The 140,064-nt window shown below is 53.7% G+C and overlaps 3 protein-coding genes, 1 long non-coding RNA gene and 1 other non-coding gene across 12 annotated transcripts; 2 read left to right on the top strand and 3 right to left on the bottom strand.

Annotated features, from left to right (window-relative positions):
• Positions 1–53,779: 53,779 nt before the first annotated feature.
• Positions 53,780–57,705, bottom strand: LOC122457054. The gene is made up of 3 exons (XR_006276332.1): positions 57,668–57,705; positions 56,964–57,038; positions 53,780–54,590 (listed from the first exon to the last, which is right to left on the bottom strand). It is a non-coding gene; the product is annotated as an uncharacterized LOC122457054 (long non-coding RNA).
• Positions 57,706–61,909: 4,204 nt separating this feature from the next.
• FAM131C (family with sequence similarity 131 member C) lies at positions 61,910–85,194 on the top strand. 4 transcript variants are annotated; one of them, XM_038376991.2, is made up of 7 exons: positions 61,913–62,278; positions 73,198–73,316; positions 76,716–76,751; positions 77,861–77,954; positions 83,574–83,756; positions 84,220–84,330; positions 84,845–85,194. In XM_038376991.2, exons 1-7 carry the CDS (start codon positions 62,254–62,256, stop codon positions 85,192–85,194), a joined length of 918 nt encoding a protein of 305 aa, XP_038232919.1. In that variant the 5' UTR covers positions 61,913–62,253. The 4 variants fall into 4 exon arrangements, with proteins under 4 accessions (XP_038232921.1, XP_038232919.1, XP_038232920.1 ...); XM_038376993.2 differs by lacking the exon at positions 83,574–83,756 and having other exon boundaries at positions 61,910–62,278; XM_038376992.2 differs by lacking the exon at positions 76,716–76,751 and having other exon boundaries at positions 61,914–62,278.
• Positions 81,919–113,128, bottom strand: LOC119845134 (chloride channel protein ClC-Kb-like). 4 transcript variants are annotated; one of them, XR_006276339.1, is made up of 23 exons: positions 113,029–113,123; positions 104,997–105,205; positions 103,777–103,905; positions 101,311–101,439; positions 100,187–100,326; positions 99,379–99,456; positions 99,110–99,188; positions 96,617–96,742; positions 94,108–94,192; positions 93,579–93,680; positions 92,951–93,035; positions 92,231–92,404; positions 91,153–91,222; positions 90,658–90,768; positions 90,085–90,298; positions 89,555–89,688; positions 88,964–89,064; positions 88,222–88,305; positions 87,966–88,052; positions 83,017–87,749; positions 82,900–82,951; positions 82,565–82,765; positions 81,919–82,154 (listed from the first exon to the last, which is right to left on the bottom strand). XR_006276339.1 is itself a non-coding variant. In XM_043499923.1 (20 exons), the coding sequence occupies exons 2-20, from the start codon at positions 105,115–105,117 to the stop codon at positions 87,702–87,704; spliced, it is 2,097 nt and encodes a 698-aa protein (XP_043355858.1). In that variant the 5' UTR covers positions 105,118–105,210; positions 113,029–113,128; the 3' UTR covers positions 87,115–87,701. The 4 variants fall into 4 exon arrangements, 2 of the variants coding, with proteins under 2 accessions (XP_043355858.1, XP_038232918.1); XR_006276340.1 differs by lacking the exon at positions 82,565–82,765; XM_043499923.1 differs by lacking the exons at positions 81,919–82,154; positions 82,565–82,765; positions 82,900–82,951 and having other exon boundaries at positions 87,115–87,749; positions 104,997–105,210; positions 113,029–113,128.
• TRNAR-UCU lies at positions 91,788–91,859 on the bottom strand. Its single transcript has one exon. It is a non-coding gene; the product is annotated as a tRNA-Arg (tRNA).
• A 10,268-nt stretch (positions 113,129–123,396) lies between the features above and the next one.
• Positions 123,397–138,460, top strand: HSPB7 (heat shock protein family B (small) member 7). Of its 2 annotated transcripts, none has more exons than XM_038377186.2 (3): positions 123,397–124,001; positions 129,810–129,943; positions 135,900–138,460. In XM_038377186.2, the coding sequence occupies exons 1-3, from the start codon at positions 123,839–123,841 to the stop codon at positions 136,083–136,085; spliced, it is 483 nt and encodes a 160-aa protein (XP_038233114.1). In that variant the 5' UTR covers positions 123,397–123,838; the 3' UTR covers positions 136,086–138,460. The 2 variants fall into 2 exon arrangements, with proteins under 2 accessions (XP_038233114.1, XP_043355931.1); XM_043499996.1 differs by having other exon boundaries at positions 123,598–124,000; positions 129,806–129,943.
• The last annotated feature ends 1,604 nt before the right edge of the window (positions 138,461–140,064 follow it).

The following is a 140,064-nucleotide window of genomic DNA, read 5'->3' as shown; positions in this document are numbered from 1 at the left end:
ACTGTGGCAGACGCTGTCTCCTAACAGGTCTGTGAATTTCAGGTTGGTGAAATCCCCCCGTTCAAAGGCCTGGCTATGTGGGTGTAACTATGTTACTATGTGGGTGTAACTAGGACTGGTCGAAAAGTTTCCAATGGAATGTTTTCCCGTTTCCATGGGAAAGCACCAATTTCACCAACATTTTGTTTAGGGGGAAACATGGGGGGAAAGCATTGGGGTGAGGGCAGAACGTTCCATACCGGAAGGGAACATGTCTATTTTTAATTTCACAATCACTTTTCATTTTGCAACGTACACTGGATTTGTGGCAAAGTGCAACAGCAAGAGCCAGTTCAAAGGCGTTTAAAAAAAGTACCGAGATTTATTTTAATTCAGAAAGAGAGAGAAAAAACAAACCAACAAGGAGCACCTGCCATGCCAGAACTCCAGCCAACCCAGGATCCCCGAAGTAACCCTTCCTCCTGGAACTCTGATAGCCGCCTGGAAGCCAGGGAGTTTTATAGATGGCTTCCTTACCCAGAACCCTTTGTGGGGAAGGGAAGTCCCACCCCTGTCTCTCTGGGTGATTGACAGCTCACGCTGCTAATCAGCTCTCTTTCCCGCACTCCTGGTTCTATAAGAACTTCACCCCATCACAATATTCTATTATAATTTATATTGACTATAAAGGTAAAAATGTAAAAAGCTGAAATCAGAATGAAACGGTTCGATTTGATCCAAGCAGCACGTTTCGATTGACTCGGACTGAAATGTATTCAAAATGGTTGTTTTGCTGGAAATTTTGCATCGGGGGGCGGGGGGCTTCTTCTGATTCAGAACAAAACCGAACGTCAGAAGGTTGGCGTGTCCCGTGGAATGGACGTTCCAGGTTTCAGCCAGCACTACGTTCAGCCCACTGGGGAGTGGGCATTATGGGAACCCTGCTGTGCTGATCCACAGGGGATCCCACTTCCAGAGGGTTGACTGTCTAGCTCAAGCTGTCTCACTTTTAACTGTAGAGGTCCCAGGGCTCCGCACCTTGTCCGTGGTAAAAATGTTGAGGTCCGTGGTAATTTTTCAAAAGATTGAATGACTGAATGACTTACCCCCCCCACCCCGCATGTCCGTCACTAAGTACGGTAATTTTGTCAAGTGTCCGTCATGCAACATGGTGGCGCCGACCCCTGGGAGGTCCCCGGTTCAATCCCTGCTATGTCTGACGCGATGGCCGCCATAATACCATGCACCATGGATGGCCGTCCTTGACATAAGGCTAAAGAGGGACTTCCATGGGGCTAGGTCTGGTGCTAAGCCACTGCTGTGGGGGAATTTCACTGTTGCTTGAGATGGAAAATATGAAGGCTCTGACCTCTCCGGACTCACTGGCCTGTCCCTATGTGGGTGATTCCATCCCGCCTGCCTGGACCCCCACTGCCTGTAATTGCCGGTGGAGTCAGCCTTCCTCCACTTGGGGCTGCTAGAGAATTGCCACCTCCTGCCTGTGTCTCAGGGCCACGGCTGATGTAAGCCAGCACAGCTCCATTCAGCTCAACGGGCCGGGGCTCATTTACACTGGCCGTGGCGCTGACCCGCCCCAGGGTGGAAAGGCACTGAACCCTGCTGAGACATGAAGCCATCATCATCACCGTGGCTAATGGGAGGGTAGTGTGTGGCTAGCCTGCTGCTCAGGGCAACCATCTCTCCTCCAGGCCTGACCCGTGCTGGGTATGAGTCTATCACACTTGCCACAGCGCAAGGCTTCATTGAGCAGCAGCATCCCCTGGGCCAGGCAATCAGAGCCAGGCCATCCAGCCTGCGTGCCTGGGTCCCTATTTAGCCACCTGGCTATGTGGCCGGATGTTCAGCGGTGCTGAGTGTCGGCAGCTCTCCTTGGACTTAGGGGCCTAGCTTTAGGCACCAGGAGGCAGAGCAGATGGGCCCAAGTGGCATGGGAATGGCTGCTACACCTGAGGCTCCGCTGGACCTAGCTCCGCATCCTGAAATGAACCATCCCAAGGGAAGCGTTAAGTGTTTTCATCTCTGATTTCTGGCAATATAAAGGGATGAGTGAGTTTAAAGAGCTCAGGAAATGGCTGTAGTTTAAGGTTCATAAATCACATCACAGGCAGGGAGATGGGTTGGGGGAGGAATCAGGCTGAGCTGGCTAATTACCCTTTGGCAGGACAGGCAACTGGATGAATGATCAGACTCTGTGATCAGCCGGGCTCTCCCTAGGCCAGGGGTTCTCAAAACAACATTTTTGGTGGCCTCAGAGTGCAGCCACCAACTCTTGCTGGTGGCCACTTTGACACTTTTTCCTAAAAGAAAAGGAGTACTTGTGGCATCTTAGAGACTAACAAATTTATTTGAGCATAAGCTTTCGTGAGCTATTTAGCTTATGCTCAAATACATTTGTTAGTCTCTATGGTGCCACAAGTACTCCTTTCCTTTTTGCGAATACAGACTAACACGGCTGCTACTCTGAAACCTTTCCTAAAATACTTTATTAACTTTAGGAAAAATAAATAAATATGGGCCTATAGGGATCCAAATCATTGTAATTTATTTATGTAGGTTTTTCTTTTTTTTTTTTTGCAGACTCAATAATAAATATAATGCCGTGGAAAGTGGTATTTGCATGTTTTTTAATATCACTTTTTGCAGCAAGCCCCAGGACAAATTAAGACCTGAATGTGGGGCTTGGATGGGGAACCAGCAGGAGCCAGGGGCGATGGGGGGCTGGATGCAGGGCCAGGAAGGTAGCAGGGTCCAGAGGCAATGTGTGGGGACGGATGCAGGGCCGGGGGAGCAGCGGGGACCAGGAGCAATGGGGGTGGGTGGTGAGCCCTGTGGCTGGAGTTGGGGGTCAGCAACCATGCGACTGGGGGTCAGTGCCCAAGGCAGAGCCGGGGCAGGAGCTGCACAGCGGAGCAGGGGCCAGGAGCTGCAGAGCCTGGGTCGGCACCCACAACCGAGACTGGGGGGGCCAGTGCCAGCAGCCGCTGTCACACAGCCCAGAGCTAGGAGTCGGCAGCTCAGGGTTGGAGCCCGCCGCCAGGGATCTGCACCAGGGGCGGTGCTCGCTGGAGCCCGGGGTCGGTGCCCACTGCCACTTGGCTTGGACTAGGGGTTGGCAGCCAGGGACAGCACCTGGGGTCAGCAGCCAGGGCCGGGGGTCAGTGCCCTCCCCCAGGGATCTGCACCCAGGGCCAGTGCCCATTGGAGCCCAGGGTCGGCACCCGCTGCCGCACAGCCAGGGCTAGGGCTGGTGTCCAGGGCTAGCGCCTAGGATCAGTGGCCAGGACTGGGGTCGGAACACATGGCCAGGGGTTGGCACCACATGGCCAGAGCCAGGAGCGGAGCCTGATGCTGCCTGGCCAGGGGTTGGAGCCTGAAGCCCCATGGGCCTGGCTGCAGTTGGGGCCACGTGACCAGAGTTGGGGGTCAGCACCCGAAACATTGCGGCTGGAGCCAGGTGTTGATGCCCGAAACCCCATGGCTGGAGCCCTGTGCAACCAGGCTCCCTAAGTCCCACTGCCCAGCCACCCAGGGTGGAAGCCTGAGGCTACTGTGCCCCACCCCACAAGTTGAGAACTCATCTTGCTCCTTCAGCGTTGTGCCCCACCTGTCTCCAGAGGTGGTGTGGGTGGCACATCAAGGAGCCACAGGAAAGGAGGGGAGGGGTCAATGCTTCACCACCCCAGTCACCACCCAGGAGGTCTGTGGCTGCACGAAAAGCCCCTGGTGGCAGCACGCGGCCATGGTGGCTGCATTTGAGAAACACTGCGCTAGGCACTGCTTTTGGCCAGGATGCTGCGGGGCTGACGGAGGGCATTCAGGCAAGTGCTAAAGAAGGGCCACTCTATCTCCTAGATCAGTGGTTCTCAACCAGGAGTCTGGGGGGGCCGCGAGCAGGTTTCAGGGGGGCTGCCAAGCAGGGCTGGCATTAGACCTGCTGGGGCCCAGGGCAGAAAGCTGAAGCCTGAGCAATGTAGCTTCACAGGGCCCCCTGTGGTGTGGGGCTCTGGCAATTGCCTTGCTTGCTACTCCCTAACTCTGCCTTTTATAGCAGAAAACCAGTTGTTGGGGCACAGGTGGGCCATTGAGTTTTTATAGCATGTGGGGTGGGGGGGCATCAGAAGGAAAAAGAGAGAACCCCTGTCCTAGATCATTGCATTCACATGGCCTATGGTGCTGCACACGCCAGGATTGGTACTATTTAGTACAGCCAATTAAACATTAATTTGTCAAAACACTTTTCCACTGGAAAATGCCATGTTGCCTAAGTCAAATTTTGTCACATAATCGTGTTGCTTTTGCTGAAATTTCAATTTTAAAAATGGGGAAACCCTGTTTTACCAGGGTCACAATCGCCCGGGTTTGTTCATTTTGGACTTTTCATTTCAAAACAACTTTCGGTGGTGATCTTGACTCTTGACTTTATTTTATAGCCAGATATTTCAACTGGCCAAAATCAAAAGGAAACGTTTCAATTGACCCCAAATGAATCTTTTTTTCAGAATTTTGTTTAGCAAAAAATGGCTCAATTTTGGATTTTCGCCTCAGGTCAGGATGATATTCCTGAAATCTCGACCTATTTTGCGTGACGGAAGATCCATTTTCCAGCCAGCTCTTGTACTGTGTATTCAGTTCCTCCTTTCCCTGGGAGCTCGACTAATCAAAGTTCTTACGTAGCATGCCCCACCGCTGTGTCTGAGCCCCTTGCTAGAGTATCAAGTGCACAGAAAGCTTTAGGCCAGGTTGTTAAATGTGCCTCAGACAGATGGGTGTTTAGATCCCTTAGCACCCTTTGAAATCCCAGCCAGAGTTCCCTCTCCCCCGTCAGTCGGCAGAGACTGGACTGAGTGTTGTCCTGGGCAGCTGGCTGGCAGAGAGAGCTTTCCACTGTGCTCTGAGGATGCTGTGGTTCCTGGTTATCCTGGGATGGCAGCTGGTTGGAAGAACGGGTGTTGAGAAAGCTTTGTCTCACACACACAGATGGGCCAGCTCCGTTGTGCCAGCGGCTCATAGCCAGGATAAGACATCATGCTTGCTGGGGTGAGGCCATTAGCAGATAGGATAATCCTGCCTTGGAGGGGAGCAAGAAGCTGGGACTTCTGGTTTCCATTCCAAGCTCTGCTGCTGACTCACCATGTGACCTTGGGCACATCACGTATTCACCTCCCTGGGACTCAGTTAAGTTTACTCATGGTTAAAATGGGCCTAATCATATTTCCCCAAATCCCAGGGTGTTGGGCACTTTAAGTAATCATCTGCAAAGTGCTGTGAGTTCTGGCTTGAAGGCCATTGCAAAAGCACTATTTATTATTATTCACCATAATTAATTATGATGATGATGTCATAAAAGCTAGATTTAGGAAGCACTGAGCAGTTGAGGGAGGCATCTGGTTAGAAAGGAAAGAGTTTGTCTTTGCATACAACCCAGTCCCTGAGCAGTTCCGGGGAGAGAGGAGGTGCAGGGAAAGCAGGGGCCAGTTGCACACTGACGAATTACAAGGCACGCCCTTGGATTTATGTAACAAAATGCTGGATTCTCTGCAGCCGGGAAAAGGTTTCCAAGGAGCGTCGGAGATTGAACCATTTTTGAAAGCAGCCGCGCTGCACACCCAGCTCTCTTGTCACACTCAGCAACAGTTCCACATCGGAACATTAGTTGCAACAATATTTTGAATGTTCCCGGGCGCTTGGCGTGAATAGGACCAAAGTGACAATTTAACAGGGACATGAGCAACTACCCAATCAAAAAACCTGTTGGCCTGAGACCGCGAGTCCTTAGCACTATCCATCTTTACAGGCTTTGCTATGGCGGGTCAGTGTTATCCCCATTGTACAGCTAGGCCCAGAGAGATTAAGTGACTTGCCCAGGGTGGTGCAATAAGGTTGTGGCAGAGTCAGGAACTGAACTCAAGTCTGTGCTCTAACAACAAGGCAGGCCTTCCTCCCTGGCTCCGTGACGAGGCAGAGATTCAGAACATGCCTGTCTTCTCGTGTCAATTTAGCACTGGCTCAGCTACCACAGACTCTGATGCCTTCCATAGGACAGGCTCAGCACAGCTTCCCCCACATTCTGCCCTCTGCCAACCGGCCTCGGCCCTGTCTCTAGATCAGAGGCGCGCTCGGGCTCCATAGCTCCGTTCTGCTCTGTGCCAGCAAGGAGGCCAGTGGCCTTCACTGCCCAGCTGGTTTTGTGCTGGGAACTGGCTGGGCTCACCTGCCTGTTTCACACAGGGGTTGTCTGACGGCAGAGACGCCCAATCTCGCTACCAGCCTGGGCTGACATTGACCCAGTGGCAAAAGCCCCAGTGTTGCCCACTACAAATTCCCTGAATGACTCACACGCCGAGAAGCTCCTCCCTGGCTGTGACAAGCAGGGCCAAATTCCTCCCTGGCTCCAGTGGAGTTACCCCAGGGAAGAAAGTGGCCCAATGGCCTTTAATTGCCAAGGGAATGCCCCAGCCTTGCCTCTGGAGACTCGGGACTGAAACAGCCTGAGGTCAGGAGCGAATGAAGCCAGGTGGTCTGTAGCGTATCAGAATTGGGTTGTGTCCCTCTCTCTTCCATTGCAGAACCCCCAGGCCCTAAGGAGCAGCAGCCTGTACACGTTCCAAGCCTGGCGTCTTGTAGCTAGTCAGTTAACACGGTATTCGGAACCCAGCTGTGACTTCACAACGCCGTGCCCAGAGCTCACCCACAGCAGTGCCCAGCCCCAGAGCCCAGCACGGCGGCCAGGACTGGATCCCTGGGGATGTGGTTGCAGGTTCGGAGCAAGGTGCACTGGGTGAGCAACAAGGGAGGAACAGCGAGTTCATGTGGCGGAAAGGGATCGATGTCCCAGCGAGAGGGGCACGGGGCCATTTTGCCTGGTTCTGTGGGGTCAGGATGAGTGACGGGGCAACTGGAGATGAGGTGAGGGCTCCCAAGGAGCTTAGGCCTGACAGGGCCTTCCCAAGTGACGAGTTCATGCTAGAGCAGACAACCCCGTCATTGCAGCCAGAAACCTAGCAAGCTTCTGTCCCTGGAGTTCAGTTGTTTGCCCTCAGCTGCAGAGCGGCTGCTCCAGAGCATCACTCCTCCTCCTTCTAATGTCCTGCCTAAATTTACTCCTGGCCAGTTCTTGTGCTGACATCGTCCATCAGTGTCGCTAGCTCTGCTCTCGCTCTGGGCAGGGGTGGAAGCCACATTGCTTGGGCCACTTCGAAAACTGCAATGGATGAAGCCCCATACCTACCCTGGCCCACCATGGTGGTGCTGAGATAACTCAGTGGGGATGCCGGAGATCCGTCCTGTTCTGGTGAGGGGAGGAAAAAGGACTCACCAGGTGTTTCTCAACTGGTGGGTCATGCCCCCTAAAGCCCTTTCAAGGCTTCTGTGCTCAATAATGGTCCCAATAAATAATAATGAAGGATAACAAAAAGAAATGACAATTTCCAAGATAACTTGGGAGCAGCCGAAGACAAGGGCCCAGGCTCAGCTGCAGGGAGGTGGGTGCACCATGCTCAGAATATCTGCACCCGCTCAAGAGACGAGGGGGTGACCCGAGGGTGTCCGAGCTCCGAGCGGATCTCACTGTGCTCCCAGTCCAGACGTGAGGCACCCAGGTGGGGTCTCTCGATCAGCCCCGAAACCAAAGTGCTCCCCTACCCCACATCTAATGCTTCCCCTCGCAGTTCATGCAGGTGTCTTGGTGAGTCCAGCAGGTTCCTTTCCAGAGGCAGCGGCTCAGCCGTCCCCAAGGGGAGCAGGTGCTATGGGCTGTGCTCCCTCCTCCAGAGGGTTGTTTGGTTCGGGCTGTTGCCCATTGAAAAAAAACCAACCACCCGTTTGGTCACTAGAGGAACTGGCTGCTCCGAGATGCTAGGAACGGAATGAACTACAGCCTGGTCCACCAAGAGGCAATGGAACGGGGCTGTGCCCCTGAAGATGGGAGCTGTTGGCCCAATTCCCTTTGCTTCTAGAAAGAGTGGGAGCTGTGTGAACCATCCCTCTGCCAGCTGCAGAGTTACTTCCTTTTGGTCACTCAGGAGCCCCGCTTGGCACTGCCTGTGCCTGCTGAGTCGTGCCCATGAGCCGAGCTCCCAGGAGCTTGGTGCCGAGATGGTGCAATTCTTTTTTTGTTAGTGAATTTCATTCTGGAGCCGGACAGGCAGCCCTGGAGCCCGGCAGGAGGGTGTGGCATGGACAGGGGTAGCACAAGTTTCCAGCAAAGGGTGGAGAGCAGTGACTGGCCAGTGCACAGTGCGCTGCATAGCAGAAGGGGGAGAACATCAGAGAATGGTCCAGAGCCCTAGAATAGAAAACCTGTGTATGCAAGTATCCTGGAGTTCTTAGGGCCATATTTTCATATGACTTCTAGTGGGTGCCGGCACTGTGGGACATCTGAATTAGAGGCTGGGAAAGATCTATTCAGTCGTTGAGACCATCCAGAGCCATCATGACAATGGGCACAGGGGCTCCCCTAGCTTTTCTTCCCATGCACCCCTCACAATGCTCTCTGCCCGCTGTGGCACTGCAGGCCATGCAGCTGAGTGAGGCAAACAGGGCCAATCCCTTCACCCCCTGTAGAAATGCCGTAGCCCCACTGCAGAGTGGAGCGGGCTCTGGGATGTGGTGGGGGAGGCTGCTCAGTGTCTTGCCCACATAGTGGCCAAGCTGGTGTCTCCCCCACCCCCCCACCCACATGCAGCCAGGACTCCCCCACCCACAAGGCCTGGAGGAGGAGAGGACTTGCTGTCTGTGGCGCAGAGAGCTGGAGAAACACAAAACCTCCTGCTTCTCCTCCCACTCTGCTGCTCCCCACCCTCCCCGTGCCCTCAGCCTGGCAGGGGCCTCCCCTCGCCCTCAGGAATGTGCCTGGCGCAATGCCGTTTATGGGCAGAGATTTACGAGGGCCACAGGCTGGGAAGGTGGGGGCGGCTCTTCTTGCTGGGGCTCCACAGAGGGAGGCAGCGTTCAGAGACGGAGACACGAAGGAGTGGGGGTGGAGGGGTGCAGCCAGCCAGCGGCACCTCTGCCTCCCCTAGCCCACCAGGTGGCAAGAGGTTTCTCCTTGCTGCCCCGCCGGCAGGGGGCGCTGCAATGACAGGACATTCCCTGGGCCAGGCCGGGCAGCGGGGCAAGGAGCCAACGCCCTGCCTTTCCGGCGGAGAACTCTGCAGGGGTCTCTCACCCACCCTGCCACTCGAGCGGCAAGGGGCTCATCAAGTGCCCGCTCCCATCTGCGCTGGAGTGCTGATCTGCTTGGACAAGCCCCGCAGTTTGGAGCAGCCACCCGAGTCGCGTCCAGCCAGCCTGAGAGGCCTGGCAGCTTGGCTCCAGCTCTGCACTCGCGCTGCCCTGAGCCATTGTGGGTGCACTGCCCGCTGGGTGGCCGCCCCCAGCTGCTGTCACTTGCAGCTCCCCGAAGCAGTACCCTGGGAAATTTCCGAAGCCACCGGTGCATAGTGGGACGGGGTTGGGGGGACAAGAGGGACGGCAGAGCTGGTCTGCAGCCCGGTGGGCACCGAGCCCGTTCGGAGAGGTGCTCTAAACCTGGGTTGCACCTGCTGCCGTTACATGCCCACCCCTTTGCTGCGCGGTCCCGGGGTGAAAGCTGGCAGAAGACTGGTCTGTGTCTCTAGGGCAGATGATACCCGTGGGTGTCACTGAGGGCAGAGGGGTGCCGGAGCAGCTCCTGTGCCGGCCGGGAGTGGGAAGCCAGTCTGTGGGGCTGGCTGTTGTCTCCCCCAGGCTGGCGGGTATCTTGTGGGCTCAGTGATTATGAGTCTCCCTTGAAAGGGGAGCCAGCGCTGCCTCCCAAAGCTCCGGGTTCTTTCGTTAATTACAGCGGTGCACTTCCTGCCATTAAAGCCAGGCATCCAAATTAGAAGGCAGGCGAAAGGCCAGCCCCCTGTGGCTCTTCGGCTGCGGGGATAGGAGAGCTGCTGGGGCTGTGCCGCGAGCCCGGGGCCGCCTTGCAGAGCTCATTCCCAGCCGGGAGGTGCAACGCACAGTCACTGCCCCGCTCCACGCCACTGATGGCCCCTTATTTACCAGGCTGGATTACAGGGCTCAGGTGCCAGCTTGACCGGAGGGTCCTGAGCGGCCTGACTCCCCCTGCAAGGCTGGGGCTGAGAGCAACATCTGAGCCAGAGAACAAAGCAGCCGTTGCATCCCAATGCCTGTCACCCTCTGGGCGGCGGGGGGAGAGGAGAAGGACCATGCCCTGCCTGCGGCCTGCTCCTGCATGTTCCATGGGGACATGTCTTCCCCGGAGCCCTGCCCGGGCACAGATCTCCCCAGGGGGTGTAACTGCCTGGGCCCTACCCACGCCTGTCAGAATCACAGTCAAGGCCAGAAGGGACCCCTGGGTCCTCGCGCCTGACCCCCCAGTTAATGAGCTGTGTATTCTTCAAGAACAGATTCCTTGGCAATCCTGCCAGAGCTGCTCTCCGTAAGGACAGGCTGTGGGTACCAAGCCTGGCAGCTGCTCCTGGGCAGCAGGGCCCGCAACCGCTGGGCTTGGAGCACTTCACAGCAGCCTCAGCTAGCGTGCTCTGGCTCACCTCCTAACCCGCCTTGGAGCCCATTCTCTACCAGCTCGGAGGAATCACATTCCATTCTTGCTCCCTCACTGATTTCTCCCAGACCTTGCTCTCAGCCATTCACACGCTCCCGGCTCCCCGCATTCCTAGCAGCACATGCCAGGGCTTGTGGCCATAACGAGGCCAGACGCCTGCCTTGGCATGGGGCCGTGGGCAGAGGTTATAGACCAGGAATGCCACCCTGGCGTAGAAATCCCTACAGCTGTTTGCACGGGGGACCGGCGGTGAGTTTCCATCTCCCCCGTGGCATGTTATAACACCCAGCTAGGTCTGTAACTGCAACCCAGTGCTACCGATCTGATGTGCTCTGCACGTGGGCTGCCGAGCAGGTCCCGGGTGCTGGTGTCTGCCCAGTGCTTGCATTGCACTTGCTCATGACCCCCAGGGGCACTGCAACCTGGATCTGTCCTCCTTGTACCTCAGGGGCCATAAACCCCTTTGCTCCCCCCAGCAGTGCTACAGAGTCAGTGGTAAAGGCAGTGTGCAAAGGCAATGAAGCTCACAGTGCAAACACCCCTTTCCAGTCCTTACCCACCCCATCCCCAAAAAACCCCACGCTGCCCCGAGCAGAGTTCTGACACCACAAAGGGAAAAGTGCCAGAAACTCCAAGAAATCCACGGGGAAGTCATCATTGCTATTGATTGCAGCAAAAGACACCCAGATACTACGGTGATGGGCAACAGGATAAAAATGATAGCTAGCTAGCTAGCGACAGACGGGGTGCATGGAGACAGATCTCTGTAAGATGGAGGGGGGCAGCGTGGGATTTTTAAAGATCGCTTTTACATTAGATATTCAGGGTTGGTCTCCCCAGTTTTCCCTAGAAGTCTCGCTGGAGAGCCAGCGATTCTGACCCAGGAAATGTGATGCAATTCACCGGACTCTCCGGAGAGGGGGAGTGATTTTTGCTCAGTCTGGTTCAAACCCTTTGGCCTGGAGCCTCGGCTGGTGTAAACAGGTGTAGCACCATTGCCATCCCATGGAGCCCTGCTGAGTTATGAGCCAATCCTTTGCCTTTAGCTTGGTTTTGTTAACACCCCTTTGGCTCGAATGCCTGTTTGGGATGCAGAGAGACAAGGCAGGTGAGGTGATCTTGTCCTGGCGGTGAGAGAGACGTAAAGCTCTTCTCCAGGGCTGGGCTGGGAATTCACACAGCTCGGCCATGCACCAGTCCTGCTCGGCTGCAACTCCTGGGGTCCCCCCAACAGCCCTGCTGGTGACCCCCGGGCCCCTCCCCTTCCATTCTGTGGCGCGCTGGACAAAGATCTGTTTGTACATTCAATCCCTGTGCCTTGCCCCTTGTCTGTTTAGTAAGCTCGTGGGGGCAGGGACTGTCTCTTATCCAATGTCCAGCACCTCGGGCAAATGGGCCCAATTCTGGGCTGGACCCAGCCCAGCATGGCACAGCCACCTACCACGGCTCTGAGCCCCATGCCCATCTGCCCTACCCTTGCTTGGCTCACCGCTGGGTGGTTCCTCCACGGAGGGAGGGGGGACCTAAGCTGCTCATTGAAGTGAAAGGGGACCCTGCTCTGCTCTGACAGCGTTGGGGGAGGAGGCTCCCAGAGGCAGACTGGCCCCTGTCCCGGCTGGCTGGCTGGCTGCTGGCAAGGAGCCCCAGAGCTGGGAAGCCAATGAGGAGAAACCCCAGCAGATGCCATGTGAATAAGTGCAAAGGAATGTGAGGGGGGAGTTGTGCAAACCAGCCAGGCAGGTGATTAACCCTTAGAGAGCTGGTTTCCAAGGCCTGCGCCATGCTGAAGGGCTGGGGAAGGCAGCTGCCAGGTGCCCCTTGATAACCCAGCGCATGCCGCACTGCTGGGGGCGACCTCAGGGGTGATGGGACGGGGAGGGGGGGAGGCTGAGGCTGCTCCATCTCCAGCCCAGGGAAGGGGAATCCAGAGGCTGGGCCAGGCCCTGCAGTCATTTGGAAACCAGCCCAAGGGCCGTCTGGGTCTCGCTGCTCCAGCCGTTTCACTTAGATGCCAAAGACACAAGGGCTTGGCGAGCAAATTAGATGGTGCAGGGGTGCAAATGGCAGTGAGCAATCGCTTCCCATGGGGGAGGGGCAAGGAGCCAGGGCCCACACCTGTCCCTCCAGGGCTCGGGGCACCCTCCTGCTGGGTCACTCCCTGAAGCCGAGCTAACAGGTCTGGGACTAGTGGCACAGGCTGGGGGTCCTCTCCCCACTGCTAAGGTGCTAGTGAGTGCTAACCCTCTGGACCTGCCCACCCCGTGGGCACCGTGTGAACCGCCAGCTGGGAGAGGCTAGCCCCCAGCCCCGCTCCTTCCACCGAGGCCCCGCCCCCCCACCAGAGTTCCCGCCAGCCGGCGGCCACCAGCCCCTGCCCCAGGCTAGCCCCTCTCCGCCCCGGAGCGCTGGAAGGGTGGGCAAGGTGGCCCCAGCCCGAGCCGAGGCCACCGCACAAGGGGAGCCACGGGGGGGGGGGAGTCTAGGGGGCGGAGTGTGGGCGGGGCCACACCTGGCTGTTTGGGGAGGCACAGCCGTCCCCTGCCTATGATACCCGGCACCCATGACAGGCTCCCGGAGCAGCTCAGAGCCCTCTGCTGCAGAACCCAGCCCAGGGCTGGCCAAGCAGTAACTGATTGTCAGAGGTGCTGCCCCTCCCCACCCCAGCTCCAGCCGCAGCCAGTGTCCCCCTCCCAGCAAGCAGCTGATGTGCCCCGCGTGGCAGTTCGGTCTCAGAAGCAGCCCATCAGAGGAGCTTGAACATTATCTGCAGGGGACAAACTGGCCCGGGGCCTGCTTGGGTCCTCCTTCGGCTGGGGCTGAAGCGCTGTGAAAGCAGCCAGAGCTGTCACAGGCCCCAGGGAAGAAGCAAATGCTCCAGTGCGTTCTGTAACTACCTGGTGGGGAAGAGAAAGGGACTAGTGCCCGTCACTGGTGTAATGCCATCCGTGTGCCACGGGTGGGGAACACTCAGGAGGCAGGCTGGCAGCCAGGTCCCTGTGTCATGGCTCCAGCAGGAGCAGCATAGAGGTGGGAAAGCAGAAGCTCCTTCTCCTGGAAGCAGAATCAACCATTAACGGGGGGCCTTGGCTTCTTTTCTGAAGGTTTCCATTCCCCCCCAGAGACAAACTAGTTCCCCTCCGCCATGTAGTCACCAGGCTGACCCAGCCCAAGCTTGAGGGCAGTGTGTTGTAGTGGTGAGTGCACTGTTCTGGGAATCAGGGTTTGATTCCCAGCTACGGGCCTGCTGGGTGAGCTTGAGTGAGTCACTTCCCCGTTCCATGACTCAGTTTCCCCATCTGTGAAATGGGAGTAATTATCCCGGGTACGGTGCTTTGAGATCGACTGAGGGAAAGAGCTCAGGATTGTTCTTGTTTGTGGCAACATCTGGCAGCCCAGGCTGGGACCGCTGAAGAGGTAGACCCTCACATCTGTCCGTACCAGCCACCCTCTGTTCTGTTCATTGCAGCCCAGTCTGGATACAACAGCAATGGCTGCATTACGTGTAACAGAACAATTGGAGGCTCTTAAGCACCTCACCAAGCTGGGTCTGGTGCATAAACCCCACGGTTCAGATGGGGAAGTTGAGGCACAGAGAGGGGATGTGCCCTCCTTAAGTCGCACGGCAAGTCGACAGAGAGTCCGGACTTTCCCCAGTGTCCTATCCACTAGCCCGCACTGCCTGCCTGGACCCCTCAGCTCCCCTCAGGCTAGCAGCCACCCGCTGGGGCATCCTCAGCAGAGCGAGGCAGAAATGCCGTGCAGCTCGGGCTATGCCCGGCCAAGGTCCAAAGATGGGGTTACAGCTCAGGCACACTGGCACAGCTGAGTCAGATCCTACGCCTTATCTAGCATGTGTTTGCAGAGTGGGGCTGGCGCGCCTGTCCTTGCATTCTTTGGTGGGGCCCAGAGCTCTCTGATAGCAAAGTGCTGGGGGTGGGGGGCCCTCAGCCACTCACCTCTTCCCCCAGGTGAGGAGGCCGCTTGCAGGAAGTGCCTCCCGGTTGCACAGAGCAGTGCTGATACGGGAGAGGAAGGAAACTCACCAGAAATTAGTCCAGGGCAGGAGCCAGCTGTGCCCACGGTGGAGTTCAAAGGGGCTGACGCCAGCCATGTATGGGAGGCTGGGCAGGTCCCCTGTGGTTAGATCACCTCGCCCCTGGCTGGGCTAGTCTGGGGGCTTTAATCACCACCACACCTGGGTGTCTTTGCCCATCGCTCAGTCGTTTGTCATTGAGAAAAATCCCAGCCCGGCCCCTGACCGGAGTAACTACCCTCTGATCCACAGCCGTGTGCGGCACATGGCATTGAGGGGAAGGTGTGCCCGCTCTTGGTGTTATCTGGACCATGGGGTGGGCAAGGCCAGGGGCTGGCCCAGAGTACATGGTCTGGCCTTCGGAGGAGACAGATGGTGCATTGAACGTGCATGCAAGACCCTCCTGCCAGGGAGCTTTGACATAGCACGAGGCACCCCGAGTGCTTCACGGTAGCTAATAGTGCCTCACAGCTCGCCTTCCCTGGATGGGTCACTGTCATGACCCCCACTTTAAAAATGGGGAAACTGAGGCACAGAACAGGCACATGACTTGCCCCCAGTGGGCTGTTGGGGGTTTCCTCTCTGGCTCAGTCCCTACACGAGCACCCCTCCACACACCATATCTGGGCACCTCACACTAGATAATTTATCCTCATGCCCCATGAGACAGGGCAGGGTGCTCAGGCACAGAGAGGCAAAGACCCAAAGGGATTCAGATCCCTAGCTCACTGCAGGATCCCTTTGAACGTCTGGGCCAAAGTGACTTGCCCAGTGTTATGGCGGAGCAGAGGTTAGAACTCAGGTCTTCTGGGCTGGTGCTGGAACCAGTGGTGTAGCGTCCCTCCCCTGGGGCCAGCCTTCCTCATGCTACATACTACCACCACGCTTTGCAGGTCACGCATGGGCTTCTGGTGGCATGAGGACACCAGTCGTGCTGCAGGCTCCCATCCGTCTGTGGTACCCGGCCACACATAGTCAGTCTCCACAGGGAGCCCCGCAAGGAGGTGCTGCTGGTCCTCTCTCCAGCGGGGCCGGGGCCGATGTCCTCACCTGGCCTGGTGGCCACGGCTGTGGAACGACACCAAGAAGAAAGGGGATGAGTCCGCGCCTAGGCTGTAATCCCGTAATTGACATTCTGAGCCTTTAACAAGCCCTGGGGAAGAGGAGGACTTGCCAGAACAAGCTTGGCGCCTCCCTCCCCCTTCTGCTGTTTGCATGTGTGTATAGGACATGATCTCTGTGTGTGTGTGTGTGTGTATAGTACATGATCTGTGTGTGTGTGTGTGTGTGTGTGTGTGTATAGTACATGATGTGTGTGTGTGTATAGTACACGATCTCCTTGGCTGTGTGTATTTAATCTCTTGTCATACTCGCATGTCTGTGTCTGCCATGAGAGCCCAGGGCAGCTTGTGCAGGTTGAAGACCGGCTCCTGGCTCGCATCCATTCTGGCGATTCCCACGTTCTCCACGTGAGGATATTCACTGTAGACCGCCCAGAGTCCTGGCTGTTTTACGATACAATCCCAGGTGAAAAATACCAGTTAGGAAAGGGCTGATTACCCCAATGGAGAACGGCAGAACCAGATCAATGGCTGGAAATTAAAGCCAGACACCTTCACATTAGACATTTGGCACAAATGTCTAAGTGGGAGGGCGATTAACCACTGGAACAAGCCACCCACGGGAGTGGGGGTTCTCCATGTCTTCAGACTAGACCAGATAATGCGTTAGCCAAACACAAGTGCTTGGGCTCAGCACAGGGCTAGTGGGTGGAATTCTCTGGCCTGTGCTATCGGGGAGGTCGGACTAGATGAGTTTGTGTTTCTGTTTGGCCTTAAACTCTAGGAATCTATGGGCCAGGGGATGGAATAATGCACTGGAAAGGTTCCTTTAAAAACAACGCAGGGGAGGCCTGTTGCAATGCAGCATCAGAGAGCAGAGAAGTACCTGCAATCTGCGGCTCTCAATGGCCGTTTCTGCACTGCGAGGCGTTTAAAAGCAGCCACCTAGATTTGGGTGGGTTTTGGGGTTATTGTTCTTTTTTTGGCTAATTTCTGTCTTTCTTTTTTTCTTTCTTTTTCCTGGCAGCTCCTCCAGTTCTGAGCTGGGCTGCATGTTAGCGAGCGAGCCCAATGAGGAATAGACTCTGAAAGCCCCTGAGTGGGGAGTGTGGGCTGGCGGTTAAAGCAGGGGCTGGGAGTTAGGATTCCTGGGTTCTGTTTCTAAGGGCTTGTCTAAAGGTAGACGTGCCCTGGTTTAAGAGGTGAATTTAAATTGAGTTAGTTAAACTGAGTTAATTAAACCAGTGTAAAGCCCAGTGTGGATGCTCGCATTTTAGATTAAGAGAGGCCTACTTCAGTTTATTTTAAATTTACTGGGAAAAGGTTTAGGGTAAACCAATACGAGAATAATCCCTAGAGCTCAAAGTACTTTATGTCCATTTTACAGATGGGAAAACTGAGGCACAGAGAGGCAGCTGTCCAGCAGCAAAGCTGGGACTAAAACCCAGGTCTCCTGATTCTCAGTGCAGTACTTTGTTCAACCACACTGCAGCTCTTAAATTGAATAAGCCACTCTTAGACCAGAATAAGAATACCCACACGCCCAGAGGTTTGCACCAGTGAAACTATATCAGTTTAAGGCTTGGTCTACACACAGCAGTTGCACAGATGCCATCTTCCCACGCAGAGCAGACCTTATTCTGCTGCTGAGTCAGTGAGTGACCAAGGCCAAGCCACTGAGGCCAGCAGTTTCAAAAGGGGATTCAGGGGACCACAATTTTCCGGGAGCTTGATTGAGACATGTGTGGCCAAGTTTACGAGTGTCCAGAAGCTCCCCACTGGGACATAGATGGCCAGATTTTGAAAAGAGCTCAGAGCTCGACGTGCACCCGATGGCTCGCTGTGCTCCTTTGAACATCTGGCCCTGCTTCTGGGTGCTACTGAGTCTTTCTGAACATCTAGCCCCAGCGGGTGGTTCCCAGAGATACTAAGCCCCCCCGCAGCTGCCAGCCATTTTAGGTGGGAGCAGGTCAAAAAACCAGGCCCCGGATTTTCTGGGCACCCAGAACTAGTGGCCACTTTGGCAAATGTTGGCTTAACTGCTCGGTGCCTCAGTTTCCCCATCTGGAAAGTGGGGACAATGATACTGCTCTAATTGCTGGGGCAGCAAGACCTCCACACGGTGGGAGGTGGTGGAGAATCCAGCTGATTGGGTTTATATTTTCATTAAATCTCCCCCCTCCCTGTTCCCCCCACCTCTGTACATGGGTTTCTTTCTTCTCCTTATTTTCCACTGGATTTCCCAAGCTACTCCACTCTGCTCCCTTTTCTTTTCCTAAATGCTGCACAAATCCAGCCAGAGTTGTTTCCACGGCTCTCATCAATGTTGTATCGATGAAATGCTCCTCCCAAGGTAACCGATGATCTTAATCCATATTAGGAACCTGCCCTCACCCTGCATAGCAACAGGTATTAAGCACCCGCTGTAAATCTGTCACAATCAGACTGTACTATCTAGAGTTTGTTTAGGAGCTTTGGAAATAATCCCCTGAACAGCATCAGGTTCCACTAGGTGATGACACAGGATTTATATAACAGGGTTTTAGACTGGCCCATAATCGGCTGTAAAAATGCTACTCCTGGCTCTGGTTGCTTTTCTGTTTTCTGTCTCTTTCTCTCTGCCTGTAATTTTCAATCCCTTCAGATTTATTTCTCCCTTTTAATGGTTCTTTATCTTTCACTCCTTCCTGTTCTTGCTCTTAGATCTAGTTTTAATTGGAACCAGGAGGTAGCAGCTCTGGAATGGAGGGGGGAAAGGGACATTTGCCTTTTATTATCGATTTGTTGCCTTCCCCAGTCTCTCTCATAGAGAGCTCTCAACACACCTTAATTGATGAATTAAGACTGCAATGCACCCTGTGAGAGGGATTAGGGATACATGAAAAAACATTTCATTCTTTCACTGACATGCAGCCACCTCTGAGGTGGAACCCAGCGGCTGTTTAAACAGCTACACATCAAGTTAGAGGAGGCAGCGGAAAAGAATGCTACGTTCAACTGAAACTGCAGGAGGAAGTAATTAACCAGCTCAGGGACACTGGTTCACTTTATGAAAAGTGCAATGGGATTTGCAGTGACCACAAACTTGGCTTTCTGTCTTGTCTGAAAGATGGCTCTGTTCTCCCCTACTACCGTGACTCAGAAGGAAGAGAGCAGATAACTGACTTACCAACTCCCTTTCTTGCATCACCTGGGTGTTCCTTGGATTCTCCCATCTGAGTATTAACCGGGCTTGCTTCAACCCATTTAGCGTGGGCATACTAGGGGCAAGTGACCCAGCACAAGGCAGTAGGGGCTGGAGAGACACTCACTAGCTGACAGTCAGTCATTAGTCATTAGAGAGTTGTTCCCCTGGAGCTCGGAGCTACAGGTGCTTTGAGAACAAGATGGAAACATTTGCCTGGAGCTTGTCTACATGTGAAAGTTTTACCAGTTACACCACTATAGCCCCCTCCCAACCCCGGGGACACTACTATGCTGCTAGAAGCAGGGCGCTTTTTTTCCACATTTAGCTCAAACCCCTTCCCAAGTGTCATAAACTAATCCGAAAAAAGGCCCTCAGACCTTGGTTTAAATTCATCCCTTACCTTATCCCCAACCAGAGAAGCCCCTAGTCACTCTGCAGTGACTCTCTGACACTGGAATGCTGGTTGAAATCCAAGTGACTGACATTTGGTAATGACAAATTTCAGCCTGTTTGTAATTGACATTTTTATTAAAACTTGACTGAAATGGGGGCTGACATTTGCCATGGATTGAAAATCATGGTTTTGTTTTTTTCAGGAATCAGCAACCATTTCAGAACCAGTTTTGATCAAAAACATCCAGGACAGAATTTCATCAAAAAGCCAACGACTGGAATAAGGGAAACCAAACCAACTTTGAAGTGTCAGATATTCTCACAAAATGATTTCCCGACCTGCTTAGACATTTTTGCAAGCACTTTGGGGTCGGGACTGTTTTTCTGTTCTCTGTTTGTACTGCGCCTAGCACTGTGGGGGGTCTGGTCTGTGGCTGGGGCTCCAAGGCACCACAGTATTAGAAACAAATAATCAGACAGCTCCGTGGATCTCAGCTGGTGTCCCCGGCGTGTCTGGCAGATCTGGAGCATTAAGGGGATCTGCACTAAACATGAAGGTGGCTTGGAAGGGGTTGGTTTGGTTGGTTGGTTTCTCTGCTTTGTTTTTTACTTTAAAAAAATTCAGGTCTCCTGTGTTTCCCCTGGCCAGCTCTGTGGATGACTAGAGGGCTCGTGGGACTGTGATCTCACCAGGCTCCAGTTTTGGAGTCCCTCCCTGCAGCCCCTGTACACTATACACCAGCCCTGCCAGCCTCTAGCCACGACTGAAAGTTCTGCCTTCTCTGCTAAGAACAAAAGGGAGCTCAGCGTCTCCCGCTGGGAGAGGGAAGCAGCCTCTCGCCTGGCTCCAGCTCCCCGTCTTCCTGCCCTCTTGTTTCAGTCTATTTAGCCATTGCACAAATGGGCTGCAGTGTGACAGATTCCCCCCCACACACTCCCGCCAATCCTGGGGAAGCCCCTGGTGCCAATGGACAGTCCTCCCCCTCTACTCTGGGCAACCCCTAGTGTACAGACATGGCTGGGGATGGAAGGCAGGCGGGGAGCACACAGGCCCCCAGCTAGTCCAGGATGCTGCAAAGGCCCATCTGAGGCTCCTTCTCACCTTCCAGGTTTTCCTGAGCCAGCATCAGGGAGCAGACAGGGCGCTTTCTCCGGGATGACAGCAATGCTGCCAAAACCTCCACTAAGCCAAGGCGTCGCCCTGCTCCTCCCTGGGCCTGCACTGAAAGTCCAGCCCTGTCACGGGTACAGGTGCGGCCGCAGCAGGGGCTCCAAAGGCGTGCACACCGAGACAGCTGCTAATCTGGTTCCAAACACGGTCCCTATTCTGAGAGCCGGAAAAGTGCCCCTCTGCCCGGCACTTAAAGGAGTTTCCTTCTCTCTCTTCACCACGTCCTGGGGGCTCTGCTCACAACATACCCATGAGAACGTCGTTAGAGCCATCAGAACTCTGGCTGTCTTTTGAAGCATTCAGACCCAGTAACCCAAACCAGTGTGAGACAAAGCAGGCTGCTCTCTAAGGCAGCAAGGCATCGCTCACCCACACTTGCTCTAGACTTGCAGTCTGCAGACTGACTCTGCTTGCAGAAACCTTCGCTACAGAGCCCCCCCACACACACACACCTGCAAGCAGGACCAGCCACCCCTCCCATCTTAAAGTGACAGCTTGTGATTCCAATCCAGTCCTCAATACACCACGCCTTGCCCCACAGAAATGTTACCAGTACCGAGGATTTGTGCTTCTTATTTTGGAGAACTGATCCCTTTAGGCTCCAGTCAAATGGGATTTTCCAGCTTCTCTGACACAACTCTCTACCCCTAACTAATGACCTGGGGCTCACAATCCTCTAGCCTAACTCTAGCTGCTCCTACCCAAGGATCTCCAAGCACTATACACACACTAGTAAGTTAAAAGAAAAGGAGGACTTGTGGCACCTTAGAGACACAAATTTATTTGAGCATAAGCTTTCGTGAGCTCACGAAAGCTTATGCTCAAATAAATTTGTTAGTCTCTAAGGTGTCACAAGTCCTCCTTTTCTTTTTGTGAATACAGACTAACACGGTTGCTACTCTGAAACCTGTCATCAGTAAGTTAAGCCTCACAACCCACTCAGGAGGCAGGTCAATATTAATACGAATCCTTAGCACACTCCCTCATCAGATCTGATAAGTGCTTTACAAAGGAGGTCAGGATCATTATCCCCAATTCACAGAAGAGGAAACTGAGGCCCGGGAAGGGGAAGTGTCTTGCCATAAAGTCACACAGCAGAGCAGATCCAGGGATAGAACCCAGGGGTCCTGGCTCCTACTCCTACCCTGTAGCCACGCGACCATGCAGAAGTCAGGCAGCTGTTTGTCAGTGGTAACGAGTCAGACACAGAGCCACAGCCTGATGCGATGGTGGATGGTTGGTCCCTGGCAACGACCAGCCAGTCTCCCTGCAGGAGGCCCCTGATTTTCCTCGCTGCACGTTGCTGAACCTCCTTGGCTCCGCTTCTGTGTTTGATCTGACTGGGAGTGACCATGTGATGAGCTGGCCCATTTGCCCACCGAGGTATCCCAGCTTGCCTGTGTGTTGCTGACAAGGCCACCTCTGTGCCAGCAAGCCTCACAAGGGGCTGTTATCAGGTAAAGTGAGCTCTCCCCACGGCCTGTGAAAGCCCCAAGTCCCCCCCACCCCGTGGCCCAGGGTAACCCAGCAAAGCCTGTGTCAGGGGTAACCCCTTCATACCCGCCTCCTTGAGCTGACACTTCCATTGGATTTGGTTCATACACCTGGATTTTTTAACTGGCCTCTTGTGTGCCTGAGGGACAGTGATTCGGTTGTTATCAGCCTCTTAATTACTGTAATTAATTAGGGCTGTGGGTAGCACCAGTCAAGGATCAGGGCCCCATGGTAGATGTGTGATGCGTAAGGCGTCAGTCTTTTTTAGATGAACAGCTTTTCAAGGCAGGGACAGTCTTCGTGCAGGGAGCTGTACAGAGCGGAGCACAGTGTCAACGCTTGACAGATAATGAAAAGGGATTGAATCTGCTGGAAACGAAAGTCCTACACCTTTTTTATCCTGGACTCAGGGACCAGCTCACCACACTGTTTGGCTCATAACACTTACTGCTTCTTCACAAACCGTAATCCTTGCACCATGCCCCTGGGAAGGGAGGGCAGTCCCATCAGCCCCATTGTACAGATGAGGAAACTGAGGCATGGACGAGCTCTGTGATTGGCATGAGGCCACACAGTGCATCAGTGTCACAGCCAGCATTAGAACGCAGATCTCCTGGTCCTGTCCTTTCATCACCTTGGTGCTTCCCACCAGGCTGCCCCTCGTGTTTGGGAGGAGCTCCTCATGGACATCCACACAGCCACCTTATTGTCCTCCTGCAGATCACTCCTCTGGCTCCCCCTCTGCCCTGAGGCCTACAGCAACCTGGACAATGGCTGGGCTGCAGGCGTGCTGAGACCACAGCCTGTCCCACTGACCAGGGCCGGTTCATTCCTTGGACTCCTCCACCTTTCTGCAGCCTGCTGATTCTTGTCTCATTCCTACCTTGTAAGCTCCTTGGACTTACCTTTGTGTTCTGAGATTGCCTGGCACAATGGGGTCCTGGGCCATAACTCGGCCTCATAGACCCTAGGGTAATAATAAGAATTATTAATATTGTTGTTAATAACAACATGGCCTCCTTAGTAACCTTCCCCATGACCATCCCTTTGGAGGGGACACAGCTATGAAAATCCTTCAAGACCAGTTCAGGTCTGGGCGCCTCCTGAATCCAGCTCGCCAGTTGGGGTTGGTGAGTCGGTCATGTTGGACGTCGCTGAGCTGAGCTGCGGTCCACCAAACTCATTTCATGATGGACTTAAACCCTGGACCAAGAAGGGGAAAAGGGACTCCCTAACCCAATGGTTCTCAGCCTTTCCAGATGACTGTACCCCGTTCAGGTGTCTGGTTTGTCTTGCGTATCCCCAAGTTACATCTCACTTAAAAACTACTTGCTTGCAAAGTCAGAGATGAAAATACAAAAGTGTCACAACACACTGCTACTGAAAAGTTGCTTACGTTCTCATGTTTACCATATGACTATAAATCAACTGGAATATAAATGTACCTACATTTCAGTGTATGGTATGAAGAGCAATATAAAAAAAGTCAGTGTCTGTATGAAATTTTAGTTTGTACTGACTTCGCTAGTGCTTTTTGTAAAACTGGGCAAATATCTAGATAAGCTGATGTACCTGTGGAAGATCTCTGTGCACCCTCAGGGATACACATGCCCCTAGTTGAAAACAACTGCTCTAAACCACTGAGCCTCAGCCAGTGTACATATTACAGAAACAGGAGGATTTCCCTGGCACAGGTGAATGTGAACCCACAAAGAGCTTTTGCGGGTGATTAAAAGCTGAAGGGAACTGCAGGCCAACTCCAGGGCTCTGGCATTCATTTAAGAGAATTGTTCCACCAGTGGCACCTTTTAGAGACTCACAGATGTCCTTCGTGGAGGGGCAGGGCTGGGAACAATGCCATGCTTTCACCATCTGGGGAGGAACTTCCAGGGTCACATCTCCCTACACCAGTGCATTCAGGCTAAGGTGACTTTCATTTTAGATTAATGACAGACAAGAAAGAACAAAGGTCAAGTATCCAGGAGAGAGCACAGTGGGTCTCTTCTGTAACAATCTGCAGCAGCTTGGAGAACAAAATGGTGGCTGAACTCATACAGATGTAGAGGGTGCATAGAAATGTAAAGGTGCAGTATGCAGGAAAGAAGAAGCATCATTGTTTGATGGCTAGAGGCACTAAGGGGTGTGTGGCCTGGCGGAGACAATTAAACACTGATCAGGGAAGAGGGGAAGGTACAAGAAGTGGAGATAACCCCAAGCTGAAACCCTGGGTTTGTTGTTATTTGTACTGTAGTAGCACCTCGGAGCTCTAGTCATGGTCCAGGATGCCGTTGCACTAGGAGCTGTGCAAACCCAGCCCAAAAAGACCATCCCTGCCCCAAGCTCCCCCCGTCCACCCCTTGTTGCTCATGATGGTTACTTATGATCTCCTTACAGCAGGGTGAGTTTGGTTGGGTCACCTGATAGAGACCAGCTGCCAGGGCCCCCATGACCCAGAGATCCCCTAAATCAAGGGGCACAGAGGCTGGATGGAGTGTGGACAGACGGGTGGGGAGCTGATGGGTCGGGACACAAGGCAGGAGGGATCTGTGGAGTGAGATGTGGCCAGCGCTCAGTCAAGTTACTAACCGGCTGCAGCTCACACCCAGGAGGCTGAATTCAGCCAGTGGAGTCACATGGGGTGTGCATCAGAGCAGAACCAGACCCTGGGATGCCAGCTGGATTGCTGGCCCCACCGTGTGGGGCTGTGTTTGCTAGCGCCTGAGAAGCATGGCATGGAAATGGCCCATGGTTCTTTGCACAGCACTGAGCGCCCAGAACGCTTTTCAACTCACGCCCTGCGAGCATCTGTCCAGACTGTTGATCTTAGAGCTAAAGGGCTCCAGCTGGGAGCAGGGCCTAGGGCAGGGATGGGCAAAATACAGCCCACAGGCCAGATCCGGCCCGTCTAACCTTTCTCTCTGGCCCGCCATGAGTAACATTTCTGTCCGGCCTCCTCTGCCCCATCGGGATCTCCGAGTCTGGCTGCTAGAAGTCCCACGGCGCAGTGGGGTACTCAGGCAGACTGCCTGCCTGCTGTGGCCCCACGCTGCTCCTGGAAGCAGCCAGCTGCTGCTGGCATGTCTCTGCACACCCCTGGCAGGGCGGGGGAGGCGGCTCCGTGCGCTGCCCCCGCCCCCATCACCGTCCTCACAGTTCTCACTGGCCGGAAACCATGGACGGTGCTTGCGGACGCGGGCAGTGCAAGGAGACTCGCTGCCTCCCTCCCAACAAGGGGCATGCAGAGACATGCCGGCCGCAGCCGCTTCCGGGAGCGGCGTGGGGCCACGGCCTTCAGGCAGCCTGCCTGAGCCCTGCTGCACCGCTGGCCGGGAGCCGCCTATGGTAAGCGCCTCCTGACCAAAGCCTGCACTTCACACCCCCTCCCGCACCCCAACTCCCTGCACCAGCACCCCCTGCATCCAAACTCCCTCCCAGACCCTGCACCCCCCCATTAATATAGTAAAAGTGTGCATCCCGTGATGACTTACCAAAATTCCTGGAGTGGCTCCCCTGTGAAAATTATTGCCCACCCCAGCCTAGGGGATGATTGCTGTACAAACACACAGCAAAGGACAGTCCTGGCCCCACAGCTTCCAGGAAAGGAGGGGAGACAGAGGCAGAGAGCTTGCGCACGGTCCCGGCCAAGCAGAGAACCCAGGTTCTTGACTTCACTGTCCTGCTCTGGCCGCTAGGCCACAGCCTGTGTAATACACAGGCTCCCAGCCAAGCTGACAACACCTTCCTCAGCTAAGGTGTGCCCTCATGATCAAACCCATCAACTCTACACCCACATGCTAGGGCACTGGTTCAAATGCAGGGGGAGGCCATAGTGACTGTCAGTAAAGCGCCCTGGGCCCTACTCATAAGGAATTACTTGAGTTCCTGCTAGAAATGGCTGTGTTGCGAGCTGAAATGGACGTTCCAGATGTGATGGGCTTCCACAGCACCTGGGGAACTGTCTTGCAATGCTATGGTGTTTTTTGCTCATAGATCTCAAAGCACTTTGGCCCAGGATGGTAAGACCCTGGGTACCTTTGAAGATCTGGGCCCTGATGTCTGGGAAACCGAGGCAGAGAGCAGTAGCTTCACCAAGGCCACCCGGCAAATCTGTGACAGAGCGGAAAGGAAAAGCCTGCTCTCCTGACCGCCAGCACAGCACTGACATACTCCCCACACAGGTTTCAGAGTAGCAGCCGTGTTAGTCTGTATTCGCAAAAAGAAAAGGAGTACTTGTGGCACCTTAGAGACTAACAAATTTATTAGAGCATAAGCTTTTGTGAGCTACAGCTCACTTCATCGAATGCATAGCACAAGGAGGCCTGGATCTCAGGTGGAACTCAAGGTGCTGCTGGGATACACGCACTCAGAACTGGGGACTGTGCAGGCTGCCTGCAGTTTCTGGTCACAATCACAGCTGATCACAGTCACTCCTTAGCGAAAAGAAAAGGAGTACTTGTGGCACCTTAGAGACTAACAAATTTATTAGAGCATAAGCTTTCGTGAGCTACAGCTCACTTCATCGGATGCATTTGCTGTAGCTCACGAAAGCTTATGCTCAAATAAATTTTAGTCTCTAAGGTGCCACAAGTACTCCTTTTCTTTTTGCGAATACAGACTAACACGGCTGCTACTCTGAAACTCCTTAGTGAGGAGGAGAAGCGGGCCAGGACGAAGACACCCAGACAGTCTAGAGACGGGAGATCAGGAACCCTCCTGTCTCGCTGCACACGAACAAGGGGCCAATCAAGGACCCTGAGAAGTGGCACATCACACACACACACACACACACACACACACACACAGGCCCCCGGCAGCAGGGATCCCTAGCGCTGATGCACTGTGGCTCTGTCCAGTTCCCCCGGGGCAGGCCTGCAGTGAGTTGAATTCTGGGAGGTGAGGAAGGAGTTTGTTTTGGCCTTGGTGTGGGAGACACAGCTGGGAAAACCAGCCAGATGTTTTCAAAGTTGTTTTATGAATGTGGCAGATGTTTCATTCCCCCTGATTTGCGCTGGGAACGGTGCAGCTGATGTTTGCCATTTGTATTTCAGAGAGAAGTCTTTGGGCTGCTGCTCGGGAGGTACCAGCCATCCCCCCACTGCTGCCTCGGCAGAGGGGTCTGGGACTCCTGTCTTGATACAAGCGGGGGGGGAGGGAGGGGGGAGTTGCAGACAGGGCCTGAATCCTACCTGGTGGGAGAATCTGGGACACAGCGCTCTGTTAGGAGCACTTTACAAACTCTACCATGCTCCCAAAGCTGGTTAATTCCTTCTAACAACACAGAGTTATCCACAATCTCCTGGCTGGCTTCCAGGCCAGGTAATTACATTCCACCTACCTGAAATCCCCCAGGGGTTGTAACTGGATCCTGTGCATTTTCCAGCCTGATATGTTTAAAGGCTGCTGCCTTCTTCTGTCCCAGAGGTGGCTGCTTTTTTGTGATGGGTGAAACCCTCTAACAATAAAACCCTTGATTTGGTCTAGGGCCCAGTTCGCCTCTTGCCAGGCAGTCGGGAGTGACTGGAGTTAATGGAGTGAACACAGCGTAAAACGGGGATGGGGAGCATCTTTCATACTGTGTGTTGCAAAACACCTCACTGATTTAATTGCAATAATTAGGGAATTGGATGGTGATGGAAATAAAGGCCCTGGGTTTAGAGAACTGTGTGAGAGTTTGCCCAGGGGTTGGGGGGATTGCCAGTTGTTGATATTAATTGTGAGTACCTGGAAGGTCACCCAGTGTTACCAAAGGACCCAGAGATGTTGTTAACCCTTGCAGTGCTGACTGAATGGGTAGCTAAAGTATCAGTTCTAGACTGGGACACAGGAGAGCTGGGTTCTATTCTTGGCCCTGCTGGGTGACCTCGGACAAGTCATGTCCCTGCTCTGTGCCTCAGTTTTCCTTCCCATTTTTTCTGTATTTAGACTATGAGCTGTGTTGGGCAGGGACTGTTTCATGGGCACGTTTATAATTCAGACTCCTGGCTCCAGGAGACACCCCCCCTCCGCAGGCTCTGATCGAGCCAACGTGCTAAAAACAGAGCGTACCCCCCTGCAGCGGCGTGAGCAGAATGAGGAGCTAGTTGCCCCGAGCGCACGTCTAGTGTCTCGGATGGGTATGCGCTCAGGGCTGCTAGCCTTTCCCATCACTGCAGCTGCACTCTGGTTTTAGTGCAGGTCGCTAGGTTGGGTGTGTCTCCTTGAGTTGTGAATCACCCCAGTGTAGGCACAGCCGTTCTCTGTGCAGTGCCTAGCACAAGGAGGCCTGGATCTCAGGTGGAGCTCAAGGTGCTGCTGGGATACACGCACTCAGAACAGGGGACTGTGCAGGCTGCCTGCAGTTTCTGGTCACAATCACAGCTGATCACAGTCACTCCTTAGCGAGGAGGAGAAGTGGGCCAGGACGAAGACACCCAGACGGTCTAGAGACGGGAGATCAGGAACCCTCCTGTCTCGCTGCACAAGAACAAGGGGCCAATCAAGGACCCTGAGAAGTGGCACATTCCAAACCACTCAAAGCAACGGCTTTTTCTGACAGTACACACACACAGCCGGTGGGACTCGCTGCCACATGATGTCACTGAGGCCAAGAGCTTAGAATGCTTCAGAAAGGACAGCAACCAGAGTGAGAACCGTGAATGCTAAAAAAAAATAAAAAATGAATGAATGAATGAATGAATGAATGAGAGCTGGGGAAGGATCTAACCCAAGCGCTAGCACTGGGGTCTGGAGGAAAGGTGCCGGGGGGGCAGGCCATCCTGTAAATGCAGGGCTTCTTGCTCCTTCCTTTGAAGCAGCTGATACTGGGCACTGTCCGAGCCATGGCACTGGGCTGGCCGGATGCAGCAGGGCGAGACCTATGGTCCTGCTGCAGTCAGCAGAGTCCCTCCCGATTTACAATGGAGCAACGAGACCCAGTCACGGCATGCCGAGGGTCCATTTGGCTGACGCCAGGGAGCCGAGAGACATCGCTAGACGTGGGATTGTAACAACATGGGAATTGCCCTAGACGGTCAGACCAGGGACCACCCTGCCCAGCATCCTGCCTTCAGGGACAGGTGCATGTAACGCCCCCTACTGGACAGTGAAGGAATCCCTTGCCCCTAGGCGGACTGGCCGAGCTCCTCTCTGAGCCTAGGCAATCAGTGGTCTGCGTAGGGCTCTATCCAGATGTAGCATGTTTGCTTCCCCCAAGTTGTGGAAGGGCAGGGAGAGGAGGGGCATTGGTTGCACAGGGTTGCAGAGTCAGCATCCCAGCTAATGGCGGCAGCCAGGAGCCCTTCCAAGTCACATGGCTTCTCCTAGTCACGTAGCAAAAACTTGTTTTTCCTCCCGGTTTGCATCGTTCCTGCCTCAAACGCCTGGTTTCCTGGAGGGAAGGCTCTGCAGGCTCAGCACAATGGAAGGCAGGCGTGCCTGCCAGGAGCCTGCATGGTTTTGAACAGGAACTGCCCAAAGCTGAGCTCATGCTAGCCTGGCCCTGCATGCATCCCCTGCTTCCTCTGTGCACAGCTCAGGGGCAGCATAGAACTACATCTCTCACCTGAAAAGCCCCTGGGGCAGGCCAGTCGGTAGAATCACTCCCATATTACATGGGGGAAAACTGAGGCACAGAGCAGGGAAGTGACATGGCCAAGACCACACTGGAAGGGGCTAGTGTGAGAGTGGGATTAGAACTCAGGAGCCCATGGCTGTCAGGGCTGTGCTCAGGCCCAGGGCTTAGCTCTCAGTGGCCTTTTGCTCTCCTGCATGAGTGCTCGTCCCCACTCCAGGCATGTTAATTCCCAGGGGCTCCCTGGCATGTACCTCACCCATGAAGCAGCATGATTCAGAAGCCGGCCCCTTGCTCGCAGCCCCTTTGGGGACAGCTACATCCTTTCGTTTTGCTCCCAGGAGTTCAAAGAGCCCACTGGCACTGTCCCTTTGTCAAGCACACACCCTGCCAGCGCCCCTCCGCTGCTCCTTGGGACAACGCTGCAGTGCAGACAACACACAGGTGGCGGGGAAGTCCCTGGTAGCCCTCCCCGCTCCCTTGAGCTATTTTGCCTGGCTGACATGTACCCCGAGGCTTCCACCCAGTTTGTGACACCCGCACCGGTACTGGGATCCGTCCAACTACAGGCAAACCTAGCCACAGCTTCGGATCAGTCTATAGAGTCGGCCTGCCGCAGGGGAGCCTTCCCCAGCCCTGGCCCCTCATCCTCGGTCTCTCAGTGGGATTTGTGGGGTGCTCACTCATCCTTCATCACTGCTGAACTAACACAGTGTCCCGTCCCCTCTAGGTCTCAGTTAGACGCCAGTTGAGTCTGGAGCCTTCCCTTGTCTCCCATTGTTTTCCTGGTCTTAACGTACAAGCATTTTAGGGCAATCTCTCTGCCTTTGCCACTTGTTCCTGTGCTCAGCTCGCTACCACCTGCCTTTCTTCCTCCCCTGCCTCTTATCTGACCATGCTGTCTCCAAGCTCAGGGCCTTCTACCGGCCACCTGCTATCTGCACCCCATCCTCCCCTTGAGCTGCTCCCGGTGGGTGGCTCCTCTGCTGGGAGTGTGGAAGGGTGGGGGGGGGGTGGCCAGAAGGATTAAAGGACAGATAAGAAGAGGGAAAGGGTGGATGTGTTGGGGGACGAGCAGATAAACACGAGGATTAAGGGACAGACGGGGAAGTGCGTGTTTATGGAGCGAGAAATAAACACACACAAATGCCGAGCGATGAGCAGACGGAGAGAGAAATATAGGGATAACGAGTCAGGCTAGTGGAGGATGGGAGTGGGAGGGATAGCTCAGTGGTTTGAGCATTAGCCTGCTAAAAACCAGGGTTGTGAGTTCAATCTTTGAGGGGGCTGTTTGGGGTCTGGGACAAAAATTGGGGATTGGTCCTGCTTTGAGCAGGGGGTTGGACTGGATGACCTCCTGAGGTCCCTTCCAACCCTGAGATTCTATGATCCTATGAGGAGTGGGTGGAGGAAGACGTGCTAGAGAAGGGTAGAAGGGGAGCGAAGATATGCTGGGAGAGGGTGGAGCTGAGGGGCAGATAGGGACCTGGACAGTTTGGAAGCATCTCAGGCTGGTGGCTACGTCCATCTCTCCAACCAAGCCACCCTGGTCACCGTGCAGCCAGCTCCTGCCGTGATCTGCTGTATTCACCTGCCAACCGGTCAGCCTAGCTCAGCAGCCGCAGTCGGAGCCCAGAATTCAAGAGACGCTTGAGTGATGGGGTCAGAGAGCTGCCCCGAGCCAATGGCACGTCAGGCTGACACAGGGAAGGCACAGCCGCTTCGTAGCCAACGGTGCACAGGAGAGCGACGTGGCCAGCGTCTCATCTGACTGCCCTAACCCCATGGACCAGGCGCCAGTTTTGCAGCTGGGGGGAGTGGCCTTTCCATGTGAGATCACATGAGACTTGAACCCATGACCTGCAGGGGTGTAGTCCAGCTACTCAAATCAAGCAGTGTTATGGCTGGGCCCAATTCTGTGAGATGGTGAGTCCCCTCGACAAGGAAAGCCTGGTGCATGCTCAGATCCGGCACGTGGAGCGTCTGTTTCAGCTCAGAGCCGAGGAACGTTCCCACCCGGTTGTGGGGCGGACGATCGGGGTTGGGCTCCCGCAGAGGAGGGCCCCATGACCCCCGAGGCGCCCTCCCAGCGTGAGCAGTGCCAACTGAGGCTCCTCATTGCTCCAGCAGGGCTGGGCCCTGGCGCGGCCTCAGTGCTGGGCTGGGCCTCCCTGAAGACAGTGCCCCGGCAGCGGGGTGGCGGCACGGAGAGGCGGCGAAGGAGGGGGCACGAGGGCTACAGCGACCAACCGTGGGGTGAGCTCGCCACAGAGCCACCCCACAGAGCCGCCTGCTGCTGCCTGGGCTTGAGGGTGACCTCGGAAAGGGCAGGAGGGTGAGAGTCAAGCAGAACCTCAATGGGAGGGGAGCTGTCTGGAGGGGGTGGGGGGACTGGCCCCCTGAGAGGCTGGGGGGGCCACATCCACTTTGCCTGCAAAGAGAGACCTAATAAGAAAGGGGGTCGGGGTGGAAGGCCTAGGAGACAGACAGACAGACTCTGCAGACGGAGGGTAACCGAGGAAGGATGAGTGGAAACAGGGACTGCCCATCCTAACCCCTCGTCTGTTATTCTCTCCCCTTTTCCTCTCACTCTCCTGTTCTTCCTCCTCTTCTCCTGTCCCTATCCAGCTTCCTCCTCTTCCTCTTTCACCCCCCCATCTCTCTCACCCCACATGTGTGTGTTTCTCCTAAGTGGGGGGGGGGGATTGAGGGTTCAGCTCCCAGGTCCAGGTGGTGGAGGGAGGCCTAGTTTTAGGCAGGGCTTCGTGCAACCCCCAGCATTTGAATCATCATCACAGTCTAACCCTGCTCCGACCTTAAAACCCCACTTGCTCCCGGCACCTCATCTCCATCACTGCTCCCACTGGGGGAGCTGGCCTGGGGCAGGCACTTGTGGGGCAGAGAGGCTGGGGTCACCACCTCACTCTTTCCCAGCTGAGGGGGCCAGGGTGGGAGCCTTTCCGTGCTGCACTTCAGGCAGCCAGAGGGGTCGCCGCTGAGCAATGGGGCGGGGGGGCACGTCACCCGCAGACAGTGGTTTGCACAGCTCACCTAGCCCCCGAGCAGGGCTGGGGGTGGGCAAAGCCAGTGATCCTGAGGAACCATGCCAAGCCCAGCTCTTGGAGTGGCTCAGGTTCTGCTCTACCATTTTGTACAGGAAATAACTCTGGGCTTTCCTGGGATGGTGGCCAGCTGCACATGAACCTCCCAGGCCCTCTAGGGTCAATGCTAGACTCTAATCTGGGACACCGCCCCCCCAGCCTGGGCAGCTGGGCTACTCTAGTGCTACCAGGACTGATGCTGAGGCCTGGTACAAGCATATAAAACAGCATCTCTTCCATTTAAAGACATTTCCTTTTCTAGAGGGTTCTAGTAATGAAGGGGTTGATACACAGCCCCAGCCATTCAAACGCGCCATGTGATGTTTGCACTGTCCCCATTGTACAGGTGGGGAAACTGAGTCAGGGAGCGGTGAAATGACTTGGCCCAGCCCATAAAGCAGGTCAGCAGCAGAGCTAGGAATAGACCCCCACCTAGTCTCATGCTCCATCCACTAGACCGCACAGCCTCTCCACTAGCAGACTCTTTTCAGCTCTCCCTGTGGCGTGGGGGAATGCCCAAATCAGGATGAAATGTTGAAAGCTTGACAATTTTCACAAACTGAAAAATAAAAAAATCAGCTTTGGCCAGCTGCAACAGGTTTTTTTTCAATCAGCTCGAACCATTTCATTTCAGCCTCTTTTGCTTTGCTTTTTTAAAAAAAAACTTTCGTTTGTCTAGTTCGCGTATTCCTCGCCAACAAAAACATTATTTTAAAACTTGGAATTTTTCGTTTTGAAAATGTCAAAATGAAACACTTTCAACCCCTTTTGATTTCACACAGTGTTTGACGCAGGAGATGCTCTGAACCTGCCCCTTTTCGAGACGTTTTGGTTACGACAAGTTGGCATCGAAATTGGAATAGAAAAATCCCCATCCGGCTCTAGAAATACTATCTTTGGTCCGACAGTATAATGGGGCTAAGGGTTTTCTTGGGCCAACCTCCCACCCTCCACCCTCTCCCAAGCACAAGGTCGCTCCAGTAGCCAGCCCACTTGGCTCTAGTCTCTGATCCCATCAGCACACCCGGCCCGGCAATCTATATAACACGCGGCTTGCATCATTCCCCAGGCTTTAAAGATCATAAAAATGTGTGTTGTAAAATTTTGAATAGATTTTATTTATTGTCCTGTATATTTCAAACACAACAGGTCGTATATTTTATGGGGCCTATAACCCAGACAGGGCTGCAGATGAACGAGAAATGGGTTACGTTCCCCTAAAGGGTTACAACTAATAATGCCATGCGTTTTCTACGCCCAAGGGTCTTGAAGAAATTTTCAAACATTCATTCATTAAACCTCGCAACCCCTTGATGAGTTTATTACAGGAATAATTAATTGTTCAGCCCTGCTACCTTACAGGTGAGGAAACTGACGCACAGTGTGATTTGGTGGGGGTGACTTGGCCACAGTCACACAGCTAGTATAGAAAGACCCTCCCACCCCTTATCTGCTAGCCCTGGCCTTAACCTCACTCCCATCCCTCTTCTTTGTCAGGTGATGTTCCACATGACCTGCAGGGGACATGCTAAGGATAAGCAGGGGATCCGGGTGATATCTGATACCTCCTCCATTGGGGGTGGGCTGCATCCCAGTGTTGCCAGCACCTCCCTAGTTTATGGCGAAACACCACATGTGGTGGGTTTTTTTCTTAAAGCCCCAGATCCTGGAGTTGTGTTATTTTGGCAGCATCTCAGCTTTTGTTTTACAAGTCTGTCTAGGTTGCACAGAAAAGCTTGACCAGGATTCCTGAGTGTATCTGGACAGCACAGAGAACCCCAAGGCAAAGAAACATAACTGGACATTTCTTTGTTTATTTTTAAATCTCATGGTTTTTAAGCCAACTTCATGATTTATTGGGGTCTGACTCATGAGCTTTAACTGTCTGGTGGCCCCAATATCCTAGATGAGGCAGGTGAGTGGATAAGGTGAGGCATTGTGCTCTGAAGCCCACTGCCAGCAGGTCTCGTTTGTATGTTGCCCACACCAAGAGGACGGATGGGCCAGTGGTCAGGGAGCCCGCCTGAGAAGGGGCAGGGGCAGTTACTCGCTCTACCCCGGACTCCCCATGGCGCTGGTCAGCCAGATTTGCTAAGCTTCTCTGCTCAGGGTTACAACACCGGACTGATTTCAGCACCTGAGTCTTGCTTAAAAACCAGGTGGTCCTCAGCACGTGGCTCAGGGCTGTAAAAATGTCATGCCCCAAGAGCCAGAGTGGTCTTGAACTAACCCCCAGGAGGGACACGGCTAGATCAACAGAGGAAGCCTTCCATCGACGTTGCGGCCACCTCTCGGAGAGGAGGATTCACGACGTCGCTGGAAAATCCCCTTCCATTAAAGCAGGAAGCCTCTACACTACGGCATGCTGGTGGCACAGGGACAGCACCGTAGTCGTGCCGCTGGAGTGTAGATGTGGCCTTGGTCTCTTTGGGCTTCAGTTCTCCACCTTTGCACACACAGGGGGGCATGGGATAAATACGCTAACAATCGTGGCACGCTCAGATGCTGGGGTAACTGCCACCCCCATGCCTGTTTCTGTTATGACTTGATTTCCCTGGCTCCAGCAGCGTGCTCAGTGGACAGGAGCACGTGCCCCCTGCTGCAGGGGGCTCACAATCTCCAGATGCATTGTGCCCTGTGTGATCCCACGCCCCCCACCCATGTTACTGTCCACTCAGGTTTATTACTGTCACCACTCACCCCATGCGGTGTTAACCCTGTACTGCCCTCACTCTAGCCTCTTGGCTATAAGGGCCATGTTTTGCCAGCCTCTTAGACCAGGGAGGGATGAGCTGTATTTAAAAGGCAGCAAGGGGAAAGGGGTGGGGTAAGGCTACGAAAGAGACCATTGGGAGAGAGGCTTGAGAAGAGAGTGAGTGGGGTGGAGGCAGGGGCTGAGCTAGTGGCTGGTACATTAGAGGATAACAGCCTACTACTGGTGCCAGCTAGCAGAGTTGCTCCTTTAGCTCCAGCAGCAGAAGCTGCCTGTGCAGTGCTGAGGGCTCTCAGTTTGACCCATGCTGGGGCATGGCTGTGGATGAGAAGGAGTGAGCCTAGGCTGGGGACATTGCTCCTGCGGTTGGAGGCCCAGTGGAGCTCCCTGCCAGGCTTGGGATCCTGCCCAGACAGCGTTCCATGGGGCAGAAAAGAATCCGCTGGGAAGCTTTCCCAGCAGGGGAACGGAGCCAGGGGAGCAGTGAAGGAGACACGCCCTGGGGGGACGTGCCCAGGCCAGACACTGATTAGAACCAGCGTTGCTCCCCCAGGAAGGACTGTGAGGAGAAGGCTGGCGCTGAGAGGGCGGCCCCTCAGAGATGCTTCCCTGGCCATAAATCCCCAGGCACTGACAGCTCTGGGGCTGGATGCAGAGCCCAACCCCAGCCGGGTCGCAGCTCTGCGAAAGCCTTTCAGCAGCCTCAGGAAAAACGAGAGGAACATCTGGAGCGAAGGCTAGGGGGCTTACAGAGAGAATAACGGCTTTTCTATACACTCCGACCGCAGCTCCCTTTCCCCATCGCAATGCGCTGGGTTGCCAGCAAAGCCAGCCTTCGTTCAGCAGTGAACGGGCCCACAGGCATGACATTCAGTGTTCCTGCCGCGGAGCCCACGTCCCTGGCCTCCCACCACATGGGTTCCCATGCTATGGATCCTTTGGGCCCCAAGGTGGGAGCCCCGAGCCTGGCCTGATGGGGATCTTCAGTCTAGCTGCTTTGGTTTCTAAAGTCTATTTACTTTGTCATTGTCACCACTGATTGAGCAGGACCTACCAAAACCGATGTGTGGAAACTCTCCCCGCTCTCTATGTTGGCAGCAGCTAAGTCTTCGGAGACTATCTGTCTATGCATCCACCCACCCACCCCTTCTCCTTCTATCCAGACATTCATTCACCACCACCTCTCTCTAATATAGGCATCTGTTCAGCTCATCAATCAGAACAAGTCCAAGGACTCCCTCATTGTCACTATGTCACATATGCTAGTCATTCATTTCACAACCCCAGCAGGACTAGATCTGAGACCCTCCTCCCAGCCTCTACAATTTGCTCTCCAACCAGGAGAATCCCCTTCTGCTGTCAGCTGTATAGAGTCCATCACACACAACTGAGTAGTTCTGATTCCATGCAGCAGAGGGCAGTGGTGCAGACCCACACTAGCTTAATACACTCTATTAGAGACAATGTAGTTTAGGCAGAGATGTCCTCCTTCAGCACCCATTTGACTGGGAAACAGCCAGTGTCCTGGGGAATAATAGAGGGCTACTATGACAGCAACAGCTAGTGGTTAGAGCAGGGAATTGTGTATCAAGATTCCTTAGTTCTCTATCCAGTGACTCAGTGTATGACCTTACCCTTTGTCATGCCTCAGTTTCCCCCATCAGCCAAAGGGGGATAATACCCACCTCCAAGGTTATGAGGTTCATGCTTGTTTGTAAAGTGCTTCGTGATCCTCCCATCATGCAAAGTGCAAGTTACACCGATTTGTTCTCTTGGTAAGGAAGGAGTCAGGGTTCGCTCCCGAGCCCAGCTGGAAATAACTTTTTTCCTTTTCTGCCCCATAGAGAAGAATAAAAAACCAGGCACCACAAACTCTGGTTAACAAAAGGAAAATCCAGTCTCACGAACAGGTGCTCCACAGGCCCCTTAAATCCCAGCACAGCTGGGAACCGGCACTGTGTACAGGCAATCATTTCTGCTTGTCATCTGCACTTGGAAACGCACATGCCAGCCATACCAGCAGGCATAAGTCAGCCGGGGGAGTGGTGGGGGGAGAACATCCCCTATTATGCCCCAGATCGGCCTGTGGCAGGTCAGAGTCAGCACTCAGCTGGAATGACTATAAGAGGAGGATGAGGCTGCTAGACACGGACCCTGGGGTTTTTGCTGGCTCTCAGACTCTCCCTGCCGGCACTATCTCGTGTCTCCCTAAGTCCAGGCCTGGCTTCCAGTCTCACAGAAAGGACATCTGGGGTTATTACAGTAATGAGGCTCCATCCAAGTTCTCAGCCCCATGGCGCTGTACATACACATCAGGGGAGAGAGACTGCCCTTGAGAGCTTGCAGTGCAGTTAGTCAGAGTGGTGGGAAAGGAGAGGCCCGGACCACACACCAGGAGCAGGAACGGAAGCCAGGTCTCCTGACTCCCAGCGCGCTAACCATTAGAGCACACTGCCTCTGCTCGGCCACCCGCCTCCCCACTGAGCCTCCCGGTTCACTTGGTCCCCTGCTGCTAACCACAGCAGTGGGCGAGGCGCGGGTCCCTCTGGCAGCAGAGAGGCAACAGGGTGGTGCTCTGGGGCCAGGAAGGGCGATCGCACCTGATGAGCTGGGTCGATTTTTTTTGTCCTTTGGCAATTTTTGCTCTTCGAGAAGGCACCTAAGAGCAGGCCGGTGTCGGCAGGCGGGAGGCACGGCTGCGGGAGCGTGGGAGCCAGGCCCCAGGAATGTGTCTGCCTCAGCCCGGCACTGCCTCAGGGGCTTTCACAAAGCCAGGAACGCAGGTGAAGGGCAGGGGATTAACACAGTTCATCAGCTAGTGCAGGCAAAGACGCTTTATTGCAGAGATGGGCCTGATCTGGAGCTCACCCCCACCGGTGTAAATCAGGAAGCACTTCCTGGAAGCCAGAGGGATGTCAAATGGGCACAAGATCAGAATCAAGCCCATAATCAATAAGGCCCCGATCCTGCCATTAGGAGGATGCAGGGGGGCTCTCACTGGAGGGGGGTGGCACTCAGGTTTTTCATGGTCCCAGGGGTCAGTGCTAGTGGATCCAACAGCAGGATCAGGGCCTAACGGAGTCGAGCAGCAGCAATCCACAGCCCATCTGGGGGGGGTCTGGAAACACGGTGCCCTGGGTGAGAGAGCGGGGCTGCCGGGCAGAAGTGGAGCCAACCAGCCCCGTTGCTGAATGTGCTCGGCAGCCTATCGGACCGTCTGGTTCAGCGGGATATGGAGAGGCGCAGGCAGCACAGCAGCGGCCAAAGGGTTAACTTTCCACTGCTGAGTGGGAGCAGAGAAAACCATGTGGCTTCCCCAGGAGGCTGAGCCCAGCCAACCCAAGCTCCTCGGCCCATGGGGAGACCAGGTGAATAATCTCAGGTATTCAAAGACAGTGAACCCTGCCCTCCTCCCCCCCAGTCTGCTCTCAGACTCCAGCTCTGCCAAGCTCCCCTACGCGGTGACAGTGTCACTTACTGCCAGTAGCAGCTGCCACATGGGTCTCCAGGGCTCGGACCCTTAGGGCAAATCAGACTCCGCCCAACCTTGGGACTGTAAAATATCCAAATCAGCGTCTATCCTCCTCGTCAGCATGGCAGGACGTGGGAGGGCCAGGGTCTTGGCCCCAGAGCAAGAATTGTAGAGGGAGAAAAAAAGGCCACAATGTGCTCCTGCTGGAGATCTCCCAGGGCTTTACAAAACACTCAGGCTCACAGTGCCCTGGGCAGGTAGGGAAGTCAGATTATGCCCATGAGGGCTTTACACCCTCATGCTTCAGGGCACCAGCTAACCTCTACCTAATCAGGGTCAGGAAGAAACCTGCTCCCAGAAGAAGTTATCTCCTAACTTCTGGTTAGGGGGTTTCTTGTACTGCCCTCTATTGCTGGCCACTGCTGGTAACAGGAGGTTGCGCTGCATGGGCGCCGGAGCTGGATCGGTCTGGCGGTTCCTAGAGGCTAGCTCTTCCAGGAAAGCTTTGTCCATTTTGCTCAGCACCATGTTCTCTTCGAGAGGGGAAGCGGCGTAGCAGTTAATGCAGAGAGCTGGCCGTTCGGTCTCCCGGGGGCTTTCCCTGCTCTGACCTTCATTGTTCAGTATCAGGCCCTCTGGGTCCATCCTTCTGTACCGCAGCTGGGAGCGAGTGAGACTTGTGTGAGCTCAGACCAAGGGAGCAGGGGTGTCTGAACCTCGATGGCTAGCCCGAGCTACAGCTGGTGCCACGACATCCACGCTGCTATTTTCACTGCACTAGCATGTGTCCGTATAGTCACGGACCCTACAGAGCTCGGTATAAACCCCTTCTAGGAGGGGCTTGAGCCTCCTCCTCTTGGAAAAGACCTTACCCATACAAGGTCACATCTGCCACATCTCTGCCACAGAGAGCTCACAGCTACCCCAGCCCCTCTCGGCAGGAGGCATGGGAAGGAGCAGTGCTGATGAGAGGACGGTGAGAGCACTTCCAGCAACTCCACTCCCAGCCTCCCCAGCAGAAGGCGCTGTCAGGAGCGGGGCAGATGCTCTAGCTGGGAAGGGGCTCCCGGCGACTCCAGTCCCAACCTCTCCCAGCAGGGGGCGCTGTCAGGAGCGGGGCAGACTGGCTGGGAAGGGGCTCCCGGCGACTCCAGTCCTAGCAAGGTAACCAGTGAATCCAGTCTTCTAAGTAGGAGCCCAAAAGCTCTCATGTTTCCGGGCCCAGGAAGGAAAGGCTGGAGAGGTGCAGAGTGCAGGTGCAGCCCAGGGCACTGCCCAGGCTCCAGGCCCTGGGTCTGCCCCATCTGCCAGCCGGGCAGCCCAGGGCACTCAGCACATGCCAGTGCTGTAAGGCAGCCAGCAGCGCCCAGCTCCCAGCCAGCCATGGGTGGCTGCAGGAGCCCAACTGGACCCTGCAGGGCTGGGTGTCTCTGGACACCCGCACCTGGCTGGCATGGGGTGGTTCTTGGCACAGCTCTCCGCGGGCGACAAGAGTCCAGCACAAGGGGGAGCTGAGCTCTCCGGCTCCTCCAGGGGAGGGATCGGCCCCTCGCCCTGCCAGTGCTGAACATGGCCCCTCATCCAGCCCCAGGGCCTTGCAGGCAGGGGGCCAAGGGTAACCCCAAGCAGGCAGAGGCAGTGTGGGGGGCAGGGCAGTGCTGGGGGGAGGGAGGGCAGTGCCAGGCAGCAGGGCTGGGGAAAAGGGTCATATCTTTCTCAACTCACCCACTTGCCGGCTCTCATTCTCCCCCCTTCCCAGTGCTGATGACATGGCGCTGGGCCCATCTCCCCAACACCTGGCAGGGTTTTATTAACCCCTGCTGAGACACTCCTAGCCAGTTGCTGCTGCGATGCCCGCACCAGCCCCCTGACCAACCGCATGCCCCCTTCCTAGCCTGCCAGCCCCCCTGCCTCTCCTGGCGATGGGAACAGTGCTCTCTCTCCCACCAAGAGCCAGCCCCACAAGCACCGCCAGCTCACTGCTGAACCCCTGGGTACTGCCCACTCTCTCCCCACTTGCCAGCCCCCGTGGGCGCTCCCAGGGCTCGGATGGGACTGGCACACGGCAGTACGCTGCACCCGCCCCTTTCACGCTGCCCACTCGTTCTGCTGAATCGCAGTGGGCTGTTAAAAGCAGGACGTGTCCAGCTGCCCTGGTGGCTGCCACTGCGCTCTCCACAAACCAAGGCGGGTGTCTAACGTGGTGAGAGCGGTGCCCGGGCACTTTTTACCTCCTTGCAGCAAGTCAAGGTCTGCCCCATCGCCCCTGCTGGGATCCCCCCTCGAGAGCACCTCCTGGCCGGTGTCATCCACAGCCCTCTCGCTGTGGCGCTCTGGCACCTCCCTCCCCATGCAGAGGAGCCTCGGTGAGCAGGGCTGGCATCAGAGGCTCCAGGCTCGGTGCCCACCGCAGCCCAACCCAGAACGTGGCGTCGCGGGGGATAGCTCAGAGTCCTTCCCCCCTCCCTGTCTCCCCCGCCGGATCCCGGTGAGATGAGAGGCCCCCACGGCAGCAAGATTAAAAAGGGACTGAATCACAGTGGCAAAGGGATTGCTGAGTAACCTACAATTACCCTAGGAACGGTGGGCCTCCTGGGAGCTGCCCTGCCTCTGCCCCTTTGACTGAGCCACCCAGGGGTTTGCTGGGGGGGCAGGGGGACACCTCCTGCTGGCGGACAAACCAGTCCATATGTGGCTGCTAAGATCCATGGTGCCCCCACAAGACCCAGACTCTCACGACCCTCCCTCCTGCACCAGTCACCCACATGGCCAGCTTTGCCACTATCCCCAGCAGGGTGAGGTGCCAGTGGTCCCTGGGCTGGGGCCTGGCTGCCTGCCCTGGCCTCTCGCCTGTGTCAGGGCGGACACTGGCTGATGCAGCCCTGCTCTGGGGGATTTCCAGATGGGGGTCAGCGCGGCTGAGCTTTCCCCACCACGTGCCCCATAGCCCTGCTCAGAGCTCAGCCCTCGCTCTCTGCTGTCACGGCAGCTCCCCCTGCAGGCAGAACCCAGCCAGCTCGCTCTAGGGGCTCGAGCCCAGCTGGTCGCCACTGGGCCCTCAGGAGAGTGGGGTGGAACAAAATGGGTTATCCGGCAGCACCAATGCCCCCTTCATGTGCAAACCGGAGACACTGCATCAGGGAGCAGCGCACAGGCAAGGGCAGCAGCCCCATGGTATTCACCAGCTAGTGCAAGGAACATGGCAAGTGTGGGAGGTGCCCGCTGGCCTAAGTGTCCCTTCTCTGAGATCCGTTTGCACGTTCCCCCCCTTTCCTCCCCAATAAACAAGCCAACAAAAAGTGCAATTAGCTCCAGGAGCTTTTCAATCCCACTAACAAAATAGCCAAAGCAGCAGCTGCCTGGATCTCAGGAGCAAGCCCACAACAAGCCAGCAACAAAGAAATCCCGATGTTAGCAGCCAGCCCTTATGGCAAGAGCCCAGCAACCTTACAACAACAAGCTGGCAACTCCAACATTAATAAGCTAAAGCCCAACGAACTAGAAATTTCTCAGATCTCCTGCAGATGCCCTGCGTGACCTCATGGTGTCTCTCTGGCCCTCGGTTCGTTAACCCTTCCGTTCCCCGCCTTTGGGCCGTGTTGGGTATTCAGACTGGCGGCCCTTTGGGGCAGGAGCTCTCTCTTGTTATGTGCTTGTACAGCACCCATCTTGCTTCAGGCCTGCAGCGTTATTGTCCTACTAACAAGCAGCAGCAACCCGGCATTGGCAAACAAGAGCCTCATTCAGACATAACGACAACCCAGAGCCCTTACAATAACAAACCAGCAACCCTGCAATAACAAAGTGCTGGGGCACTCACAGCACAGAGGAAGTGTTTTAGCAAGCAAACGCTGCTAGGCTAGACCGGATCACAGCACCCCCTACAGGACCAGCCGGATAGGTGCACTCCCTGGCCATGTCCCGTTGCTGTGCCATGCAGAGAAGTTCCACAGACGTGGAGCAGCAGGAATCCCGTGGCGCTGGGCTCTGCCTCTGTGTGGCTAGGACACGCTGGCAGTGACTGTTAGAAACAGACAGGGCCGAGCATGAACGCAGAGTGGAGAGCAGAGAACCTCACCTACCCCGGCCTGCCCTTTCCCCATGGCCCCCCACCCAGTCCCGGCATTCCCAGTGCCCACGAAGGCCAGCCCCGATGACCGAGCTGAGATGGACAGAGCTGGAGGCGTCTGCTATCACACTCTGCCCGCCAGGCTGTCACGTAACCAAGGGGTCCTGCCTCTGCCTGCCGGAATTAAACCCTTTCCATAGGGAACTAGCACAAGGCCAGCGCTCCCACAGACCTGGGGCCGCTCGGCAGCAGGCAGGGCCTGCTAGGGCTTCCTGGCACTGCCAGGTTCTGGGTGGGTGGTATGTGCCCTAGTTCTGCTGATGGCACCTCCCCAAATCACAGGGCCTGGGAGCCCCTGCAATGATCCAAGGTGGGTTACTGAGGGGAACAGCTCTGGCTGGACCCCTGCTCCCCATATATTGAGAGCCCTGAGTGGGTGCCCTCTTGGTACATGACAGCAGATAAACCCTAATAACCAAAGGGTACCCTGTGATACTTCCTTAACACCTGCCAATGACTACCTCAGGCCCACCAACAGGTACCCCAACACCCAGTATCAGGGCACCCCCTGGCCCACCAGCAGGGCCCTGGTAGCTCCTCACTTCCAGTCCCCCAGCCAGATATCCCAGAGGTCACCTGGTGGGACGGGAGAAGTAGGCAGAAGCTGGGCATGGCTCAGCTGGAATCACTGCTCTCAGGTCACGTGCCCGCCAGCCGTGAATCACCTTGGATTTCACACCAGCCTCTTCCCCTGGAGCCTGGGGGAAATGTTTGCCCGTCCTCCCCTCGGTGCCTTTGTACGCAGCCATTGCTAATGGGCATTGGACCTGGGGCCTCAGTACCAGACTCCTGGAGCTAAAAGAGTAATCCACCCCCAGCCACCCACCTCCCAGGCTCGAACAGCACTCACTGGGCAGCAACACTGCAGGGAGCGGCTTTGGGCCTTTGAGCCCCAGTGGATGGGAGCCGGACTGGGAGGCCCAGAGTCTGGAGTACTGAAATAGCCGAGCAGGCCTTAGAACTGGCACTGGCAAATTCAAAGCCCACTAGGCACCTCAGGCTAGGGACCACAGCCACGTGGCCCTTCCCAGCAGCAGCAGGGATAGAACTTAGGCCCTCAGCGTTTGAGCGACAGGAGAATCTCCATTAGTCAACAGCAGTACAGGGCCTTTGACCCAGTTCTGATTTCATCCACGTTAGCCTCTTCATTACCATAGCTTCAGCCTCCAGTGAGCCAAGCTTTCCCCTCAATGAGGGTGAAGGATGGAGATATGGAGGACAACAGAGGGAGTCCATCCAGTGTGTGATCTCTGGCTCAGCTTCCGTCTGGTCTGAATCCCAACTGGTCCCTAATTATCCTTCGTATGGCCCTGGCATGGAAGAGGTTTGTCCTCAGGAATCTGGATCCGATTCTAGAGGCAAGTGGATGGGGTGAGCAGGTGGGGTGTTCAGACCCTCTGCCCCTAGCCCCCATGGCACAAACAACTCCAACCCAGGCCACGCAGATGGGATGAGGTGGCACGGATTGGTGGGGAGCCTGGGGGAAATGTTTGCCCGTCCTCTCCTCGGTGCCTTTGTATGCAGCCATTGCTAATGGGCATTGGACCTAGGGCTCAGTACCAGACTCCCGGAGCTAAAAGAGTAACTCCATCAGCTGTGAGTCAGTAGCAGGCTCTTATGTCACTGGGGCTGCCCCGCAGGGGGAGACACGAACGCACATGTGCTAGGAAAGGAAGGAGCCACGAGCAGAGGAACCCCCAGCCTGAGCCCTTATATAGCATCAAGCCTCTTCCAAGGAACCAGCTCCAGGCCACGGCTCAGGACACTGTTGCCAGGTAATTACCAGGAATTGGTGCCTGGCTCCATCTCTCACAATTTCCCCATGATTGAGACATGAATCAAGCCAACTCCCAGGGACAAACAAACAAGAGGCTGGTGTGAAATCCAAGGTGATTCAAGGGCCTCTGAGCAGTGGCCGCTTGCTGTTTGGTTGGCCGTGCCCGGGTAGCACAGGCTACTTCAGGCTGGGGTTTGCCAGGACACCATTGGCTCCCGGGGTTGGCCCTGGGCCTGATCCCCTGTTCGCCACATGGGCTGGGTGCGACTCCACACCCGCTCAGATCCAGGGCTGAGGCCTGTGTCTCTAACCAGAGACTGGCCCAGCGCAACCCTCCCTCCTCCGCCCCCCCACCCAGGATCTCAACACCTGGCAGCAACATTTGAGGCCTGGATCTGAACTCTAGGATGCCAGAGTCCACGGATCCCTCCCAGGGCTGTCGCTGGTTCCCCTCCCTTCCCCGCGGGGTGACTCACTAACCGATACAGATACCCGTTTATCAGCCAGCGGCTGCTTCCCAGCGCTCTGCTTGTTCTACGTTTGTTGGTGACAGCACACACCATTGCTAGGCAACGGGGGGGAGGAGGTGGCCATGCAGGGGGAGGGAAGCGGGGGTCTCTGATCCCACCAGGAAGAAAGAGGCACCTGCGATTACCCAGTCCTTTGCTGCCGAGACCCCTGCCATTTCAGGGGAGGGCAGGTTAGTTTAGGGCCCCAGCAAACCCCTTGTATTTGCTCATCAGGGAAATCTCCGGCTGCCCTTTGCCTTGCCTCAGGTTTGTCTAGTGATGGGCCGGGGTGTGTGTGGGGGGGGACGGGACTCAAACAGCATTTTGCTCTGCTCTGCAAGTGGCTTAGGCTGGTGCCAAGAAGAAGAACTAGCTCTCACTTACACAGCACTTTTCCTCAATCGATCTCAAAGGAAGGCATGATCGTCCCCTTTTTACAGATGGAGAAACTGAGGCACAGTGTGACACCATGACCTGCCTATGGTCATGTAAGAGAGTAAACGGGAGAGCTAGGTGCAGAACCTACAAAGCCAGCTTCCCCATCCCCAACTCTGATCACTAGACCACACTCCCTCCTGAGCTTTGCCTTTCCCTGGGCTCCCTCTATGTACACCCCTCCTCTCCAGAGGGAGGGAGCCGTGGAACGCAAGCAGCGGATCTGGAGAAGGGAATCATGCGACAGTCGCCCTCTTGGCCGACCCACCAGGGACCTATGGCGCTAAAAGCACAAGCTGCTAAAGCTTGAGTTGCAGCTACCTAGCTGAGGGCGGGAAGAGCCTCACGGATGGGCCATGAAGGGGACCTCGAGCACGCCTGGGGGGTCCAAATGCCCTTGCAGGTTCCCTCCCACTCCCGGACTCCAGATGAGTCCACAGACCAAGCCATGTCCTTGCAAGAGCGATGCCCCACAACCAGCACATGCCAGGGGCGGAGAGAAAACAAGAGAAATGAACTGAAAAGCAACCGTCTGGTGGGGCAGGCCCCCTGTCGCCCTGTCCTGGGAAGCACGTACACCCCGTCAGGGAGCTGCCGAGGTGCGTTTGCTGCTCTGCGTGGCGCTCAGCGAGGGGTCTATAATTCCCTTGGCGGCCGCAGAGCAGAACTTGCTTTCTTGCTGGTCCGAAGCGTTTCCATTTGTCTGGAGCCGATTTGCTGCCGCCAGGCTTTGGAAGTGGGGCTCACAGCCCATGCTTGCTGGCACACGGCAGCCCAGCGAGGCCATTTTCTAATCACGGTTCAGTGGCTCCTGTGTGAAATGAATCTAGAGGCTGACCCCCCTCCCCAGACCCTCCACAAGCCCCGGGAGGCCTTTCCCCCTGCAGCAGGTGGGGCTGTCTCTTGTTTTGAGGAGCATCTCCACCTGCAGGGGAGAGACCAGTGCCACCCTCTCAGCCGGGCCCCAAACCAGGTCGCTGCTCCCCCTCTCTGAGAATTTTCCCAGCGATCCAGCACTGTTTACACTGGGAGTTAGGTTTTTTCCCCCCCACACACCCCCGCCCCCGAGAGACAGTTATACTGACAGGTACCTAATTCCCAGTGCAGACCAGACCTCAGCCCACACACCTTATAACGCCAGGTATATCTACACTCAAAATAACTCCTCTCCAGTTAGCCCAGCTCCAGTGAGAGCACGCTGCGAAATAACGCTCCCGCAGCACTGAGCGGTTGCATTAGCGGCACAGAGTCGACGAGTCCCCACTAAAGTCGAGCTGTAAGTCAAGTCAGCTAAATCGGTTTTGTCAAATATAAAGGGAAGGGTAACCACCTTTCTGTATACAGTGGCCAGAGGCAAAATCCTTTCACCTGTAAAGGGTTAAGAAGCTAAGGTAACCTCGCTGGCACCTGAACCAAAATGACTAATGAGGGGACAAGATACTTTCAGATCGGGGGGGTGGGGGGGAGAAAGGCTTTTGTCTGTCTGTGTGATACCTTTGCCGGGAACAGATCAAGGATGCAAGCCCTCCAACTCCTGTAAAGTTAGTAAGTAATCTAGCTAGAAAATGCATTAGGTTTTCTTTGTTTTGGCTTGTAAATTTACTGTGCTGGAGGGAATGTATATTCCTGTTTGTGTCTTTTTATAACTTAAGGTTTTGCCTAGAGGGATTCTCTGTTTTTTTAATCTGACTGCCTGTGAGATTATCTTCCATTCTAATCTTACAGAAGTTTATCTTTGTTTTGTTCTTCTAATAAAGTTTTGTTTAAGAATATGATTGGGTATTTTGGGTCTTAAAAATCCAAGGCTGGTTTGTGCTCATCTTGTTTATTCTCAAGCCTCCCCAGGAAAGGGGGTGTAAGGGATTGGGGGGATATTTTGGGGAAAAAGGGACTCCAAGTGGTCCTTTCCCTGTTCTTTGTCTAAATCACTTGGTGGTGGCAGTATACTGTTCAAGAACAAGGCAAAGTGTGTGCCTTGGGAAAATTTTTAACCTAAGCTGCTAAAAATAAGCTTAGGGGGTCTTTCATGCAGGTCTCCACATCTGTACCCTAGAGTTCAGAGTGGGGAAGGAACCTTGACAGGTTTCTTTAGCTGACTTGACTTCAGCCACCACGGGAACGTCTACACTGCAGTGAAATGCCCATGTCAGCTGACCCAGACTCAGTGTAGATGTATTCTTTGACTGCAAAATAAGTGCATCCCTGTCCAAACCTGCACCGCAAGAATGGGTTTTAGGGACCTGATTGATTAAGCCTTGCAAGTCTGTCTGTAGCTCAGCCCTCAGCTACCCCTGGGCGGCAGCCACCTTGCTGGGGATCTCTCGCGAACAAAAAAAAAAAAAAACACCTCGGTGACCATGACACATCCTTCCTTGTAGCTGGCTGAGAAGTATCACTCCTATGCTAAGCAGCCTCTAATCCCTTCCTCAAACTGTGTTGCAAAACAAACACATGCACCCCACCTCCCCTTGAATTAGCTGCAGTGAGCTGTGGATGAGAAAAAGGAATCAAGCCAAGTGTTTCAGGATATTTTGAGAATGAAAAGACAAAATGAGTTATATACTCATTGATGCCCTGTCCTATGCCTCAACAACCAGCTACACATACACCCCCCCCCCCAATGATATTGTCCTGTAGAATACTTGGACCATGGGCATGCTAAAAAAGTGAACGGGGGCAGAATCTTGGGGGGGGGAAGAGGGGGAGCGAGGCCTCAGGGAAAGAGGAGGTGCAGGGGCTTGGGGATAGGGGGTGGTATCATGGGGGGAACAGGTGGTATGGGGAGGGGAGGGGCCATGGTTTGGGCCCCTGTGGCCCCCCACTTTCAGAGCGCTTCCGCCATCCTGCTCCATGGCCCACCTGTGCCACAACAACTGGTTTTCTACATATAAAAGCAAGGGCCAGAGTTAGAGGGTAGCAAGCAGGGCAATTGCCCCACACCACAAGGCCCCCTACAAAAGCTATGTTGCTCAAGCTTTGGCTTCAGGCCCAGGTGGTGGGGCTCCAGGCCCTTGGCTTCAGCCCCGTGCAGTGGGGCTTTGGCTTTCTGCCTTGGGTCCCAGCAAGTCTAATGCTGGCCCTGCTTGACAGACCCCATGAAACCTACTCACGGCCCCCCAAGAGGCCCTGGGCCCCTGGTTGAGAACCACTGCTCTATAGAAACATGACCTGGTCATGTAAAACCCATGTGAGTCTAGGAATCATGCTAAGGCCATACAAGCAACATACAGTTCCCATCAGACACTTATGTTAACCACACTAAGAGTGTAAGAGCCGCATACATACCTCGTGTGTTGTCACATGAGCCACACTAAGGTGATGTGACACAAATGCTGTCTGGTCCGCATGAAAGCCAGGCTGGACACATGGGTTCTACCTCTGAAAACTGGGGGATTCTCCCCAGCTGATCACTGGGGGGGTGTGGGACATTCTCTTTGTACTACCCATGACCCCAGCATCACCGTGACCCATTAACGGAGCGCTTTCCCTCCCCGCCCCCCGTCCCCAGCTGCCCCCATACTGTACCTATGTTGTTTTCCAGCTGGCTAATTTAAGCGATCACTGGCTCACCCAGGACGGTGACATGCTAATTGCTAAGTATGATAAGAATTCTGGGCCTGGGAGCATGCACGCTGCATTCCGGCGCGCTGCGAGATGGGCATGCTCCAAGGCAAAGGGCGTGGGGGAGGTTTGCCCATTGCAGCTGCTTCAGCTCCAGGAAGGCCAAGGGACCCAGCTCGGAGTGAACTTGGCCCCCACGAGAGAGGGGCCCAGGAGACAGCGTTTGGCTCTGGAAGGAAATGTTCTCAGCATCTGGAGGGGGTTCCTATTCACGGGTGGGGCCGTTGCCATTCCTTTGCTAGTAAACAGAGTCTGCATGAAACACTTGTGCAATGAGTGTCACAGCCTCAGCTCAGATTCTCAGGAGAAAGCGTTGGGGGCAGGAGGGGGATCTGGCCTAAGGTTCCAGCCACCCTGGGCACCAGGACAGAGACCATCCCATGGCAGCGCCTACAGGCAAAGGAGTCCCCAGCGGTGGGGCTGGCTTCCCATGGGAGGTAAAGGTGCTTAGCTGGGCGGCTAGGAAGCCCCACAGAGCACCAGGTTTCCCTGGCCTGAACCACTGAGCTGGTGGCAGTGGGCCCCGCTGAGGAACTCTGCGCCCCTACACTCACTTCCCAACCGCTGCAGGGGAGCGGATGGCTGCTGCTGCGCCTGCCTGGCACCGAATCACCATACCGCATGGCACTGCTAGCGCGCGTGAGACGGGCCATCTCCTGAACAGCTGGGGCTATGGGTTGGGACTGAGGGGCAGGGGCAGGGCTGGTGTGGTGGGGTCCCCAGACTGGAGTAGCAGGGGGGATATGGGTCAGCACTGAGGGGCAGGGGCAGGGCTGGTGTGGCCTTGCTGAGAGTTCAGGCAGCATGAAGCGTACATACCCACCCCTCTGCCCACAGACCAGCTGGAGTTCAGAGTCCCCATGGCATGGCAGGGCAGGCTTTGTTGCTCGCTGCAGATTAGAGCCGTGTTCCCGCTGCAGACCGGGAGGTGTGGGGGGGGGGGGGGAGTGTGTGTGTGTGGGGGGGGGGGCAGCGTTCCAGCCAGAGGCTGGACTTTCGAAGCTGCCCTTTCAAAGACGAAAAGGGCAAAGGGCCAGAGTGCTCTGGCAAAGAGCGGGGCTGGGGAGGGAGAAGCCAGGCTAGGAAGGACCCAAGGCACTGAGCAGCTCTCCAGACGTTACAGCCAGGCCAGGCCTGGGCAACTGCTCAGCTTTGTTTCCCAGAATCCTTTCCTAGCCCAGAGGGGACACAGCTGCGGACTCACCGACCCTGCCCCGGCCTGCAGGATACCTGTCATTCCAGCCCTGGTATCCTCACCCACACAGCCCTGCCGGCGCCCCTCAGTCCCGCCCCATGGCCCCCTGGCTCTTGCAGCCCTGCCGGCGCCCCTCGATCCTGCCCCGTGGGCCCCTGGCTCTCGCAGTTCTGCCAGCGCCCCTCAGTCCTGCCCTGCAGCCCCCCTGCCACTCCACCCCATTTGCTGTCCTCCTCTCCTCTCCCAGCGGCATTCGCACTCGTGTGCTGGCACAAAAATCTGCACCACGTCCTGGCTGCTGCATAAGGGTCGGTGACGCTGGGCTCCTTTTCCGTGGGCCACTATCCAGCTGCCATTGTCCTCCCCTTTTCCAAAGATCCCTGTCAGCATTGCTCACATTCCTCACCAAGGATCAGCTCACAAGGCCCATCTCCAGGCTTTGATGTTGCAACCCGAGCCAGTTAATAGCATCCCTGTTTACATCTCGTGGGCCCAGACGATGTAATTACCCTATTAGCCAGCCCTCCCTGAACAGAGCACTCCCGGCCCTTACACAGCCACCCCTGGACACATACCAGCACCAGCAGTGCACAGATCCGCCCTGTCTGCAATCACTGCAAGCTCCTCTTGCTTGGATTCCCTAGACTCCATCTAGCCTGTCCGGGAGCCTTCTGCCTGGAGTCTTTCCTCCATCACTGTGGTTCGCAGGAGGGAGACGACACCCCCAAAGTCCCTCCCACCACCAGATTCCTGGTCCCTCTTCCATCTTTCTTTTAACATGGCTGTGTAACATACTGGCACTATGTGCATTACATTCCAGTTTAGTATCTGGGCCACTGGAAGATAACAGCTTACTACTGCAGCTGGTTAATGGAGTTACTCCTGTAGCTCAAACAGGAGAGGTCTGTGGTAATGATCCCAGGATTGAGGCCCAGCTGCTGATCCAAGAGGGGACTGGTCAAACGTGCACCACGGTTTATACCTAGAACACACTGACCACCAATGGTGCCCTGGGCAGCTGCTCTGGAGGAGATCAGAGAGCAGACCCTGCCTTGGTTAAGGGCCAGACTCTTACTCGAGATGAATAGTAGCTTAGCACACAGATAGCCCTACTGACATCAATGGACTAAGGTGTGTCACAATCCAACCCTAGGATGAGGGTTTCAGAAGCACCTTAAGGAGTCAGATGCCCAGCTCCCACTGGCATTCAAATGGGATCTGGGTGCCCAACTCCCTTAGGCACCATTGAAAATGCCCCCCAAAGGCTCCCGTTTCTGAATGGGTTTTAGGCCTGTGTTGCAGCAGTTTGGACCCTGGAGTCGGAGTTGTTTGTGTTTGAGATGTTGGCTTGGGCCCATCTCTGGTTTCAGGCCTAGCATGAGCAGGGCAGAAGCAGAGTCTCAGACCCGAGCCTCTTGAGTCAAGACAGGTTAAAGCTTTGGGTAATGGGGGGAAGGCACCGCATGGGGGGGAATCTCCCACCCACCAGGAAAAGAGAGCAGCTGAATCGTCTCCATTTGGACCCACCCCTAGTTGGCCCAGCCTCCCAGCCAAGGTCAGGCAGAGACCATGACAATTAAAATCAGACCTGAAATGGCTTAAAACAAAATCAAATCCCATCATGAATCAAATAGCGAGGCCAGAACCGGGACGCAGGGCTCCTTAGCATTTGCTCTTCTGCTGTTAATGTGACTTTAGCACCTCTTCTAGTCAAAGAGGGGGAGCAGAGAATTTTGCACATCTGTAAATCTGGCTAGGTCCCTACCACCAGCTGCGGGCTTCCACATTCCACAGGAGTTTTGCAGCTCTATGTGTGGCACTTTATGTGGCATTCCCACAGCGCCTTCTAGCAGAGGATCATTAGCACTTCAACGCTATGGCAATGGGCTCGAAAAGGCTGCTAAAACTAAGCAACAGAGCAGATGCACTGGTTTGATTTAAATCAGTTTAGTTAATCCAGTGCAACATTTGGGTGCAAACTCTCCTGGTTTAAAACCGGTTTTCTCAATAAATATCCTAGTGCAAGCTAATGTGATAAGAGAATCCACCTACAAAGCTGCACCAATTATAAAAGTCTCACCTTTAGCTCAGTTGGTACAACTTTGTGCCCGGACCAGTCTACAATGGAACTGCAAAGGACTATACAAATGCTAATGAAATAAGCCTCAACCCAAGCTGTGAAATGGTATCACCTTAGGACAAGTGGGGACTTTCTGATTAGCCAAAAAAATGCCATTTGAGGGGCAACCTGAAACTATTTCTCACCCCTCTGATGTTTTGGATTTGCCAGCAAACCCTCCCCCCCCCCCCCCCCGCAAATCAGCTGTTTGCACAGCTCTGCTGCAGAACAGAAACTGTCCGTGACTCAGTTTCTCTCCCCTGGAAAGTTGCGAGGACCCTGCTGGGATCTGAGCCCTGTGACTGGGTGGCATCCACTCCTGAGGCCCTAATCTTGCTTTCCTTTCTCCTGTCACTGTTAAACCTTCTGAAGGACAGAGCCCAGGAATAACCAGCCAGCAGCACAATATCTGGGAGGCAGGGGCCAATACAGAAAGGAAGGATGCTCTGAACAGACTATGGCAAAGAAGTGAATTTACTGGGGGGCAGACTGGAGCCCAGCATCCTAGTGCTCTGGACACGAGCATATTTGGGGCTGATCATTTCAAACACTAACACATACGTTCTCTTCCTCTCCAGCCTGGCATTCACCCCTGGGGGGCACAAGGCAGCAGTGGGGTTGAGTAGTCATCCCCCAGGAATAGAGGCTGCCAGGGCAGTCACAGCAAACCCCTTTTCCACAAGGGTCATTTCTTTAGTGCAACAGCACCACCTGCTGGTGAAATGCTGGGACTGGCTGGCATTCAGGGCACTTCCCTTGGTGAGGCTGGGTCAGGAGAAGCTTGCAAAGAAGCTGAGTTTTGCAAGGCCCCCAAGGCCACAAAGGGCAGCGTTATCTAGCAGCTAGAACAGGACACCAGGGTTCTACTCATGGCTCAGACATTGAGACAGGGCCAGAGGAAGCCACTTGCTCAAGATACAGGTTTCCCCATCTGCGTAAGGGAAATCCTGCCAACGCAGGCTGAGCGTTAATCCGTTAATGACTGTCAAAGAAAAGTTGCTACAGCAGCATCAGGAGTGACTATTATTGCCGGGTCAGTGTGGGACTGTTTTCTACAGCGTGTGCTCCAGCAGTTGGGGGCATGGCCCAGGCCCCCAAGTCCCCTGCTATGTCCCATCACTGCGTGTGTAGGTCTGGCTTGGCCACCTGGCTGGAAGGTTCCTGCCTCCGAGAGGAGGGCAGGGTTTCAGTGGGAACAGATGGGCAAAGGCTAGTTTTGGATCATGCTCAGAGATCTCAGAAAGGGCCAAACTCAGGTTTGCCGATAAATCAGTTCTGCAGTAGGTCGGGCCAGAGCCTTAGAAACTTACAGCCCCCATGGCACTCAGAGAGAGAGTCAGCTGCATGCAGCGGGGCTAGAGTGGAAAGCAGGTTCTGACCTTAGCGAGAGCATCCACCTCTGGCAAACACTACAGAGCAAATTCTCAGGTGCATCAGGAGGGGACCAGCAGGAAGCTGGTTACAGCTCCTGGATTCTCTGCCTCAGCTCCAGAACAGGTTAAAGCAGCCAGGGGTCCCTGTTCTCAACTGGTCTCAGTTGGTTATGGTCCCTTAGTGACCATTTGCCAGCTGGGCATTGCCAGAGCATGCTGTGCTCCAGCCATGCCTCCTCTCCACCCTGCCATGCCCCCTACACCAGGGGAGGCGCTGGTTCCAGAGAAATGCCAAGCAAGGGGCTTGCAAGTAGCTTCTGCTTTCTTGGCATCACTCTGGTCCTGTGTTATTACCCCTTGGGTGAGGCTGGTGCTTTACAGAGCTATAAGAGACATGAGGCTCGCCCCTAGGAGCTAATCACATAAAGCCCCAATCCTGCATCCAGACCCAATAGCCCAGGCCCCTGCAACCCTTGATTTCTGGATCAGGGCCACAGCCTGAGGTGACCCAAGGATATGTGGGGAAGACTATGCTGGAAAGGGCCCAGGTCTATTCGCTCCCAAAGACACCAGGGAAGGAGCATTTTCTCTGGTAAACAGGCTTCCAGCCCAGCGACGCTTCTCTTCCCAGACTGACGATGATTCAGGTGGGGTCTGCATGGGTGGGTGCTTGGCCGGCTGGCTAGGTGTGGCACAGCTGGTGCTAGGAAAGGAACAAGACACTTATTTCCCTAGCAATTTACTCCAGCCCAAACGAGGAATTGCCTCAGGCTGGTTTATCTGAAGTATAACTGCACAGGTGACACCCACTGGGCTAGGGGAGTCACTGCCAGGGCTACAACCAGGGTTTCTGGCCACTTCCTGCCTAGAGTTTATTTAAGGGTATTTTTTTAAATCAACTCTAGGATTACCATATTTGAACATTCAAAAAAGAGGACACTCCACGGGGAGGGGGGATTTGCTCCTCCCCCCCACCCGCAGCCCCACCCCAAGTCCACCCCTTCCCTGCTCAATTGGACCCTTCCCCAAATCCCTGCCCTGGCCCTGCCTCCTCCCCCAAGCGCATCGCATTCCCCCTCCTCCCAGACACGTAAAATAGCCGTTTTACAGTGGAAGCGCTGGCAGCTAGGGGGAAAAAAGTGGGTACTCTCTCAAGTGATCAACATTCACTCTCTTGAATGATCAACTCTTCTTTGGGGAAAAATAATAATGGCAAAATCCCGGGCGCTTTTAGATATTTAAAAATTCCTCCCGGACGCCGATTTAAGAACCAAAAAGCCAGACATGTCCTGGAAAATATGGACATATGGTAACCCTAATCAACTTGTATTTTCACAGTTGTGGCAAATTATGTGGGGGTCATACCATGGCATGGGGGCGGGGAGGGGACAACAGAATTCAGACTTATTGACAATAGACATTGATATTCAAAGAGTTACAGCTTTGTAACCATTATACGCAAATTGCAGGCAATGGCATTGTAGCCATATTGGTCCCACACTATCAGAGCGGTCAGGAGAACCTGACAAAGCTCTGCGTAAGCTTGTCTCTCATCAACAGAATGTGGTAAGTAAGAACAGTAAGGGATTTCCTCACCCACCTTGTCTCTATATTATAAAAAAAAGCCACCACCACACAAATTGTCAGCAGCACAAGTCAAAATATACAAAGTAAATATCCTGAAATCAAGTCCTAATAAATTCTCAAGCATCAGTTTTCTTACTTTGCCTTCCTGTAGATTTCAATAATCGACAAATATTTTCTCATCGTTTGTATGCATGGTGAAATCAACGTTTACCAACACAAATCTAATCCTGCCAAGCCAAGGTACAGAGCAGGTTATGGGAAAGGTCATGTCTCTGGCTGTCTGCACGTATAGGAGCAAATGCATGTCTCACTGTGTATTGTGCATCTGTGTGTGGGAGATGGGCTGCTTAGATCTGCATGCGCCGATGGCTGTGCTTGTGCGAGTTTGCCCCTGAGAGCGTGTGCATCTCTCTCCTTATGACTGGGATAAACGCCATCCCATTCCCACTGCACTGGGCCAGACCCTGCTTCTCACCACATGGAGGCACTGGTGAGCACATCATGGAAACCCTGCGCCTTAGTGCCAATGGGCTTGTCCCTGGAGGGTTTTGTACTTCAGCGTGATTTTAGCACAGACGGAAGGTGCCAGACAGCCAGCCCTAGAGAGCAGAGGCCACAACTTCCACTGCTGCCCCTGCTCTGGGCGTATGCCCCCCCACCCCGAGGCATGATGGGAGATCCAGCTCTATGGCCCAATCACTCCTTGATCTCTTCCTGGCGCTGCCAGCAAAGGGGCCAGTTAACATCCGGGATGGGGGCTCTGTCCGGTAGCCACTAGACTCCAACAACTTTCGGTCACGACCGGGGCTGGATCTGAACCTGTGGCCTAGCAGCCACAGGCTCCACTTCCATTGCCAGGCCACGCAGAGGGCTTTGCGAAGGGATGCGCACATGCCCGGGGCCTAGGGCTGCCTCTAGTTTCTGGTGTGACATCCAACCTGGCTTGACATGACCCAGGAGATGGCCCCTCAGCCACTGCTCTCAAAGCCAGGCTCCTACCTGGCTAAGCCAGGCTCCAGGCACCCCTTACCTTTGGGACACGTGGTGTCCCAGCCTCAGCCCCCTCCCTAAGTCTAAGCCCAGTGCCCGCAGCCAGAGGCAGATTCTGGGAAGAGAGGGAGCTCCTGGTGACAGGGAGCAATAGCATCGGGCTCAGCAGCTCCATTGGGAAACCCACGCGTCCCTGCGGTGCCAATGCATTTCTTCCAAGCTGCTTGCCAGAGGGAGGGTCTGCTCACCATCACCAGCCACAACACCGGGTCTGCCCCCCTCGCCAGGGATACAGGGAAAGCGACGCTGGGTCGCCTCTCACTATTTGAAGACTGACACAGCAGAAGAGACAGAGCAAACTATTGTTCTCCTGGTGAGGAGAGAGAGAGAGAGACACTTTACCTCCCGCTAGGTGCAATCCAAAGACAAGATTCAAGCCTCATGAGCTCTAACGGACCATGACAAGCATGCAATAAATTAGCATTCATGAATGTCCCACCTGAGATCAGGGCCCTGTTGTGGTCTGCGTTACACAAACAGGGAGAGAAAGTCGCTGTCCCCTGGAGATTACAGGCTGTAGAAGGGAAACATGCACAAACTGGAGAAGTAACTTGCCTGAGGAGGTCCCAGAGCAGAGCAAGGAATAAACTCCAGGTCTCCTCCCGCCAACGTGTGCTCAATCCGCTCAGCCAAACTGCCTCTAGATCATGCTGGATTCAGATCCAGTCTGGCAGATTAGCCCAGGGGATCTCACTCTCCCCAGCCCGGAGCACACCTTGCCAGTGCGTGGCTGAAACTGCAGTTTTAAGTTGCTGGACCCTGTAACCAGTCACAGACTCACCGCCGCGGCGCCTCCTGCTGGTCATCTGGGAATGAGCTTGATTCCAGCACTTGGAGCGCCACCTGCTGGCCGGTGTCCCTCCCAGACCCCAGTGTCCTTTCCCTCAGGGTTCTGCCCCCAGCAGCACCCCCCACACTCTGGGTTTCCCCTTGCAGGGGAACCCCCAACCTTCTAAGCCTACCTTGCCTCAGTGGCTACTGCCCATCATCATCTAGCCCCCTTTCTCTGGGGAAGACACAGTCTGTAATGGCCACTCATTATCAGCAAGGGGGTTGGATGTGCTGCCTTTCTTGGCCCAGCTGCCTCCCTACAGCCCTTGTACCTCCTTTGGCCTTCAGCAAGGCCTCAGCCTGGGGACTCACCAAGCCAGAGCCCCCAGCTCTGCTCTGTTCTAGGTACCCTGTGCTCCCAGACAGCTAGGTCCTTCCCACTCCAGCCCTGGAGTGAGACTGTCTCCTGGCTCACAGCCCTTTAATCAGGGCCAGCGGTGGCCTGATTGAGCTAGCCACACCTGGGGCCAGCTAGCCAGCCAGCCTCCCTCCCTCAGCCGCTCTGAATCTCTTTTCTAATTGGGTCCCCACCACAGCCCTCTCCAAGGGCTGCTTTTAACCCCTGCTCTCCTGGAGTGGGGAGCCACCCCACTACAGACACCAAGTAATTTTATTTTAAAAAAGTTACTACAAATATTTAGAGAAACGAGGAATGGTAGGCTGGCTTTAACCGGCTCTCCCTCACTCCCAACTTGGGGGTGCAGCTTTTTCCCTATTCAGTCACAGGAGTTCCTTCACATACCCGAGGGCCACCACGACCAAACAAATGTCACATTTATTAACTGGGGCTATTTTGGTATGAAAGAAAGCAGGGGAGTCAAACACACACAAGTGGACAGAATACAGACGCTGAACTGGCGACTTCCGTTACAATCTCAGCTGTCTCTGGGGAGAGCTTACCGGTGATTGCAGTGCGCAGCACTCTCGTGGTAAGAGAACGCCCCCAAGTCTGTTATTGGGAATCCATTCTTTCGTGTGTCGTCAGCCAACTAAGAATGTTCCCTGATGGGCAAACAAATTTTGTTTTGGGGGCGGTGGACCTGCTGGTGATTAATAACTAACCAGCCCGATTCGAATTGGGAACGTAAGCAGTCTTAACAGCATCCTGTGACATTGAAGCAAATGTTTAAATCAGTTGCTCAGAAGAAGCCATCGAAGGAGCTGTGTTTGAAAACAGGCCAATTACAAATCTTAACTCCACCTGCATTCTACTAGGTCTCTTTCCCAGCGTTTTAGCCCATCTCCTCTCCAGGAATAGCTAGCGTGGCAGCATTTCAATAGTCCAACAAAATCGTTACAAGAGTTTGAAGACCCTTTGCAGCATCTCAGTTAACTCCCTCTCCCCAACCCACACCAAAGTCTTAGGGAAGTTTCCCTTGAGGTTCTCTGCCTTAGCCACAAGCCCATCATTCCTCCCCTCTGTCCTGCCACAATGAGCTGCTGCTAAAGTCAACTAGCAAAATAACCACCCCCACCAACCCTCCTAGGGTTGAGATCTCAAGTAGGGCTGGGCAGAGCTAGCTGCACTGAAGGAAGGGATCCATCCCCAGTCTAGTTTCCCAGCACAAATAACTTTCTTGGGTCCTGGTCACATGTGGCATCTGACATTTGGGCCTTGGCAGAGTAATGTATTATTAGGATAGTGGTTTTACATGGCATGGTTGTTTAACACAGTGCAGCTAGAGGGTCATCTGGAGGGAAGGAGCCCCAGAAATGGGCACACAGGGGCATGCAGAGCAGTGACTCACCAGCCAGCACACCCCACAGCTAGGCATGGCATTCCAGGATGTTCTCTGCTGATGTCCCCGCACAACAGCTGCTCCAGCCCTGCATTGATCCACTGCTTCTCATAGTCAGCCCTCCAGCCAGCTCACTTATAGCGCCCCCGTTCCGGGGGAGACAGAGTTCCACCACCCAGTAATCCAATAACCTCGTGCCAGATCTTCAGCCCAATTCTGGGCTCAGTTCCTTACACCCCTTGAATGTGGTGGGCAGGGTGTCACACAACCTTTCTCCAGGGTCAGTTCTAGGCCAGGGACCTTGTAGCAAGCCACTGCAGTCCACTCCCTCAGGCTCCTGGCTGCCTCCCTGGACCACTTCCAGCCTCAGCCTGTCTCTAGGCCCCTTTCCCCAGCTCCTACCTGGGCAACCTCCTCCACAGATCCTTCACTCCTTCCCAGGCTCTGCAGAGCCTCTTCCTCCTCTTGGACCATGCGCTGCCTGTCAGGGATTTCTCCCTAGAGGGCCAGCTCCTGTCTGCCTCTCCCCAGACTGTCAGTGTGTCCACATCTGTCCACCTACTATTTGCCATCACTCCCATCAGCAGGGGATCCTCAGACCAACTCTCCTCCTACTTCCCCCCAGTCCCCTGAAATCCTTCCTTTATGAGCCACCAGCTCCCCTCAGCTGGGCCTGGCCCACCCTCCAGGTGCAGGCAGGTGCACTAAGTGCCCTCCCACTCCAGTTAACTCTTTCTCTGCCAGTGCGGAGTGCATGCCCCATCACCAGACCCCCAGGGACGTTCCCTCCCTCTGCTTCTGTGAGGGCAGAGTCACAGCTGGAGGGGGCAAAAGCAGCATCTTCATCCTGCCCTGAGACAGCGGCAGGGCAGAGCCAGTAGGCTGAGGTGGGGAAGAGTTCGGGAGAGATGGCAGAGATCAGGGCAGTTCCCAAAGGGGACAAAAACAACGAGGAGTCCAGTGGCACCCTAAAAACTAACAAATGTATTTGGGCATAAGCTTTCATGGGTAAAAAACCCACGTCCCAAAGGGAACGTTTATGTGCTGCTTGTCACTGGCCTTTGTAACCTGGACTCCCCGACGGACCCTGGCTACTCCCAGATGCCCAAAGCAGCAGCAGTTTTAAAAGCCCAGATCCTCAAAGGTATCTAGGTACCTAACTCCCATTGAAATCATGCACCTTTGAGGATCTGAGCCCAAAATTTGTTTTCCAGCTGTGCTTGCGTAGAAAGCATCACTGCTTGCATTCAACCATGGACCTCATCTACTCCCCCGGTCATGATGGGCTTGAACTCAGTATGTTTCTAAAATGCTTTGGGAGGGAAAGAGCAAATTATATTATCAGTCAGAACACCGGCTGTCTGCCATGTTCCTATTGGCCAGACGTGCCTGGCAGCAGTAAAATGAATACACATTGTTGCAACTGATGTTCTACTCAGTGCCTGCATGTCATTGACTAGCCTGGAGACAAAGCTGTGCAGGGCAGCTGCTAGTGCAAAGTGGGAGTTTCTAACCTGCTTTGACCGGCCTTGAGATTGCACTTGCTGGAGTTTCTATTCTACAAAAATTAAAAGCCAGATCCTCATCTGATGCAAATCAGTGTCATTCCATTTAAGTCAGTGGGCCAGATCCCCAGCTGCTCTAAACTGGCACAGCTCCGCTGAAGTCAACGGGGATTTTCACCAGCTGAGGATCTAAGTATTTTGTTAAGGAGAAGACAGGCTGGTGCTTTGCAATTCTTCAGCCCCCAAAGCACTACCGACAGCTTTGTGAGTCCAGGTCCCCCCAAAACCACAAGATTGGCTTAAAAATCATGATTTTTTTAAAATAAATGTGGCATTCTTTATCTTTGCCTTCTGCTTCTGGAGCTTTTAGGGTGCATTGGGGTCACATTTCCAAGTTTTCCTCTGCAACCAGGCAGGCTGGAAGCCTATTAGAAACAAAGGAAAGCTGAGATTCTCCTGGCTCCGGGAGCTGGGGCTTTCAGAAAAACACCACATATCACAAGACTTGCAAGAGCTGCCAGTACTGTAAAGGGAATTTCTCCCAACCTCTTGGGCCAGGTGACTTAGACTAGAAATCTCATAAACACAGACTATGCCAGAAAATCTCCAGTGCTGGCTGCCTTCAGAGGGCTGTCCATAATCCAAAGGGGGTTGCGGGGGGGCACTGGTTGCTTAGTCCTGTCTTCACAAGCAAACAACCCTCTCTGCCTTCCCTAGGAGTCACCACATTCAGCAAATCCCCTGCCCACACACACGCAATCCCTCTCCCCAAGCGAATACCAGACCCAAGGGGTGAGCCGCCCTCTTTGTCCTGGAAGCAGCAAAGTACAACTCACTGGGCAGGTGGGGGAAGTGGGAAGCAAACTCGAGCATCAAGTCCCCCCTCGCTACGAAGCCACTGCCCCCAGACCCTGGTCACTCAAGCCCCCCATCCCGCATGCTGATCTCAGCAGTCGGTGGAGACAAGTGGCAGTTTTGGGGGCCCTGCAAAGTGGTTCAGTCACAGCTGGAGGCGGGGGGGGGGCTGTTGTTACATTGTCAGGAGCTTGTTTGTAACCCCCCTCAGCATTACAGCCAGCTCGGGGAGGGCAGAGCCTCTGAGCCTGACCCTCCTTGGACTCAGGGGTCAAGGCAGCGCCTGGGGTCAGGGAAAGGAGAAATGGGCCCACCGTGTGGTCAGGGAATGCAACAAGTGGGCTCCTCTCCACAGGCGGGGAAGGACAAAGGGCCCCCCACAGCTCCCTGGCTCCAGCAAGCGCTGGCGGGGAGAGCAGCCAGGCGAGAGGGGAGGTGGCTAAAGCCCAGCTAATCCCCCAAGGAGCCCTGACTGGCAGAGAGCTGCCTTTTCTTTCCCTCTGTGTGTGCACGTCCGTCTGTCTCTCCTCCATGCGCTACGCCGCCTGCCTCTTCTTCCCCTGCGGCTCGCCGGAGACATTGCCACAGTTGCCTGCAAACTTGGGGAAGGGGGGAGCAGGGGAGGAGGAGTAAGTGAGTGCTGAGGAGGAAAAAAATAAAACAGGGGCGGTTGGGGTGGGGAGCTGGGTCTTCTGTCCACGCCTTGGGCAGGCGGCAGAGCTGGCTTGGGAACAGATGAGCTGAGGAGAGAAGAGATGAGCCTCCAGCTGTCCAAGAGGTGGATGAAGACAAGCCCCACATGATGGGGTCCTGCGTGTCCCAAGGTGAGTGCCATCCAGCTCAGGGGGAGGGGTGGGGCAGGGGGGCTGAGCCAGCCAGGGCTGGAAGGAGAGGGGGAGGGGAGAGAGACGACGACTCGCACCTGCCATCCAAAGGCAGCTGCTCTCCAGCCCAAGGATTGTTTACTTCGTGTCTGCCTCCCCATGGGGGTCTGCCCATTCCCCGCCTTGCCAGCCAGCCCCTCGGACATGTGTGTGTTTGTGTGTGTGTGGGGGGGGGGGCTGTTACTGAATGTCACAGAGACTCAGAACAAGGAGGAAGGGAATGGCTTTATTCCCTGCTAGCTGAGGGCTGTTGGCTGGGGGGACAGGGGCAGATCTGGGGGTGGAGCATTTAGCTTTTGCCTTTACTACAAGGGTCCCCTTGGACACTGGCCGGAGCTTCACTCATGTTCTCGGTAAAAATCCCCATGCTCCAGGGCATAAACAGGACAGTAACGGAGGCGGGTCAGGTAGAAACCTTCCCTAAAGGCAGGTTATTCCATCTGTGTCCACTAGGGGGTTCTTGCACCTTTGTCTGAAACCGCTGTTTCCAGCCACTGTCTGAATGGAGCCCTGATCTGCCCCGCATAATACTCCCAATCTCCCCCTCGCAAACCCCAGCCTCCTGGCATCTCGGTCAAGCCCCTTCGCGTCAGCCCTGGTCCCAGAGCAGCATCTGCCCTGCACAGCCAGGATGAGACAGAGACTCTACCATGGCAGCTCCTGGCTTGCTGCATGCAGACAGGCAGGCACCTCTCTTCCAACCCCGGGGCAGTGACAACTTGCCACATCTCTGGGACAGTCACTCAGGGAGGAGCAGGCAATAAAGGGAGGCATTTGGTGCTAGGTGGGAAGCCTGGGGGAAGCAAGCATCATCAAGCTAGAGGTCCCAATTGTTTGCACCAGTGTGAGATCGGTGGGATTACTCCTGATTTATGCCAGCATACACAGGATCAGAATTGGGCCCAGACTCTTTCTGATGCATTCCCCAGGGTGATTTCAGATGGTAAAATAGCCCTGAAGCAACCTGGGTATGGGGGTTACAACAGGGGAGACAGGGTTCTGGGTTCTAGTCCCACAAACCCTGGCCAGTTCTCAGCTTCCATGTGCAACTTGTGTTGAATTCAGCCCAGAGAGTCATATTTTTCTAAGGAAATATTCCCTTATAACAGAGGCTTTCATCCTAAAAGCTGCATTGCAAAGCAATTTGTAATGATTGTTTCATCCCACGCCAAAATGCAGCCTCCTCTGGGGTGCAGTGCTCTAATGGTCCAGCTGTGCACATTGCCATGGAGAAGGGGACTATATCCAGCTGCACACTGGGACTAGCCTCCCTGTGTCAATAAGAACCAGTGGTGAAGACCTTGCGTCTTAGGGACTCCATAACGCACAAGGAAAGCCGGTGTCGGCATGTTTTCCCCATGTATTACTGGGCTGCTTTTTAAAGTGAGCCGGGTGTTGGTGAAAGGTTGGAGCCTCTTTGATGATTGGGACTGGTGGGCAGAGCCCATCAAAGCAACAGAAGGCCCTCAGGCAAGGGAGTGGCCCCAGGGCCCAGAAATCAGCAGAATACTGGGCACAACAAATGAACAAACCAGGATAGCAAAACAAGTCACAGGAGCAAAGCAAGGGATCCAGAAGGGGACACGGAGCTGAGGACACTAGCACCCACCATGCCAAGAAGGAGTCCAAGCGGACAATGGATGCTGCGCATAGGAACCCTGCCTAGATGGATGAGGGGCTGGAGAAAGGGTCCCATTGGCAGAGACCCCCCATCCAGCTCCCTCCTCCTGGACTGATGGACGATCACGGAGAGGTTGATGGGGAGGTCTTGGGCCCTTGTTGTATTGGGATGGGAAGGGCTTAGAGGAAGAGGTGTGGGGGGGGAAGAGCAGCCAGTACAGGTGACAGGCCTGTAGCAATAGGGAATTCTGCTTAGCTACAACACCTGTGCAGCAATGCCCTGCACACTCCTCTGCCAACACGCCCTTGCCAACCCAGAGGCAACCACTGATGAGGGCGTGGCCCACTCAGGGACTTGGCTTCTCTCCTGCAGCCTGCCGGTTGTACAGGTGATATGTAGGGTGTAGAAATCAGTCTCGTGGGAACACTCATGCCACGCCAGCCTTGAGAAAGCACCAGCTTTTAAGTCATGACTGTGTTGATCTGAATTCCAACTAGAGGTGAAAGGCCTGTTACAAAGTCCAGGAGACACTGGAGCCAAATCAGACCAGGGCCAGATTCTCCAGAAAGCTCCATCAGCCAGATTCTCCACGCCTGTGGAGTTCTTTTGAGAACATGGCCCTGCACGCCCAGCTAGGCCGAGAGAGGCCCTTGTCACTACACACCGTGAAGGCTGCACATCGAGATCAGCCTAGCCCTAAGAGTGACACGGAAGCCAACCATGCCTCCCATGGAGCCATCGTCAGTTTCCCTTGAGTCACGTATGTTTGATGAATCGTTCGGGATCTTCACAGCCAAACGGTGCAGGTACAAACAGTCTGCATGGCCGGGCTTTTCCATGGCTGTATGTCTCGGCGCGTGTCCTCCTTTGCTTTCAAGGCAGCAAGGGGACAGCTCACTGTTGGCTGCTGGCATGGTCCTATCACACCAGGATTCTTGATAGGGCCTCAGCTCCAGGTGGCCCTGGGTGACAAGGACAAAGGGGTCCACACTCGCACTGAGCCTCCCAGGAGCATCGTGAGGGGAAATCTGTAAATATCTGTGAGTCACTTAAGTGGTGTAAATTTAAGGGAGGCAATGTGGCCTAGTGGACAGAGTGCTTTGCTTCAGGATACCAGGGTTCTAGTCGTGGTTCTACTGGGTGACCTTGGGCAAGTCATTGCCCCTTATTGTACCTCAGTTTCACCATCTGTAAAATGGGGGCAATGCTACTGATCTCCTTTGAGTTCTACATCTCTGTCATGCTACCTGGGTAGGACACCCCTAAGAGCCCCAATCTCAGACTCACAGGAGTCAATGACAATAACCAGCCTGATAAAAATAGTCTACTTTTTCAATTACAACGGGATTTCAGAAAATACAAATCCACCCAGATCAACACTGGCCCGAAGAAGAAGGGAAGCCAACCCAATTTTTGTTTTACACAATCCCAAAACACCAACATTTTGCAATTTCTTTTAGTAGGTGGTTGTTACAGACACTTCTAATTTCACACCCACCCACCCACATCAGAGCAGACGGATTAGATCTGGTGCGGTTCAACTCCAGGGGGAGCTGGATGTTTAAATGCTTCCACTCCATTTGGAAAGTTCCTGTTTCTCTTTTAACCAGATCCAGGCACACTTATATAGTTACAGATATATGTGTGTGTGTGTGTACAAAAGCCTTAAGTGCTGCCGAAACCTGCAGAGGGGAGACTGCTTATGGAGAAGCAAAGCCTTTGAAATGCCCTAGGTTTGCACCAAACCCCATGGCACTGTGCATATACACCCCCTGTACACTCACTATAAATATCTGTAGAGAAGAGGAATTTTGTTCTCCGAGGGCCGTTAGCGTCAGCCTGTGGCATCCTTCCCTAGATGTGGCCTTGTGAGGCTGGGCAGGAGTGGCACGCTGTACTTGTGTCTATGACTCACCACCCAGAACCGTCGGTTACACTTAATAATATTACTGTCTGGAGAGCCTGTTAGGTGGAGGATGCCGACATGTGCCAGGCAGCTGGGGCTCTGCCTGCTGGGAGTCTGGGGGAGATTAGTTGCTGGGGAAAAGGATGTGGAAAGGGAGAGCTCTAGCAGACTCGTTATCACTGGCTGCAAGGTGCAGCTTGCAAAGGAGCCATGGAAAGGGACCGGTACTACACACAGCATGGTGTTCTCAGCTGTGCCACCAGGAGCCAGGCTATGCAGGGGGCCAGAAGCTGGAAAAGAGATTTGGCATAAAATTTAAGTAAGCTTCATAACACCTACTTCTTAGCTAGCACTTTTCACCAATAGATCTCCAGGCACAGTACCCAGGACGGCAATCTCATTATCCCATTTTACAGATGGGAAAACTGAGGTACAGAGCAGGGGTGGGACTTGCCCAAGGTCACCCTGCAGCAGAATTGGGACTATAACCCAGATCTCCAAAAGCCCAGTCCTGAGTTTGTGCTCCCAGAATTGAGAAATTCTCCCCTTCTTCTCTGACGTGTTTTCCAGAGTGGGTGACTTTTTCCCAGGATACCATCTCCACTGGGGAGATTTCCTGTGTTTGTAGAGTGCCTAGCACAGTGGGGCCCTGGTCCATAGCTGGAGTTTCCACCTGCTATGAAAATACAAATAATAAATACTAATAAAAAACTCAATTCAGTTAAGCTGCTTAGAGAGCCATCACATGGACTCCGTTTGAGGTGGTTCAAGAAGTCCTGATCTGTTCAGACTTCACCAATTTCCAGAGGACTGAACCACTTGCAGGACCAAGGTGGTTTTGACCATTTGCATGGGGGAGCCGTTCACAACTGCTTTGCTCCAGTGCATGAGGCATAGGGCAATCAAGACTCCCGCCCCATGTGCACTGCCACTCCCACCTGTTCGCTTCAGGGACACAACCATGTTTTGCTCCCATTCGCCCTGCAGGAGCCAGCACAGGGGGAGCTGGATTCAATTCTGCCTCCCGCATCATCCCCAGAGCTGGCCACTCTATTCCCATCAGCCCCACCTGTGCAAACCCCATTCAAGACAAGGGGACTGCCTGGGTGTAGAATTTGCCAGCTGACCCTTTGCAACTGGCGATGGTTGGGGAGAAGGATGAAAACCCCCAGCGTGACTCTCAGAGCCCGGCAGGAGTTTGCAGGGCCGGCAGCTAGAAAGACCTCATCTCTTTTCTCAGAAAGGGGACACATTTGATCTGGAGTCACCGAGTCCTATATCCGCAAAGGTATTGAGGTGCCTGAAATTTTCTAAAGTACCTTTGAGGACAAATAAACATGGAGCCTCACAAATCCCTTTATAACAAGGCACGTCTCTGAGCAGAATCACACTTGAAAGCTAATTTCCTGCATCCATTATATTCCTCCCCACTGTCAGGCAGCCGGGGTCATCAGAGTCAAAGCTGTGAAAGGGCTGCATTGTCTGAGGGAGGACAAGGGCTTCCCGCTGAGGAAGCTTCCAGGGTTTCAGCGGGGCAGGCAAGGGCCCTGAGTTGAAAGCAGGTGCCGAGGGGGCAGCTGGGCATGAGAACATGGTTTCCAGGAGGAAGTGCCAATGGCTTCTTAGGAACTGGGGATAAAATACATAAAATCAGCTGTGAAAGGCAAGGCAGCCACCCACCAGGTTCTCAAAGCAGATGAGATTTTTAAGATGTGAGGTAGGATTACCAGATAGCAACTGTGAAAAAATGGGACGGGGGTGAGGGGTAATAGGTGCCTATATAAGAAAAAGTCCCAAAAAACGGGACTGTCCCTTTAAAAACAGGACATCTGGTCACCCTATGAGGCAGATGTTGAAATCAGATGGAAAACACAGCGGGTTGCAGGGCAGCGTTTGCTCTGAACAGTGTCTTATCGACTCTTTGTGGCTTCATGAGTCATTGTAGCCTGGACCCTCATGCCCTGGCCAAATCCCAGCACGGAGAGTTGTTCTAAGCCTGCCTACGTTCCCTTTGTGGAAGGGTACATACAGGTTCATATACAGACCAAGGCCCTGTCTAGACTAGGGTCTGGAAAGTGTTAGCTAATGTGTTAACAAGGCAATGTGCCTTCAATGTGTTTTAAACTGGCTGAATTAAAGCCTACCCTGTGTGAGCTAACACCTTCCAAACCCAAGCCTAGACAAGCCAAGGCCTTCACCGTTGCACCCATGAGCGCCTGGCCCTGGTGCACGTCATGCACACAGCCAGTGTTGTCAAACGTAGGGCACGTCGACCCCATAAGCAAAGGTGCGATTGCAGCGTAGGTGGACATAGCTTTGATCTACCTAGCACGGCTGAAAAGAGCCATGAAGATGTAGCAGCAGGGGCTCTGGCGCAGCCTGGTCAGAACCCCAGATACGTACTCACATTTCGGGCCCTTGCTGGCTAGATCACAAAGCTAGGGCAGGTATGTCTACACCTACAGGAGGGCCAACTCCAGAGGTTGAAAAATCACTAGTCAGGCTCACCAGAAATCATGAGACTGTCTTGAAAATCATGAGATTATACAAAAATAATAGATCTGGAGCTCTTTTTATTTGCCTTCTGCTTTTTGAGCCTTTAGGGGTCATATTTTGAAGCTTTTTTTGCAGCTAAACTTACTTTTTCTTTAAGAATGATGGCTGAAATCATCACAGATCCACCTGACTCCAGGAGCCGGGGCTTTACGGGAAATAATAATTATCATGAGACTCGTGACAAAATCGCGAGAGTTGGCAACGCTGCACCTGCCTGCACTGCTTCGCCCCTCTGCACCCTAAGGGGCTGAGCATGCAGACACTCACTCCGGCAGTGTCGTGTTTACTTCTGTGAGCTAATCCCAAAGGAGCCAACGGGGTTGCTCCCAGCAGGCCGTCATGGGACGGGGGCATAGGAGTTTGCGAGGCCTCACAGATCTGAAGTTCATCAGAGCAGGGAGCTTGTCTTCTTGAATTGGCCTGCAGAGCACCAGGCACGGCAAAGGTGAGACAGAGATCATAACGGAGGCAGATGTGGAGAAGGTGCCTTCTGAGCCCGCTGGGGTGGAGTGCAGGTCCAGGAGTAGGGGACACCTTCCCTGAGCAGGTGGATGAGGGTGGAAGAGAACAGGGCCAGGGGCTCCCTTTTCCAGGCTCAGCACAGTCAGCCGGGTCCATTAGCAGCTCTGCTTGTTTCCCCTGCTGGATAGCTGTGGCCCCACAACGCTCTCTGAACACACCACACCCGCTGGGCTAGGAGCACAGGAACATGCTGTGGAGACTGTACGTCCTTAGCCGATCCTCTCCCTAGCAAATCCCTGGGAGCGCATGGCCGGTGGGGACGGAGACAAAACTGGTTGTGCACTCAGACGTTGATGAGCATTGTGGGGAAGGACAAGGCAGCACAAGGCCCTGCCCCATGCTAATGCTGAACACAGACTGCTCCAATGGGCCTTGTGAAGAGAGAAGAGGAAGTAGTTGTGGCCTTTTTGCTTCCTGAGGATGGATAAACTCTGTCCCTTTGAAATATCTGCTCGTCTCTGGTTCTGCTGGAGGACCCTTGGAGATCCTAGAGACGGAGGCTGTCAGCGCTCTTCGGTCTTTCATTGCAGCAGAGAAGGTGTCAGAGCTTTAGCAAAGATCCCAAGCGTTTGCCATGCGTTTGACTCAAATGCGTGTTTACCACAAAGCAAACCCAACAGGTTTAAATCACCTCCCTCCCCCTCCGTTAATCAGCTTTTACTCGCATGACGCTCCTGAGGCTCGGATCTGACCAGGTCTCCAATCAGACCTAGTGTCGCTCTGGAAACCTAGAGTAGACAAGACCCGAATTTGGAATGCTAAACAATCACCAAACAGGAAAAATCCAAAGCTGCCTTCCAGGCCTTGTGTCCATCCCAGCATTAGAGGGCTCAGGGCCCAATTATATCTCCTAACGCAGGTCACCTTGAACAGCACAGGGGCTCTTGCAATGGCTTTTGCCCATCTCTGTTACACTTCACTTCCCTGCCTGTCTTCCTGAGCTTTTCCTGCTGCTTGCCTGGCTGTGCAGTTTATTTTGTGGGCCACAAACACTGCTTTACAGCGAGAGCTGGCGCCTGGCAATTCCCACGAAGGGCCCTCAACTTTAAAATTTGTTCTCCTCTTGATCCAAACTATTGCAAATGCATTGATGTGCAGGGAATCGTGGAGGGTGCATGGGCTTTCTTGGCCTTTGGGGATGGAATTAGCGATGGCTGGGAGCTGTCTAAGTGGGCTCGGGTAATCCTCCTCTATTTGATTGCCCTGGCGTGTGGCTACACGGGTCGGAGTTGTATCTGATGTATCTGTTGTATGGACCTGGTGTGTCAATTGCTGTCCTAGCTCCCAGAGCTTTAAGGGCAGGTGTTTTCTCATCATCGTCAGTCTGCCCACACGATTAGGTGCATCAGGCAAACAGCCCAATTACCCCCATCCTGGGCTAATTTTCCAATCATTTTTATATTCGGGTGCAATAACACTCCTTCTGCCCTTATCGTGCTATGCGGGTGCTCTTGTTATACAGACAAAACTGCACAGGATCATTTCAGGGGAGAAGACAAGATGTCACATTTATTATAATAACACAATTGGATTTAGATCAATAACTAATATCTAATACCTATGTATACACACACACACACACACACACATACACATATCAAATGTTCTGCAGCTGCTAGATAGTTACCAGTCCGGAATGTAGCTTGAGTTCATGGATTGGGTTCATAGCTTGTGGCGGCTAACTGGCCAGGAAAACCAGGCACAAGGAAGACCTGGGTCTCTGTTGGGCATGCACCGATGCCCTTCCATGTTGGCAGCAGAATGTTACCTTCCAAAGTCTTCCATCTCACCCATCCTTTTTGTAGGCTTTAGTTTGAATCTAGAGTCTATAGGTCTTGCTGTGTCACGCTGCCTCTGGGTTCGGTGTGATTGATCACCCGTCAATTGCAGACATGACTTTCAGCCTAGGACCTGGCTTTGATGTTTCTTCAGTTGTACTTTTGTTCTTTTCTTTTGAGGGTGGATTCTTCTTGCTTTGTCAGGGCTGCTGTCTGCATCTTCAGCCATTGGTGTTTACACTTTATTTCATCAGGACAAGCTGGGGCTGGAGGTTGATTCCATCATCCATACATACCTCATTCCCACATCTAAACTACACTAATCAGATTACAGCAGGGTTTTGCAAAAATGAAGTGAGCATTTTAAAATGGAATTTGGAACAAGTTAAAATGGAGTTTGGGTTACAACATGGACAAGTGTAAGGAATAGCAAACAGTGAACAGAAGTTACAATGTTGAAGCAGTGCAAGTTTCAGTGATTTAAGCAGCAACTGGATTGAAAGTGAAACTCAATTAGCCAGTTATTGGGGTACCTGGTTTTATGAATGAGTGTAGTTTCATTCATAATACTTTACTGATGAATTTATATTAATAAAGTGAACAATTAAAAACAATTTCATTGATCAGTTCTACACTCTAGGTTGGCCTCTCTGTCTCCTGCCCTGGGGTTGCCAAAGAAATGCCTATTTAGGGAACCATTATTGGTCATTTGTAAAAATGTTCCAAATCCATCCATCCTTTCTTCTGCAGCACAAGTGATGTAGGTAGTTGTGCCTGGTCTAGGCTCTCTTCATTGCTGATTCTATCACCTGCACACAACGCTGTTCAGTTTGCACTAGAGGGTCTTATTATATTTCCAGGACTTCGCTCCCTATAGGACACGTAGGACGTTGGTTCTAAGGATCTTGTGTTTGGCATTTTTGCTAATTGCATTGAACTTCCACCTGTGCTGAGTTTTTCACATCTGGCACTTGCTTGACCTATTCCGGACTTTCCATCAAATATTCAATCATCAGGAACGATGCTGCCCAGTTAAGTAAATGTATTAATGGTTTTCAAGCCTTATTAAATGCAATAAGCCTGTCAATTCTAATCATTATTGATTATCTGCACTGAGGCAGCACCTAGAGGGCCCAGCCCTGTGGTGCGAGATGCTGTACAAACACAGAACAAGCCAAAATACAAACCGCCCGGTCAGCTCTTGAGGGAAGGGCTGGGATTACTAAAGGGCACTGCAGGAGGGAGGGAGGTGGCCATTCCTGCCAAGAAACACTCCTGGCAGGCTGTGCCTTGGTTTTCCCATCTGTAAAGTGGGGATAACAATACTGACAAGGGGTGTGTGAGGCCGAACCATTAATGTTTGTGGAGCACCGTGTGGCTGTCAGGTGGAAGGGGCCAGAGAGGAACTCAGGGAACAGATAGATACAGTATTAAGTGGCATAGAAGCCACTGAGAGAGACTCTGGATGCCCATATTTTGATCCATAACTTAGGCCTGTGTAACAGACTCCCTTCTCCCGCCTCGGGACCACCCAAAGAGGCTGGTTGCTTCCAAGTTTATAAGCACCTGTGTGTTATTTGTTGGATTTCCCCCACCAGTCCAGCAACATGCCATGGGTAGTAAACAGCCCCCTTTCCCCGCTCTCCAGAGATCTCAAGATCCTGTCTCCCACAGCCTCTGCTAGTCACCCCCCTTGCATTTTCTTCCTTGCCTTTACCTGTTGTCAGCTAGCAGGTTGATTGTTCTCTTTAGCTCATCAGCCTCCTACCTAATTAAACCATTGAGCACCCATCCCCCCAGTTAAATCCAGCTCAGGGGGGTCTAGCTAGTGCCCCAGCGAGCAGAACACTGGGTCTGCACTCAGCCCCTAGCATTCTGTCACACCTAGTGGAAAATTTTCCATGTACACTGTTTTTGATGGAAAATTAGGTCTTCAACTAAACACAATTTTTCATAAAAAGTGTCTGCTTTCCCTGGAAAATGGTGACATTTTGTCAAAAAGCTGAACGCCTGAAAACTAAAATATTTCCATTTGGAAATGCTGCTCCAGTGGCCTATGGGAGTTATAATTTAGGTATTTCACATCCTCATTCACCTCTGTGGGCCAAGTTCCCCATCAAACTGCATATCCCATGGGACACCAGAACCATGGGCTCCCATGATGCACTGTGGTGGCACAGCAGGCAAGGCCACGGTGCATCATGGGAGATGTAGTCTGGCTGAAGAGCCTGTCCTATAGAGGAGAATGGGGACATGAGGCAGCTGAACTACAACTCCTGTGAGGCACCGCAGCACCATTTCCAAACTGAAAGATTTGGGGTTCAATTTTGGGCCAAAAAGTTGAAATTTTCCATCTCCCCTATCCCCTGTTTTCCAAGCATCTCTTTAAAAACTTCCCTGTAAATAGACACCAAAGTAGGGTTACCATGCCCAGCCCGTCTCTCTCTCACCCATCTCTTGTCTCCTTCGGTTGCAGAATTCTTCACAAGTGCTCAGAAGGACTATGCCATCACGAGCCACCCACAGTGCCCTCCTTCCACTCACCATGACAGTCAGCAAGTTCCCGCAGCTGCCCTGGAGAAGGACATCAGCAAGGTAACCAAAGAGTCAGACCCCCAGGACAATCATCACAAGTGCTACAGGAATATGCAACATATGTGTTGTGACCCCTTCTAGCAGCTTGGCCTCAATGAGAAGAACAGGGTACTAGTGGAGTCACTTTACTAGCTTCAAAGAGCTGTACTGTGCTGCTAAAGGACCTGGGTTCAAACCCTGCTGATGATCTGGGAGGATGTCTGTTATAGCTGACTTCTAGTTGCTGTTTGGCAAACAAACCTTGAGGCTTGTGATGGTTTAGTAGGATGACCAGATGTCCCAATTTTATAGGGACTGTCCCGATATTTGGGGCTTTTTCTTATATAGACACCTATTACCCCCCACCCCCATCCCGATTTTTCACACTTGCTATCTGGTCACCGAGGGGTGTGGGGGGGGGATTTAAACATTTCCCTGCAGCCCGAAAGGTCACTCTGAGAGTTCTGCTGGCACGCAGTGTGGATGACTCAGGGATGGGAAACAGGTGGGGGAGCCGCTCACCCGTTCATGAGGGAATGAAAGCTATTATAGACTACAGGCTGTTCAGTGGCCCGTGTAACAGCAGCTTGGTGGCTCAGACAAAGGCCAAGTAACCAGGGATCCTTATTTCCTGTGCTTATTGGCAGCCTCTCCGTGAGGCCAAGCACCGATCGGGCCATGTTATTATTATTATAATATCCAGGATCCCAAATCAGGGCCCAGGACCCCATTGTGTGAGGCGCTTTACAAACCCGGGACAGAATGACAGGCCCTGTCCTAAGAAGCTGACAAACTAAGCCATGGAGCCTTCCCCCCAAGTCAGCACCAACAGCACTACCTTACCCTGTGTGTATGGCAGGGGAAGCTGCTGCTACCTGGCCAGCCCAGTTCTGGGTTCAGGGCTGTCCATCCATTCACCCCAAGTGTGAAAGGGTGTTAGAGAGGTAGTGCTGTCTAGAAGCTAGGACCCCTCCCTAGGAATCAGGACACCTGGGTTCTATTCCTCACGTTAGCACTAACTGCTGTGTGACCATGGGCAAGTCACTTCCCTGCTCCGTGCCTCAGTTTCCCCATCTGTTAATGACCCTGACCTGCATTCGCGGTGACAAGCGCTATATCAGAGCTGGGTGTTGTTACTACTGCTCAATACAGTCTCTCTATGCCAGGGATGAATGTGCTGCAGGATAAACAGCGTGGAAAGAACACTGGGGATGGAGTGGTATAAAGCTTTCATTGGCCGCTGTTTAGGGCACTGTGCAGGTTGTTCCAAACAGCCTCCAATCTAACCTCCACACCAAGCAACCTCCACTTCTGTTTATGTTTTAGGAATAAGAAAAAATTGTGCCTCAGTTTCCCATGAGTAAAACAGAGACAATGACCCTGAGCTGCTTTGGAAAGAGCTGGGGGTCCAGCTGCCCTGCTCTGAGGGAAAGAACAAGATAGTATCATCCAGAATGATGTCTATGAAACACACCAGGGTTTTAAGATGTGATATCCCGGAACTTACACAGACGGCCTCTGCCAGCAGCCCCCACCCACCATACCCCAAAACCTCCCATTAGTTCTTCCCTTGGCCCAAAGCCCACCGCCCACCATCCTTTGTAGCTGAAGTTGCAAAGCATTGTGGGATATTTGTTTGTTTGTTTTTAAGGCCATGAACCAAAAGCGAGTGAGAACTGTTGCTGTAGAAAGGGGGCATTCCAGGCCCATCTCTCCAGTGGTGTGCCATGCACCCAGATCCTGTGGTGATGGGTGCAGTATAAAACCAGATGGGTTAGACAAACATTACCCCTGAAATCTGCCCTGGTCCAGGTCTGAATACTGCCCATCCTACACCTCCAACCAGTGTAATGTCATGAGGGGAAATTCCACTTTTATGGTGGGGGAAGAAATAAAAATCTTGTAATTAAAAACCTACCCCCAAATTCAGACCTTCTCCCTTATATGCCGGTAACAAAAATAATCCCTACTGCTTTCCATCAGCCAATCTCGAATTGGTTTACAAAGGTCAGGATCATTATCCCCATTTTACAGATGGGGAAACTGAGGCATATGGTGGTGAAGTTACATGCTCAAGGTCACCCAGCTGACCAGTGGCAAAACCAGGAACAGAGCCTGGGTCTCAGAGCATGGCCACACTTTGAGCTGGGGCTTGGATGGATGTGTACTTAGGGCAGGTAGCCTCTCCCACCACTCATATGCTATTTTTAGAAGGGTGGCTCGGTCTGAGCTAGCCCAGGTATGTCTCCTCCAGCTGGAATGCACATCTCCTGCTCAAAGTGCAGACATACCCTCACTCCTGTGCCCTGCTCACTAGGCTGTTCTCCCCCTCCCCGCCAACTTGCTTAGAGAATTCTGTAGCTTTGTGTCTTTCAGACAAGCTGTCTGAATAAAGAATTATCCATTTCTCATCACAGTCCTGGTCAGACCATTGAAATGCGATTCTATCTAGGTGCTTATATTTAGAGTATCTCACAAACAGTCAGGAGTTTACCTTCCCGCCCCCCCTGGAAGGGAGGAAAATGATTGCCATTGTTTTATAGTTGGCAGAAAGACTCCAAGAGATTAAGTAATTTGCCCAGGGTTAAGCAGCAGAGCTGGGGAATTGAATCCACAGCATCCCAGTGAGTGTTTTAGCTACAAGCCCATCCTTCCCACATTAAAGACACTGCTGACTGAGGCCTGTCAAGCTCATCCCAGCAGTGACCCGATACAGCAGCAGCAATTGCTCCCACGCCTTTCACTGAATTAACCTGATTTCAGTTTTAAAAGGCAGAGATTTGGCTATTGGCCTCCCCCCCAAGGCCTGACACCCATTGGGCCATTTCCCTGGACAGGTTAATTTGGCTGTTCATGGGGTTCAGAGACACTCAAACCCATCCCTGAGCCCCAGGCGAGAGGAGAGTGTGCGGGGAGACCCTGCTGGCTGATCTGGGCGGGCGGCTGCACTCCTGGTCCAGCCTTCAGCCAGAGGATGCACAGAGGGGAAGGGGTCATGAACAGAGAAGAGGGCGAGGACGCATAGAACTGACACTGCTCGGGCTCCCCAAGGTCTCGCTCCAGAGCCCCACAGAGAAGGAAGGGCAGCTGTTTAATAATAATTGTATCACCGTAGCACTTGCAAACCCGGGTTAAGGGGGAAAACAAGACAAAAGCAGTGGAGTGGTGGAGTGGAGAACAAGGGAATGGGGACAGGAGGGGAATTAATAAAACAGGCCAGGAAGAAGGAAGACAGAAGAAGAAGCCACTGTGTTAAGCGCTGTACAGAGAAGACCGTCCCCTCCCCAGAGAGCTGCCTTGGGCTACAGGAATCTCAGTTTCCCCTCCAGCCCGCGACAAATCTGCCGCAAAAGCGGGGCTGTGGCTGGAGAGCCCTGGGTTTGGCACCGGTTTTATTTCGTTTCCTCCCCTGTATTTTAGGAAAACCAGATGGATTTCTGCTGGGACCCTGTGCAGGTCAGTGTGGGTTGGGTGGCCCTGAGGGTATTTTCTGCTTCCACAGTCTGGGAACCCTCGGCTGAGCTCCTGGGAGAAGGCAGGGCAGGGGGTGGCTGAAGTGGTGCCCCCTAGTGGATGCATGTGGTGGCTGCCATGCAAGAAGCTGTGCTTTTTGGGGGAGGTTGTCCAGGTTGGAAGTCCCTGGAAAACTGTGGCAAGTGGAGGGGGTAGGTTCAAGGTGATCATACAGCTGGCCTTTGCTCCGCTCAGGCAGGGATGGGAAGGCTCTGGTGGGCCACAGGACCGGCACAGGGTCCTTACACTGAATGGGACCAGTGGGCTTTCATGGGATAGTAAGGCCCTGCAGACACTTGCCATCCCAGGACTCCGTGCCAGTGGGTGTAGAACCAGCCCTGTTGACGGGGCACAGCTGGGAGGTGCCTGGCGGATACTGAGCATGTCCCCCCCAAAACCCGCCGCCCACATCTCTGAGTTTTGGAGGAGTGGCTCGGCAACAAAGATAAGTCTACTCACTGACCTGCAGGCTGGAAACTTGCTGCTTTATTTAACTGCAACACACCAGAGCATGGGGAGGAGGAGCAGGGGGGAAACTAAGCCAGACTAAATCGGAAAGTAAGGGAGGTGTGGAGCGTGGCTCCATCCCATAATACTCTGGGTAACCCAGTTCACCCCAAGATGACCATTATTGACAAAAAGAAAAGGAGGACTTGTGGCACCTTAGAGACTAACAAATCTACGTCTTCTCTATCATCTCCCTCTACTAATTTGTTAGTCTCTAAGGTGCCACAAGTCCTTCTTTTCTTTTTGCGGATACAGACTAACACGGCTGCTACTCTGAAACCTATGATTAACTACAGCTGCCCCATGAGTTACCAGCGTGGGGACTTCTGCAACCACCTTTGCAGCGGCAGAGGGCACTAGACATGGTCCCACAAGGCCCCCTCACAAGTCCACAGCAGAATGCCACCCATCCATTGCATCTCGTATCATGAGTCCTGAGTGCCCGTGGCCTGCATGGGTCCCCTCTCTTAGAGATGGGGCTGGCTGAGGGTACCCCGCTGACCCAGCCCGTCTTGCCAGCCTTTGCGTCTCTCCTCCCTCTGCAGAAATGTTTCAAGACATCCAGTGGGATCCTCTCCAATTCCAAATCCGGCTCCAGCGGCTACAACGTCACGGCCCTGGCGACCTCCTCTCTGGTGGGTAGGTAAAGACCATCCCTTCCTCCCACCAGGCTCCGTCACTCCTGAGCCCCAGGTTGGCATGACGGCCTAGCACAGCCTCCCAGAGGAACGCGGGTGCAAAGATGCAGGACAGGGCAGCCAGGCCAGCCTTCCAGCCGAGATCCCAGCAGGGCTTCTCTGCCCCCCTGTGTTGTCGGCAGGGGTGAATCCCGGTCTCAGAAGAGCTTTCTGACAGAGCAGTCGTGGTGATTCAGGTTCCCCTGAAGGGGTCTCCTCATTTGTCATTCAAATGGAGCAGCCAGTAGCCAAACTGGTCTGCTAGAACTAGGGCCTGATCCCAGAAGGGGCCTGATCCCACCCCCACTGCGCGGATGTCCAGATCCCAGGCACCCATCCTCCGGCCGGATCTGGCCTCAGGCTAGACAAGAGCCATGCCTTGGCTCCAGGGAAGGGGATTCTTTAGCAAGGCTGCTGGATACACACAGCCCCTGCGAGCCTCTCTGACTCCCAGACTGGCTAACACAGACCACCCCGCCTTGTGTCACCACATGGGGAGCCCCTAAGTCCTGACCTCGAAGGCTGACGAGACTAAAGGGTCCTTAGTTCTGGTAGGGGTAGGGCCGCTGCTCGGCCTGGGTAGAGCCATCCAAATCCTCTGGTCAAGGTCATCACACCTTTCAGAGCTCAAGATCTGCCCATGGCTCTTGCAAGAAGCTAGCGCTGCCCATAACAACAAGCAGCCTCCCCCCCAGGCCAGAGACCAGCCGGACCCCACAGGCCAGGCTGAGCGGCTCCAATTGCCTCCGCACCGGAGAGGGAAGGGAGTTTATCTGCTTTCAGCAGACCGTCCCTCCTCCCGGCGTAATTAATTGTGTGTAGTGGAGATTAATAAGGTGTTTGTTTCCATGGAAACCGCCAGCTGGCTGGCCCCGCTGGCCTGATTCCCTTTTCTCCACAAGGCCGGCAGTGCTGGAATCATGCCCCAGGCTGCCTGCCAAGGGCCCAGCTCCCAGAGCCACCGAGGAGAAAGGGCCCCAGTGCCGGAGACAGGACGATTCTGCTCGGAGCACGGCATGGGGTGGGAGAGGGGGCAGACATGGCTCCGGTCCATCCCCCCGGAGCATCACAGGTATCCGTTTGTTTGCCTCCAAAACCCTCCCAGCCCAGTCCAGGCTCCCATCCAGCGCTGCTGGTGCTCCTCAGTCCCAGCCCGCCTCCCCATCCTACTCAACGGCTACATGGAGCCATTTGGGGAGCTGGTAGGGCAGCCCGGACACAATACCCAGGTCTCTCCGTGCCCAGCCAAGGGCAGCACCTGGATGGCAAGCGGTGGGTAAAGCTGGCCCAAGTGGCTGAGGGGATGCTGGTGGGAAGGGGGATCTAGCATCTTCTCTATCATCCCCCTCTACTGGGGACACCTGGCCTCAGGTGATTGCACAGCTCCCCCTGGATGCTGTCAGACCCCAGATGACTAGAGTGGCAAAATAATGCCCTTCCCCATCTACAGCTGGCCAGGAGATCATGCCCCATCCCACCAGACACAGATTCAGCCACATTGACTCCTACATTCCCAACCTCGAGGCCTGAGCACTGCAATTCATTGTATCTAGGAATGGAGCCACATGCCCCAACAAAGCCCCAGATGATACAAAATACAGCAGCCCCTCTCCCTCCTGAACACAAAGTCTGGTTCAAGGTCTCCAGAGCCCTCCATGGGACTGGCCCTGGCTCCCTGGCAGTCGCCTCTCCTGCCGTGGCCTCCCGCCACGGCTATGTTCTACTGTCATCAATTAGCACAACAGACAGAACCTGCTCAGGAGATGACCCAGGACAGACAGATTTGGGGGAACACTGCTCACAGCTGGGGCAATTCTGGGGGCAGCACTGTGACCAGGGTTCAGGTCTTCAGGACCCAGAGCACCTGGAAATCCCATGAGACCATGGGGAGTTTCCTATTGCCTTATCAAGGGGGAAAAACCACAGTGATAAACATGTTTTACATGATAAACATGGTAAAATAACAGAAATTGTGATTTTTAGCAAAGTACCAGGAATTAATGGTCAAGGGGGACTGGCTAGCGTGGGAGAGATGCTTACCCTCTTCCTCTATCCACTTAGGGCTGGGCCAGCTGGTCTCCTAAACAAGCACATCCAGAGGTGAAAGGAAGCGGCACGCCCCGGTACGGCGTACCAGTAAGAGCCGGTGCACCGTACTGGGGCAGCCCGGCTTTCCCAGAGGGCACTTTAAAGGGCCTGGGGCTCCCAGCAAAGGCTGGAGGGAAATTGCCTCCAGAGGGGGCTCGTGGCTCCCCTCTTCTACCTCCCTGGCCCTTTAAATAGCCGCCGGAGCCCCGGGGAAGCAGTGGGGCTCCAGCAGCTATTTAAAGGACAGGGGTGGCAGAGGCAGCTGGAGCCCTGACCCTTTAAATAGCCCCTGGAGACCCTGCTACCCCAGGGCTCTGGCGGCTATTTAAAGGACTGGGGCGGTAGAAGCAGGGGAGCCACGGGCCCTTTAAATAGCCCGCAGAGCCCTGGGGTAGCGGGGGCTCCAGGGGCTATTTTAAGGGTCGGGGCTTCAGCTGCCTCTGCCACCCCTGTCCTTTAAATAGCCGCTGGAGCCTCATTGCTTCCCCAGGGCTCTGGCGGCTATTAAAGGGCCAGGGAGGTAGAAGAGGGGAGCCCCGGGCCCTTTAAATTGCCTCCAGAGCCCCAGGCTGCTGCTGCTACCCCGGGGGGGGGCATTTACCTTACAGGGTGGGGTGGGCTGGGGCTGGCTCTGACCCCTCAACCCCGCCCCTTCCGCCCTAGACCCCACCCCTTCCAGGGGCCAGAGTTGGCCCCAGAGTACCAGTAAGTCAATCGACTTATTTTCACCCCTGAACTCATCACACTGCAGAGAGAGCCGCTGTGGGCTTTTATTATCTGCTTCCCCAGTTCGGGTGGGGCTTGGGCCATTGAGAGGCGTGGCCAATGCTCTAGCCACGCCCATTCCTCGGATTTATAAAAGTGGCTTCTTTCTCAACCGTGACTGCGTATGATGGGCAGCTCTTCCTGTTTCCCCTGCTGCAAGAGGTCCTGGCAGAGTCCGAGAAGCCTGGAAAACCAGTTCAACAGCCCCTTAGTCCGAGCCCTGTGAGCCCGAGTCAGCTGGCACAAGCCAGCCCTGAGCATCTAATTGCAATGTAGACATTCCCTCAGGGGCTTCAGTTGGCTTTGGAATCACCCCTGGGTGAGCCGTCCAAAATTTTATCACCAGTAAATTGGGATCCAGCCCAAGTCATTAAGAGCAGTGACTATCTGAAGACTGGCCCATATGGAATGATGAGTTTGAGAAGTCTCAGTCCAGTTCCTAGTGAACTGGTGACTATCACCAGAGATGGCGCTCAGCAAAAAGGCCCTCCAATGAATGAGCCCTGGAGACTGACTGTCCCTCTGGCCCCAGAGGCAGATCGTCTGCTTGTGCTGTACCTGAGCTGGAGTCAATGGTAAATAGTCTATCCAGCTCCTTGCACCGGTGCTAACTTCACTCTTGAGAAATTCTTTGTAGTGCAAGGTGGCATCTTCAGGCACGGAACGAAAGGGTATGTCTACACTGCAGTTAAACACCCGTGGGCTGGCCTCCCTCCTCACGAGGTCCCAGACCTCAGGCTCCAGCCCGAGCTGAATGTCTACACTGCAGTCTGATAGCCCCGCCACCCAAGCCCCATGAGCTGAGTCAGCTGACTGGGGCCAGCCACGGGGGTCTAGTGCCACTTGAATGCCATGATTTGCTGTGCTCTATTGAGGGTCCCGGATAGATACCACGTCCGTGCACCCTCAGAGAGCTGCAGTCCTTGCCCTGCAAAGTGCCACATAACTCCCTGCTCAACGAGACATGCAAAACTGCAGCTGCTTCAGGGGAAATAGCTCCAAGCTCCAGCCATGCAAAAACCACTGCGAGAAGGGCTGCCACAGCCCTGCAGGGGGCGCTTTTGCTGGGAGAAAAACATTACCCCACATTGCCAAGGCAGGGGGCACTTCACCGTCCAGAAAGGGAACCTGAGTCTCAGGTTACAAGAGAGGGGCAGGGGCGATGGTGCACTTCACTTCCAACCTGCTATTCCAGTCCAGGGCATCCTGCAAGTAGCTCTGCCAGTACCCCTCAATCCTGACCTGCAGCCCCCCTTCTACTCCATCTCGGGTCCCGCCCAGAGCTCTGCCAGTGCCCCTCAATCCTGACCTGCAACCCCCCCGCTACTCCATCTCGGGTCCCGTCCAGACCTCTGCCAATGCCCCTCAATCCTGACCTGCAGCCCCCTGCTACTCCATTTCGGGTCCTGCCCAGACCTCTGCCAATGCCCTCAATCCTGACCTGCAACCCCCCCCCCCCGCTATTCCATCTCGGGTCCCGCCCAGACCTCTGCCAGCGCCCCTCAATCCTGACCTGCAACCCCCCCTGCTACTCCATCTTGGGTCCCGCCCAGACCTCTGCCAGTGCCCCTCAATCCTGACCTACAGCCCCCCCACTACTCTATCTCAGGTCCCACCCAGAGCTCTGCCAGTGCCCCTCAATCCTGACCTACAGCCCCCCCCCCCACTACTCCATCTCAGGTCCCACCCAGACATCTGCCAGCACCCCTCAATCCTGACCTGCAGCCCCCCGCTACTCCAACTTGGGTCCCACCCAGAGCTCTGTCAGCACCCCACAATCCTGACCTGCAGCCCCCCCCGCTACTCCATCTTGGGTCCCGCCCAGGGCTCTGCCAGCGCCCCTCAATCCTGACCTGCAGCCCCCCCACTACTCCAACTCGGGTCCCACCCAGAGCTCTGCCAGCACCCCTCAATCCTGACCTAATAGCCTGCTGCTACTCCATCTTGAGTCCCACCCAGAGCTCTGCCAGGGCCCCTCAATCCTGACCTGCAACCCCCCCGGTACTTCATCTTGGATCCCGCCTAGAGCTCTGCCAGCACCCCTCAAACCTGACCTACAGCCCCCTGCTACTCCATCTCGGGTCCCACCCAGAGCTCTGACAGTGCCTATCAATCCTGACCTGCAGCCCCCCGCTACTCCATTCGAGTCCCACCCAGAGCTGTGCCAACACCCCTCAATCCTGATCTGCAGCCCCCCGCTACTCCATCTCGAGTCCCACCCACAGCTCTGCCAGCGCCCCTCAATCCTGACCTGCAGCCCCCCTGCTACTCCATCTTGAGTCCCACCCACAGCTCTGCCAGCGCCCCTCAATCCTGACCTGCAGCCCCCCACTACTCCATCTCGGGTCCCGCCCAGAGCTCTGTCAATGCCCCTCAATCCTGACCTGTAGCCCCCCGCTATTCCATCTTGGGTCCCACTCAGAGCTCTGCCAGCGCCCCTCAATCCCAAACCAAGCAACATTTTATAAATGTCCCTCTAGATTCCTGACCAGCTCCTTAGGGAAGCCCCCTGCAGAAATCCAAGCCAGCTGCTGTAGTGTCCCCTTAGGAGAGGATTGCGGTGAGTGGGGCTGACTGGCTGGGGGTTGGCTACCACAGTGCAGATGCCCACCCAGCATGGACATGATCAGTCATGCAGGATGTTCCTTCAGCACCAAGTCTTGACGCGTTGATCCTACTGGTCTGAATCCCACCCACTTCAGTCCAGCTCCTCCCGTCTCTGCTTTAGGGTTAGTCCAGACCGTAAAGGACCACATCACCAAGCCCACCGCCATGGCTCGCGGCCGGGTGGCCCACCTCATCGAGTGGAAAGGCTGGAGCGCCCCCCAGGTGGGCTGCGAGCCATGGCTGACGGAGGAAGAGCAGTATTCCTACCTCACGGACGAGCTGAGGGAGGCACGCTTTGCAGCAGGTGGGTGGGCAGGGGGGAGCCGCTAGGCCAATGACGCTGCAGGGGAGAATCTGTGCTGCGGGGGGGCAGTGAATGCACCAGCACCGACTCCGCTTGTACAGCGGCACCCCCTAAAGGGCGGTGACAGAGCACTGCAAATGGCTGGGCACTGGGGCATCCCTTGGGGAGAATGGCAGGGAGCAGTGCCCGTGCATTTGCCAGGTCTGGCTGGAGACAGGGCACTGGACTGGATGGAGCGTGGCTGGATCCCCTCTGGGACCTCCTATGTCCCGGCGATAGAATTCTGCTGATTTGCCAGGGAACGAGCCAGACTCCTCCTGCAAATACTGTTCTTCATCCGGATTCGCTCTGATTTCAGCGATGTCGCTCCAGATTTACCTTGGTGTAGCCAGGCTCAGGACACGGCCCAGTATCAATCCCCTCCCCTTGTAACCTGTGTTTGGTTTTCCACGGTCCTGCCCAGGGGTCGCTGAACAATTTGCCATCACCGAGGCCACCCTGAGCGCCTGGTCCTCACTAGACGATGAGGAAATGAATTACGGGGGCAGCTCCCAGGAGATTGTACAGCTTCAAGGTACCTTCCCCCTCCTCTCTGCCATGAGCAGCCCTGCAGGGCTCCTGGTGCTCCCCAGCCCTCCCTGCATGTAACAGATTCAGGAGGGTCCCTCGGGGCCATCCTTGCTGGTGACCTGTATCAGTCAGGTGTGGATCCCTGGCTCCAGGTCTGTCATCTTGTTCCAAGGGGGATGTTTGAGCAGCTGGGGCCATGGAGCACAGGGGCAGCCTGGCCACCCCCCCTGCACTAGGCCAGTGCTGCATCCCTGGGGGATCCCCTTCCGCAAGGCCAGGGTGACACCTGGAGTGGAGGGCAGGACTGGGGCCCTGGATGGACCGAGGACCCAGCAACTCCAGCTGGAGCTGTGAGTGATCAGTGCCTCAAGGAATCAGGTGTCTCAAGCTGGGCACCCGGATTGGTGGCCACTCCCAAAAGTGTTGACCTTGCCCGTTCTCCAGGCCCTGCCAGCTGACAGTAGCTTGCCCTGCTGAGTCCCCACAAACACTTTTCCCCTCCCCGGCTTTGCTTTCAGACCTGGAGAGCATCTACCTGCAGGAGAAGCTGCTGCTGAGTCCCCAGGTGATAAGTAGCCCCAACCTGGAAGGCAGCCTGCCCACCTGCTCCTCCTCCACACACACCTCCCCAATACCCTGGGGGCACTCCGGAGTGGACAGGTGGAATTCTACCCACCCCTTCCCCGGGGCTCTCCCCTGCGGCTCCCCCCAGACCGGGAGCTCCGAGGCAGACAGCTCGGAGAAGGAGCAGGCCTGCGTGGGGAGAGGGCAGGAGGGCATGACCAGCGTCCGCCAGAAGCGGCTCAGCAACTCCCTGCACGATGTGGACAGCAGCTCCCTCTCGGAGGACGAAGTGTTTTATAACTAGATCTCCCACCCCAACTCGGGACAGGAAGTGGGGACGGGGTTGTCCTGAGGATGGAGCGAGGGGTCCTGCCCAGATGGCTAGTTCCAGCTCCCTGGATGCTGCCGGGAGCAGTGATTAGAAGCTGCCTATTGGTTTGACACAGTATGGCAAAGCGCCACCAATATCATCCCTCCTACCAGTGACCGCTGGGGCTGCCTGGGGGCTGGGGCTGCCAGGCCATATGCGGCTCTAGCCCTTTAGAGGCAGCATTTGCTGGACTGTCACCATTTGCACCGAGTTTGGGGATTAGATTGATTTTCCTTTGGCCAAGGCTGCTGATCTGCGTTGAGTCGAATCGCTGCAAGACCAAGACATGTTCCGGCCCCCAGTGGGTTCCCCGAGGGCTGGGGCAGCGGGGGGAGCCGGGGAAGCATCCGCATCCAAGCGTATTCAGTGTCTGTGCTTCAGGCGGGAGTCCATCCGCGGTGCTCCCAGCTAGCCACGTGAGCATGTGGTCTGTGTGCAAGCCGGCACTCGACGCTTTGGCTTCTTGTCTTGATGTAGTTCGGACGAGCTCCTGGCTGGTTTAACATGAGCGCGTCTCTGTGCTTCCCCCTGCAATTCCAGCTCGCTGCAGAGATGTGTTCTCAAGCCACTTGGGGCCAGGGGCTTTGGCGTTTGGCTAGTGAGGGGCTGGCTTGTACTAGGAAGTCACCCTGGTCTCTGAGGCTGGGAGTTTCAAAGGTGCCTAAGGGAGTTAGGTACCCAAATTCCATCAAGGCAGAGGGATGGGGAGTGTCTAATTCCCATCAACTCTTTGCAAATCCCAGCCTAAAGGTGGAAATGCTACAAACCCAGTCAGTTTGGTCCTTCCTCTTTACAGGACCATAGTTAATTTCCAGGGCCCAGCTGCCGTGTGGATGCTAGTTACACCCCACACCAACAGCCATGTCCCCTCACTGTGCTGCAGCCTTGGGTAGGGCCGGGACACATCACGATTCGGGGACAATGGGGTCAGGTTCAACCTAGATTACATGACAGGCCCTTCCTCCAAACCCACCCCCCACAATTGCTGTGCACAGCTGGCTTTGATTCTCTGATCTCAAACGGCTCTGTGGGCAGGCCCTACGGCTGCCCCCACCCTCCCTCGGGCACATACCATCGTTCACCCATTTTGGGAGGGGGAGAGGAGGGAAGGGGGAATGATACGAATGAGAAAAATCTCAGCTAGCCCACTGAGGGCGGGGGAATGGGGGACAGGTGAATGTTATATTTTAATTGAAAAGACTTTGTATGTTGGCACCGCTACGCCTGGCACTTCTGGCAGGGTCCCACCCCACCCCTGCATCCCGCAGGATTTCCTCCCATGCAGGGTGCTTCTTTAAAGGGGGGACTGTAAAGAAGGCGGCTGGTATGTGCAACGGCTGTCACTTCTGGGAGCCACTGCCTCCTCTTAGGGCTGGCCCCTAAGACCACCTCCCTGTCCAGCCTGGGCTGTGTGCTTTGTGACCTCGCTGGTTCCTAGTATTGCGTGGAGACTGTGTGCACCTTAGCAACGCTTCCTGTGTCAGCGGGGGCAAGGGGAGTGGGTCCCCCGGGGGGGCGGGATGCAACGGCTGTGATGCCTTTTCCCCTCCATGTTCTGTGTCCCCAGAGAAATACAAAGGATCAATAGCTCCGCACCGGCTGGCCCTCATCTCTGATTTACAGTGCGCCGTGAGTGGGAACAATGGATTTCAAAGGAGGCCCCCCCACCCCCTGCTGTATAGGCCACAACAGCCTGGCTGCCCTGGGGATGGTCTAGGCTGACCTTCCTCTGGGGAGGCAAGGGGTGGTCTGGCTCCTCAGGGCTTGTGCGAGCTTGTTTCTGACTCAAGCTGCACCCTTGCAGTTAGGGAGTGATTGGATAGTAAAGGCAGCACATCACGTTACAGGAGAATTCAACGCAGGCAGGTCTGTGATGAACCCAGATGTACACGACAGGAACTGGGGCCTTTCACTGCCCAAAGCACAGGCCCTACCCTTTGAGCTCAAGGAGCATCTCTTCTAGGGCTTGCTAAGTAGCAGACTCTTGTCCCACTGGGCCCAGCCCTGAGAGGGCAGCAAGCCCTAAATTCAGGATGGTGCATGCATATTTCACATTGCACTATACACTGCAGCCTTGGCTTGCCCTCTGCACTGACAGACTATGGCCCAAGTTGTTTGTCCCTGTATAGCTGTGTGTTATTGTGTCTCCAGGGTGGGTGAGGGTTGCCAGCGGCTGGCAGGCTCCCCAGGACAGAGAGGTCTAGGTTTTGCCTCTGCTCTCACAACCGTGGCTCCTTGCGGCGGGAGCAGGAAGGGCGGGGGGGAGCTTTCAAATCCATTTCCATTCACAAAAAATAATTGGGGAGACCCACGTAAGAGGCGGGGGCTCCTGCCAGCACTGTCCCCCTGCTGCTGAGATCTCAGTGCCCCAGCAAGATCCCCTGTCCCATGCTCCGCTGCACAGAAAGGGGAAGGGGCTGCTCTCCCAGGCTCCGAATTGCTCACTTCAGCATCTTCGGATTTGCCAGGTCTTCAATCGCCTTCTTCATCTGGAAGAGAAAGCGGCAGGTGGGGAAGGCCATGCCCCTGCCTGGCTCCATGCTCCCCCCAGCCCCGGGGAATCGATAGCCATTGAGTCACCTCCTCAATGCCCATTCCTTTCCCAATCCAGGATGGATCCTTGAGCCCCGGCAAGCCCCTGCAGGCAGCTCTCCGGTCAGCCCTTCTCCGCCAGCCCCCGATTCCTCGCTGGCCCCAGCCCCTACCTCGCGCCAAGAGATGGCCCCGACGATCCGTCCCAAGGAGGTGACGAAGACACGCTGCATGTTCAGCAGTTCAAACAGGTTGTGAGCCTGGAAGGGAATGAGAAGCGAGTGTGACGTGGGAGGGCAGCGCCGTCCAGTTCTCGGCAGAGCCCCCCCCGCGCCCGTCAGTTCTCTCTTCACATGGAGATGGCAGGGCCCACACAAGCCTGGAGCTGCCCAGAGCCCTTCCTCCCAGGCCCTCTTCCTGCCCAGTTACCTGATGCAGAGATGTCCAAGGTGACAGCTGGAGGGTTATTGGCTCGATGGTGCAGTCGTCCCCCAGTGTCCCGTTGGAGCGAGGCTGTTGGGGAAGACAACGGGGGGTGGGCATTGACAGGCCTGAGGAGGCCATCGCAGTGGTACCGCTTTCGAAGAGCACTCTCGGGGGTGTGTCCCGCCCACGCGCTGCCTCCCATGGGGACAGCCCGGGGACAGGACTCGGTGAAGTGCCTTTGCGGTCGGATACCTTACAGATTACAAGGTGCTGCCCCTTTAAGAGGGTGGAGCCTCAGCAGTGGGCGTGGTCTCAGCAGGGTGTCAGTGGTGATATTGGCGTAAGGTTGAACGCCCCCCCGCCCCCCCCAAGCCTCTTGCAGACTGGTCTCTCCGAAGGGGTACGGCTCCGGGAGGGCCACGGGTGCGACATGGAGCCACCCCGCGGTCTCGGAAGGAAACTGGGATTGACCCGTGGTGACCACCTGCCCTGCCCTGGCTAGACTGGAGCAAGCGCCCTAATGGACTGCACTGAACAATCCGTCCCAGGCGGCCGGGGCCGAAGAGCCTCTCCCATCACTAAGGTGGGGCTGACCGGATGGAGGGGACAACCTGCAGCCTCTAGCCCAGGGATCTCACCAGTTCCCTCCCAGTCTCGTTCCCCTAAACTTCCACCTGCTCTGTGCTAAGAGCTGCTGGCTGGAGGGGCCATGTGGACAGCAGGGGGATGAATTCTCTGAACCTACCTTCTCCCCTGGCTCCTGGGGGGACGGCTTGGCTTCATCGTGGGTCTGGAGGTACCTGATCAGCTCAGCTCTTTGCACCATGCCCACCAGCATTAAAGAGTCTGTGGGGGAAGGAGACAGGAGATGGGAGGAGGAGCTGGGTGGGTGGCTCAGATCCCTGGCACTGGCTGACCACTTCATGGTCAAGGGCCCAAGCTGATGGCACATCTCTGCCCACCATGAGGGCTGTGTCCAGGGAGGCAGCTCCATGCCGTGGGCTCCGTTAAGCCATGGATGCTCCTCCGTGAAGGTAAGGCTGCTCATGTCACTGGCTTGCTCCCGCCCATCCAGCCTGGGGCTCTCAGTAGCAAGAAGAAACGCCAGCCATGTCAATCAAAGGGAACCGCTCCGGGTGCTCCATTCCTGCCAGACTAGGAAGCAGGCCTGTCTCTCGCTGCCCAGGGCAGCAGGGCCCAGCTCCAGGGGAAAGGGAGAGGGGTGGGGGAAGGAAGGAGAGACAGAGATGGCCATGGGGCTGAGGGACAGAGAGGAGAAGCGGAAGGGCCAGCAGGACCCATGGCCCCATCTCTGGGCACTGTGCGGCGTGGTAACCTGTGCTCTCCACAATGGGGTACTCCAGGTCGTCGGTAGAGGTCACGACACTGAGGATCTCCTCAAAGCTGGCGCCCTTGGCCAGGACTGCAAAGTGGGTGTTCATGAACTGGTCAGTGGTCACCCTGTAGGAGCTGGGGGTAGAAGGGCCAAGGGTCAGCCAGGCAAAAGGGGAGAGAGCTCTCCTCTGACCCAGCACCGAGGCCTCTGGACAACCATCACCACCGGGGGCTGGTGTAAGGAAGAGCCAGGAACCTCAGACTGATGCAGGGATGGCGTGGGAGTTGAGGACCCTGTGGTTGATCTGTTGTTAACCCACAGTACACCAGAGCTACTCTCCTGCCTCAGCTCTGCCTTTGTGCCAGGCGCTGCATTCGCTACCCAGCCGCGGTGATGTGGGGCTCCCTCCCCTCTGGCTCTAGCTGCCTGTCTAACCTGCCCCTCTTGCATCACCGCCAACCCAGCGCCAGGCCAGTGGAGACGCCCCTCCCGGGGCAGCAGGTGGCAGCAGCGTCTCCCCAGGGGCTCACCCGATGTGTCGGCTCCTGATCCGGGGCAAATAGGGCAATTTCTTCACGATGATGGTGCCATCGTAGAAGGAGGGCTGGAACTTCTGGGCTATCGCGTTGGCAACCAGCACAGCCAGGATGACGGGCAGGATATGGGTGATCTGCCCAGTCACTTCAAAGGCCAGCAGGGCAGTGGACAGGGTGTGGGTGACCGAGCCCGAAAACGCTGCCGCCCCTGCCAGGAGGACAATACAAAGGGCACTGATCTCTCAGTGCTGTCCAGCGGGGGGGATCTGCCAGGGAGCTCGTGTCCAGCTCCCAGATCCTCCTGCGTCATTCTCAGGCTGTCAAAGCTTGCAAGCCATGGCGGAGCTGTGTCCAGGCCCCCTGAGCTGAAGCTGGGCTCCCAGCACACCAGGCCTTTGGAAAGAGGAATGGGGGAAGGCAGAAAGATCCTGGAGACCACCCCAGAAATATGGGGTAATACACTAAATTCTGGAGCCACCCTGCAAAGGCACCTACCACTGCAGCCTCATTCATTATTCAAAGCCTGTCGCCAGGCTCCTGAGTTGAGGTCCCGTGCTAGAGACTTACCTGCCAGTGCGTAGCCTCCCGGAGTGATGGTGTTAACTACGCCGTCCGACTGGATACCATGGGGGAAGAGAAAGGCGACCACTTCCCCCACCAAACGCCCGATTGCAGCGCCTGGAAAAACATTCACCACTGGAATCCAGCCGCTCAGATCTAAAGGTCAGGGCCTCACGTTCCCCCTCCCAATGGGCCCCTCTGGGACAGAAGCACAAAGGCCCAGAAATTGTCGAGTGTATGTGCCACTGGAGAAGGAACCAAAGTTCCCAGGAGCCAGGGGTGTATCTTGCTGGTCTAAGCACTTGCTAAGCACTTTCCCCTCTCTCTACGACCTTTCTGCCCGGCAAGGGCTCTGAGAGTCGAGAGATCCCAGCAGCCTCCTCTTAGCTCTGAGTGATAAAGGGCTGATCCAGTTGGCAGCCCTTATTCCCTGTTATGGTAATAAGGACAATCAAATGGTCCAATCAAAATGGGTGCAAGGGCAGGGTGAAGCGGTCTCACCATATACAAAGAGCGGCATGAAGTATCCAGCTGGCATCGGCATGGTGGTGGCCAAGATCAGCATCCAGAACTTGAACGAACAAGAGAGCGGGAGCGAGTGAGACATCCACCCACGTGCACCCACTCCAGACATCCCTAGCCCGCGATGGTGGGGGTGGGGTGTCCAGCCACCAAACCAGTTTGCAGAGTCCTCCATCCAGCGGCAGGCCCTGCTCTGCACATACACCCTGCACATTACCATGCCAGGGTGCATAGCCAGACCCTCATCGCCCAGAGGTGACAGCTCTGCCAGGGGACCCAAAAGAAAGCCTTCCCCTGGACTGGCTAGGAGGAGCTGCACTGAGCTGGTCTCAGCTGACCTGGCCAAACATTACATGGGAGATCTGATTCTTCTGGCCCTCAGGTCCTTGCCAGATGACACAGAGAGGGAGCACAGGAGATGCTGGCTACACTTCCCCTTCATAGAATCTCAGGGTTGGAAGGGACCTCAGGAGGTATCTAGTCCCACCCCCTGCTCAAAGGAGGACCAACCCCCAACTAAATCATCCCAGCCAGGGCTTTGTCAAGTCTGACCTTAAAACCCTCTAAAGAAGGAGGAGATTCCACCACCTCCCTAGGTAGGGGGGATCCATTATTGCATTGGCTGGGAATCAAACCCAGGTCAACTGCTTAGAAGGCAGCTACACTCACCACTATACCACCAACACAACTGGTATAAATGGCAAGATTCACTCAAGAGTAACAGGGACATTTCCTCAACAGGAACCAGAGACTTCTCCTCCTAGGCCCTTCACGAGGGCACTCCCCCTCGGTCCAGTGCACATGGCACAACCTTGGAGCCTTCTGGTTATGCAACAGGTGCTGCCACCTTGTATCCCCTATCAGACTCCACTGGGTCCTTGACTTTCCTCTCCCATCTCTGCTCCACAAGGCTGCATGTTCTTGGCTCTCCCTAAAGGATCTAGAGGTTGATCCAGCAAGGGGCTGAGCACTCCCGACTCCACAGAGCACTGAGGTTCCTGTAGAATCTCAATCTCATGGAGACCCAATCTCATGGAGACCTTGACAGGACCAATACCTTCATCACCAGGAACAGCGCCAGGCTGCCATAGATGGTAATTCTGGGCTCCCACCACTCAATCCACAGGTTTTCAGGGTCGACTTGAGGAGGCCTGGCCAGCGATGCGTTCTGGGACAGAAGGCCCCACGTCTGGTTGTCGAAGAGGGAGGTGAGGTGCTCCTTCATGCTGAGCTGGGAAAGGAGGAGACAGGTCAAAGCACTTCCCCGCACAGGAGGAGGAGATGCTGTGAATCACTATCGTGCTCAGACATAGTCTGATTCTCTTATCACCCGCACTGGTGTAAATCAGGAGTAGCTCCATAGATGTCAGGAGAGTGAAGGCGTACAACTGGCCCCAGCCTGCTATACCTACTAGCTGTATTAAGCCTGGAAGACCAGACTGAGGGAAAATACAAGCTTCAGGGGACTGCTGCCCTACCAGAGGGATCTTGGGTGGGAGGCAGAGAGGACCTAGGATGTGGGCTGAGGAGTCTGGAGAGAGGAACCATAGATACAGCCAACCTGGGGAGAAGGTTGGAGTTGGACTTTAGTGAGAAGATGACAATTTACTTTGTTAGTAAAGCCAGACCCCAGGAAGGGGGGAGTTTGTCTCTCCACAGTGTGGCCTGTCTTTCAGAGCTGGTTGGAAAGGTTTCTGCTCTCCACCCTGGAGCGAGTGCTTAGATCCCCACTGGTCAGAGAACAGGCGAGGGGATCCCGAGATAGACCAGTACTTACCCTGGATGCCATGAAGTGCCCCAGGCTGGGAGGGAATGTGATGGAGGCGAGCAGGAGGGCCACGAGGGAGGAATAAATGGGCTTGCTGAAAAAGACAGATCAGTGACATGTAACATCACACGGTGACCCTGGAATGGGGCTCTCTGAACTACAGGGGAAAGGGAGGGTCAGGGAGATGGCAGGTCACACAGGCTGGGTAGCCAAGCTGCAACGGGCCCATGAATTCTCCCCTAGGGTGAAAAGCCAGCAAAGGTTCCGGAGCAGGAGGGAGGTTTCCTTTCCCTCCTGCAGCAGTGGAGGAGACAAACCATCCCCCTGTGGGCAGCGCAGGAGCCGAGCAGGCAGAGAACACTCCAGCCTGGAGCCTTCGCTGCCAACAGTTGGCTAGGAGGGAACAAATAGGCCTGCAGACACCAGTGCCTCTTGGGGACTGAGCCACGGGACCAGGATGGATGTGGTGGGAGATGACATGCAGGGCAGCACGGAGGGTGCTGGAGGGACAAGGAGGGAGACAGGGCCTGGGCAGAGAAGATCTTCGGCCACGCACACGGCTTGCATGCCTCCCGTCCTGCTGCACTTTGGGAACAGCCCCCACTGCCGAGAACACCCCTCCCTTCAGAAGGCCTACTCTGTAGCCAGCAGCTTGGCGGTGATCGTGTTCCTCCGGACGTATCCCAGGAGCCAGCGCTGACAGAAGAGATACGCACAGCTTAGAACCCCACAGATCCCCCTGCAGAGAGAAGAGAACGAAAAACAGGAATTACCCCCCAATTCTCCCCCGAGAGCAGCCGGCGTCCTCCAAGACAGTCAGAGATCTGCATACGGGTGGATTCAAGGGTGATTTCATTACCAGGCATATTCATGGAGTAGCATAAAGAGACCATGAATGTAGCTATTCCTAGGTTTGGCTAGTGACTATCTACAGCACCTCCCAACTCTTCATAGATATCATCCTCACACACCCGGTGCAGTAGGGCACTGCTAGTGTGTCCATTGTACAGATGGCAGAGTGTTGCCTCGGTAAGTTGCCCACAGCAGCCATAGATTTGCCAGGTCCCAGGGCAGCAAGCTATCCACTGGGCTGTCCTCCCTTCCTTTGAAAGTGACACCTCTGCACCGAACAAAAGAAAACCAGACCAGACTGGGCCTGCTCTTACCCAAGCACCATGAAGAAGAACGTCTCTGGGAGATCAAAGGGGAAATCAATCTTAAAATTGGTCTTGAATAGAGCAGTGATGGTTTCTGAGAGAAAGAGTCAAAAATCACGACCATGGACATCCCAAGCCAATTCAACACGTGCCCTCCAGTTCTATTAGCATTAGCCACAGGAGCAGCAGAAGTGCCCTAAAAGTGGGGGGGCCATAGGCGTCCGAACCGTGGCCCCATCCCTGCCTTGCCTCTTCCCCTTGAACCCCCATGCTCACACTGCCTCTTCCCCCGAGGCCCTTCCCCTGCGACATCCCTTCCCTCCAAGACCCTGCCATCCTCTTGCTCCTCTCTGTTCCCGTCGTTCACTCTTACAGCTGGGAAAAGGGGGGGCTGTGGCCACTGGCCCCCCATTCTGGTGCCCCGATTAGCCAATAGGGAGCTGAGTGTATATCACAGACTCCCGTGGTGCTGGCAGCAGCTGGACTGTGCCAGCAGACTGGCCCGAGTGACGCTGGGACAAGGGCAAACCTAGTCGCCATGATGACATGATATTTGCATCCCCAACTTTGCAACAAAGAATGTTACCTCCTGACCCACAGCCTGGCAGAGCCCACCCCACCAGTGGAAGATGATTCCCAGCCATGTGTCGGGGGGTTGTCACCAGCCCTCCTTCTTCCACAGGCCCCACGGACGGGTTCTCAGAGCACAGCTCTGAGGCTAGGGCACCAGCCCAAGCCAGCCAGCAGTGTTGGGGGTTAGCTTGGCTGGCTGCTTTGGATTTCCAGGTGGAAGTATGACAGGTTTCAGAGTAGCAGCCGTGTTAGTCTGTATTCGCAAAAAGAAAAGGAGGACTTGTGGCACCTTAGAGACTAACAAATTTATTAGAGCATAAGCTTTCGTGAGCTACAGCTCACTTCATCCAAATGCATCCGATGAAGTGAGCTGTAGCTCACGAAAGCTTATGCTCTAATAAATTTGTTAGTCTCTAAGGTGCCACAAGTACTCCTTTTCTTTCAGGTGGAAGTAGCATCTCACAGCCTCCTAAGACATGCTAGCAGCATCCGGCATTCTCCCCTGCCGGGTCTCTAAACTGATCATTTCAGTGTGACTCAGACTCTATCCTTTTCTTTGACAGTTTAAAGACCAGGGGAGAAATGAGGTGACTTTTGATGCTCATAAAACTGCGGGAGACAGAAACACATCTGGGTCTCTGCAGTCTGCCCATACACAGCTCTTCCCGGGCACCTCAGCCGTGACCTGCAGTGCCCCCATCTCAGCCCCCGTTCCAGTCCACAGACATGGCTCTGCAGATGCAGCTCAACTCTGATCTGCGGTGGCACCAACGGCATCCAATCATGCCCATGGCCTGCGCTTTTATACTGCGAACAAACAGCCGTTCGAGTCTGGCCTGGCAGAGTCATTTCAGATCCAATGCTGCAAATTGACGCAGGTTATGAGCCTCATTCGCTCTGCCTGGGATGTTTTTGGCTAACGCTACCGGTGGCTTTATCAATTTTTTTCAAGCAGGGCCATGTCTGAAATTGCACCGCTGGGGTCCAGACCGTGCTATAACAGACCATGGTTCTGTCAGCAGCATCCAGGACAAACGATGCATCATGCACTGTTAACAAGCTGATTTTAGCAGGAGACAGGACCAATACTCAGCCCAGAGCCTGCCAGTCTGCTTTCAAAGATCAGTGTCTTTTGCTGGGTTGTTCTGACCTCAGTCAGGGGAAAGATGAATTCTTTTCTAATCCAGGATTTTGTTTAAAAAAAGAAATGTCATTCTGCCTGAATGGAGCACCTTTCATCCTGATGGATAGCAAGCACTCTGCAAACTACAGACTGCTTTACAAAGGAATCTTTCAACCACCATTAAAATGCCGCCACTTCTGGGGAGGGTACAACACGTGACAAAAGCACACCCACAACACTTTTGGGTAGGGAGAGGAGAATACTGTATGCAAGGTGCAGGAGGTATATAGTAAGATAGAATGTAACTAGCTGAGTTCCTTCCCCTTGTTCCTTCTGATTTAAAGAGGACTTTTATCCCTTAGATATTGCGGAGCTGGAACTAATAGGATCCACCCAATCTGACTGCCAGTGTGAATAGCAGAATAACTCTGCACTAAGTAGCTGTAGCTCCTGACACAACCTCCCAGCCAAGGTCTCACTTCCAAGTTCTGACCCAGCCTGATGCCGCTTATCTCATAGGCTCCCAACACAAGGCGGTAGGGCCGGTAGCCTGGAGGGGGGTTATTTCAGTAGGGTGACCAGATGTCCCAATTTTATAGGGACAGTCCCAATTTTGGGGTCTTTTTCTTATATAGGCTCCTATTACCCCCCACCCCCATCCCGATTTTTCACTTTTATCTGGTCACCCTATATTTCAGGGATGGGGCAGCCCAGCTGTGCACATGGATACCCATGTGTGGTTTGACCTTCTCTTCACTTGTGGGCCATCCCATCAGTCCTGGTGCCCCTCTCCGATGGCTCGGCCAGTGCCACTCCCTGTACCTTGTTCACTGTTGAAGACGGCGAGCAGGCGAAACATGAAGGCCCCGCAGGTGGCAGAGAAGAAGCCCCTCCAATAGTCCCTGACCGCAAAGTGGGATGACATCACCTCAATGCTGAACAGGACCCCTGGGGAAATAGAGGTCTCAGGTACTAGGATGGCAAATGAGAGGCAACAACTCATGTTAGGCATCTGAGCAGGCCCTGGGTGAGCTGGATGCCGACAGCAGCCAGAGCAGAGCCAGACTGAGCCAGGTGCTTGTGCCTTATCTCCTGGCAAACTCTCAAGTGCTTATTAAACATTATGCCCTGGGGAAAACATACAGCATCAAGGGCCCAGATCCTCACACCAGGAGTCTGGGCCATTCACAAAGAGGCCTCTTAGACTCCTCCACCTCCAGCACCGCTGATGACGGTGTTACGTGATGGAGAGGAGATGCTGATTTTTGAAGTGCAGAGGAGTCCCCCAAACTGCTGCTGTGAGACCCCTGCCAATTTCGTGTCTCAGTGCCGATGCAGCATGTTACAGAGCAAGGCAGTGTGTGCTTTCACCCTTGGAGACTTTATATTCATTCTTTCTTTGTCAGTTACTTTCTTTAATCTGAAATAAAAGTCCCTTAGGCTGAGCAATACATAGCTGCTGTCAGTGTAGGGGGAAAACACAGCACTGGAGACATAGCAATGCAAGAAGGGATTGATTTAAAGAGTCGTTCCATTGACATCAAAGGCCTTTGGAACAGGCCCTCAGATAGCTCCGAATCTATTCTGCATCTAGTGACAGAAATTCCAGCGGGGACATTGTTTCCGCCTGCTGCTGCTGGAGATCTCAGTTCTGAGCTCTTCTCCTCAAAGGACCCACATTAAAGTTTGTACTGTTGAATTTTAAAAGGCTTTTACAGAAGCTAATACACATAGAAACATTTCCCTGGCTTTCCAGGTAGGGTCATCATGGTTTTGCCACCTGGTTTTCCTTCTTAGGAGACATCTCACCTTCCCGGGGACTCTTTTCTGGGTAGCCCCATTTGCAGTTCAGGGCAGACATGAACTGCCATTTTGGCTAGGGTGCCATTTTGTTCTGAGTTACTGACTCTCCACAGTAACAGGATCAATTGCTACTCATTTAGCAATAGCAGAAAGGGTGTGAAGACAACAGGAGGTGAATTCCTACCTCCCTGCTGGCTCCAAAAGCGCTGGCCTTATAGGAAAGGTAAGAGGGAAATTGGTAAGGTAGGGTAGGGTGCAAGGAGTGCCAATGGGAACAGAGCGAGGCAGAACAGAGCCAGTTGGGGCCAAGACTGTTGTATTGTTCGGCAGCAGGTTTTGAAGCCAAGATTTTCAGCACCAAAGAACAGATCTTGACCATGTGAGATACTCTATTGGCTAGCACCAATAGAAGGCTGTTGTCCTCTATGTCAGGGGTTCCCAACGGTGGTACACATACCCCTGGGGGTACACAAGACATCTTGGGGGGTACGCAGGAGTTTTAAAACTCTGTGGGAATTTATTATATAAAACATGGTAATTAGTGTATTTCAAGATGTACCAATGAGAACACAGATACACAGATTTCAGAGTAGCAGCCGTGTTAGTCTGTATTCACAAAAAGAAAAGGAGTACTTGTGGCACCTTAGAGACTAACAAATTTATTAGAGCATAAGCTTTCGTGAGCTACAGCTCACTTCGTCGGATAGCTGTAGCTCACGAAAGCTTATGCTCAAATAAATTTGTTAGTCTCTAAGGTGCCACAAGTCCTCCTTTTCTTCTTGCAGACACACAGAGATACTGATGTATAGAGCCCTCCCCTCCAATCACCATACAGCGCAGGTTCAGTTGCCCAGCGACAGCCCAGTCTAACTGAGCTCAGAACTGAGGGGGGTGTTCGGTTGTATACGTTGCACTATAACTATATCTGTACGTAACAGTGACATATGGACAGGTGGCTAAAGACAGCTGGTGGTAAGATGACCACACAAAGTATCAGTGATGAGCAGGCAGGCAGCCGGTGGTAGCTCTGGCAGGGGACACCGGGGCAGCCGGTGGTTGCTCCGGCAGGGGACACCGGGGCAGCCGGTGGTAGCTCCGGCAGGGGACACCGGGGCAGCCGGTGGTAGCTCCGGCAGGGGACACCGGGGCAGCCGGTGGTTGCTCCGGCAGGGGACACCGGGGCAGCCGGTGGTTGCTCCGGCAGGCGGTACGGGGGCAGCCGGTGGTAGCTGTGGCCAGGGGCACCAGGGCAGCCGGTGGTAGCTGTGGCCAGGGGACACCGGGGCAGCCGGTGGTTGCTCTAGCAGGGACACCGGGGCAGCCAGTGGTTGCTCCGGCAGGTGGTACAGGGGCAGCCGGTGGTTGCTCTGGCAGGAGGTACAGCACAATAAGAAAAGTTTGGGAACCTCTGCTGTGTGACCCAGCTGGTGGGGGGAGGCACCACACACTCCACCAGCATGTGACACTGATCCCACCCCGCCACACCCCGGGTCATGCCAGTTGCACTCTTACCGCTAATGGGAGCCCCGAAGACGGTCGCGACTCCCACAGCAGCAGCTGCCACCAGCATCTCCGTCTGCTTGCTTTTGTTCTGGAACGGAGACACACGCAGAGCAGGGTGGTTTGCCTCAGACTTTAGGACTCGCAGGGAGTCCCACGATGCTGCCAGCAGGGATCAGTCGATAAGGGCAACCCTGGAGAGAGGAGAGAGGGGTGTATTACCCCCTCCCCAAGTCCCCTCTCGTCTCACCAGTAGGCGATGGCCCCATTCTCCACCTTACCTCATACTCCCCAACGACAGACGTTCGGATCTTTCCTAAATACGCTGCGATCATGCTGGAGAGGTGCACAAAGGGGCCCTGGAGGAGAGGAGGAGTTGGGTGCTCAGTGGTTTGCATGAAGAGCAGAGACTCTGTAAAGGGTAGTGGCTTCCTTCGAGAGTCACTTGGAAAAATCAGCTGTTAAACAGCAAGCTGGTCTCAACCTTAAGTGCCACTGCCCCACTCCGACATGGGCTAATTCCCATCCACCCGCCATTGCTGCTCATCCACTGGATGGTTTCAATCTCCATTTGTTTGCTGCTCAGAGAGGAGGGGCTCTCGAGCATATTATAGACACACCCCTTCTCAGACCCAGAAAGGCCCTCGGGTTCTTTGCATACATGTCTGGAGATTCCCGTCTCTTGCTGGACTTGGAATCTGTTGACGCAACCTGACTGAGACACACCCTCAGATATCAGATAGCTAAAGATTGGCTTCGGTGCCCTGAATCAGGGTCAGATTCCCAGCTGGTGTACATCAGCATTGCCCCACTGACATCAATGGATTTGCTTCAGCTGGGATCTAGCCCTCCTTGGGACACCCCAGCAATTTTTGACTTCATCTCCCTCCCAAGAGTTGGACGAGTCCCTTGTAGGGAGCATGGGACTCTCACCCAGTCTCCTTTCTGTACTTTTTATACTATCCCTGATGGCCTACATTGGCCTGGTCCCTCAAGAGGAACCACTCAAGGGCAGCATGGCAGAGTCACCAGCAACCAAAACGTCTCCTCAACCTTATTCAGCCGCGAGACCAAGCGGGGAACACTTACGACTTTGCCGAGGAATATGGTGCTCCCACATGCAAGGGTGCAGGTCAGCCCCACCACTTTGGCTCCAAAGTTTTTAATGGCCAGGTACTCCTCCAGCATGACTCCAGTGAGAATGGTCTTGAGCTCCGGGATGCCAGAGCCTGGAAAAAACACAAAAATGTAGGACACGCCAGAATGGCAGCAAACAACTCAGAAAGCCAAGAGTTAACAGAGGTGAAGGCATTTGGTAGGAATATCTGGATCTCCAGTTCTGGGATTCCAGTGGGTCTCCAACCAGGAACCCAGCATCAGCAAGACCAAGGTGGTGTATTCTGAGTTAGGTACTTGCAATTCAAACCACATGACACTACATCATATAAAAGCAGAGAGATGCTCTGCTTCTATCCAAGGTGTTTTCCATATTTGTTGGGTTCCAGGGATAAAAAAAAAAAAAAAGCCATCTGTTGCTTGCTATAGGGCAAAGACCTTTGTGCACACCTGACACTGAGAGCCAATGAAAGGTTCCCTGTGGTCAGCCCTGGAGACTGAAGTCCTCTGTTTATCCACCAAGCCAATACAATATAGGAAGTAGCGGCACAAACTTCGCATGCGCAGCCCGGCCAATGCACTTCAACGCATCAGACCTGGGGCGCGAGAGGGGAGTTCACTCTCAAGTATCTTCCAGTCCTTGACCAGTCTACTGTGATGGCCAACAAGGGACCCACTTAGTGCTAACCATCGTAGGATTTTTGTGATGTGCACATCTGTCTCCAGCTTTCTCCACTCTGTAGGCCACTCTCTAGGAAATAGACCATCTGATGGACCATCTCTGCAATCATCACCCCAAGCCCTCGCTGCTTAGTTCTCAAAAGTGGAAGAACCACTGCATTTACTGCCCACAGAGCTGCACTGTCCCCATCGGGCTGCACTGTCCCCATCATGATGTTGGTCAGCGTGAGCCCATGGTGCAACAGAAGGGTCACCTCTGAAACACTTAATATCAGGTTGGGTAGCCAATAGCCTGGGACTTGACTCCAGAAGAGACATCAGGCTGGTAAGGAGCTATGGGGCAAAGGGATGATTCCTATTAATAAGACAGCTCCTCTGTGACCTGTGAGCCTCAAGTCTGAGCACATCGGACTCACCTCCCGAATGTGGAGTGATGCTCTGAGAGAAGCCAGTGGAGAAGGCGGACAGGGCAACTGGGTACATAGTCCAGGACAGGTATTTCAGCAGAAAGTGATCCCCGAGCTCTTGGTAAAGCCACTTGTGTGCTAGAAAATGAGTAAAACAGAGACGAAGGAAGTGATGCAGCAAAATGGACCAGTGGCCTAGCAAGTGCAATATCTTGCCTCCCTTCACAACACAACAGACCAGTTGTGCATCTGTTCTGATAGCCCACATACTACACACCAGAACAGAGCAATGGTCCAACTGTTCCAATCTCCCACCATTCCAGATCATACCAATGGCCCAATCCCAGTTCTGGGATCCCACCTCCTGCCGCACCATAACAGATCATTGGTCCAGCTATTCCAGTTCACTCTCTCCAACAGTGCTCAGTGGCCAAGGGAAGATGGTAATCCCATTCAAACATCTAATTGTACAATAACATCCCTTGGAGAAAGACGGGGAGATTCTTCCTGACCCCCATCTGACAATCTTCCTATGCCCTGAAGCATGAGGATTGGCAGTGTTTGAGTTTTTAGCCCAGCTAGTGTAACCTTCAGATTCCATTCTAATTTAAGTGTGTCCAGTGCAATAGTGCATCTTACTAAGTTGTTTGCCCCACTAATATCCTATGGCAGTGAGTTCCACAGGTTTATTATACAGCATCTAACTCTTTGATTTTGTAAATGCCCTTCCCGCCTTTCATTCACCATGGCTTCCAACTCTGTGTTCTCTGGAACATTACCCTACATAAAAACATGACACCAAAACAAACTGGGGTGGGTTGTGATAGGACGGTCGGGAGAGGGGAAGAAGGACCGGCAAAGGGTGGGGTAGGAACAGTCTCTATGATGAGTTCAGCCGCAGGGTTTCCTGTGGCCAACATACTCTAAGCTTTTCATGTTAAAATTCAATGTCAGTGGCCCTAAAGGGTCTGTTTAAATACGTCGTATACCTGGGGCATCCTTCATCTTAACCTCTTTCTATTGCCCTTTCTTGGGGCCACATTCCACTCTCCTATCTGAAACCCAAATCCCTCTTTCCTCGCCGCTGGGTAGGGACCTGCTCTGCCCAGCTGCTGCCTTTCAGAAAACAGACTGAGGCTGCACAGAACAGGCAGCTGAGATAAGCAAGTCGCCACGCCACATTGAGTTTGTTCGTGCCATCATTTGCACAGGCAGCGTAGCTGGAATCCACTCCAGACAGGCACAGAAATTCAGTCTGGGATCTTTCTCCCACTCGCGGTCTCCTCCTTCACGTGGAAGAAAGAGAACAACGTGGATTTCTGTCTCCACCTGGAATGGATTCCTTGGGGAGGATAAAAGCCTCTTTTAGATTTCTGTGCCCACCCGGGATGGATCATTCTGCCCGCACTGTGGGCATGACAGTAATTAACCGAGATACACAAAGGAGCTCCCAGGGTACTGTTTGATCTCATGTGAACTCCACTAGGTGTCAATGTAACCTAAGTTTTCCCTCTGGGCATGGACTCTGGCTTTGTGTATTTTATATGCATCCGATGAAGTGAGCTGTAGCTCACGAAAGCTTATGCTCAAATAAATTTGTTAGTCTCTAAGGTGCCACGAGTCCTCCTTTTCTTTTTGCAAATACAGACTAGCACGGCTGCTACTCTGAAACCTGTATTTTGCCCTTCAGTGTGGGCAGCTAGGGTTCTGCTGCAAATCCTCTCAGAATGGAGCATCAGATGGAACAGGGAAATTCTCAACTGCTTTCCAGCCACAGGTCCCAGCGGTGAGGGTGGGGAGGTGTTGCTGGCTGTGGTGGGGATGGAGGGGGTAACTTGTCCAGGGTCATGCAGTGAGTCGGTGGCAGGAATAGAACCTGATGCTCCTGACTCCTAGTTCAGTGCCCTACCCACCCAACTCCTTTCCCTAAGCTTATACTGTTTGCTCAGCCAGTGATACCCTGCATTGAATTCTGCTATCATTCCCATGTGCCAGCATCCCCCAGGGAGAACCCAAAACACAGATTTCCATGGCACAGTCGGTGAACCCCACAGAGACCAGCCAGGCCAGGAGCTTCCTCTCAAGTGATGCTGCAGTAGAGTCTTGCAGAACACCCCGTGCGCTCCTAGGACAGGCCATTGTCTTGGGGCTCCTATTTGCTGAGTAGGCAGACGCTAGGAGCAGCGCACAGGGAATTCTCTCCATGTCCAGAAAACCCCCACTGAGCACCTATGGCCAGAAGGACTATGGGGCATTCAGGAGACGCATCCAGTGGAACAATGCAAGCCAAGGCCTGGCCAGGAGCACCTGAGTACTAATCCCATCTCTGATACCACCTCCTCCTGTGGCACTGTGGCCCCTCTCCCTGCCTCAGTTTCTGCAGGCGGATAATCATTCTGCTCTACTCGCTGCAGAGGCCGGGGTGCTTTGTAGTATTCAACTGAGAGAAAGCGATCACAACCAGCCAATAGTTACCATTCGATACCCTGGAGACGGTGAAATCCATGGCGAAACTGATCAGTGCCATTATCATCCCCAGGAAAAAGAGGAAGTACCAGTCATCACCGACACGGAACAGCTGGCGCTTCACGCACTCCAGGCAGCCTGCAGGGGGCACCAGTGGGACAGGGTGAGTCAGACACACTCTGCTGGGGCCAGGTAAATCGCACGTTACAAGGAGGGTCAGCTAAACCCCACAGGGCATGAGTTTGATCATTGCATGGCAACTCCTCTTTCCTTTTGCCAAGGGACTGTAGCTAACCCAGTAAAGACCCTGGCCCCAAATCAGGGTCCAGGCACCAGCAGGATTTCCTCCTGCCTGGGCTCCTAGGGAAGGGTTTTGGGGTTGCTCTTTTCAGCCCCCTTGTAGACAGAGGTTGCACATCCCTCATAGGAGAAAAGTGAGCGGAGCTGGTCAGTAGCGCAGGGTCTGGCACTGAAGCAGAAACTGATCGTTTGTTCTGCACTCGGAGGAACAGGTTCCTGGAGGGTGGGAGAAGCACAGATACTTTTCAACCAGCTCAGTTATTAACCAGAAACAAAGTTCCCCTGTGGGGACAGCTTTGTTAAGGCTGAAATATTCCATGAGTTCATTCCGAGATGCATTTTCAGTCCAGCTACTGCCAGCGAGACCCACCCAGCAGCTGGGTTTTGTTCTTCCACAGCTCTCTATGCAGGCAAATGTCAAGGGAAAGGCAGTACACACCGAAGGGGCACCTTAGAAATCCCAGCCGGCTGTTATTAAATACCGCTGACCTGCAGCCCTGGATCAAACCCAGTGCAGTGATTTGGGGGCAGTCATTTGAAATCTAAGCCCAACTGGAGCAGCCAGAGAACAACACAGGCAGACAGAGCAGGGAGACGCGCACAAGCCCCTAGACAAGTACAGAGTGTGGAGCAGGGGTTATTTGATCAAGTGTAGCAGAGAAAGGACCATCAGCCTGCTGGGGTCTGGCTTTATTAACACAGAAGTTAACAACGACACACCATAGAGTGGGGGCTTTAGGAACTGCAAGGCTCCAGCTGGGAAGGTGCCTGGGGCCCCACCCCAAAGGGATACAGGTGTCACACTTGAGAGCCTGCTGGCAGAGGAGAATGCTGCTTATGCGCCATCTGGACTAGATGGCCCAGGAGGCCTTCGCCAACTCTGCCACCCGTGCTGGAGTAGGAGCATTTCCAGCCATCTCGGCTCTTACCTCGGATTGTCCTGCGTGTTCTGGGCCAGGGTCTCCAGCTTTCTTCTAGCACTAGAATCCTCTCTGCCTCCTGAGCAGCATGGTGCTCCCTCCGCACCCTCCAGGACCCTGCTGTCGCCATGGGCCCACGATGCCTCCAGGCCAGGAGTAGCAGGTCCCTGTGCAAACGGGGTAAGAGGCGGTTCCGGGCTGCCTCGCCGTAGGGGGTTCTGGGCCGCGGAGAGGCCCATGTTACAAAGGACAGCACGGAGCTAACCAGGAACCATTTCGCTATCAGCGACCATACAGCTTTGGCAAACAACACGCTCGGCTGCCCTGGTCTGCATGTGTGGTGGGGCAGCCTACCTCCCCCAGCTGCTGCTTCCCCAACAACCCAGCCATGGGGTACTGCATTGCTGGGTCAGAAACAGAAACCTGGGTCAGAAACAGCCTCCTTATGGTCCCTGGGCTGGAATTTGATGTTACACGGCTGCAAATCCATTCACTTCAATGGATTAATTCTACACTTATACTGGTGACACTGAGCCCTGGATCGCTCTTCTCCCCGCTCTCCAAGCTTGTCTAGTCCCATCCTGTCCCCCCGCCCTCGCCTCTGTTGAGGTGAAAACCTTCTCCTCTGCCCTTCCCAGAATCCAGAACAGACTCCCTGTATGGCTGCCAACTCACTGACTCACCCTCTCATTTCATATCATGCCTGAAGACAGCTTTGGCCCTGCCCGGATCTCTTGAGACAAAGTCAGTGGGACTTCGGTCCTCCTTGGGTTGCCCTAATGCCCAAGGGTGAACTTCTAGAACAGAATCTCACTGGAGAGCGAGGAGTTATTTAGCTCTGCTGCACACCGGGAAGCAGTTTATAGGAAAGACCCTGCACCAGGTAAAGCCGCATTGTGCTAATAATAGCTGATGTTTGGCATCCAGCTGGAGTGAGCGGGTGATTAATGTGTTGACGGAGTGGGTGACCTTGAGTTGCTAATGGAGTGAGACCCAACAAACGTGCAGACTCGACTGAAATAAATGCTCCCCCCATGCACCAGGGTGAGGCCTCAGGGCATTCACGTGTTGTTCACAGGAGGCCAAGAAGGTCAAGTGTAGGACAGGAGGTTATCGGACAGCTCAGAGCTAGGTTTTGTCATCTGGACACAACTGCTGAAGGATCCCAGGAGAGGCCCCGTGACAATTCCCTCCAGGCATCCCACCCTGGCTCAGCTGTACTGACCACCTGGGGATGGAGCCAAACCTCTACCCCTTTCCTGCCCACTGTTCCAGGAAGCCGGTAAGCAGGGGCATCAAAACACTAAGCGTTACTGATGTGTCAGGAGGGGAGGCTCTTCCCTCTGAGCCAGCTGGGTAGCCCAGGCGATATAGCTTACCCCAGCAGGTTTGGGTAGCTGCCCAAGTGGGGGTCAATGGGGATGTAGTCAAAGTCTCAACACATAGAATCATAGAAGATTAGGGTTGGAAGGGACCTCAGGAGGTCATCTAGTCCAACCCCCTGCTCAAAGCAGGACCAACACCAACTAAATCATCCCAGGCAGGGCTTTGTCAAGCCGGGCCTTAAAAACCTCTAAGATCTAAGATCAAATGAAACCAAAAGGCATTTAGGGCTAGATCCTGCCCATCCCCTGACCCCCACTTCCACAGAGCCCCCCCTGAAATCAACATGATGTAAGATCATGCTAAATGAGAGCAGGGCTGGCAGAATCCAGCCCTTAATGAACTTTATGACAAGGACATAAGTACCCGGATAAAAACCATCCTGTTTCAGGTTGCGTTCAGGGAGGGCCTGGCTCTTGTATCAGCCAGACTGGATTCACCTAATTCAGACCACTCGCGCCATCTTTGAGGACTCAGCCCCTGTAGTTTCACAGCACAGAATCTGCCCCTGCAAGGACTTGCACCAACAAGGGTGCAGTAACAGTGAAGCCTCGGCGCGGGGGGCAAATGTACAGCGTGTGCCATGCTGTGACCCAGCAACCAGGCCCGTCACCACTGCAGGGCCCCAGTCTTGAAAGCAGAGGCAGCGGCTGCAGGAGTGGGCTGGGAGAGCCAGTATTGAGGAGGAAAGGGGCGTTCATGGCTCGCAGGGCGGTGGTTGGTTTGGGGCTCTGACGGGCGTGGGAATGGGGATCAGAGGAGGAATGGGAGGGAGTAGAGAGGATTCTAGCTAGAGCTGATAGAAAAAAACCTTTCAATGGAACATGTTCAGTGTCAATTGACTAGGACCCAATGGGAATTTTTCAGCAAAAGCTTCTGTGTTCATCAAAAACTTTCACCAAAAAACTGTAATCTGATTTTTTTGTTTGTTTGTTTCCTGCAACCAAAAAACTAAAATTTCAGGGTTTTGGGTTGCTGAAAACTGAACATTTTTTTTAGGTTTCACTTTCTACAAGGAAATTTGTTGTGACAGGAAAAAGTGAAACGTTTTGCAGTTTTGTCAAAATTTTTCGTGGGGAAGAAACACCATTTCCCAACCAGCTGTGATCACAAGCCTTGTGACAGGGGAGCTCACTGGGCCAGGCCACAAGGAGTCTAAGAGACTCCAACGTGGGGAAGTTAATGTCTCCCTTTCACCATGTAAGTTACACCAGCACAGACTCCTCTCTGAACCTCTCTCCCCAAACTTTTCCATGCTGGTCTGGACCTCTGCACTTTTCATGATTCGCCCATTGCTCATTCGTACTCTAAAGATGAGTCTTTGTTGGGTGGGCAGGGGCAATGAACCAGCAGACAGCACCAAAGACAGATTATACCTGTCCGTGAAAGGAGCAGGGAGCCCTACAGGTGCAGGTGCCTGCTTTCAGCACTGCAGTCTTCTCCACGTCAGTCCTGCATGGGAGTTGGTGGGGGACCAGCTGGTGGCCCTTGGAGATGCAGGAATGGGATTCTGTCCCAGGAACTCAAAAGAGCTTCCCTGCATTCTGCCTTGAGCATTTCAGTGCACTCACGTGCAACAGCACTTTCGGATTCAGCAGATGTTCAGAGGCCTAGATTTGGCACTGGTAGGGGCTGTGCTCCTTTCTGGGCAGGACAGAGGCAAAAGTGGCTGTCTGCCAGGTTTGTTGGCCCAGATTCTGGGCACAGCCATGACCTAGTTTGTTGTAAATTTTTGCTGCTTTATTATTGGGCACCTATATTAACACCCCCTGAAATTCATGGGGCAATTTTCCCCTCTAAGGGCTATTACTTCAGGCTCTCTGCAAACTCAGACGTCATTGCATTGATAAAACTCACTTCACCTTTCATGGTTTTCTTCACAACCAGGACAGCTAGAGACTTACTGTTTTTTGTTTTAATGAAAGCTGAGATCCTCACATAGAAGATGGCACCTTCAAAAGCAGAGCTGGGTTGCTGACTAGGCACAATCCGGCCCCATTCAAGCTGGGGGAGAATTCCCAGGTAGCCAGTTATGCCATTTTTCCAGCTGCTTTGTGCCACCCACTGGAGTGGAGCCCCCAGGCCGGGGCCAGAATCCAGCCCAAAGCCTCTTTGACTTGCATCGATCATTAACGTGCTGAGGAACCTCAGTTTTGCTCCACAGAGAGGAAGGGAGTCGACAGAGAAGAAAGAACTACAGAAAATCTGATTTCCTCCCAGCTTCCTGGAGCTCATAACTAACTGGGCCTATGGCTACAGCAGGAAAGGAGCCCCCAGCTGCCAGCATCTCCACCCAGCAAGGGTGGCCCAGAGGAAAGGCTGGGGTACAGGGGAAAGGGGCTGAGATTCTCAGCAGGTGTAAACTGGTGCCACTCCATTGAAGTCACTGGGGCTATGTCAGTTGGCACCAGCTGCGGAGCTGGCCCCTAGGCTAATGTCTGACAGACAGGGTCACCACTTGTGGTTTTGCCTGTGGGACTGACACCTTAGACTCAGAGCGAGTCTGCACTGGAGCTGGCAGGGGGTTCCCAGATTGAGGCGGCGCTGTAATGTAAGTGCGGTGGTCCAAGCAGCAGGAGGGGCTGCCCCGAATACAGGCCTATGGGGTTCACATGTGCTCAGACTCAGGGTGGTGAGCCCATCCCACCTCTCCCACCACTATAGCTATATTTTAGCATGCTAGCTCGATCAGACCTAGCATGGGCCTCTGTCCAGCAGCTGGGCATCTCACCCCAGCTCCAGGGAAAACACAAGGGCACCAATTGGGGGGAGGCCAGAAGCCCCCCGAGTTTCATACAGGAGGTGTGCAAGCTCCCAGATGGAGCTCCTAACTACAGCCCAGCATTAGTGGAGAGGAGAGGTGCCCCTGGGGCAGGGAGCCAGTATTTTGTTTACAAACAGAGGCAGGTGATTAAGATAAGAAAGGGCTGGTGATTAAATGAAGGGTATGGAAGTGTAGCTTGTAAAAGAGAAAAGGAGTACTTGCGGCACCTTAGAGACTAACAAATTTAAGTTTGTTAGTCTCCAAGGTGCCACAAGTACTCCTTTTCTTTTTGCGGATACAGACTAACACAGCTGCTACTCTGAAACCTGTAAAAGAGGAATCCCTCTGTGGACGGGGGAGAGGGAGAAGGGTTGTTTTAGAGAGAACACAGGTCGGGGCAGGCTCAGAAAGAATACAGCAAAGTACTGAGCCCAGGTTACATTCAGAAAAGGGGGAGATTTGGGGGTGCAGGTGGAAAGAAGGGGTCGGACCCAGGGCAGGGCTAGCAGTGTATAGAGAGGTTCCCACTCTCCCTGTGATACTTATGTGGCTTCATCACCACAGTATCTGAGGCTGCACCTCCCAATGTCTAACCTATTTCTCCTTCCAGCCCCTCGGTGAGGCAGAGCAATGCTGTTATCCCCATTGTACAGCTGGGGCACTGAAGCACACACAGACTAAGGGCCAGATTTTCAAAGGTATTTAGGCACCTAGTAAGATTTTCAAATGCACTTAGAAGGTTTGGTGCTTTGTAAACCCCACTAGAGATCTAGCTGCATCTTTGGGTACCTAAAAACCTTTGAAAATGTGTCCTTAAAGCACTGGCCTGGGGTCAGACAGGAAGTCCATGGTCAGGGGTAGAACCCAGGTCTCTCAGGGCTAGCTCCCTACCCAGCAGACCAGCCTCTTTTTTTTTTTTTTTTTTTTTTTTGCAGCATGCAGCAGAGACAAAGAGAATTTTTGTAGATGGGAGCAAAACCAAGGTGGCCAGTTCTCTGAGACTCCAGCAAACGGTCCCAGGATGGAGGTCATGGCTGACAGCATGAAAAGCAACGCAGAGGTTAGAAAGGCTGGAGAATGAGAGTCAGGTGAGAAGAGATCACTTAACTTCCCAGGGGTGGCAGGTTCTGCCCCAGGCTGGGGCACAGAGCAATGGCTACTGGGCAATTTTAACTGAACCATTTTGTTCAGTTATTTTTTGTTCTAAGTTAGAGAAAAGGAAGGAACAAGAAAGTGTCATGTAAGTATCTGATGTGTTTGTGCCTCAAATTCTTAGGGATTCAGCTGTATCCAGGCCAATGCCAAAAGAACAGAAACTGCATCCACAGAGTCCATAAAGTCGACAATTATTGTCATGATTTGTATTATTCACTGGGCACCATGTGTGTTCAGCACTGTTCAGAATATGCCAGAAACTCCAGTCCCTGAGCCTATGCATCTAAGCTGTGTAACTCTGGATAAGATGGCTCAGATATTTAAGTATGAAGAGTATAGTTATTGACCATACATGTTATCATATGGTCACTGTGATGTTTATAGCTGTGAGTGGAGGCACTGATGGCAATAGAAGTTTTACTTGATTAAGGACTAGAAGATTTGACCCTCCAACTTTCTTTCTAAAGGAAGCGCTGCCCAAAGCTCCTGTACCTGTTTATTTTCCTTTCCTGCCTGCAGTGGCCCTGATATACCTCAGAAGTCTCAGGGTTTTTTCTTAACTTTAAAATGTAGAATTTTCTTGGTGTTTGGTTTTAAATATCCTCCTGTGAGAACTGAAACTCACTTGCTGTAGTGTTGTGTTTAAGAGCCTTCTGGAAAGTAACTAGCCTTTAAACAGAAGTAAAAGCAGTGTTGCCAACTCTGATTTTGTCACGAGTCTCATGATAATTGTTTTCTTTAAAGCCCCAGCTCCTGGAGTCAAGTGGATATGTGATCATTTCAGCCTTCATTCTTAAAGAAAAATGAAGTTTCTAGTCTTCGTGGAGGAGACTGTGGAGAAAGCTTCAAAATGTGACCCCCAGGGCACCCTAAAGGCTCAGAAAAGCAGAAGGCAAATAAAAAGAACCCCAAATCTGTTTTTACATAATTTCATTATTTTAAAGCCAATGTCATGATTTTTGGTGAGCCTAATACATGATTTTTTAAACATTTGGGATTGGCACTAGTGTGAAAGTAACTTGAAAGTGTCAGTTTCACTCCTGTTTGAGGTTAGTTTCTAGTTTATTATCTGTAGTGAGGTAACACCTCTAGACCCCAGGCAGGTGCAGTATAAACTCACGGGTCCTTGCCCTAGTAGGCAGGGCCGGCTCTAGGTACCAGCAAATCAAGCAGGTGCTTGGGGTGGCACATTTCTAGGGGCGGCTTTCAGGCACTGGCCATGCTGCCCCTAGAAATGTGCCCCTGCCACCCCAGCTCACCACCACCTGCTCCCCTGAGTGGGCCACCACCGCTCCACTTCTCCTCCCTCCCCCCAGGCTTGCCGCACGCCAAACAGCTGTTTCACGCGGCAAGCCTGGGAGGGAGGGAGTCGTAGGAAGCAATGGGTGGGGGAATGCGGCATGCCCAGGGAAGGAGGCGGGGCCGGGGATTTGGGGAAGGGATTGGGAAGGGGCAGAGTTGGGGCAGAGCCGGGGGCAGAGGAGACACGAAAAAAAAGCTGGGGCCGCCAAAAATTTTTTTTCTTGGGGTGGCAAAAATCCTAGAGCCGGCCCTGCTAGTAGGATGTTTCCTAAGTTAAATGATCTATTCCCAGCTTGGTGAACTGCAAAAAAAGTGATAGAAAGTAATCTAGATTTTTCTACAATTGTTTCAATTGTTGTATTCAAGAGTTAGTAACAAAGAATATACATTAACATTTTAAACCTAACCAGTGTTACTTAAGTGACTTGACACAAGATGTGAGAACATGTTAGTATTAGAGCTGACTAAGTCTAATATTTATTAAATCCTCTTTTTTTTAATATAGGAATTAGATAGTGCTCCTATCCGCTAATTTCTATGTTATCTGCAAAAAAAAAAAAAAAAAAAAAAAAAAAAAACTTAGAGTTTTCAGGTGCCTCCTCCCGCTTCCTCTCTACTTTTTAGGGACAGACTCGTACCCAGTGTCAGAGATGACAAATGGCCATTAGCTGTGTCACTTGTTACTAGCGTGATGAGCACTAACTGCTAACACACCCCTCGCAGTCCTTGCCCTTACTATCACCTTGCACCTTTCACTAGTCTCTGAGGTGCCACAAGTACTCCTTTTCTTTTTTCATTGGTCAGGCTGGATTTTGGCCAGGGCACTGGGTCAGCAGCACCCTGAGCCTTGGGAAAAGTCCCAGAGCATCTTTAGTGAAAGCGAGGAGTCGTAGCCTTGGCCATGAGGCTTCTGCGGAACAACAAGCACCTCCACCACCCCATAACCATGCCAGATTTTGCTTCATTATTGGCTACAAGGAGGAAGGAGCCTCTCCTAACAAACCACCAGCAAGTTCAATTTCATTTGTTGCCTTTTCTGGGCGCTCACCACTGTGACTGGATTTACCCCACAGCCCCCCGAGGAGAGGAGCAGTATTATCCTCCCTTTACAATGGGGAAACAGAGCCTGGACAGACAAAGTGACTCAGCCCAGGTTGCCCAGGGTGTGAGATCTCCTGAGTCCCAAATCCAGAGCCTTCCCCGAGCCCATCCTTCCTCACTTTGGAGCTTTCTTATGTACCGACATAGCCCAGTCCTGCTTTGGCTGGGAACTCAGAGAAGATTGCAGGACAGCGTGATGTGGCCGTATCAGTGTTTAAGAGAGTGCTTGGCAGCATCGCCCTGAGCTTGTCCTAGCCCAGCCCAGCCCTGGCCATACTGAGCTGTAACGGCCCCCTTTCCAGGGATTTAATACAGTCCGAGCACTACAGGACTCACCTGGGTGCTTCTCAGGACAGCTGCCGCCTCCGAAGTTCTGCAGGAAACTACCTCCCAGCCTCTGCACTTGCACTGGCCAGGTACCACTGCACCAATCGCTGTCCCTCCTCCCCGCCCCGCCCAGGCAGTTAGAACACAGGAAAGATTTACAGTCGCTATTCAAAACGTCCTTGACAAGTCAACCAGAACCACCTGGGCCAGAGTCAACAGGAGCAGCCAGGGAGGGTTCATTCCACTAGTGAATTTTTCGATGATACGGTTTTTCATCTCTAAACACTGCTTCATCGAAATGGAAATGTTCTTGGGAAAGGGCTGATGTTGGCGAATTTCCCTTTTCAAACACTTTTGGGGGGGGTTGTTTCCATTTTGCAAATTTCAAAACTTCAGTTTTTCAGGTGAAAGTGACCTGATTTGTTCTTCCCCCCACCCCGATTTTTGGTTTGAGAAAATTTTCAGGATTAATTTTTTTGTCCCACTTTGGGATTGGAAATTTTTTTGGCATCTCAAAAGTTCTTATGGGATGGGAAAATCATTTCCCACCATCTCTAGGTAGGAAGATCCCAGGGAAAACTCTTGGTAATGTGGCCCATTTCCTCCCATCCAGATCCCCTACTGAAGCAAGGTTACCTACCAGTCCTGACCCTTGCTTCGGTGGGTTTTTTTCCAATGTAACTAGGATGACTGACAATTGGGGATCTGACAGGAATCAAGAATCCGAATGTATTCAGTGTCGCTAATGTGACAGATATCCACGCAATAGCAGTTCTGTCACACAGAGACAGCTCAGCTCCCCCTGAGTTCAGGTTCAGTTCTCAGGGAGGTTTTTGCTTTGTTCTTGTCTCTTTAGGAGCAGAGTTCAAGGTGTATTAAAGAACCGACTTGGATCAATGAAAAAGCAGGGGAGCCACTGCTCTAGTCAGTGTCTGCTCGCTGCAGGGGCTCAGCACCTGTGAACGTCAGGCCTTCAATGTCTCAAGTCAGGGTCCCAAAAACCGAGCCAGAAATCAATGACTCTTTTCAAATATATTGGTGCTAACCACTCTGTGCCTCAGTTTCCCCACAATACTAACCTACCTCGTGAGTTGTGAGGCTTCACTCATGCATTGCAAAATGTTTTGAGCTTGCTCTGGAGTTCACGTTATAACTTCTTGTTTTTATTATACCTTAACCTGTCTATCCCAGGGAAAGGAAATCCACCAATGCTGTTATCCTAAAACACACTAAGAATCCAACTCATGGCTCTTCCCCGTCCATGTCCCAGTCACCATGTCTTTCCTCAGCATAGTGCTTAACTCATGGGTTCCCTACTTCCCACCCCTTCTTTCTAGCTAGAGGGGAGTGGGTTCCTGAGGGAGTTTAGTAACTTGGGGTCGTGGCGTGAAAGGGTTGCGAGCCACTCATGAATCTCTTCCCACCTCCTCCCAGCATCCTGGGCTCATGACTCTCAGTGCAGAGATTCCAAGGCTGGCACAGGGCAGGCAGATCGGGTTTCCCATTGAGCAGGGAGGCGTGGCAAGCAGCCCAATGGGAGGAACTGCAGCCCGTAATGAGAGGGTGCTGACTGACTCCCGGGGGATCACATCCCTTCCCGGGGGAGAGAGCCGCCCCAAACAGGCAGAGGTCATTGATGGCTTAGGCACCACCTGCATTTCTGCCCCTGATCACAGCCGGGAGCAGCTGTCTCCACAGACCAGCAGGGCCTAGTGCACCCCAGGGAGCAATGTGGGATCCGGACACCAGCCAAGCCCTGAATGGAACCAGATGGGCCCAAGATATGGCGTCAACACCGAGCACCAGCCGATCCTGAAATGCAATGGCAGCCCTGGGCTCCAACAGGGTCTGCAGTGTGGGGAGGCTCTAGACCAGCAGTTCTCAAACTTCATTGCACCGCGACCCCCTTCAGACAACAAAAATTACTACAGGACCCCAGGAGGGGGGATTGAAAGCTGAGCCCGCCAAGCCCTGCCACCCTGGGGGAGGGAAAGGGAAGGAGAGAGGGGACCCAAAGTCCCACCTCCCCAGGCCGGGGAGCCAAAGCTGAAGCCCAAGGGCTTCAGCCCCAGGCAGGGGGCCTGTAATTTGAGCCCTGCTGCCCAGGACTGAAGCCCTCAGGCTTGGCCTTTGGCCCTGGGTCCCAGCAAGTCTAAGCCAGCCCTGGCGACCCCATTAAAATGGGGTCACGATCCACTTTGGGGTCCCGACCCACAGTTTGAGAACTAGACACCACTAAAGCTGCTCTAGACACCACTAAAGCTGACGCAGACTCTGGACTCCAGGAATTTGTGCCTGGAGACTATGGTGATGGACCCTCTCCAAATACCCCAGAAAGATGTTCTCATGGTTCCCCTGCAAGCGCCTGGCTGGAGTCTTCAGTCACACCATCCTGTACCCCAGTGCTCCAGCCAGTACTCAGCCCTGGCCTGGCACTCCAGCCAGTACCTCTCACACCATCCTAGACCCCAGTGCTCCAGCCGGTACTCAGCCCCGGCCCGGCGCTCCAACTGGTACCTGTCACACCATCCTGTACCCCAGCACTCCAGCCAATACCCTGTCCCCAGCCCTTGGGGGAGGGGGGCAGTTAGTCCTGATTAATGCCAGAGACAGTAAGATCAGAATGAGGCCTCCTGACAAAGTCTCTTGGATTTTGTTCTGGGTTTGTACAGCATCTAGCACTCTGGGGATGTGGGCCATGGCTGGGGTTCCTGGGCAGGAGTCTCTCTCTCACACACGCCATTCTCCCTTCCTTCCTCGAGGGCCTGGCTACAATTTTTAGCCCCTTAGGAAATAAATTCCCTCAGCACCTGGCAAGATGGATCTGAAACCCTGCAGCAACTGGGCGCATCCCTCCCGCCAACCCCGCCCACTCCTGCAGCGTTTTACAAGGGGCTGCCAAGCAGTGTGGGATGGTTGAAGTTCCTTATCCCAGCCTTTCAGATGCATCCTGCTCCTCTGGGGGCTGCTGCCGGTTTCTTTCAGTGGTGACCTGAGTAGGTTCAGTCCTCAGGTGGTGGGAGGGATAGCTCAGTGGTCTGAGCATTGGCTTACTAAACCCAGGGTTGTGAGTTCAATCCTTGAGGGGGCCATTTAGGGATCAGGGCAAAAATTGGAGATTGGTCCTGCTTTGAGCAGGGGGTTGGACCTGAGGCCCCTTCCAACCCTGATATTCTGTGATAACTAGTTTTGTTTTGGGAAGTCAAATGAAGCCTGCATCACTTGATCACAGAGCAAAACCATCAGTCAGCCCCAGATGTTCTCCAGCCTTGGTCTGGATTCACCCCAAACTCCCACAAACCATGCAATAAGTCTGGCCTCACCTTCAGCTCCATAAAGAAACCCAAGATGTGGAGGAGCTGGGCCTGGTTTCAGCTCCAGGGAAGGGACAGGCCTGAACCAGAACCCCAGATTCAAACCCACTGGGGGAATCTGAATTTCACAGCCGGCCTTTAACTGCGTAACAGACTGAACAAAAACCCCCCACTCAAACTTCGCCCTTTCCCCATGATGTCGGGTGGTTGGAAATATCAGCTTTTTCCAACATATGTCCACACTGCACACGCGCAATAGTAGGGCTTGAGCTCGCGCGCTACAAATAGCAGGGCAGACACACAGCTCAGCCTCTCGAGCCCAGATGACTGCCCGGCTCCAACCTGAGCTCACATATCCAGTGCTCTGGTTAGCACGCTAGCTCACGCCCTGCTCCTGTGAGTCTGTGGACCCAGGCTAGGAGGCTCTCTCCCTGCTGCAGGGTAGACACCCCCAAGTGACTTAGGAGCCCAGGTTCCATTTTCAGAAATGATTTAGGGCCAATTTTTAAAGGTATTTGGGTGCCTAGAGAGCTGCCTTTAGGCACCTAGTGGGATTTTCGAAAGTGCCTAAGTAGTTCAGGTGCCTGATTCCCATAGGCCCCTAAATACCTTTGCAGACTTGCCCTTTGGGTCCTTTGGAGCCTAAATCTCATGAGATTTAGGCTCCTAAGTCCCTAATGACTATTGAAATGGGACTTAGGCTCCCAAGTCACTTCATCCTTTCTGAAATTCTTATCCCGGGACTACTCCAGAAGCAGGGCCGGCTCTAGGTTTTTGCTGCCACCCCAAGCACGTTCTTGCTTTGCTGGTGCCTAGAGCTGGTCCTGTACAGAAGTGAGCCCATCAGTGGGGAGTGTCACCATTATAAATCCATAGAGATCCCACAGACCATCTCACAGGCTTTCTGTTCCACAGGGCGTAGAGAACAGCCCGCAGGGCCTGACAACAGGTGATGGGCTGGGCCGGGGACTGTCAGCAGCACCGAGGCCTGGGTGAGATGGAGGAGAGGTAGGGCAGAGGGGAAGAGGGAGATGTGTGTGAGAGGAACGCTGGCCTCAGATTATTCATCCGGGGCTGACACAAGGCAAAATGCCCCTGCCAACCTGTGACTCTGGCCCCGGCTGTAATTACTCAGCATCTGGATCTCCTTACGTCCCCCCTTCCCCAGACACATGCGTGGCTATCCGGAGCTCGGCCCGCAGCCCTGCATTCCCCCAGCTCGGCTGGGACATGCCTCCAGGCCTGGCTCATCGCTCCGGGTAATGCACAGCACGGGGCAGACGCACATTCCAGCCGGCTCACAGGCCCGCACATTTTAGCAGCACGGACATCAGCCGCATTCCTGGAGCGGATGCAGGGTGGGTCAGCAAGCCCTTTTATCAGGCTGAGAAATAAAACCTTAAATGGTTGACAGATCAGCTAAGCAAAGGGCTGGTCTGACCCAAAGGGAAGCTGTCAGACAACAGTGGGGGCAGGGGCTGCACAAGCTTCCCCTTTCCGTACAACCCTCCCCATGCACCCCAGTCCTGACCTGCCGCTACCCCAGCTCTGCCGCTGCTCCTCAGACCTGACCTGCTCATAATCCAGCCCTGTGCCCCCACGCCATGCTCTGCTCATGACAACCCCCTGGGATCTGTGGATACCCTGCCCCCCAGATGGGGGCATTAGCCGTAGTCTCTTTTGAGCAGAAAGAGACACTTTGTGAGGCCGTTTTGTGCTTCAGACAATCTTCCCCCAGGGCTAAACTGGATCCTGTCAGCGTGGCCAGGGGAATGCACAGCACCATGTCCTGCAGTGAGCAGCAGGGGCCCCTCATCCCCGTGGCCAGCACAACCGTCAGAGAGACCCCCCAAAACCAGACAACTGGGGCCCCCAGCTCCTAGGAACAACCCCAGGCCATGCCAGGAGAGGGAGAGTCTCCCAAGCCCTCCGTCCCACGGAGATGGCTTGTGACGCCGCAGGGGGCTGACACGGAGAAACGTGGATGGAAGAGGCGTCTTCACTCATGCCAGGAAGAAACACTTCTGGAGGGTCAGGGCGGCTGAGAACCGTGCACACTCTGTCCCGGGGGCACCACTGACCTTTCCGGGCTAGAAATCATCAGCCCAGAGAGCATCGCAAACCCATCGGGGTGGAGGCCAAGGGCCAGAGCCTCTGCCGTAACCAGCGCAGCAGGGCCAGTCTCCGCTGGCCACAAAGAGCAGGACGCTGACCCTTTGGTGAGGCGACAGGCTCACCTGTTTGGCCAGGCTTAATTAACCCCGTACGGGCAAGGACAGCAAATCTCCCCCACTCACAGTGGGCTGCTTTGCAGCATTAAGACCAAATTAGTCTCTGGAGCCACCCTCACCACGGAGAGGTTTGGCCCTAGGAGTTGACTAGATCCGGGCCCCACCGCTGCCGCTGGGAGTTTTCACCCTGATGTCATGGGGCTCAGATTTGGCCGTGATTGGGGAGCTGCACGGCTGGAAATGCTCTAAAAGCCCCAGCTAGTACAGATATCTTGGGCCAAATGCTGTCCAGGGCTGTACCCCCCGACACACGCCTGATTCTCCACTGCCTTGTGTTCAGCACAGGGGTAAGCGACAACACGCCGGCATGGCTGTGGAGTTCAAGTCAGGGCAGAATCCAGCCCCTCGTCCCTGAGCAGGCTTTGCTCCCATCGAACCACAGTCCAGCTTCCCAGCCTGACTGTGCTGGGAGGAACACAGGAATTGGCTCACCAGATCACCCCATGGTCCATCTAGTCCCTTGACCTGTCTCTGTCAGTAGCCAGCACAAGCTGCTTCAGAGGAAGGCTCAAGGAACACAGGATGAGTCTAGATTAACCTGCCTGTAGAGGAAGGTCCTTCCTCCCCCCGGCAGCTAAGTTTGGCTGACGCCTTGAAGCAGGATGATTTTAAAGAAAAATCCTATCTTTTGTAGCCCATTCTCTCTAGAAATGTCTGACCCCCACACTAAACTCTTAGCATCTGCAATATCTTGTGGCAATGAGTTCCATAGTTTAATTATATGTGGTGGAGGCAAGTGTTAATCAGTTTTAAATGTATCACCTTTCAATTTCAATGAATGTCCCCTTGTTCTTGAGTTATGAGCAGAGGTAAATGGAAGCAGCCAGTTTCTCTCCTCTAGACTCTTCCATGTTTTCTATATCTCCATTACGTCCCCTCTTGCTGGGTTTCCTCTCTTAACCAAACAGTCCAACTCTCTCTTCTTGGCCGTTTTTCCCTACCGCTAATCATTTTCATTACCCACTCCAAGCCCCCTGTAATCCTGCTCTGTCCTTTCAGAGATGGGGCAACCAGCTCTGAACACAGCACTGCAGATGATAACATCCCACTGATTACAGGTTTCAGAGTAGCAGCCGTGTTAGTCTGTATTCGCAAAAAGAAAAGGAGTACTTGTGGCACCTTAGAGACTAACAAATTTATTAGAGCATAAGCATGCATCCGATGAAGTGAGCTGTAGCTCACGAAAGCTTATGCTCTAATAAATTTGTTAGTCTCTAAGGTGCCACAAGTACTCCTTTTCTTTATCCCACTGATTAATACTGTAGAATGGCACTGTAGCATTGGGGGCGGGGGGGGAGAAAGAGATCACATTCTGGCTCATCGTAGCATTGTGCTTGTAGTAAGAGGGACACAACCAAATAAAAATCTGGATTTCTAGATTGCTCTAAATCCTCCAGTATGCCAAAGCCTTAGACCAATGACATGCAGCCACCTCTGGGGTGAAGCCAGCGTACTGCACAATGGGGGAAGAAGACATTTTGCATAAAGAAAGTAGGGCAATCCCACCCTGGGAGCAATTAGCAGACAGCACTCAGGTCTAAGAGTCACAGAATAAAATTGCTTGGAATTTAGCAGATGTCCCTGTGAAGGGCTAAACTGGCCTTACTGAGTTGTGAACTTGTAGTTATAAAGAACAGAGGGATTTATACCCTAAGGCTCTGTTCCCTCAGCCATAGCATTCGAAAATGCCAAGACAGGGAGTTAGATAGTACAGGCAAATGTAACAACCATGCTGTGCTCCTCTGAGATGACTCTGACACACTGATCAGAGGTGGATTTAACGAGAGGGGATGCTGGCCAGGATCATGCCCTGGAAGGACCATGAAGAGATCTTTAACTTCCATTGGCAGGTGTCATACAGAGCAGGGATGAGCAGCAGCATACGGGTGGAAGCTGTGCACTGGACACCTTGTCTGTGTACACCAGGCTAGTCTGTCAAACCCAGGAAGTTCAGGGGTTCTCACCAATGGAAAGATGGCTCCTTAGCTGTACAGTGCAGAGCAAATCAGGATGTGGGGTGAAGACAACTCAACCCACCGACATCAGCTGATGTGATTCCCCCCTTTGCCTCCCTGGATTCTTCAGTGGAGACATTTGGTCAACATCTATCCAGAACAAAGTTTCATTGAGTGACTTGAGGTCACAGTAACAGTAATGTTGAGGAATAGGGTGATTTCCCTTTAAATAACTTGTGAGCCCTCTAGTGGTGCTCACCAAGTCCAGTGTCTGAGAAGGCACCAGAAACCAGAGCAGCAGCATGTATGGAGCTAGGCATCGCATGATTGCATATAACTTACATGCACGTGGCCCATGGTAGCACATCCCCCAGCAGCCTTTCTTTACCCCCCGTGCATGAGACCTGCCCTCCAGCTGAGGTGTCTTTAAGATCCAGTCCCTGGCAGGCATTACTGTGACACTGCACCCCATAGTCTTCACAGTGATATTATTAGGATATAATTATGACATAGTTATGATGTATTTCATGCAAGACAAGTCATGGAAGGTGTCATTGGAAAGGTTATGATTTGCTGGATATGATTATCCTATTTGTATGCATGTATCATTTTTGTATCTGAAGTTATGAATATTGACTATGTATCTATTTCACATGTAGCTATCCCTGGGCAACACCCACTAGGCAAAAGGCTTTCAATCTAGATGGCTGACCAGGAAGGGCCCATTCACGTTAATGAGCTATTAGAGAGAACAATAGACCTTAGGAGAAGCTTCCTGAAGACGCTACAGACAGCCTCCAAGTAATGGCTGCTGTGACACTACAGGGACATGTGACCAACTCACCTAGTGCTGGACTCCATCTTGGGGTATCAGTATTTTCCCACTGCTGGCCTGGGAAGCAGGCTTTGAAACAAAGGGTTCCCACCCTATGCAAAAGCTATATAAGGCAGGGGAGTGACATCTTGGTTCTTCATGGACTCCCCCACCCAAGAAGACTCCTGGAAACACCTGAGGAACAAAGACTGAACTGGAGGAAGTGCTGGTCCCAGGCTAAAGGGATTTTTAGCCTGTGAATGGAACACCTGGGGATTCCAAGCTGTAAGCAAGCGTAGCTTGCCCATTAAGAATCTGCAGCCTGCTTGTATAATCACTTAGGGTGAGAATGTGGTATTCATATCTGATCTATGTAGTATATTAAGCTTAGTTTGTGTTTTTTGTTTATTTGCTAGGTAATCTGCTTTCATTTATTTGCTATCCCTTATAATCACTTAAAATCCATCTTTTGTAGTTAATAAGCTTGTTTTTGCTTTATCTAAACCTAGTGTGTGGGAGTCATAACTTGGGGCAGAAAGCTGTTGCATATTCCTCTTCACACTGAGAGGGGGCAAATTTAATGAGCTTACGCTGTACAGTTCCCTGTGCAGCACAAGATGGTATAATATTGGTCTATACTATACCAGAGGGGGTGCATGCCGGAGGAGGTGGGAAGTACCCTAGCTGAAGCCTTCCTATGCAGGAGCTGGTCAGAGCATCTGCGTGTAACTGCAGATGGGTGTGTCCCTATCTGTATGTATGCTGGTGAAAGTGCAGGCTGAAGCCTGGAGAGGACTTGGCAGGTTGTCACAGCAGTACAGTGCAGAAGGGAGCGCAGGCTGGTGGGTCAGGGGGGCTCAGGGGTACCCCAGTTCCAGGTGGCACCCTAGGGGGAACCCATCACTATTACTAAGTCTTTTGGCACTCCCAAGTCATTCAGCATGACCATCGTAACCATTGTTCTTTCACCACTGGGTGTCTGGAATCTTTAGTCCACCTCCTCACAACACCAGATGCCTGTGCCCTGAGACTGCCTGAGGGGAGTCCCCGGCCCTGTTCCTGGGCACCAGAGCCTTGACTCTCTTCCCCCTCAGCTCTCCCTCAGGGTTTGTTGCCTAGTGCACTCTCAGCCCCTTTGCAGACCTAGCTGTCTTTAGACTCATCTCAGACCTTCTTTCAGGATCTCTCGCTATTTCTTTAACCCAGCCCTTTTTCCAGGGCCTGGGGCCCCAGATCTTCCCCACCCTAGTCCCTTCCCTACCTTGTAGCTCCATTTCAGAAATCCTTTATGCTCTCGCTATCCTGTTTAAATTCTCTCTTCCGGCCACACCTCCCCAGGAACAGAAGCCTTCCAGCTGCTCCATAGCTACCCATTATTAACCCTTTCTCCTTTCTTTGCCCGGCTCATGGCAATTCCTTCCCACTCTCCCACCCCATTCTGGGAGAAGGAGCCTCAGCTCAGAAGGGGGCCGAGTCACACTGTGACAATCATCAGGTTAATTTATGACCTAACTGTGCCTGTTCTTTTGGTTGGATAAGGAGCAAACGGCACCCAGTAACCTGCCCTTCCTCTTTATCCACTTCCTCAGGAAGGGGGCAGGGCAGAGCCCTGACCTGCTCTACACAATACTAACCTCTCCTTGCACCAGACGTTGTGACATTTCCCACGTGCTTAGGGACTAGTAAAGGCTGGCAGATGGGAAAAGTAGGGTCATCAAGGAAAACGGTGCCAAAGCCTGGCTCCTGGCTTCTAATTCTGGCTCTGCTCTTGGCTTGCTGGGTGACCTTGGGCCAGTCCTGTCACCTTGTCATGCCTCAGTTTCCCTGTCTAACACAACTAGCACACACCTACCTCCCGTGAAGGGTGAGGTGCTTGCAGACCCTCAGACGAGAGAAGGGCATTATTAATGCAGCCATGAGTCCCATCGCCCCCCAGAATGGACATTATACTATGACATCAATATACATCCCTTTCCCTTCAGAGCTTGCACGTATCGCTCCCCACACACACTTCCTTTTTTTGGGCCATCAGCCCACAGCAGCCTGGTGCTGCCAGGAGCCAGCAAGAGCTGCATTATCCAGGCAGACTGGAATGCCAGCAATGAGATCAGATTCCTCCCCGCTCTGTTTGTTTGGAGCTCTGAAGGAGGGGAAAGTTTCCACCGCCGTCCAAGTGATGCAGAAGCACCTAAATTTAGCCTGATTTCAAGAGGGCTGGAAGGCAGCCTAGAACGTAAAGGGGCTTTATAAGCCCATCAGCTGCCTCTGAACCGTGCTGGCTCCATCCACCCAGCCTGCTATAAAGGGGACAGTGGCAGGGACACCCAGAACAAGCTTGATTCCCATTTTCATCCAGGAGGAGAGAAGAGGATTTTCCCTCCCACCTGTGGTTGGTTGACTGGTGGGTTGTTTCTCCCCCCGCCCTCCACAAGGCCCTGGAGGTGAATGAGCTTGAAATCTTCCCCTGCCTTCCGCTCGGAGCGCAGTTTCCACCAGAGCTCCTCACCCACCCCCACCCGGGATCAGCACATGGAGAAAGCCCGCGGGCTGTTCGGCGACGACTTCGGCAACTTCATGAGGCCGCGCAATGAGCCCCTGGTGTTCCCAGGCAAGTTGGCATCTGCCAGTGGGCGCAGCCCGAGATCCGGCGGCATTGATTGCGGGTGGGCTGGGAAGTGGGGCAAAGCAGGCAGTGGTGGTGGCTGGAAATCAAGGGTGTTTGCTGGCAGAGTGATCCGGTGGTTGCTTCTGTCTATGGGGATAAAACTTGCATCTACTGAACAACTGTCTAGTCTCCCAGCTGGTCCTTTGTGCACGTCCCTTAGCATTAAAGGGTTTTTTCTCACCGCCATCCTTACTCCAGCTCCTGAAGAGTTACCATGAGGCTGCACCATGGGCTGGTGGAGGGAAGCTCCCGGCCCCTCGAGCTCCTTCCTCCCCCAGCAGGCCGGGTGGTAGGGAGCGGAGCAAGAGGACCAAGTGTGGAAGAGCTCACAGACACGCCCGCCTCAGCTGCCCCCAGCAAGAGGCACAACAGAGCAAGCCAGAGGAGCCCTGAACGAGGGGGACTCACACTGACTATCTCCAGTTGTCCCAGCAGGGGGCGCTCTAGGGGAGGGTGCAGGCGCTCACAGCCATTCGCATCCCAGCTCAAGCTGCGGGCTGTAGGGAGGCTCCCAACTTTTCCAGTGCTGGCCGCACGTCAGCAGGGGGTGCTGTGGAGATTGGTATGGCAGCATAGGGGCGCTTGGAGCCCCCACAACTCCAGCCTGTCCAAGCACAGGGAGCTGTACAGAACACGGAGCAGTAATTGGGGAGTCATGACTCCTGCAGCCAGAGACCTGGGCTTCTAGGAGTCAGCTGGGGGGGGAACGTCCAGACCTCCCAGCATAGGGGATGTTTCCTCTTGGTTCCTTGTTCCCAGCATATTCCCCACCTGTTTTCAAGGGGGAAAGCAGGAAGAGAGGACTGGGCAATGCCAGCTCTCGGGGAGGCTACTCGCATCCACATGATGGGCAGAACCTGTTCCATCCTCCCCAGCACTGGCCATGGGGCTGCACTGTAGGGTAGGAGTGCAAACCGGGAAAGAGCTCCCAGACACTCCAGTCCTGATGGAGGCGCTACCCCCTGTGAGGTTGGTGAGAGGCAGACCTACGTGTAAATGCATTAGCCATGCAGCTGCATTGAGGGAGACCCCAATGGGACATCAGAAGTTGGTGGGCTCGGGGAGGGATGGGGGGAAGGAAGGAAACACGACCCCCTCGTTCCCCCAGGGATTGCCTGGACAGTGACTGATGCCCCTCCTAATCCTTAGTTTGCCACTTTACGTGTGGTACAGAGACCGCGTCGTCCCCGCTGTGCTGGACTCACCTAATGCCAGATTCAGCAAGACAAGGGATCTGGGCTTGCCCCTGGTTGCTGGGCGTTTGTACAGGACTCATGGGGAGGGATGTCCTCTAGGGCAGAGTGCAGCTGACAGATCCTGGGAACCTCCCAGTGTCTCTTGGAAGAGCAGTGGGGCAGCCCGAGCAGGTGTTCAATGGGACGTCTGTAGGGAAATCATGGGAATTGATGTCCATGGCCAGAGGCAGCCTTGGTTTCCATGGAGAATGGGGGGCTGTCAGAGGAGAAGGGTATGTCTGAGGGTATCTGGGGAACTACCTCTATGCCCTCACCAGCATGTCAGCGGGGGACAGGGGCCTTACCCTCATGCCCCTGATTTCTCAGCGGATCTGTATGGGAAGGGGGACAGCAGAAAGAGCCAGAGGAATAGAGGAAAACTTCTGCTACCATCTCAAGGGCCCTCTGAAGTGTTTCAGTAGAGAGAGTCCATAAGGGGCAGGACAGGCCAACTCTACGAAAAAGCATTTGGGGAGATTTATCTGGCTAAGTGTCCCTGAGGGGCTTTGACGCAGCCTCTTCCCTTGGTTTTCACCAGCCCGGGCACAAGGGACGTTTCCTTCTCCCAAAAAGAAAAGGAATACTTGTGGCACCTTAGAGACTAACAAATTTGTTAGTCTCTAAGGTGCCACAAGTATTCCTTTTCTTTTTGCGAATACAGACTAACACGGCTGCTACTCTGATTCCTTCTCCCAGAGAGCCAATGCAAGTGAGTCTTGGAGCCAAAAGTCATTTGTTCAAGAAACCAAAAAGAGATCTATGTTGTGAGGAAACAGAAAGAACCAATGTCACGTGACTTACCCAGGCAACCAGTCCCATTGGGGCACATTGACCTCTTTGTAGAGGTGTGTGTGTGACCCAAGCGTGTAAGTGACACATGATGGGGGCCCCCTGCACTGGGGTGAAGTCCACCCCTCCCGAACAGTGCAGGGTCCTGGTGAACAATTCACAGGCAAAGGGCAAGCTCGACATTCTCCATAAACCGTTTATTGGGTGATTTTTTTTGCATAAAATGGACAAATTGATAAAAATCAGGGTGCGATTCGCAGACAGGAAGGGGATGAGTTGTTTGCTGTGAGCAGTTAGATTGAGTGAGGACAGACTCAGCCCCATAAAACGCAGCTTTTTATTGACTGATAAGATAACTGAACACAGTGGGACTCCAGCAGAACCATCCCAGAAGGGTTTTGTACAAGCATCACAGCTTAGCCTGGGCCCACGTGGCAGCCATCAGTTCCGGGGGTGGCAAAATAATACCATTGCTCCTCCCCCCAAAGGACGAGCAAAGCTGAGAACTGCAAACTCATCACAAGGCAGTTCCTGGTGTTGAAAGCTGAGCTTGAAGCACAGCATACGAACAGTGGATATGGGAACAATCAGCTATGAGTATGAAGGACACACTCATGCTCAGGACCTTAGCCAACCACTAACTTGATTTAGGAAGAACTTCCATGGATAGGTTACACCATAATAACCAAGTAAAGTAGACCAAGCTGGATGAGCAAGCATCTTAGAGAGGTGATTAAGAAGAAGCAGAAAGCATACAGGGAGTGGAAGATGGGAGGGATCAGCAAGGAAGCTACCTAATTGAGGTTAGAACATGTAGGGATAAAGTGAGACAGGCTAAAAGTCGAGTAGAGTTGGACCTTGCAAAGGGAATTAAAACCAATAGTAAAAGGTTCTATAGCCATATAAATAAGAAGAAAATTAAGAAAGAAGAAGTGGGGCCGCTTAACACTGAGGATGGAGTGGAGGTTAAAGATAATCTAGGCATGGCCCAATATCTAAACAAATACTTTGCCTCAGTCTTTAATAAGGCTAAAGAGGATCTTGGGGATAATGGTAGCATGACAAATGGGAAGGAGGATATAGAGGTAGATATTACCATATCTGAGGTAGAAGCGAAACTGAAACAGCTTAATGGGACTAAATCGGGGGGGCCCAGATAATCTTCATCCAAGAATATTAAAGGAATTGGCACCTGAAATTGCAAGCCCATTAGCAAGAATTTTTAATGAATCTGTAAACTCAGGAGTAGTACTGAATGATTGGAGAATTGCTAATATAGTTCCTATTTTTAAGAAAGGAAAAAAAAGTGATCCGGGTAACTACAGGCCAGTTAATTTGACATCTGTAGTATGCAAGGTCCTGGAAAAAATTTTGAAGGAGAAATTAGTTAAGGACATTGAAGTCAATGGTAAATGGGACAAAATACAACATGGTTTTACAAAAGGTAGATCGTGCCAAACCAACCTAATCTCCTTTTTTGAAAAAGTAACAGATTTTTTAGATAAAGGAAATGCAGTGGATCTAATTTACCTAGATTTCAGTAAGGCATTTGATACCGTGCCACATGGGGAATTATTAGTTAAATTGGAGAAGATGGGATCAATATGAACATCAAAAGGTGGATAAGGAATTGGTTAAAGGGGAGACTGCAACGGGTCCTACTGAAAGGCGAACTGTCAGGTTGGAGGGAGGTTACCAGTGGAGTTCCTCAGGGATCGGTTTTGGGACCAATCTATTTAATCTTTTTATTACTGACCTTGGCACAAAAAGTGGGAGTGTGCTAATAAAGTTTGCAGATGATACAAAGCTGGGAGGTATTGCCAATTCGGAGAAGGATCGGGATATTATACAGGAGGATCTGGATGACCTTGTAAACTGGAGTAATAGGAATAGGATGAAATTTAATAGTGAGAAGTGTAAGGTTATGCATTTAGGGATTAACAACAAGAATTTTAGTTATAAATTGGGGATGCATCAATTAGAAGTAACGGAAGAGGAGAAGGACCTTGGAGTATTGGTTGATCATAGGATGACTATGAGCTGCCAATGTGATATGGCTGTGAAAAAAGCTAATGCGGTTTTGGGATGCATCAGGAGAGGCATTTCCAGTAAGGATAAGGAGGTTTTAGTACCGTTATACAAGGCACTGGTGAGACCTCACCTAGAATACTGTGTGCAGTTCTGGTCTCCCATGTTAAAAAGGATGAATTCAAACTGGAGCAGGTACAGAGAAGGGCTACTAGGATGATCCGAGGAATGGAAAACTTGTCTTATGAAAGGAGACTTAAGGAGCTTGGCTTGTTTAGCCTAATTAAAAGAAGGTTGAGGGGAGATATGATTGCTCTCTATAAATATATCAGAGGGATAAATACAGGAGAGGGAGAGGAATTATTTCAGCTCAGCACCAATGTGGACACAAGAACAAATGGGTATAAACTGGCCACCAGGAAGTTTAGACTTGAAATCAGACGAAGGTTTTTAACCATCAGAGGAGTGAAATTTTGGAATAACCTTCCAAGGGAAGCAGTGGGGGCAAAAGATCTATCTGGTTTTAAGATTCTACTTGATAAGTTTATGGAGGAGATGGTATGATGGGATAATGGGATTTTGGTAAGTAATTGATCTTTAAATATTCAGAGTAAATAGGCCAAATCCCCTGAGATGGGATATTAGATGGATGGGATCTGAGTTACCCAGGAAAGAATTTTCTGCAGTATCTGGCTGGTGAATCTTTCTCATATGCTCAGAGTTTAGCTGATCGCCATATTTGGGGTCGGGAAGGAATTTTCCTCCAGGGCAGATTGGAGAGGTCCTGGAGGTTTTTCGCCTTCCTCTGTAGCATGGGGCATGGTTGACTTGAGGGAGGCTACTCTGCTCCTTGAAGTCTTTAAACCATGATTTAAGGACTTCAATAGCTCAGACATGGGTGAGGTTTTTCATAGGAGTGGGTGGGTGAGATTCTGTGGCCTGCACTGTGCAGGAGGTCGGACTAGATGATCAGAATGGTCCCTTCTGACCTTAGTATCTATGAATCTATAATTGTCCAATACAGGGTCTTACACCCCTCTCTGAAGCATCCTGTACTGGCCACGGTCAGCAGGCTACTGGCCCAGATGGACCATTGGTCTGATTGTGGCCATTCCCTTACGCTATGTGAATCTGGTCATTGCAATGCAGATGGCCAGTTAGATGCATAACTGCCATCTTGCTTGTGCAAATGCAATCAATGTAACTTTGCGCAAATCAAAGTGCACAACTGCCACAAACAATTTTTGCATATGCGCCATTGATGAGTCTCTTCACACAAGATTTTGAAAGTCAAGGTCCTTGGTTTCCCAAGCATTCCTCCCCCCACTGCCATAAAAGAGACTACATCTTAATAGCACTGACAATCAGAACCCTTTTCTGGTGAGTACATAGCTCCAGGCTTGGTTACTGACAAGGCGAGAGGGTCCCATAATACTGATCCAAAATCCATAAAGACTCCTTCTGACTTTGGTGGGTTTGGGATCATGCCCAAAATCTAATGGTGGGGAACCATCTTCCTTGGCTCCAATCAAGGATAAGAAACCTCTCCATATTTCCATACCCAGCTGTATACAGCAGCTCCTGGTAAAGAGCTGGATTCCTGTGTCACCCTGGGATGGGCCCTGATCTACCCCAGGCACAGGGAGAAATCCCTGCACAGATCAGAAGTGATTCACTTTGTTCTTTTCTCTCCCCGCAGCCCGGCCAGGCAACATGGGGAACATTAAAACCTTGGGGGACACCTACCAGTTTGCCGTGGACGTCAGCGACTTCTCCCCCGAGGACATCATTGTCACCACCTCCAACAACCAGATCGAGGTCCACGCTGAGAAGGTGAATGGCTCCACCACAGCGGCCTTCCATGTGCACAGGGCCTGGAGTAGCAGCACTGGCCACTCCCTCAGCCCATAACACTCCCACTGCCCTGGGTAGATCTGTCCCCTTGATGGAGTCTTGTAGGAGACATGTGCAGGACAAGACAGGGGTGTACGCCAAGTCCCAGGCCATGTGTTCATCCAAAATTCAGGGACCCTGTCCCAAATCTCCACCCAGACCTTGGCCCCGAGCTCAGGCTGAGCCTGCGCCCCCACAACTCAAACCCAGCTGGGCCTCCCCACAAGGCAGCCCTGCAAGTGGCCACTCACCCCAGGTTCCTTTCTGAGTCCCTTCCAACTTGGCAGAAGCTGATCCTCAAATCCCTCAATAGTGCAAACGGTCCCTAACCCACAGTCCAGACCACCCCCAGCACACGGAGCCCTTAAAACCTGGCTTCATTCTCACCAGACCCCAGTGTCTCCTGCCATGCCTCCAGCCCTCTGCCCTTCTTTTTGGGGTGCAACCCTGGTCTTCCCAGGGGAACCCCCACATCCTTTCTGCTGGGAGCATCCCTCACTCCCCGTGGCCCTCTCAGAGTCCAGTTCTCCAGCAAGGAGATATCAGTGGGGAGGTGCCAATTGCTTCCCTGCCTTTGGCCCTCAGCCCCACTCTGAGCCAGCAGGCATCTCCCTCTACGGCTCTGCCTGCCTGCCTGCCTGCCTCAAACCCCCATGCTACATTCCTGCCTTCTCCCTGAAACCACGTTCTCTCTCTAACAGCTCTCTTCTCCTACCAGCCACCTGACTGGTTTTGTATAGCCCCCAGGTGCTGCTCCGCCCTCTTCATTGGCCCAGCTGGCAACACCTGGCCTGGAACAGGATCCCTGAGCCCAGTTCCCTTTAATGGGCCTGTTACCCCCAGACCTTCCCCTCAGTCTGAAACCGGCCCTGTCCCTTTTTCGTGGTTTAACCATCTTGATCTTGGGGGATTTCCAGGCCAAGCTCTAGACCTGAACCCTGCAGGTCTGGCTAAGCTCAGTTCAGTATCTGGGGTTTGGGATGCTTGTCCCAGTGGAATCTTCTCGTCTTCACTTTTAACGGCCGGTCCTGTGGGCTTCGTTGGTCAGGTCACCACGCTGGGACACTTGTGCCCCTTCACCACCCTGTTGCCCCATCACGTCCCAACACAGATCGCTGCCCCAGGATGGAGCGGGGCGACGTGCTGAGCGTGGGCTCTGTGGGAGATTCCACAGCAGGCAGGGCAGGTTCTGTCCAGCATCTGGGACTCAGAGCTTGTGTTCGGAGCAGGCATGCCAGAGCTTGTGTTCTGGTCCACTTATGCCAATGGGGCTGCAATGACTTCACTATCGTGGCTGGTGATTTACACCTCTGTGAGACCAGAATCAGACCTGATTTATTAATCACCAGAGGAAGCATGGGAGAGCTGGGTCAGAACCCTCCCTTCCCACAGTTCACTCTCTCTGCGGGTACTTTGGGAAGCCCGAGATTGCTCTGGGCTGTACTTCACACACTGCCCCATTTCATCACTCTAGGGTGTCACCTGGCCCAAGAGGGTAAATGCTGTATCACCCCAAAGTCAAGTGCCACCCCTTTGTGGCAGCTCAAATGACATCTCCCTTCTCAGTACCCTCTACCATCCCCTCCCAGCACATTTGGGGGGTAGAGCACTATGGGTGCTGGGAGATGCTGTCCCAGAACAACCATAGGCTGGTGACTCTGCCCATACAAATAGAAATCACTGTACCTGCTTTGGAGAGTGCCAGAAGACCTGCTCTCATATATGCTGGTGTCACTCTGCTGACTTCAGTGAAGTGACTCCTGATTTACATCCACCTGAGTGAGAAGAGAATCAGGCCCTGAGCCACCTGCCATCAATACTTTCCTTTCTTTAACCCCCCTCCCGAGCTGCTCCAGGGTTTTCCTCCTGGCATATGGGCCCCTTTCCCATGCCTGGATCATCCTTCCCACTGCAGCTTGCTGGAGCATCAGCCAGGACCACCCCCATAAGGAACTCCTGAATTATGCCAAAGTGTAGTTAGCAACAGGTCAGCTGGCTCAGAGGACTGTTACTGGGCTCGGGGGTCTTTTGCTGTCTGTCGGTGGTTTGCGCTTGACCCAGGGCGCTGAACGCTGTTATCACCTGGTAGTTTTCACCCCATCAGACTCAATTTCCTTACCCACACCTTGGAGATCCTGCTCCACTCATGTCTCTCTTCTCTTCCCACGCTGGGCCTCATGTCTTCTAGTATCCTGCCCTTTGGACAGCTGGTCTCACCTATTAGGCATCTTCTATCCACTTCTTCAGAGTCCCCCCTTCTTCTTGCGGCTGGCTCCCTTCCCATCTCATCCTTGATAGCCCTTACATCCGAGCTGACCTCACCTGTTCTCTTGGCTTTGTCCTAACTCCAATTGTGAGCTTCTTTTCAGGGCAAGGAGCATGTGGTATGGAGTGCGCATAAGGCACCGGGTACAGGACTATGTCATTGATTAAAGGGCAGTTTGGAGGCCTCATATGACATGAGTTTGATGGGTCTCAGGCAGGACCATAAATCACACCACCAGCACTGGCAGCAGAGCCAGCACAAGATAGACCCCCTAGACTATAAATGCTGCCCTCTCCGCCCCAGAGGAGGTCCCTCTAGGGCAGCATCAAAGCACACTGGCAACGGGACAATACTGGGAAAACTTGCCCGGCTAGTGCCCAGGCTGCACCCGTCCTAGGGACATACAGGGCATGAGGACAGCATTCTCCAGTGCTGTCACCTCTCCCTGGTGCTAAATTCATTATGAGGCTGGCTGGTACATACTGATCTTCTCTGCCATTCAAGGGCTCTGTGCCGCTCAGACATCTGCTCACTCCGAGGCCAGGTTCTGGGGACACTATGTTCTGGAGAGTATCCATGGAGATACGGTGCACTGTGCTCTAACGATGTGCTCTTAATCGCTCCAGTGGGAGCTGCAGAATGATGTAACCTTCCCCAAACTCTACTGTGCTTCCATTCAGACTGCAGCTCCAGCCTCCTTGTTTGGAAATACCTCAGGGAACAGCTCAGACGCACTATCTGAGCGGGGGGTGGGGGGAAGAAAGGGAGCACGCAGCTACTGCAGCAGGAGGCACTGTTGTGTATGTTGCAGGAGCTCTGGCTAGGAAGGTGCTCTCAGCCTCTCCCAGCAGGAGACACTGTAGAGAATAGTGCACAAGCACTGGGTGGGGGAAGATTACAACTACTGCCACCCGAGCCCCTTCCAGCAGGAGTCACTGTAAGGTGGGATGCCGTGGCCGTGCACATGAGTACAATCAGCCCCATACAGCAGGAGGCGCTGTAGAGAATGGTTTGGGAAGCTCACAGCCACCCCAGTCTTAGCCTCTGCCACTAGGAGGTGCTGTGAGCTACAGCTGCCCCACAGCCATGCCCCCTTCAACACTCCCTACAGTGGTACCTCTTGGGAGAGGCTGGTTACTTGAGTAGATGTGAGCTCCTCCGGGTCTAGAGCTCATATGCAACCGTTGACGCTGCACACAACCTGTGAGAGCAATGCCATCCGCTCCAAGAGGCGTGTGTGGCCGCCCCACCATGGAGCAGGCCTGGCAGTGCCTCTGAAGACGCACAGACAGGCCTTCCCCACAATAACAGGCCTTTGCCCATCTCCAGCACCTTCTGTCTGCAGAGCAGAAAGCACTTTCCAACCAGGAACGAATGTAGGGATGCCAGGTGTCCGATTTTCGACCGGAAAGTCCAGTCAAAAATGGCACCTGACAGTGTCCAGTCAGAAACACTGACTGGACAGCCAAAGTCCGGTTGCCGCTTGCAGGGGTGCCAGAGTAGTTGGGGCCATGTAGGTGGACAGACAGGAAGGAAGGTGCTGCCAGGGGATCGTGGCACAGAGCCGGCACCAGGGAGCAGCAAGTGGCCATGCCCTCCCACTTTGCTCCCCCAGTGTGCACCCACCTCTCACACGCCACCGTTGCAGCAGCAGCACCGGGGATGGGCAGCAAGAGAGCGCCCAGGAGAAGCCCAGTCTCCACTGCTCCCCCCCCACTCCTGCTCTTGCCCCCCGGCCCCTCGGGACCCCCGGGCAGCGACCCCGCCACGCCGCTGCCAGCTCCCACCTTGCACGGGTGAGTAGCCGGGACAGGGCACCCTCCCCCTCCTCCACACACCTGCTGTGCCCCCTGCCCAGCACCAGGGGCAGTCCGTGGGGAAGGGGGTCCCTGCTCAGCCCCGGCGGGAGGATCCCTGCTCCCCTGGGCAGAGGGGCTCCGCCTGCCGCTTGGCAGAGGGAGCGGGCTGCGAGCAGCATTTCACCTCGCTACCGACCCCCTCCTTCCCCGTACACACAGCCTGGAGCCACTGTGTCCCCAGCCAGCCCCTGCAGCTGCAAAAGCCCCATGTGCCCTGCTCCCCCAATGGGGCCGCCTTGGCTCTGAGCCTCACCCCCCCCATTCCACGGCATGCACCCTGCCCATGCACACCCCCCACCACCCCTTTGCAGGACCTAGAGCCAGTTCCCCTCTCCCTCATTCCCCAGGAAAAACATGGAGACCACAATGCCCTCCCTCCCAGATCCCAACTCCCTGAAATTGCTAAGTGCTGCACCCTAGTTTCTGGTGAGTATATGGGTGTTGGGGGGGGGGGGAAGTCATTGTGCCAGAATTGGAGGTTATTTAAAGGTCTTTAACTTTTTTAGGAACCTTTTGGTATGGGCACTGGAGGTTTAGCTCTGTAGAGTCAATATCTCCCCTTCTCCCTGCATTCTTCCCTCAATGATGTGTCTTAAAGAGGGTCCTAACTACCCGCGGCCTTGTTGGGGTTATTACCGGACTTGCCTACTTGAGCCATAGGAATTTTTCTCTGAACAGCACAAAGAGGAACACTTCACCTGATCTAAATGTGATCTTGGTGAAGGTGAGGCTCGGGTGCTGGCTCTTTGGACAGAGGAGGGGGCAAGAATGAACTTTTCAGCCAAAATGAAAATGCAGCCAGCGAAAGTCCATGGTTTGCTTTCATTGTACAGAGGGGAGAGGGGGAATCAGAGCAGGCTTCTGTTGCCAAAATGCATTTGCTGTGTTTATATTTCATTATGCACAGTGCCTTGTGTAAACTATCGGTATCCCGACTGTTCTCTGTGGAAGGGTTGTTATGGCACCAGTCTTTTCCCTCTTCTTTTCTATACCAGCTCTGGTTCAGTGCAGTGTTAGGTATATAGGTAATGGTGATTATTGTATAGTAGTGACAAATTCACACAAATATGAATGTAAGTATTGCAGTAAATCTTCGCCCCATGCCTTTCCTCAGACCATGTTGTTATAATGGTTAAGATTGAAAGAAGGGGTCGGAAACGTGCCATTTTCTGCAATAATTCCTGCTTTGGAGTTTAGGTGTTTTTGTTTTGATTGGAGGGGAGAGGAGTGAGCGGGGGCGGGGCCTTAGGGAAGGGGGAGGGGAAGGGGCGGAGCAGGGGTGTCTGGTTTTCAGAAATTGGAAAGTTGGCAACCCTATGAATTAAGCTCCCACCCCATCCCGGCGGTCAGTCGGTATTCGGTCCATTTGTCAGATGCAGGACACCAGAGCGCAGAGAGTGCATAGCGGCAGATCCAGGAACAGGGCTCCGGCATCATGACTCCCAGTCTCCTTTAAGCACTCCCTCCCTTCCCAGTCCAAGCCACTCGGAAATATCAGGTGCCTCCCACCATACCTGGGGAGCAGGTAAATCTGATTAGAAAGCACAAGGAGCAGGGAAGTGACTCTCACAAGATCACAAGCAGGGAATGGCAGAGCCAGAACAGACAACAGCTTTCCCATCTCTTCTCCTAATCTGCCCTAAAGAAGCAACCTCCTTTTGGCCCAGGGGCCACATTCTTTCACCCATGGCCTGGGGCAAACAGAGACTGCTGTGCCAGCCCGTGCTGTATCCCTCAGCGTGACCCACCTCTGTTTCTTTCTCCCTTCCAGCTAGCCGCGGATGGGACCGTCATGAACACCTTCACCCATAAGTGCCAGCTGCCTGAAGACGTGAACCCCACTTCCGTCACCTCTGCCCTGGGTGTGGATGGCACCCTCACTGTCAAAGCCAGGCGGCACCCAGCCAAACACACAGAGCATGTCCAGCAGACCTTCCGGACTGAAATCAAAATCTGAGTGGCTGGCGCCAGGGGGGGATGGGGAGGGGCAAGGGGAAGCAGCTGGCCTGAGATGCCCTAGAAACGACTCTTTAAAGAGCAGCTGGGGCTTCTTTCAACGCTTCAACAAAAGCAAGGGACATTGGGCCAAATTCTGATCACAGTTACACCAGCATAGGGGCAAAGTCCTGGTCCCACTGAAGTCATTGGGGGCCAGATCCTGAGCTGCTGTCCAGTGGTATAACCCCATTGACTTAATTTGACTGCAGCGAAGTCCAGGCAGCTATACAGATTTCCACCAGCTCAGAAGCTGGCCCTGCGAGTTTTCCTGTTGACTTCCAATTGGCCCCTACGCCTGACTTTGATGAGAGAATGATTTAGTCCTGGCACCACTTAGGAGTTTTGCCACGAACTTCAGAGAGAGCAGGATTTGGCCCTGGCTCCTCTGGATTTACCCCAGCATAACTGAGATCAGGATCTGGCCCACTGGGCTTGTGCTGATGCAACTGAGAGGAAAGTTTAGCCCCCAGTGTGTAACCTGGAACTTTTGTCCCGATGGGAAACAAACTCCTCCCAGGCTAGTAGGTGTAGCAGGTTGTCCCACCCTAGGGAAGTAGGCAGTGAGGTCCTCAACTGACCAAGGGCCGAGCCCTCGGGAGATTCAAATAACAATCTCTGTATAGGGAGATCCAGGCAGACCGTTTTGGGCTAACATTTTATTCATTTATAAGACGAAATTCACTGGGCCTGATTCTTCTCTGACCCTGGTTTTACACCGCTGTAGCCCTACTGAATGGAGTTACTCCTGATCTACACCGGTGTGAGAGGAGACTCGAGAGCACTGACTTCAGCGGAGCTTGCACCAGGGATGGATTGGGTCTAATGAGAAGAACTCGCCAGTTTCATCCCTCGGACTGAGCTTTACCTGAGAGAGAAGGGAGCAGAAATGTTTCTGTGCATAAGATTTCTCCGCGTTTCCCAGGAGACATCAGCTGCTCTGTAAGCGGAATTCCACTGGGAGGGGTGTTAAGAAGGAAGTCCCAGAGCAGCAGAGCTGTGCAGCAGGGGATGGGGGGAGAAGGGGAGAAGGAAATTACATGACTTCAGCATCAGGCTGTGTCACTCCCCCTCCTGTTCGGTTTGTAAGACACAAGATATGACCAGCCAACATTGAGTCCCTGGCAGAGTTTTAGACACAGGATCACCACATTCATCTCTGGTGTAAACCAGTGGAACTCCCTTGGGAATCAATGTATTTGGCCCTGGAAGGTCTTTCGTAGAACTATTACAATTCATCTCCGTGCACAGATTTTGCCCGGTGAGAAAGTTGGAGCTTGTGGGTAAGAGCTAAATAGCTGGTGGAACTCTTGCTGAACAAAGGCCTTGGTCGTTCCTGGGCCAGTGCTCCCTCTGGTGGGGAGGGGGAAAGACCTACTCAAGCATTTGTGTAGCATGGGGGGGTCCCCAACTGTACCCTCAGATCCAAATACTCCTGAACTCTGGCGATGCTCAAATCCAAGTCTGAAGTCTGGGTCAGTCCCATCTCTTATAGAGAATTTTACACACACCACCCAAACCTCACTACAGCCCTGCGAGTTCAGTAAGTAGCATTGTATCAGGTGCCAGGCTTTAAGACCCTGCATTTAAGATGCACAGAGCTATTTTGCTGACTCACCATGGCAGCCAGAACAAGTGGGTCTCATTAGATACAGTTCAGGAGTATAAAAAGATCCAAGAAAACTAGAGGCAGGAGGGAATCTGTAGGAACAGCTTGAGAGGGAGTCCGGGTTATGATTTATTTATATTTGTAAATACAAGTCCTGCCTCAGGGATTGAGGGGCAAATCCCAGGAGGGTGAGTCTGACCAGAACCAATAGTGTGAGTGCTGGGAGGGGATCATTCCTGTTTATACAGCCATTAATCCCATTCCTCAAGGCACAAGAGTCAGAGATGGGAACAGAACCTAGGAGCACCAGACAGCACCCCCAGTGCCCAGCAATGGGCTCAGGGTAACTGAAGGAGTCCAACATAGAGCATGTGTACAGAGGTCGGAAAAGAGAGAGGGGCAGGGACAGACACACGGAAGGGGACACAATTTGGCAGAATCTAGGTTTGACAGCTCTAAATCCAGGTGGAGCCACGCAGAGGGTCAGGAGGGCTGGAGGAGCCCAAAAGATCAGCTGAGCCTTGGCAACTCTTCCTCCCAGTAGGCGTGTGTCAAGCGTGATCCATACATGTACTGAATAAAGGGAAGGAGCTGATCACACATGGCTACACCTGTCATGGGGGCATTCGGGGAGGGTGGGGGGAGGCTGCATTTCCCATTGACCCTATGCTGGAGTTATTCTGTATATAGATTGGTTTGGTTTGTTATAAATGATCGGTAACTCCTGACTGTTGCATCCTCTTCGTTCATTGCTGTTGCTTCTGTCTGCCCCCGGAGAGCCTGGGGAATGGGGCAGAGCCATGACACCCCCAGTGGCTGCCGTCGCAGCTTCTCCCAGGCTCCTCTCCTCTCGGCCACCCGGTGCTGGGGAGCGGTCCCCAACTGTTCTCACGCGCTGCGCTGGAAGCGGTTTCCGGTCAATCCATCTGGACTCAGGACAGAGGCGTCTGGGTCTCACTAGCACCAAGGCAGAGCTGGGCTCCTTCTCACCACTGCTCTGTGAGCCACGTGCAAGGAGTGTGGGGAGCCTGAGCCCACTGGGGCTGCCTCCATCACAAACACCCACCTGGGCACCCTCAACAGAGGGACCGGAGATCGCATGGGACATTGAGACAGAACGTGGGTCCTTGCGGGTCAGGACGGCTGCCCCTCATCAGAGCAGGGACCCTGCACTGCCATGGCCTGTGCTTGTTCTGGTCCGTCTCCGGCACCTTTCACCTACATTCATTGATTGTTAAATATCCTCTTTTCCCACATACTTGGCAGGCAGCTGGAGGGCTTGGGCCACGGTTAGGAGTCAAAGCCCTAAGCAGGCATCAGCAACCAGGGCTGGCTCTCCAGCTGGCTTGGTCCTGGGCTGACAACCAGCTGTGCTTGCATGATGCCTCACACCTCCTGTGCTGTTGGGGGGGGCAATAGTACAGGGATCTGGCCGGCCCAGAAGGAGGTCAGGGTGTCGTCACTGGCGGATTAGTTTGGTCCTTACGATGCCCATGAGATGACCCCCTGGCTCGGGCTCTCGTGACCACTGCCAGGACGGGGACTCCCGAGAAGTTTGGGGCTGATGATGGCCACAGAGCTGGACAATCCTGGCCTGCACCTTGACCGAACACCTTTGCCAGCGGTATCTCAGCGTCCAGCCTCCACCCCTCACAACACATGCTGTGTCCGGCAGCTTCCCATGGTGCCCCTAGATCAAGGCACTGAATTTGCCCGTGGAGTCCATGGCTGAGCTTTATGCACGAAGTCTGGGCTGCTGGGGTATCAAGCCAGCACCCCCTACACTCTCCAAGTCTTGTCCTATCTGCACTGAGCACACAACCTGCATGTGCCCCTCACACACCCTGCACATGCATGCCCCATACACAGTGCCTATGCACACACCCCTGCACACGCATGCTCACACCACACAAATACACAACCAGTGAACAAGGCCCGGTAGCAGCAGACTCCAGGCAAGGCTTGAACTCTCCCATTGGAGAGAAGCCACTTGAGGGCCTTCGTAGTGCAAGCTGGCCTCGAATTCAGCCCCACCATGGTGCCCTCGGGCGGAGCTGCTGGCTCAGAGCTCTCCTCTGGGCTCTGGACAACACTGCAGGAGAAGCTTGATGCGGTGTCCATCCCTTGCCAGCACACTGAGTCCAGGGCATCCCTACGGTGCCAGGAGGAGAGGTGTGGAGCTGATCCCCCGGCTTTGGTTTCAAATGCCGTAGGTACCATCCTGGAGTCATAAGCGTCTGCCCCAGTCCCTGTCCCCGCATCTCTGGCCATGCTCTGCCTCTCAGTGGTGCCTGGGACTGGCTCATGGGAGCGGGAAGCTCTCTCTGATCAG

This window comes from Dermochelys coriacea, chromosome 18 (genome assembly GCF_009764565.3).
Source record: "Dermochelys coriacea isolate rDerCor1 chromosome 18, rDerCor1.pri.v4, whole genome shotgun sequence".
Taxonomy (NCBI): Eukaryota; Metazoa; Chordata; order Testudines; family Dermochelyidae; genus Dermochelys; species Dermochelys coriacea.
Note: the sequence above shows the minus strand (reverse complement) of the source record. Positions and strands in the feature narration are given on the sequence as shown.

Coding starts and splice junctions, on each gene's coding strand:
- HSPB7 (XM_043499996.1), top strand. CDS start 123,839: ATGAGCTTGAAATCTTCCCCTGCCTTCCGCTCGGAGCGCAGTTTCCAC. Junction 124,001..129,805: donor ATGAGCCCCTGGTGTTCCCA/GGCAAGTTGGCA, acceptor TTTTCTCTCCCC/GCAGCCCGGCCAGGCAACAT. Junction 129,944..135,899: donor TCGAGGTCCACGCTGAGAAG/GTGAATGGCTCC, acceptor TCTCCCTTCCAG/CTAGCCGCGGATGGGACCGT.
- LOC119845134 (XM_043499923.1), bottom strand. CDS start 105,117: ATGGCGACAGCAGGGTCCTGGAGGGTGCGGAGGGAGCACCATGCTGCT. Junction 99,457..100,186: donor CCATATTCCTCGGCAAAGTC/GTAAGTGTTCCC, acceptor CCTCTCCTCCAG/GGCCCCTTTGTGCACCTCTC. Junction 99,189..99,378: donor CTGTCGTTGGGGAGTATGAG/GTAAGGTGGAGA, acceptor TCTCCGTTCCAG/AACAAAAGCAAGCAGACGGA.
- FAM131C (XM_043499924.1), top strand. CDS start 76,481: ATGGGGACAGGAGGGGAATTAATAAAACAGGCCAGGAAGAAGGAAGAC. Junction 77,951..83,573: donor CCCTGGCGACCTCCTCTCTG/GTGGGTAGGTAA, acceptor TCTCTGCTTTAG/GGTTAGTCCAGACCGTAAAG. Junction 84,331..84,844: donor GGAGATTGTACAGCTTCAAG/GTACCTTCCCCC, acceptor CTTTGCTTTCAG/ACCTGGAGAGCATCTACCTG.